This window comes from Thunnus thynnus, chromosome 2 (assembly GCF_963924715.1).
Source record: "Thunnus thynnus chromosome 2, fThuThy2.1, whole genome shotgun sequence".
In the NCBI taxonomy this organism is placed as follows: Eukaryota; Metazoa; Chordata; class Actinopteri; order Scombriformes; family Scombridae; genus Thunnus; species Thunnus thynnus.
The window spans coordinates 18,895,564-19,039,742 of record NC_089518.1 but is presented as its reverse complement, the minus strand read 5'-3'; the positions used below and the strand labels follow the sequence as shown (position 1 = coordinate 19,039,742).

The following is a 144,179-nucleotide window of genomic DNA, read 5'->3' as shown; positions in this document are numbered from 1 at the left end:
TTACTCCGTAATAATGGAGGAAACCTGAAATAAATACAAATAATAATAAAATATTGCCCAGCCTTGGAAGGCAGAAGGACACAAAGACTGCTATTGCCAAGCAACAAGGTTAAAAGAGGGTTGATACGCATGAATGTTTAACATAATATCCTACTAGATATCAGTTGGTAATGAGCTTTAGACATTGTTGTTGGCGACCAGGAAGTGTAGCACAGCTGATGACAGAGTCAGAGCAAATTTCCCTACACACTTAACTATATTGTTGAGAAATACCTGGAAGTCTAGGATGATTTCTGCTTTTTTTTACAATGACATTGAAGTACTAAGCATCTATTATAATATATGTTTTTTTGGCATTAGGATTCAATTTAGATGAACCTTCAAAGGAACTGAACATGTGAATGCACAAATAAGGACAGGCACATGGGCATAGGGACACTGACAAAAGCATCTATTAATAACTGGATCATATTCTTACACAACCAGACACACATGCGCACACACTCACACACACATATGCGTGCACACTTTCAACACACCTCTCTAGCTCTTCAGAGAGAGCCAATTTATAGACACTGTACTGAACCCCCCCACCCCTCACCACCTCTCGTCTCTCTCTTTGCCTTGCCATGCCCCTTTCCCTTTCCCCATTCACCCATACAGACACGCACACACACACACACAAACACACCGGCACGCACAGCACCCTGCCACAATCCACCGCCCTGCCACACATACCGAAGGGGAGGACACATCCCTCATAGCACCCAGGAAATTAACTTGACATTTGATGCAGACAGAAAAAATATATTTCGGTGGGGGGAGGAAAAAAAACAAAGTGTACCAAAGCAGAGATAGCATAAACCCATCCCTTGTTCATCCTTCCCCACCCCACCCCCCTTAAGCCCAGGGACGCATTGGAGGGGGATTTCAGCGATCTGCAATGCAGACGCCACTGGGTGCCCACGGAAAAATGAGCTTCATCTTTTGCCTGTCCTTCTCAGTGTATGCTGTCTGTCCCCCTTTGTTTCCATCTTTTATGATGCCTGCGCTCCATTTTCCATATTCACTTCCCCTCCCTTCGTGTTTTGTGTCTTTCTATTTGGTAGGAAGTTGAAAAAAAAATATGAGGATCACTTGATGGTGCTTGCCTTTGAAATTAAGGCAAACCCTTAAAGCCACTACTTGTAAAAACAATTAGTGAGGGTGAGAATGTCTTAAATTTTTGTTGCAACGCCATTTCTTACCATTTAGCATTTGCCTTGGTTGCTATTTTGTAGCAAGCAATACCAACAGCCGTTCCTGCTCCACATATTACGGTGCATATACAATTTCATGCGAGCAGACTAGAAAATAAAGTGCAGTGTGATCTTGCATATGTTTGATAAGATTAACGATCGCATCAAAGACCCTGTAGTAACCTCGGCAAGGAGCCCAAACACTGCGAGCGAAAGCAGGCCACAATTAATACATCATTATGCACCGCTACAGTTTATACCCGTGAACACACACAACATGCAGCCCGACCGCCAACCAGCTAGTGTCTGTCTCAATATCCCCTGCATTAGACATGCAGGAATGTTAACATCATTATGCACAATTGTGAATGTCTGTCTGTGCCCTCCCCCTCTTTCACCCCCCCCACCATATTGTGTCTGCGGGTAAGCCCACGTGTGTGTGTGTGTGTGTGTGTGTGTGTGTGTGTGGTGTCTCAAAGAGGGCGGCATTATTTAAATATGATTTTGTGTATGCAACTTGAAACAAATTACGGATTGTTGTATGGCTATGAGAGCCTCTGAATGTGATATTGTTAAACCATGTCTACATTAATATCAGCATGTTGTCAAGGGAAGTGATACTGCAGGAATTAATTTCATGACAAAAAATATGTGCTTTGGAAAATGATTCCATTTCCATTCATTACAAAGTTATTACAGGATTGTATGACACAATACTAGGATTTATCTACAAATTAGGATTTAATAAAAGTTTTAAATTCATTTGTGATGAAACACATTTTAAACATTGTGCAACACTGTGTTGTATTATGAATTATATGAATGAAGATATATTATTTAGAATGAAGGCATAGTGATTTTTAACTTTTAAGTATGCAAATAAATTTCTTTTGCTTGTTCTCTGCTGATCCATCTGTGATATTTGCAGGTAACCCCACTAGTGTTTTAAATATTTATGGTGAGAACCAAAACACATATCACGGAAATTAAATACAAACTTGTTTTTGTCTTTTTAGGGCTCGAGGAAAATGGAGACTGACGTGGGTTGTCATCAGCAAATCCCCCCATTACTTAACACACTCATGAAAATGTCATATGTTTGATACAGTGGACGTTTTTACTGGGAGGATGAGGAGGAAAGTTTCATTAGTGTGGGTGTTACTTGTATCTGCTCTGCATTTCTCTGAGCTGGTACCGTCAAACTATTGCATCATCCAAACACACATTCACACGCATTCACCTGCATTTTAGAATAGTACCGTCAAACTATTGCATCATCCAAACACACATTCACATGCATTCACCTGCATTTTAGAATAGCCTCCTCAATGAATACGGTGCATTTTGTTGCACCATGAAAAAAAAAAAGGAACAATTTTCAGTAAAATAAAATAAACAATACCAAGTATCACATTTTTTTAGGCATTGTGAGTAAACAGATCTATCCAGTCTTTATAGGAAGCAAACGATTTAAAGTCTTGCTTTTATGCCAAACACTGTGAGAAGAGATTTGAAATCAGATTCAAAACCAATACATTTTTAGTTAATAAGATTGTCCAGCAAGTGTTGTATACAAAGTCCTTGGCATCTTTCTCTGCTTATACAAACTCCCCCTCTGCCACCTCGCTATTCCTTGCTGCCACCGATTTGCATTCATTTGCATGATTTTACGATGTGCATATCCTTTGTTCTGACTGTATGATGATGCAGAGGAAACCCTCCCTACGCAGCGCCATTACACAGTCCACTGAAAGCTACTTGGATACTACATTTAAAAAAAACTGTAGTTTTACCTGTTTTAATTATAAATTGATAAGAGGAGATTTCCACAAATACCAGACTCATCCCCCGGTGGACCAATGATAATGTAGTGCATCAGAATGAGGAAAAAAAGATGGGTATGTCTAGTTTTGTGGAATTTTTGCACAACCATGGAAAGGACATTGTGCTATCGCTAAGAGGCATGAGCATCGGCAATATATAGCATGGGGAAAGGATTGCATCCAACCATGAAATATGGAATTACTTGACAAATAGCAAATAGGAAAATTATAGATGGAAACTAAATCATTGAAAATAGAAAAAAATCCTTTCACATATTTTCATAAATAATGTACCAATTTTCTCCCTTAGTTTGCTCCCTGGTTTTAGTTATCATTTTATAATTGTTTGTTACTGTATTACCTGATCATAAAGAATTAAGCCTTTGCATTTACAATGCTGTCTATACTGTGCAACATTGCTCATTTTGATGTTTGTGAATGGACCTACTGCAAAGCCTTCCTGTATGCTGGCACCTTTTGTTCTCTGTTGTTGTTTTATCTGTGTAGACAACATGCGCGCACACAACCAATGCTTTAGCACTCCTTAATCATGCAGACACATGCAGACGACTTCATTAATCGCTGTGGGTTAGCATTGATGATACAGACGCCGGGCTACAGGACTGGAGGGTTTATCTTCACAAATGCGGGCGCCACATTATAAATACTTACTCCTGCTGTCACCCTAATAGTAAGCAGCCGTACTGCAAATATCCATGTCTGATAGATGATTATGAGTATAGCATAAACAATGAGGCAATGCAATGTACACAGACTATACTGTATAGCAAACACTCTGTGTTTCTGCCTAATATTCTGCAAATGGTACTTAGTGAAAATTTACAGTGTAAATGTTTTTGTTTTGCCTGAGATGAGAAAAATACTAATCATGACCATAGAAATTGTGCTATTAAGAGAGAGCGAGAGAGTAAAAAAAGAGGAATGTTGTCCTCCAAAAAAAAGCACTTGCCCTCATTTCAAGTGGGAACATTTCCTTATATTGTCAAAGTACATCAGTATCTGTAAGGACAGAAAGCTGTCCTGGTTTCCTGTTTCAGCTTCAGCCCTGTGACCCTGTCATGCTCTGTACACAGGCAATGGCTGATGGGGGATTAGATGTTAGTTGTAAAAAAAAAAAAAAAAAAAACCCCACCTTTCTAACTAAATAATGCAAAGTCAGATATAGGGGTTCAATGACCCTGACATAATTTGAGGGCTGGGCTTTCAGCTTAGAGAGTGAGGTCTACTTAAGGTTTTGTATGTATAGAAAATGCTTACCTAGATGCTGCATAGATATTGTTTTTACTGTTTCTCATTGGATCATCCAGTGAAAATTCTGACCACTGAAACTAATAAAACAAGATTTTTTGAACCCAAAAGTTCATCTTTTTAATACTGTTGGGCAAAGTGTTGACCCGTCTATATTATACAGTGACACAATTTTGAAGTCTTCAGGTAACAACATCCTCTTTCACAAAGGGCTAATAGCTTTCACTTTTTTCACACATGACTTCTTTGTTCAGCCTGATTAACACTATCAATAATGATCCTGGCCACACTCAATATCACCAATAATGCAGCAATAAATGCTTAGTTGAAATTATGCTGAAATAACATAATAAATATAGATTAAATGCAGAAAAACACCAATGTTGAAGTTAAAAGATATTCAATTAAAAGCACTTTTTAAGGCAATAAAGGTGTTAATTTTATACAAAAAAGTAATTCGCTATTCGAGTTCACTATAAGATGCTATCTCTCTGTGGTACAGTCAAGATGTCTACAGACTTGAGCACTGACTTTTCCTACCCAGTGACTTGCCCTAACCTTCTAATTGGCCCTTCTGAGCAGACCACCAAATGTGTGTGAGTATTGGGAGTAATTAGGAGGAGTAACACCACCGCACACTGAGGCCCATGGGTGCTGACATACCACCTCATACCACTGCAATCCCTTATTTTTTTAGAATCACTGAGAAATAAACTTTTGACTTTGAAAACTTTTAACACAGAACATGTAGAGTCACTAGGGTATTTTCATTTGGTTTAATTTTTTTTTCTTCATACTAAAGGTGCCGCTGTGTGGTATTTTTTTTACCATCAAGAGAATAAGCATGGCACAGGTACTATGGTACAATGACACTTTGTCAATCATAGTTGCTAGTCGTGCACAATGTGTGCACCTAATATCCCTACACTTTTACACCACATCAGCCTCTCTAGAGGTCACCTAGTTGTAAGAAAAATGGGGTCAAAGTTGAAATAAAGTATACGCAAATTGAAATCAATTGCTGCTGCCAACTAATATAATAAGCATTTTCTTGTCGTGAGAGCAGAATAAGCTCATTAAAATGTTTGTCTCGCTTCAATAACATAAAATATCACATGTAATAATGCCTGGAGGTCTAATTGATAGAGCGAGATGTCCTCCACGCAACACAAACAATGCCAGGGCCGAGGGCAATTAGTGTTACCGCATGGATTTCAATGGCTTGAGGAAATTTTTGAAATCACTTCCTGGTTGTATCTACTGTTGGTGTGTGTATGTGTGTGTGTGTGTGTGTGTGTGTGTGTATTGTATTTTTGTGATGATGAACAGTGAACAGTAACCTCTGTTTCGCCTGTTCTTCTTGTCTTTGGTATGGACCACAGGGCAAAGAATAGGTCATGGGATTTGATATTGCCCACGATCACATCGCCTGAGCTCCCTTCAAACCGCTGTTATTCTGTTTACTGTGTCCTCTGGACCACTACTAACATCTCTGCCTTTATCCAACACACACATGGGCTAACTTTGCTGCAGGCAAATAGACACACACAGACACAGACTCACACATCAGCAGAGATGGGCGCAGATGGGAAAAACACTCAAAATCCCCTGCCAACAAAGAAATTTGGCTGTTTTTGACAATATTTTCAATACTCAGTTTTTTTTTTTTTTTAAACATTTTTCAGATAATTATGAAAAGCTTCAAGAGACCATGACATTTGTCCAGTAAAAAAAATCTTAGCTAAGTGATTCTGATTTGTGAATTGGAAAAAAAGAATGAAAATGAAAATTCACTGCCAGCAAAACATTCCTAGTGTGAGTTTCATTTAAATGATTTGTCCTTGAATTACCAGAGGTCACAGTAAACCCACAAATACGTAATAATACGGTTTAGGATTATGCTGAATTAGGGTAGTTTCTGCTGGATACAAAAATGGATAACAGGCAAATACTAAATATTGACATGGTGGTGGCACATGTGCACATTTATCCCGTATAGGCTAATACACACGCACACACACACACAGACAGACACACACATTTTGGTTTATTAACCCAAGCTTACCTCATGTGGGTCCAGTGGAGAGCAAAATCCCAGAGATCTCGCGTTGACCTCTACTTCCTGCTGCCTGCCGTCCTCCATAGCTCCTTTTCTCCATCACTGCAGCAATAGAACACACACACACACGCACACACACACACACACGCACACACACACACAGGCAGGGTGTGAATACGTTTACCAAGAGGTAACCTTTACATGTTGAATAACTCTTCTTGAGCAAATCACAATTAACATGTATCCACTAAAAAAAGAAAGAAAAGCAAACGCACATTTATATGGTGGGAGAAGGAAACAGAGGTAGCATTTACCATAGCTAGGTTTACCTGCAGAATTTCAAATTGGCAATAACTTTGTGCAAATGTCTTCACAACCCTCTACACTTTGCCACAAATAGCAAGTCAACCTGAGACCTTCACAGCTGGTTTACAGATCATTTGAAGGTCATGTCTTTTTCATACTTCTAAATATCAATATGAAACTTTGTTAATTTAGAAGTGTAAAGTTGGATTATGGAGGTTATATTCTAAGTATATGTAAATTATTGATATTTAAATATTTCATATCAAACATGAGAAGAATTGAGATAATTTTAGTCTAAGAAATAAAGTCTTCCAGGCTAATTCTGGTGTGCGCTGAAGCTGTCTCAACAGTTGTGTTGTTGAACCCAAACACCCTTGACCTGTGCCTCCTCTCACTGGAGGGTTAGCAGGTCAAATGTCAAGGCTAAAGGACAAGTCCATTTAAGGTCAAAGGCAACCATAATATATTGTTGCAGCCTATGGTTATTTTTGACCTGAGAGAACACAAGAACATGCCGATGAACTTGAATCAACGATTGTATCCTTTTGCAGGGTTTTTTTCTTTTCTCTCTTTTTCTTTTCATTGTGATCCTTTATCTCTGTAAATAGATGTGACTGCTGACATTCTCCTCATGTGAAGATAGGTCTAAGATTACCCAGGCAAAAACTGGTCAGATGTCAAAATACTACAGTTGAACATGAATGATAAAAAGTACACTTTTGACATTACAAAAATTATTATTATTTTTTAATTTAAATGTTTTTTCTTTGCTTTTTATCCAAAGTTATTTTCCTTTCCATGTGGTGGTGATTTAGGATATATACAGGAATATACAGTATATGTAGTTCCTTTACTCTGGATTTCTTTTCTGTTGTGTTCCCAAGTGATCATGAGGCTCCTCTGGCATGTATGAAACTGACAGATGCCACGTTTTATTAGAGCCCCATATCAAAGCACACACGCACATACACAACCACAAACTTGCACTGTCAGGATGCTACATGGCAAGAATTAATAATGCAACCACACAAGATTCTTATGATTTAGTTCTCAATTTTATTCATGTTTTAGATCATCAAATACAAACTGCAAAAATGCATTAAAACATGAATCCTGAAAAAAAGGCATGAAATCCAGACAACTATAACCTTTAAATTCAATTAACACTTCATGAGAAATAAGCAGAACCAATAAAAACAATTAGGATATCTTTATTTAGGGCATATTCTCATACTCCCCATTGCAATGTTCTACACGGTTCTAAGTGTGTCTTGTGGTTATGTGGCAAACCAATATGTGTGCATACATGTGTGTGTTTCTAGCCCTACGGCAGGGTTTAGGGTAACTATACAGCACTCCCCCTCCACCTTCACCCCGTTCCCTTTGCAGCTTGTGTGGTTTGTCTCATCCCATCTCCCTCCTGCTCCTCTATCTCCCTCCTCCATACCACCGCCCCCCCCTCTCCCCCCGCCTCACCCCACCACTACTCTGCTTCTAGCCTACATGTGTGGGGGGTAGGGGGGCGACACCGGCGACGACAGTGCCAGGAATCAACTCCTGATCTCCCCAAAGCAGCAGCGTGGTGATGCAGAGGATGCTAAACCTAATGCAAATTGCGCTCATGTATATAGTCAGACATACACAGCCAATATAAGAGGGAAGAAGAAAAGAGGAATATACACAAACATTAGACACCCACAAGGATTATTATTATAGAACGGAAAAATAAAAATGATTTTTAAATGAGCTGCATTGATATGAAACATACTGTAAGACATTTCATACTAGAAAAACCACATATATCTTGACTAATGCGATAACTGACTCTGCCTTTCTCACATTGTGTGACTCCTCACCAATTGCACCTACCTATATGACAAAAAGAAGTAGTCATAGAACAAAAGCATTCCCTTTACGAGAGGTGTGTCTACTCTCCACCCCGGTGGCTTACAGTGTTTCATTATCCAAAGTCCAGGTCTGCTTTACCACCCAGCTCCCCCATGCTGCCTGTCTCATTTCCTCCCGGTAACAATCCATTAGCCAACGCCAGGCTCAAACACGCAGCCGTTTAATTATTCTCACTTCTTTGGCAGCACGCCGGGGCGTACCACTCATCAGAGGAAATGGTGGGGTAGGGAAGGGGAACAGCTGATATTGTATATGTACTTTATGCATCTAAAAAGGGATAACAGGCTGACTATGCAAGGACGCACAGCTCACACAGATATATTTTACACATACACAGTCACACTTGTATTATATGAATGCGATGACTTCCAGTTAAACATCCATGTATGCATACAATCAAATGTACACATCAACAACCAATATAAACCAATATTCTAATTGTAACAGTAATCAAATACCTCTGATAATATTTTTTTCTAAACCGGTGAACCACATACATATATATATATGTGTGTGTGTGTGTGTGTGGTGTGTGTGTGTGAGTGTGTGTGTCTTGGCCCGAAAAATGGGGATGATGTGTGGTATAATTCATCTTGAATAATTTCCTGCACATTCTTCTTCATGCTATGCCTCAGGAGCACTTCAGGATGAAAGGGAATGCTAATGCTGTGGCTGTATCTCACCGAACAATGTGTGTTTGTGTGCTGTATGTGTGTGTGTGTGTGTGTGTGTGTGTGTGTGTGTGTGTGTGTGTGTGTGTGTGCTGCCTCACTAAGCACATTTATGATAATTAACGGATAGAAGAGGTCAGCTACAGTGTGTGTATGTGACAGACAGAGTGAGTAAGAGGGAAGGAGACAGAAAATGATGGAGAGAACAGTATAGCGCTGATTTACATAAATTGGTAATATTGTCACTGGCTTCCTTTCTCTGCTCTATAGAATTTGTATTGTCGTTTTTTTGTGCTGCAGTTTTAAGAGAGGTATCATTTACACTCTCACAAAGAGAAAATGTTTTATGAGTAACTGTTCACAAAAGGCACAGTGCTGTACCTTAATCATTAAAGTATCAGGTAAATACCTGATACTTTTCTTATATAGTTGTTTCTATAGTTTGAGGAGCTTTGAAGTGACAAACTCTGGTTGAAAATTACAGTAACTAAATAATTTGATGAACAGTTTAACACTATAAATAAACCCACAAATACATGTAACTTGAAATATTTTCAAAAAGAAGTGCATTGTGTGTCCCATTACAGTTTTTGTCTAAATATACTCAATAAAAGCCAACCTACAAATTCTCTCTAATCGGCTGAAAAACAAGAAGAAATGGCTAATTGAAACCCTCAGAATATGAGCAAATATCAGTTTAGTTCTGATGGCCATGGTGCAAGTATTAGCACTGCATACCCAATAACCAGCGTGCATTAGAAAGCTAAACACAGGTCGATCTCGTAGGTGACAGTAATCGAGGGCATTAATACATGCAAATGAAATGCTCAGCATGCATAGCTGCCGATGACAGTAATTGAATAATTGACTTTCAGAGCGCCGTATTCCTGTCCACATCCTGCACAGAAATTTGTATGCATTAATGTGTATGCGTGCGCGTGTCTATGCCAGCGGACATTTTAGGTCTACCCTCCTCACACTCTCACTACTGCCAAACGCCTTAAGATGGTGGCACCTTGAGGCAGAGAGAGACACTCATAGAGAAAGCCAACCTCCTCCTCTCTTTCCCCCTTCTTCCACCTCGGGTCCTCACGACAACACAGGACAGGCCCCCCTCCTAACCCTTAGCCCCCCTAATAAATATTTAATTCACCCCTCTCTAATAAGGATATTAGGCGAGTACACCCCAGCCCTGGCGTATATGCATGAGTCCTTTCTCATCAAATTTACATAAAAGAGCCAGATGCTAATGCGAGCGTAGCAACTACTGCTCACTATTCTATATGCGCTGGTACTGGCCCCCAAGTCTGAAAGCCCATATAATTTAATTGTCGAACAGCATATATTTTTCAAATGGTTCACCGTATTCAAATTACATCTAGGCCTCGATACCATATGCTTTAAAAAGAGCGGGAAGCCTGGCATATCTTAATTGCAGTGGCGAAGCGTCTATAGTATTTATGCTTATTTAATGTTTTCTAAAGCACTTCCCATTTTTTGAAATGATACTTAATACAGACGTATTTATGTATAATGTAAAAAAAAAAATTACATCTGGATACTCGCACAATAAATACAGGGACAATGTGTTTTACAGTCAGAGCTGGTTCACATATTAATTACCTTTTAAACAATAAAATTCAATTCAGGTTTAGAAACTATATTAGGCTGCGAGTGTTAGGAGTACACTAATGGGAGATTGACAATGAATACAATGAGAGACAATTAGCATTATAATTTACAACAAGTACCTTGATATTGATAGATCGTGGACATACATGCAGTATATTGTATATAAAAAACAACATCCAGACCACTTAAATGGAGAGTATCGCATGTTGCACATTGAGACTCTATGCTCCAATGTTTGTAATTAATAGAGGATGAATAATGCAGCGACATGAAATATATTATTTACACCCTTCCATCTTCTAGGAAGATTCAAAGCATATTTCAGATGCAATTATACTAATTTATTTATACTGCATAGTATTTGCATAATCAAAAGTCAGCGGAGCACAGATATCCTAGAAGACAGGCTGACAGCCAGCTTTAGACCTGTAGTGCAAAAATAGCATTTATACACACAGCCTGATTGTGCTCTGCTGCTGCCACAGTATTGATATCTCATCTTGCAGCTAAGTAGCTGAAAGTCTAGTTGTTGGCATTATTATCATTGGCAACACAGGTAAAAAGTATATAATGTGGCATTAACACCGTATTCTACCTAAAATCCTACAATGTCTGCAGTTAAAGACATTTTGCGTATCAAAAAAAATAAATAAAAATGTCGACTGGTACTCATACTTTGCCATCTGAATTATGTCTAAAGATGAAGATATTTCAAAACATAATTTGGCCACATATTCCCCTCTAATCAAAATAGTTGTAGACCTATTGAGTTGTTTTCTTTATCTCAAAATCATTTCCTAATTTATTCATCCTTTTCTGTTCTCTCTTTATTGCCTCTAGACTGAGCCTTTTTACCAATCAGTCATCAGGTTCTATGGTCAGAGCTAAAATGTAAGAGAAATATAGGGTTGCTGTGGCAGTCTGTCGGACAAGCATGCAGATGGAGAATTTAAAGCAGGTCTAGGCAAAATATCGACGAAAGCCTCTGCTGTGTCTAATTTAGATTAGATAATTCAGATTTTGGCTTCGCTCCAGCCTTACTTGTTGTAACTGTCACCTCGATGGACAATTAAGGGAATAAACTCATGCTTACAAATTTAAATAGGCCAATTATGTTTGCAGCCAATCACACAATTAGTCTGAGAGCATCTGTGCCATGAGCATAGTGTTCGTATACTGACACATTTTCTGGGACTCACTCTTAGTTCTAGGTTTCACCTTGTGGTAAATACTGCAAAAGTTTGACTACTTATTGGTTGCATATTATTCTGTGTCATAACTACCAAAGAGACCATTTTAATACCACGAGAGCTGAGCAATCTCATTCTGCAAGACAACAACAAACCTGCACCACACATACGGCACAACGTTATCACTTTCGAACACAATCACGTTGAGTTACGTATGGAAGTAGATCTTCAACAGCACAGAGACGGAGAGCAAGGTGCCTGTCTAACATGTCGGCCATGCATATCCACGCAGTTAGCTGAAGGGGAGGGCCATACAGCGTGGCAGAGCACAGCATGCCCGCTGCTCCCCACAAGACGCTCAAGTGGCCATGCATGATGTCATTAAAAAGGGCCCAACCATGACATTCCTCAGTGGATTATTGGCAAGTTATGGCTGGCTGATCTGTTGTGGAGGGAGGTCGATCAGATCCCTGTTAATCGGTGATGACACCATTAATGAAGCCAGTGACACCTTTCATGTGTTTGTGTGGGTATGTGTGTAAAAGACCAAAACTCAGATTTTGCTATATATAAACCACAGCCTCAGACTCATCAGACTTCATCAAGCAGCTAAGAACATCATGACCTCAATTTAATGAGTGAATGTTACTAAATCCATTAAAAATCAACTGTTGTATGTGAGATTACCTCATAGGAAGCATACTTGAACACTGTAATATGTGTCTACACTGAGCCATGGAGACAAGGAGTGGGTGGCATTCTAGTTTCATGCATACAGCACGCACGCACACACACGCATACACACACACACACACACACACACACAGAAACCAGGAACCAGTCCTGCATTGGCAGGGGCTGATGCTGCCATTCGCATGGTGATCTCACCTACCGTTGCCGTGGCGACACCAACCAGAGGGAAAAGCCTTATTGTGTGTGCGCATGCGTGTGTGTGTGCCTGTGATTGTGACAGAAGCTTGAGCTCGAGGAAGAGAAGGAGGAGGAGGAGGAGGAGGAGGAGGAGGAGGAGGAGAAGAAGGAAGAGAAGGAGGGCCTGCAGGAATTCACATTGTGCCTGGCTTGTTTAAGGTTTATGCCTCATTCATTTACTACCCTTTATCAGGGGAAATACTGAACCGGCCCTTTCAATTATCAAGGCAGTAAATTCAGCATGGATCCGCCATTAAAATAGCAGGCCAGTGCTTTAATAGGGAAAGTACCAGCATATGGGAAAGGAGAAGGTGCATGACAATTAATTTGCATACACCAGATAGTGAGACAAAGATTTTTGATGTCCTTTAATAAAAACAAAAGCACTTAAAAATAACACCACGTACAGCTCCTACCCATTGAGAAAAGCCATAAAATAAAATTTAAAAAAATCATAGACAAAGATAAACAGGGAGGAAAACATGCAGGGCTTCAGATTTCATTTTGTATAACAAGACATGCATGCTCAAACACTGACAAGCAGACACATGCATGCAAGCATACTGAACACACACATGTATGCTCCGCCACTACTGACACACCACTACTCTTATTTCTCGAAAGGCAAACAGCCAAAATAAACTCCCCTACCAGCTGGTATTGTTGAATTCTATTAGTGATGAAGAGCTAACTCAGACTATAGGGGTCATCTGCTCATCAATGGGTGGTGGTGGCCTAGGCTTGCACCACAGCTATGAATGCACTGAATTCATTACCCCTGGTGCACAGATGGTGTCTGGCTGCCTGTCTCAAGTTCAAGTTCATGTCCAGGAGACACACACACACAGAGCAAGAGAGAGAGAGAGAGACACGGCCCAAGCCAGACAGACAGACGTTGTTGACTGAGACACTGCTATTGTTCCCTTTCATCAACATGATGTAGTAGCCTCACGAGCTATCCGAGACGTCTGGGTTAGTTAATCGCAGAGACAAATGCACAGGACTACATACACACAATCTTGCAAACACAGACATACAAACATAGAAACACATGGAGCCAGTCAGCCTCAGCAGCATGAAGGCAGCCCTGCATTTCTGCTCAGTGAACCTGGATAAAATAGTTTGGACTGTAGCTGGCTAATACTGAAGATGATGCTTCTGACAGCCTTTCCCACTGAAAAAGAACCCAGATATCCAACCACTTTGTCACTGCAAAACAATCTGGGGGTAGGCCACAATGAGTAACAAAAAATACAGCCATGCAACACATATTAACAAATCGCACCCGTATGACGAGTATATTCACATCCTTTGTCTGGCACAGAAATTACCCAGGGCCGAAACATATTATAAACCTGCTACTGCACCTGCCATACGCAGCACAGGGGCACAGAGAAAGCACATAAAAACCTCAGGCATGCTCACATAAAATATGCTGATTGCCCGTCCAATGAATATGAAAACACCTTCCATGGTCGCCATGGTTTTGTTACTCAACAAATCACGTGACCTCAATGGCTGTGGCGCACTGTATATTTGAGCGTGGAAGGAGGGCACAGCCAAGCGCATAGCCCCCATTTACAGAGGAGAAGGAAGGGGGACCGTCACCACCCCTTTCTGCACGCATAGTCAAATCACACGCCTATATTTATATATATATATGGAAATGGGGAGCTGGGAAATGAATGGCAGGGCCTCTCTTTTCAGCAACACGCTTGTATGGTAAGAACACTCCATACACAATATAAAAGCATACTTTTGGCCACCTCACACACCAATATGGCACAACTCTCAATTACAGAAACACGAGGAAGAATAGAAATGCACCATTACACTATAATGTAAATTTTAAATATAGATATGGAGGCCACGTCATCACTGATAGAGAACACAGTTCATTATTTTTAAAGACTGGTAGCAGCAGTGATTGCCAGTGTTTATAAAAAGCATTAATGTGAATGAAGTTTGTGAGATTTACTCAATCTTCAAAGACAGGCAGTAAAGGCGGTGCAAACTGCTTCCCACACTGCATCTCTTCTCTATGCAATCCAGGAATACTGAAAGTGGCTGAGAAGGGAGATGCATGCAAGTGTGATTTGCAGCTGTGTGAGACAGGTGATGCTGCTCTCTCCTGGTAACAGTACATCTCAGCATTGCATTGGATTTCCTACTGACAGGGTGGACTAAGATCTTTTTTTTTTTATTTGACGCTTTAGAAGATGGGCCTAAAGGTTAGTAGAGTGTAAGGGTGAATCAAGTGAGTGGATAGTTTATCTTGTGTGTAGCCTCCAAACCTAAAAAAAAAGCCTAATCTGATAATTATAGGTTTAATCAAAATATACAAAGGCAGGTTTGGTCTCAATTTGTTGTTGGAATGAAGAATTCATGAAATGAGCCACTATTCTAAAAAGATAAAGTAGGAAATAAAATACATCATACTGGAGGTGCTGTTGTAGTTTAGTGAAGAGAGGAGATGGTAGCTTAGTTACAGACGCCGAGTTTTTTTTTCTTTTCTTTTTCCTACTCTGGGTTGACGTTTGGTGTGGCCCCCAGATTAAAACACTGTTCCCTTTCATAAAGCTGGACGACGATTTCAATCGACTTAACCAAGGACAATAAGACTTGTTTTATTCACCGCTGCCCAAACTGTGTTCTCAAATTTTCTCTCGGGCAAACGACCTGATATTGTATGCTGTCTTTGACAGAGGTCGGGAACAAGAGACACTAGTTTTGTCTGACGGTGTGAGAAAGTCGGCAAGAGACCTTTTCAGCAAAGGCGGAGTTGACTCTGTTTCTGTTCTGGCTCTGTTTAACTCTGCATTTGAATAATAAATAATCCTCGATTGCAAACATCACAGATTACTGAACCAATCCTGTACTTGAACTATGACTTAATCGGATATGTTAAAAAAAAAAAAGAAGAAACAGAAAGAAAAGAATACACACTTTCAAAAGCACAGTAGCCTAAAAATAGATAAAAATCAATTCTTGAATGATCAAACTCTGTCATTAAAGGCTTGTTTTAAGCACGTGGTCTACACCGGAAACAGCCTCTCAGCTGACAGATCCAGCAATCATCAAGTGCGTAACAGTCACCTCAAGCTGTGTGTATTTGGAAAAGCTCAAAACAATTTATTGTATTTTATGTTAGACTTTGAAATGAACTTAGCTATAAGTGCAAAGCTTCTCACCATTACTTAAACAGACAAAAAATCAATTATAACTGTATTTTTAAAATATTTGAGGAAAGCCGTGTCCACTGACCTGTTAATATAGTTAAGTATAAAATATGCCGTTTTATATGGATTTATAATACTAATATTCCACCCTATACTAATATGCCTCCTAAACAATTGTTCCTCTAACAACCTTAATTTCAAACAATCATCCTCCACTCATGGTCAAGTTCAAATTCAAACAATGCACGAGATGTCACCTATTCAAATGCCCCAGACTTCTTTATGCAACATTATCTGCGCTACAAGCTACTAATTCTCAGGACAAGTATAACGCCTGGATCCGCGCGCTCAAGTGGGGCCATACAGGATTACAGAGTTGTAGCACATCCCTTTCAAATTCATAAACCCGCATAGTTTTAAGATAATGACCCTAAGTTCTCATTATCAGTACAATTGGCGAGACATTACGCATTCAAGACCGTTACTACTCCAAGTTTAGGAGCGCCGCGTCGGCTGGGGCTGGGAAACGTCGCCTCTTTCTTTGGGGATGCAGATGAGTCTGGTGCACTTGACGTCTTTTCATGACCCCTGTCGGCCCCCATCCCCCCCTCCCCCCTCCTCCTCCCAGCCCTTCCTCACGGCGCTGTCTGTCATATTGGGCCTGGGCATGGCATTGCCACTTGCCCCACCGAGCGTGGGAATGGGATCGTCCAGTCGTTCACATCTCCTGCACTGCGGTTAACGGAATCAATTAAGCAGGCCCGACCCCCCCATCTCCCCAATCCCCTCACTCCCTCCCTCCTTCCTCCCCTCCCTCTTCTGCCACCTCCCTCCTTCTCATAACCCCACTCCCCCACCTCTCTCTCTCTCTCTCTCTCTCCTTCTCTCTTTCTCTCTCTCTGTCCCTCCATTTTTGTCAGTTCACTATACGTCCTAATTATTACTGTTTGGGATGCCAGCGCCGTTTCCTGGCCGGACTCGATCATGCTGAAATAAGAAGCATGGAGGGGTACACGTGGGTTTCAACAGAAGCTCTGAATGTCACTCTTTCATTCCCATAAAATGCTCACATGGATCCTATGTTGAAATTTCATTCAGATTAAATACAATTTAAAATCATACCTCATGTTATAGGATCAAATAGGCTATAAATATTAACATGCAATATCTGGCCTGAAGGGAAGTTCAGTGTGTGTGTGTGTGTGTGTGTGTGTGTGTGTGTGTGTGTGTGTTTAAATGTGGATGAGTGAGCGCACGCACGTGTGTACAACAGTAATGTACATTATAGCCCCTGAAAACGTTGCTAAATAAATTGAGGAGTTGCAAAAACTGTTCCCTCCTGGTGAACATATCTTAAATGATAAACTTGTATGTACATTGTGGAAAAATGACAAAATAAAGTCAGATAGATGAATAGCATCTATAATCTCAGGTCCATGGGAAAATGGAGTAAAAAATATCATGAGTCTTCCACAAGTCCTCGATGAGTCTGGAAGTAGTTTTTACTTTCGGTTATCTAGCTTTATGACGAGCAGAACACTCATACAGCTAGATAACCAAAGATAACAACCCACTTCCCATTCTTCAGCAATAATCCACATGTACATTTCCTCTTCTGGTCTCCAAGTTTCCATCTCTCAGAACTCAAATAAATTTAGCAAAAGACATCAGTGTCCTTTTTCAAGTCACATTGTGCATTATATTCCTTATATTCCCTTTTTGCCATTGAGGGCCACTACTGCACAGCCCGAACTGTTATACACCCAGTGCAAAAAGGCGGCAATTCTTCGAAAAAATGATATATAATCCCAATGTTAATGTCATATTCACTTGACATTAACCAATATTACTGAGTTGAAGTAGGCCTTGAAAATCGCGGTAAGGTGCAGTCATCCTTGCACAGGGGCCCTAATTTGCAATGCAAATACCTTCAATCCCACAAAAGGCTCTTTCGCCTCTATTAAGTGGTTGTGGCAGTAGCAATAGATATCCTGTGAGGCCGGCGGAGAAGAAACACGGTGGAGAAGGGGGGAAATCCGGTTTCCTGTGGAAAGTGCAATGACGGCACAGGGAATTACGACGCAAATGTTTCGGATTATGAAGACAGGAGCTTGTTTTTTTTTGGCCAAAGAGTGTCAAGTTGTCCGTTCACATCCAGCGTGTACTTAAGGAGAGATAAAGCCGATGACTCTGAGCCAAAGGGTCCGTTCTGCGGGCTGCATGGTCGGTCGATCTGAAAAGAGTGGGGGAATAAGGGCCATCCCCGAAGGATAGGGGGCTGGGGGTGGCCAAAATATGGACCAACCCCGGTGAGGTCAAAGGCCTCGGACCACGACAATGTAACTGCGGTGATGTCATGAAAAAAATCGCAAATGCACCCTCCTATCCATGCACAATCTCCATCCATTACACAGCGCGCGTTGGAGTAAGTCCGCCTTGCAGCGAGTAGTCTGCACGCCTTCTCTCACACAGGAATGAAAATGGATGGCAGAGAGACCATATGCTTTTTACACAGAATGAGAGCGATTCAATTGATTTTAATGGGAGATGCGATCAGTTAGCGGCCTTTAAACAATAAATAATGAAACAACTCAATGAAGAGAGCATCGCGGAGCTGCGTGAGCGCCAGCGTCTTCTGTCTATCCAATGTAGGCTGTAATTTTCTATTCGCAATAACACGCTACTCGCTTATTGCTCCCATTCACATATGAGGCTCATTAGGAGTTAAATTGCTCTCACGTACTCGGTTTTGCGTCGAAATCCTTACTAGTCTCTTGTGTTTTTTTTTTCTTTTCTTTTTTGTCATCGTCGCATCCGAAGGGTAGACCACAATGGTCTATTCAGGTAGGCTGGCGATGTCGCTTCACACGAAATAAAACCCAAGCGCTTCACCGTGTAGCCTGCGTGTGTTAACCCCGCTCACTTTTCCACAGAAATGAAAGAAGTTAACCGATAGCTCAGCACATATGGGTCAATATATAGGATCTTTGTAACTGAGTCAACAATACCAGGCAGTGAAACATGTGATGGATCATGCGCAGGAGCGTGCAACTGCAGGTTACCGAGTCAGTTTATGGTACCTTTTGCACAACTTTGATTCTCCTCGGACCATAAAACACCCCCCCAGTTCAGAAAAAAAAGTTAGTCTCTGGATGTAATTGACTCAATTCAAGTTGTGTCTGCATGTGAGAGAGAGAGCTTGTGTGCATGTGTGTGTGTGCGTGTGAGTGTGTGTGTGTGTGTGTGTAGGCTACATGACATGTGGACTATCAGGTGGTGACAAATTAAAACCGTATTATTTGTCAATGGCATCATCAACTTTTTTGACTTCCTTCAGGTGTCCCATTCAGTTGCGACAGTTTTAGATCTGCCTCACAAGTTAACCCGGTTTCGTTGGTGGGAGGGGCAAAGCAGCGGTTCTTTAATGAGCAAATATGATTCACGAGGCCCTGTGCATTTCCATAAGGGATTACTATAAACACCATCCTGTCCCTTATGTTCACAGTCACAGCTCTTGCATCGTTATTACTTTGATTCAGTCATCTTTTTTTTCTAAATAACAGTCTCGCTGCAACATATGACACAGAGCAGTTGCCTGAATATGTCCAAATGACTGACCACTGGAAAATACCCAAAACGCACTAATTTACGCACATATTCCTCATTGTTCTTCTAATGAATCGCCAATTTTCTAGTGCCCAAAACCTGATCTACAATCACTCTGCCCCCCTGATGTAGATTCGATGAATGGTAAACTGTAAGGCCACCTTGATATCATGAAGATCAACATTATAAAGCACACCTCATTAGGGTAAAGGAGACTTCAGAATAGGCCTCCCACACAGAGGCCATGCTTTAATCACAGCACACCATTTTTTTAAACTTACAACCTGCTGATCCTCTTGAAATTATAATAAGCTAAATTTCCGTGAAGGTTAATGATACAGTGCTGAGATGCCCAAAAAAAAGTGTCAGACGGGTGCAATTGTGTTCGTATTATCAGCTGCATTATTTCAACAAATGATGCTTTTGTGCGTGATAACGCACGAATAACAACACAATGAACACTTTGTTTTCAAGACATTGTGTGACGATTACGGTGACGTTACTCATTCAATGTAATGAACTTTTTTTACTTTTGTCTCGGCAAAGCATTTCAACTCGTTTTGTACAACAACAACAAAATAAACTTGTGATTTTATGTGATTTGCTGATAACGAGTCTCCATATTTTTTTCCCCCATTTATCCTGAAATAATCTCAAACACATCGCTCTCCATTTCACATATCACACTGTATCGAGTCAAAAAGCTTTAGACTGAGTGTCACAGCGGTATTGAAATGTTTCATGTCTTATATATAGGCCTAATAAAAATAATTCATGTCAAAACCACTTTTAAAAAAGACGCTCGTTTTTTTAACCTTAAGAACAAAAGAATGTAACTCCAGACGCATTGTTTTGAGGATACGGCCGATTAAACTCTGAAGTGAACTTAATTGCAGAAGGCAAGAATATAACCAGAGAAGCCGGCCATGAAGTGCAACATATTAAAGCAAGCATTATTAATATATATCATCACGTCTGTGTCAGACTTTAAATAAGTTACCGGTCAGTTGGAGCATATACAGTAGCTTCTAAAAGGTGCTATAAAGGTCTAATCTATTCGCCCTTATTCCAAAATGTGCGAGGAAACATTCACTGTCACAAAAACTTCACATTTCCCTCTAAATACGTGGAATTTAATCACAAATCATTGGTCCTCATCAGCTCTTAATAAAACAATTGCACAAAAAACATCTATGTCTTGTCGATAGCCTGATATTTTAACTTTTACGCACAGGGAAACCTTTATGCACTCCATTCCCTCTACGCAGCCTGTTAAAGGAGGCACAAAAGTTGCACTTACTTTATAAAAGGCGATTCAAATCACTGCAATCGACCAGAAAGCGTCCCGAGCAGGAGAAGAAGAGCGGTGTTCAGTTGGGTCCGTGCGCACCGTGATGTGGTATATGTTCCCCTCAAATATCCCAGCCGTATTATTTGGTGGGGGGGCATCACTTTAAAATTGCCGCGAACACTCTGTAGCCTGCATTAGGCGTGCTTCAGCTGCTCTGTGCAAAGTATGAGCATATCCCAAGCACATGATAGACGAAGAGAAGGAAGAAGGAGGGAGGGAATGGGGAGAGGGAGAGAGATGCAACTTTCCCATAACGTCTACCGTCTACCAGCACCAAATAGAAAAGTGCATGCACAGTTGAGCTCTCAGAGTGTGCAAGTTTTTTTCCCCTGTTGGTGGTGGGGTGGGATGAGCAGGGAGGGGGGGGGGGGGGGGGGGGGGTGTGATGATGATGATGAGGAGGAGGAGGAGGGGTGGGGGGGGTGGCGGGGTAGTGGGGGGTGAAGGGTGTGTGTGGGGGTGGGGGGGTGGGGGGGTGGGATGTAAAGTCCATCCTTCTGTGTGAGGAGAGGACGTGCTCTGAAATTCAAACAAGTTCCCTCGGTTCTTTTGTTGCACGCACGAACTGAGGCAGCATTGTTCGCGGTTTGGCGTGGACCTCTCCCTCCTTTTCCCTGACCAGGTTACGAAGTGAGCCTCGCAGTTGGGTGGTAATGAATTTGCTGCAGGCGCTTCGCTAACACGCTTTGACAAACGGAACGCATTTACCGGTTTCCAGACAGAGGGGAAATGATTTGCTACATGCAATTCCCAAACTAAGTCTAGAATGAGGTCAATAATAAAAAGAAAAAGAAGGAAAAAACACAGCACTTTAAACTTCACTCAAAATGTTTTGATTGGATCTGTGTGTACAATATAGGCCTACACTAGACTTATGAATTCACCTTGCTCCCAGTAGCCTAATAATCTTATAAGACTCGCACACAAGAGCGCGTGCCCCCCTCCCCTACTGGACACACACACACACACACACACACACACACACACACACACACACACACACACAGCCTAGAGAGAGAGAGAGAGAGAAGGGAATGGGAAGATAAGAAAAATCTTTCACAAAAAGTTAGAATGAGGTGACCTACTTGTCAGTAGCCTACCAGTAGCCTGTGTCCTCAGTTAATTCTCATGGTGATGGCATACTTTTTTTTGTTTTCGTGAATATATAATAATACTCGACTTTGACTTTGACAGCAAAACGACTTGGAGCGCTTTACTCTGCTAGAAAACCACTTCTCTCCCTGTCTTTGGCGCAAAAAAAAAACAACCAGCTCCATTATTTTCACCGGTCACAATTTTCAAATAATTTTTCTTTTTTCAAAACGATATCTATTTATAAGTATTTGAGTGTCTCACAAAACCCCCTCAGAACTCAGGAAAAAAAAAACATCATGTGACTGAAAAGACATCAAACTGGGTACGCAAAGCATCTTCTCTCATATTATGCCCCCCACCCCTACTCCCCTTTTGCCTAATTGCAGGCGTATCCATTAGATTCAACCGGATTCACGTTTTAGTTTAACAGCGAGGGCACGTTCAATGACGTAGACAAGCATATCAGCTACGTGCAGCCATATTTAAATACATCAAGGCAATTAGCGCATCAAAATATGCAAATCCAGCTTACTACATAGTCCGCCCGGCCGCAGTCGGAGTAATTTCCCCCCAGCCAGTTCTTGGGTGTTTGATTGCCGTTTTGAAAGCCAACATAGCCTTGTTTGTTTTTCCAAGAGGCTTCGTTAATGTGAACGGGACAGAAGGGAGACATGAAGAGAAGGGGAACCGTGGCTCCTGCGTGGAAAACCGCCCATGCGTAATGAGACGACCCGCTTCGCCATTCTCAAATCTCCGACGCCGTTGGCTCTGGTGTGCGTATTATTTTTAATATTGATGCATATTCAGTGGGTAGATTTGCATTGTATACTTCTTCAATTATTGTTTATTTCGACCTAGTTTTACATGCTTTTGCGTCTGATGTGCTGTTATAGCGATGACATTTATTACTTCAAATTTCTGTCTTCGTGTTCAAAATGTTGGACAATGTAATATTGACTGCGGTGACAGGATATTGACGACATTTGCGATTCTCAGTAATTAAGATTGTCTTTCATCTGAATGATGTAAATGCCTTGATAGCCTTTGAATACTCAAATACAAGCATGCATGAACAAAGAGCTCTGTGCTGGGCAAACAATAGAGGAGATTCAGAGGTAATACTGAGGAGGTGATTTAAGATCGAGGCGGCTGGCTCGTAACAGTTGAGGACATAGTCTCTGTGAAAACTAATAACCAAAAAGTCTCCTGCCCAGTTTGTAAGAAATCCAGTGACGCAGCGCTGACATTTAGGCTACAATTGCTCTGGCTGTCTCCTCCGTGTCCGTGCACGCGCTCAGTGGTGCCAGGGAACGAGCGCGCGCAAGCAAGTGCCTTGCGCATAGAGAAAAAATATCTACATGATCACATAATATAAAATAGAAGACAGGCATTTACATATAATTATCTCTATCATTCTTTCTCTATTATAAAACTGCACTTACTGCACCTTTTTGGTCCTCACAGAGAAAGCATATATGCCTTAAATCAGACATTTCAACTTACCATTAATTAACAAAATCCAATGATGCTGCTGCTGTTACTCGATTTTTGGCAACGTGCGATGTTTCTATCAAGTTGGCGGGACGTTTTCCAGGCAGGGAAACTTTCTGCTGGAAGACAAAACAGATGCAGCACCTATAAGCTACTCCCCTCGTCATTGAACCTTGCTCTTAAACTGCTCGTGGCTCAACACCAGTGGTCAGGCTGGCTCACCTAAAGATATTCAAAGCCACAGAAGTCCGTTACCCCACCTATGCTGGGCTTCTCACTCTAAAAAGTAATGATTTAGTCATTACTCGCCCTTAAATATTAGGATATATACGTTACTTGAAGCTATATGTAGGGAGCTTAAATAGTCCAATCATCATCTTCTGGTGTATTGCCCTTTTTTTTTTCTTACAACCTCCCAAAATACGAAGGTTACACACACACACACACACACACACACACACACACACACACACACACACACACACACACACACTTGTGATTCACGCGTTTGCTATACAATATTAAACTGGGGATAATTTTTTCCAAAATGTTTTTTTTTTGTTTTGTTTTTGGTTTTCATAAAATGACATTGAAGGGTTTTAATTGGAAGGTTGAGGTGATTGAGATCATTTAACAAAGATGTATTCTTTAGATTGGTGAGTGTAATTTTGTCACTGATACAGGGTCGAGTATTTCGTTAACATCACTTCTTTTTGGGGAAAAAGTAGAATCTTAACATTAGTAGGTTAAATCACATACAGCTTGTCTTTACTTACCCTCCTCACCACAGCCTGTAGGCTATAGATCCTGAGTCTGTAAGAGAGCAGTCGGCTGTTCAGTGATCTTCAATTTGAATCATGTACAGAAGAACACACTCATAGACACCCGGTTTGCTCTTTGCTGATAAAATAACTTGGTTGTGTTAAAGTTAACGGTGTTTCTATGATCACACAACCATTCACATCATCAGGCCGCGTGATCGAGCCAAAGAAAACGACAGTTTTACTGAGAACTGCTGATAACTGCTGTGGTTAAAAACAAGGACGAACAAAACAATACAGGTCGTTTTTTTTTTCATCTTATAATTTCGTTCCTATTTTCAAATGTTCTTATATGATGCTGTGATGTGATATAAGACAATAGTTTGTCTACCAGCCGATTAAAGGATTAATCTAAAACTACGCAAGCAAAATAATCTTATTTTCTGAGGGTTTCGGTGAGGCAAAAAATATATATTAAAATACACCTTTTTTCATTTTTAGGCCAGACAGCAGGCTTCGATACAGTCTAATAGGGAGAGGCGACGCTCCTCTGCCACTGGAAACAGTGTTGTGGAATTGTTAAAATGAAACACCTCCAAGTTAAAGAGGCAAATAGGTATCCTAACTGTTTTTTTGTTTTTGTTTTTTTGTTTTTTTCAATAGCGTACCTGTAGTTGTCAAGGTGTGAAGTGTCTCCTGCACACCGTGCACTAATCAATTCTTTTTTTACTCCTTTGAGATACAGACGACAAACAAAAGTCCATATTCTAGCCTCTATGTATGTGAAAACTTACATCATTATTATTATTAATATAATTAATATCATCATCATCGTCGTCGTCGTCATCATCATTATGATATGTTGCCGTTGTCTTTACTACTAGAGTATTCCTCTTATATATCAGATCTTAAACGGTGACTACATAGAATGAGTGTTTCACTTAAATTAATTGATGAGGGAGAAATCTTTCACAAAGCCATGTTGGTGAAGCACTTACAGGAGTACACAGGCTTATTTAGCTTTGCTCCACCTACATGAATAGCTTTGGAGGCTGAGGATGAGGATGCGGAGGATGAAGGTTGAGGGGTGGGGGTGGGGGGTGGGTGGGTTTAAACTACACGACTAAATGGTGACATCTAGTGGTACTTGTGGAGAACGTCGATGATGAAAACGTGGCCGCAGCCTTCACGGTCAATAAGGTGCATGTAAACCGGCTCGCCCCATCACACCACCCAACTCCAATCACCCAAATTAAAACGTGTAAAAATGTCGTTTATATTCATAGTGTTAAAGATTAAAATACGGTTAAACAGTTGCGTTTTTTTAGGGTGTTGAGAGCTGTTCTTGCCACAGCCCAGTTCGATAAGATGTTAGACTTGACTGACGTTTACAGATGCATCAAAATGCGGCGCTTACAGCAAACACTGGACAGAAAACTCCTGTTCTGTAACTGTTTGGATTTCTGCTGCGTTAAAACGTTTGTTTGATATTAGTTCATTCACTATCTTGATTTCTTTCTTTTTTATTTAGACTTCAGATTTGATGGCTGTTCTCTTATATATGGTCAGATATTTCTTTTGACTTAAGTCTTGTTTTTTATTTTCCCTCTTATTTTTTTTATTTTAACAAGACATCAATCAGATTTAGTCAGTCTGACCTTTTGAGAAACAGAGAGAACTGTTGTCACAATAGATTATTCCTGACAGATAATAAATTATACTGTTCCTATAGTGACTTTATCAGCATTTGCATTCTTCACCGCAGGCTGCTGGAATTAACCCTTCAAATTCACTAGAACGGATATAGGTTTAATGTGATGAAACGGTAGAGGGGACTTCATTGTGGTGCGGCCTAATTAAAACCTACAACGCACTGCAGGAGCATTTATTAGAATTAGATTTTAGACATTTTTCAAATATAACCACGTGCAGGAATCTTGTCGAGATAAAATAAGATCATGAAACTCACTTTTTAGCAGCACAGACGCACCATGCGATCCTGTCTGTAGATTGCAGTGATACAGCAGATAAATTATACCTTTACAGAGAGGCCATGTAAACTGGAGTCCTGAGTGTCACAGATTTACACCGTAAATCATCACAGGAGCATTATAGGATGGTTTTACGAGAGTTATGATAAAATGCTCAGTAGCAGCCATGTGTAGTATAAGACATGAAAGAATTTCCCCTTAATTGTGATTTCGTTATTTTCAATTTTGTGATTTTTTTTTTGCTTTTGCGTAGATGATAATGATAAACGTGCGTTTTTCTTTCTGTGGTTACATTACTTGTGAGATCAAATAAAACAAAGTCCTGGATGAATCTACGTCGTTGAAGCAGCGTTATAACGCAAAGTTATGACACCATGTTTATTTTAATTCTGTTTATTTGTGTTTCATAAAGACAATAATCGACTCTGACTAATGTAGCACGAGGCTGAAACATGTGACAAATTAAGTGTTTTTTTTCTAACTCACACACTGTACAAATAATTTAATAGGAAGAGACTCAAACACACTAAATACATTTAATTAGGGTAAAGTTCAGTATTGCATTGTATTTAAAATAGAGGAATGCAATTAAATTTAAAACACGTTTAGATGGATTTTAACCCACACGTAGGGCCTACGATTACAGCGTGTTTGCAGTCAGTGTATTATTATAACATACTTTCTTCTTTGAAACCATTTAATCTAATTAACGGGGCTGATTAAATGAAAGACGACATAGGCCTACCCGAATTTTTTTTTTAAATATGGGTCCCGAAACTGAAATGATTTACCAGATTAACTCGCCTTCACTTCACTTCAAACTCGGTTTGTTCTCTGAGGAGTCAGCCTGTCAGGAGAAAAGCACCTTTTACTGAGCCTGCTCTTTCAAAATTGTATTATATAGCCTAAAGCCTAACGAAAAAAAAAGAAACAATAATCCAATCAAAATCAAAGAGGGATATTTTATAGTACAGGAGTTGCTATAGGGATTTTCTTAATGGAAACCGAATAAGTCCTGAAAGCTCTCTATCGAATTCAACACAATGGACGTTTTTTGGTTGGGATATACATTTTTGTTTGCTCTCTTTCATATATATAAATATATATACAGCTTTAAATGCTATATATGCTATGTGGTAAGAGATAATTTCAGAAGAAATACTTCATGAATTTTAGGTGGAGAAAAGCGACCCATGCTAAAAGAAGCGCACATTTAGGAAGAGAAACACAAAGGCCTAAAAAGAGACGCTCAAAAATCCAGTTGGGGTAAAATGTGTTTTTGTGATCAGCGTTTACTCGATGTTTGCGTGTTGGCATCGTGCTGCAATTACACATTCATCTACTAATAAATGTGGAGCTATGGGTGCTGATTATTGCTTTTTCAGAAATCAGGAAAACGTCATCATTCACTGCCATTATAGTTTAATATGCAGTTCTTTTGGTCATAACAAAGCTGCTCTACAATTTCTTTCTATAAGAAGTCTACATGCTTATTGCAGGAAAAAAGAAAATAAATTCATGTGTTTTACTGTATGACCTTTCCTTTCTTGCTTGTTTTATATTATCTTATCTTGTCTTATATTGAGGGAAAAAATAGCAAGTCCTGGGGGTGGGCCTGTAGACAGTTTTTTTATGTGTATGTGGTGGGGGGGAATTTTCTTTGATTTGTTGGAGCAAAACACAGTGTTTGCATTGTTTATGATCATATGTTTTCCTTTCAAATTTATGATCCATGTGCACTTTCTATAGCATCACTGGAAGATATGTTGCCACTGTAATGTTAAGTGAGATAAACCTTGGGTTTAAATGTCAGATGAATGTCTTCAGTATTGATATTTATGTTAAAATGCTGCATTTCTTTTAATGTAAATGGAAAGCAGCAAATGTAACAATGATGCCATTGTCATTATTTCAATGTCATGCAATTTATATTGTTTGTTGAGAGAAGTTTCTACTGTATAGCACCATGCATTGACCTCTTTCATGGAAGAATGTCATGTTGATATGATTTTTGAGTCTGGATAATATGAAACATTTTTTTTGGGACGCATGCAGAAACAAGTCAAACACAATGAAATCACACCAAGTCACAATCAGGATAACTAAGAAAGCCAGTAACTTTACTGAAATCTCTGCAAAATACAAATAGCCTTTCCCTCCAGCAGAGGAGACTTTTATTTCAACCCCATACGTTTTCACTACATACAGCTGAATCAAGTCCCTTGAGTTACAGAGATGTGGATTTAATTTAATACCATCTTAGTCTCAAGTGGCGACAAAGGCCAGCTTATGCCGCTGAAAGCCGCTCTTGCGTTCCAGAAAACATTAGTTCCAAACCTCCCCCATTTTAAGGTTTATACAAGCTACATTTGATACTACAGACTGACTTTTTAAGCATTTTAACATATTACTCTTTTTTTTTTTTTTTTTTTTTGAATTCCTTTTCAGATTTTGAATACAACTTAAATAAACCACAAACACGGTGGAGCAACAAAGAATCCCATGTGAATGTAGGGACCTTAAGCAATGGTATGTTATTACACATGGCTGTACAGGTGTATGGTCTCCCCTTTGCTCTGCAAGTGACTTATCAAAACATCAGCTGAGGTACTGTTTGGGTCAATTTTTGAGGTACCAACATTTAATCTATTATTATAATGACAAAGAACAACTGATCAACAGATGATGAAAAAGAATGGCTTCAAATTTAACAAACACAAAAAGGAAAAAAAAAAAAAAAAAGAAAGAAAAGATATAAAGACAAGTTTGCTCCATGTCTTTGGTTAAAAATAATTTTCAAAACTACAACACTCTAATTAAGAATCAGGACATGTTGGCATTATTTCAATCAGTGAGTAAATAGCATGATAATTAGTGTGTAACGTGATTTGATCAAGTGGACAACAAGCATGCGTTTCACATGATCAGGCCTGAATGATTCTATTGATTCGGAGTGAATAGCACATTGTAAATACAAAATATGTTTGTTTGGTTTTTTTTTGCATGTAACTGTTTCAATGCAATGCACAGGGGGACAAAATGAGCAACGGAACAGGTCATCTATCGTGGTTGGTACTGACAATGCAGCTTAGTTTCTAAAGCTACATTTGATTGACTGAAATTGAAATGTGAAACCAATTGTACATTTGAGCAAATTCTTTTATTGTCTTGTTTCAATGCTTGCAAAAACCATAAATGAATGTGAAAATAAAAGTTGAGTTTACAACACAGAAATGCCACTGGCTTTGGTTTCTCCACACTTATGCTGCCTGAAACATCATGTTTATTTATTTTTTCTCAGCCTTTTTGTATTGAATTTTAAAAAAAGAGAAGAACACCGTTATAGAGGCTCTGCCCCTGTTTGACTACACAGACTGTATACAGTAACAACATAGTGAACCTGCATGAAATATGCACATAGAAATATCATAACACTTAAGTGACAGCAGATACGGGAGTTGGAGGCAGAGAGATATGTGGCTAGTTTCATTGTTTAAAAAAGAGAAAATCAAAACAGCTATTTATCTAAAATAAACAATTGTGCTTCTCCCATACCAGCAAGATCAATTTTTCCTTGTGTGTCTGATGCTGAACTGTCAGTGACACATGGTGACTGATGTGGAACCTTGTTTTTAAGAATGGAACATGAGGAGTCACAGAATCAAATTAGGTCTGCAAATGATCAGGGATAATTCATGACAATACACTTGCAAAATTATATTACATAAATGATTCAAGAGAAATTGTACAGACTGGTTGGGGACTTGTGCACCATCTTGTACGCAAGATTGTGAAGATTTGAATTGGTACAACAACAAAAAAAAAGCATAATGTCAAACAAGCCTGTTTTGTAAGATTAACCATACCGAATAAGATAATTAAGGTTAAGAATGAATTATCCGATACATAAAAAAATGTATCTTGACATGGATTGTGGGTTCAGCTATATTTCCACATCAGTATGACAATCATGTACATCATGTGTCAACATTTATTTCTGTGTCATCCCCAGTTCCAGCCTTGTGACATTTTCCACTAACAGGTTGTTTTTTTTTCAGCATTCAGGCCTGTCTTTCCTCCGTCACATAAACCCTGGCATTGCTTTCCAGCTGGTTTTTAAGGTTAGACTAAATACACTCCTGAACAGCACTGTTCAGGGCTCAAATTAAACAAACCAGACAAAATGTGCAACTGCACATAGAAACTCCACTAAGAAACCAACAAAAAAAATCATTATTATATATATTTATATATTAGAAAGCTATACACAAGCATGTTAATTTCACAGATTTTTTTTTAAAGATTCTTAATATTACCATTATTATATATAATTAGAAATACACGTTTAAAAACAAACCTCTACAAAGATAAAACAGTTCAGCAAAGCATTGGATCTCAGTCTGTTTTTCATGGCTTAGGGCTTCAAAGCCCTGTCATTTCCCCTCTGGGTGAACTATCCATCTCTTATTAGCAAAGCTATCAAAAAACACATTCTGGCTTATAGAAACTACAAAAAGCCACAAAAATGCTTTGCATTGTATTCCTTTCATATGAAAATATAAGCAAGTGTATCGTACAATTGTTTTTTATTTTTCCTTTTTCGTTTATTAATACTGAATAGTTAATACTAGATCCAGAGTTTTCTTGATTATACTAATGTAGCTCTTAGATCAAAGGGTGGTCCTCGCTCTGCTCCGTTCTTGGCGAGCGCTAAAATCATCAAAGGTTCCACATGTCTAGGATTGGGTCTGCCTGTTTACCTGTACAATCCTTCAAATGTTGCATAATAGCTTTTCATTTAGTGAGTAAATAAATCTTGTAATGTCTGGCAACTTTTTGACCCCTGCCCTTCCCCCCTTGACCCTCTATTTACATAAATACGTTGAACCTGCAACATGACATCATCTAATGTTAACACACATTTTTGCAAGGGAGAACTGCAGAGAAGGTATATAGCAATGAAACTGACACTGTACACATGTATTGTTTGTCCAACTCAAGTGCTAAGGTGTTTTCCACTGGACACACTCACTCTCATGTTAATGTTTTTTTTTTTTTTTTGTCTTTTTTTTGTCTTTTTTTATCTCTAGTCACTGATATATCGCTGAGGCAAATTGTAAGTACGTTTTATGAAACAGAGTACCTGACTATTTTTTTTGTTTATTTGTTGATATGCATATATGTACACATACACACACGTGTAAAGATATATGCATACGTGATTCTTTTTATCCACACACAATACAATTTATGCATAGTTCCCCAACAAAAATACCCCCTGATCCCATCCCAACCAACATCCACCCTCCCAAACCCCATTACAAGACCCCACTGGTTTATATAATGTCAATATGTATAGAACACACACACTCAGCAAAAAAGAAAATAAAAAATAAAGAAAAAGAAATTACAAATAGATTTTTGAAAAGGGCTGTCCCTTTCCTTCAGCGTTAAAGAGATAAAAGGAGAGAGGCCAATGCGTCGGGCGGTGAGTGACTCGTGATATCGAGCGTGAGGAGAAAGAGGGAGCTGACATGTGGGGCATCGTAACGCTGCGTTGGTGGGGGCTCAGGGCGACTTGGGGCACTGCCGAGGAGAGGACAGAGCTATCATGTCGCCCATCCTTCTGAGAGGCGCACCCGTTTGATGGAGGGGCTCTCGCGCTCGTCCAGGGCGGGCCGGGCCAGTCCCAGAGGTGAGTGGAACTCATTCCTGTGCTCATCACGGTCGCTGCCCTCATGGGAGCTGCTACAACTGCTCAGGCTATCAACAGGGGAGCGTCCCGAGTCCTGGCGGGACGAGGGGTTCTGGGGAGGTGGTACCCCACCACCGTAGCCCCCCGGTGTGCTGCTGGTGCGATCTCTAGGAGGAGAAACAGGTTCGGACTTGATGTGCAGGCTTTGAGCAGAGGGCAGGGAGAGATTTGAACCCTGACATAAGTGAGAGCTAGAGCAATTTCTGTAGGAAGGAAAGGAAACGCAAGGGGTTACAGAGTTACAGAGCAAGAGACAAAGTGATTTTAAAGTCTATCACACGCGAAACATGCATGCAAGCACACATTTTCACAAACACACATACAGTGTAACCACACAAACACATGAGAACAGAGAGGTGTCATATTTGTGCTGGACCTTGCAAGTGAAGGTTGTAAACAGTGAAGGACTCTGAGTGTGGCATCTCAGAAAAATCTCCAGTGATATGATTTATGTGATACATCATGCATTTCACAATGACACAACACCTCAAATGAAGTTTAACGCACTCACCCTAGCTGGCCGAGGGCTGAATGCTGCATGTTCTGAAGGTGTTGCTGTTGCCACCCGCTCATTGAGCCGAGGTGAAGGGAGCTGCTGCTGTTGAAGCCAGACAGGGAGGACAGGTCTGCACTATTCAGAGAATACTCTGTGTACAAACACACAGGAAAAAAAGAAGACAAAGATGTAGATTATAGGCAGTTTAGAGGAGTTCAAAAAAAGTTTCAAGAGAATGCAGCTCTGGTAAATACTGCTGTGATGTTACGTGACTGCATTCTGTCAGTGAGTGTGACAATAGCACCCTCTGCTGTTAAACTGATGTATAACACTTAAGAATGGGAAGGAGGATTCAAAAGCAGCACATATACTTCAAACCAGTCAAATTGTAAAACAGGTTTTTTTCAGGTTATTCTAGTAAAAACTTTATCTGAGGATAGTACAGGGTAACTGAAACAATATTACATTATCTAAAACATATTCAGGGCAATTAAAAAGATACCTCTGTTAATGGATATGAGAATTTGATGTATGGAGAGTACAAACTACACACTGTGATACATACCGGTACCATAAGAAGTAGAGATGGCAGATGGGTAACCACCCATGCCTTGTCCTGGTAGAGTGGGAGTTGCTACTGATACCACTGGGGTGGCCAATGACTGAGCAGACTGGGAGTTGTTTATTCTCTGGTTCTGTGATAGAAAGGTAAAACATAGAGAGCGAGAGAGAGATGAGAGAGGCTCCAAAATGTAAAATCAACTCCAAACAAAACAAACAGAAAATGCAATAAACTAAGAAAGTTTTGTTTTTTTTCTTTTTGATTTTCTTTCATTTCTTTCTTTCATTCAACAAATGCTGAGAAAATGAATGTGATGCCAACTTCTGGGGAAATTAATCACTTGACATGCGGCACGGCTGAACCCTGCCAACCCTATCATTTACCACCCTTTCCGAGAGCCCACTGTCGCTATAGTAACACCATCGGTCTCCACGGCAACACAGGGTAGCGAAGGGAGAGGCACTTTACTGTGGCAGAGGGGAGGGTTTGGCAGAAAATAATGGTTTGATGCAAAATCAAAGTCTACTCTTTTGTTTCCCCTCATTTCTACATTCTGAGTAATAAACGCTGTGAGCTGTTTGTATGCGTCGCAAGACTCTATATGCAGGCGAATGGATAAAAGGAAGGAAGGGAGAAGTAGATACACAAGGGCTGAAGCTGAAAAGAGGCCAGGTTGCTTTTACTCTGACACACCACTGGATGGCACTATGTGCCCTCACAAAATGTCATGTGAGGTGACATTCGAGCCTTCAGCACAGTCAGCAACAATAAAGGTGAAAGTTACTTTAGAGTCTGAACTGTTTTTCTCAAAGACGCTGTATCTGGCTGTAATAAACTCGGTATTGGAGCCAAAAATTGAACGCAAATCAAGAGGTTAGACTCAGGTGACTGCAATGCTCTCAGTTCTACAAGGCACATTATGCTCTCGAGAACCATCCTAACCAGTTTCTGATAAGAAAACCTCTCAAGTTACAGATTTTTAAGGCCCATTTAGGGTTGCTTTCATTTCTAAATTTGAGTGGCAGTCTGACTTACCAATAGCAGATCGACATCCTCAGACTGACGGCATTAAAAGGGGAGGGTAATAAATTGAAATTAGTGAGTGTGAGTGAGAATATAGATGTGGTGGCTAAGCGCGGATCTAGTGATGGAGTTGCTATAGGATTGAGCCAATGGAAACAAAACTAATGCGAAAAGATGCTAAGAATAATTTTTACTCTACTACTTTAGTGCACTTTAGCATAAAGACAGAAGAAAGAAATGTCACAGCCTACATTATAAGCCAACAAACACACACAGACACAGCAGAACAAATATATGTAACACTGTGGTATATCAGGCTTGGGCCAAATATAAAATTTAAACTAGGGTGCGCTTTAAGAAGCTGCAAAGGCACATGAAAAATGTACAAAAATGTCATGTGCCTATATTCAAGCTCATCAAAAACATCATCAACCCAAGTCTGATATGAAGAGATGAAAGCAGCAGAGAGGACATGAAAGGAAATAAACAATAGCAAACAAACTAAAAGGGCCGCCCATAGATAGGGAGATATATAGTAAGTAAAGGGGGTTGGGCAATATAGGAATGATGGCACAGAGAGATTACTCACGATGGAGGGCATATTATTCTTGGCGCCAGGGGGGATGAGCACACGTAGGTCAGGTTTGCGGTTGTTCATGCCTAAGTTCATGGGTGGGGGAGACTTTGCCTGCATGTTTTTGTTCATGCCACCTGGAGAGACCAGCAGACCAGGCGAGTTGCGGTGGTTCCCATATCCATTTCCTGCGAAAGAAAAGAAAGATTGGGGAGAAAGAGATTAAATATATGTGTGTAGCTGGATGGTCTTTGAAGCAAAGACACTGCTCCATGTTATTAAAACCTGTTTCCAAAGTTTAATGATTCTTGGAAATCCTGCTATCCATGATGGTGTAGCCTAATTAAGAACTACAGGAATCAGTTTACACCTTGTGCTCCTTTTCCGGCATTTCTGTCTCATCTCCATTTCCTGTGGTAGAAATTTTACTAGCCCACCAGTCTGAGGAAACTTGTAAATGGTGCTTCATGAAAGTGGCGCACACTGGCGGAGCAGATAGTCAAACAGACTGTTTTTGCCTTGTTGATCACCACTGTTTGTTTGGCAGTCATACAATGAAGGCATCCACTTGAGAGGACCTCACCCTCCACCTCTGTCACTGTCAGTTAAGGCTACATGTGCCCAGCAACAGCCAGTGAATCGTGTAAAAACATCTAATTACGGGTAGCAAGACCACAGAAGGTTGGGACCCATCATTTGGCCATCAGAGCTAAACACATGTGTGGTTCTTCCAGACAAAGACCCTGCCTTGGGGTTGCCACCAGATCTGCGTTCCCCTAAGTATGGAGGACCAAGTGCAACACACATTACTCCCTCAAAAACCGGTGGGGCGAAATCCTAGCAACATCATTAAAAACTGAGAGTGAAGCATTCTTACAAGTAACATAGTCTTTGTTTCTAATCCAATCCCACAGGCTGTTTTTCCCCTTACTTCTCCTTCCTTCTTCCAAGGGGTAGAACACAGGGCACTGTGTGGACGTTCCCACTTGAAAGACAGGCAGGAATTATACGTTAGACATAAATGAATTTCCTAATCATATACTCCAGGGGAAAATGAGTCGCAGATGTCTTCCTGGGCAATTTCCCTTGCTGATCTTTGTTTAATTTGAGAGCGAGGTTTTTGTTGTTTGGAAATGAAAAGTCTCAAAAGCTCAATTTGAACAATCTGAAGAGTAAACGACCGCTAGCGGTGAGAGAAAATGAGGCCGTCTGACAGAAAACGAGAAAAACAGTGTGTGTGACTGCTGCTGTGTGCATGTGTGTTTGTGCCTCTGCTGGCATGTGTGATGTGTGAGCATGTATAAGCTTATGTTAACAACTCAGACTTTGTGTGTTGTATGTTTTGCTGTACGCAGTTTTGCATGTGGATGGGTTTATATAAGCGTCATTCTTCCCAGTGAGTGTACATAAGCACAGTATAAATTGAGACGCTATGAGACATGCTGTATGACTGCTTACGCGTGAGCCATGCATATGGATGCACGTGTGTGTTTTGTATTGGACCCTCTTAGTTCCAGTGTCAATCTCACATTAGCAAAGAGGCAGCTGCCTCTTCAGTTTTCCCGCTCTCTCATTCTCATGGCTGGCCCTTTGTGAGATTGAGTGGGTGCATGTGGAGATAGATGAATGAGACCTCACACACACATACAACACACACACACACCACACATACACACACTTTAGTAAATAACCCAGCAGGAAATACATCAGTGTTTCTGTACAGATGAATAAAAAAGACGCTGAGCTACAGAGAGACATTAATACACACTTTGGTCAAGATGACATGGACTTCATCTTGGTGACAGTTAATCAGACATCTGTGTATTGCCATGCTGTGGAGATGGCTGCAGTCCAGTCAATTATCTGCTAGATGACTATGATCATGAGTGGCATAGGCCAGTCCTTAAGCACTTCAAAAGTAAAATCATGAGCTAATTAAGCTAATGAAACAAGAACTGTGACTCACATCTTTCTATTCTGTAGCTTGATCACCCTGATTTTAGGACAGTTGCATTCAGTAGCGACACATTGACTCGACTACTAGATGAGAGAGACATGATATTCAGAGTTAATTTCCACTCCTCCTCTATGCTACTTTACACGGTCGAGCTGCGGCGCAGGCTGGCGTCAACCGTTGAGAGGAAGTACCAAAATTAAACACAGCCCAGCCAGGAGTCTGTTTTGCTGCTGTATAAAACTCACAGATAGAGAGCAACATCTGATCTGAGATTCAGATAAACAACTTTTTGCTATTTTTGAGGTGTGTGTTTGCGGGGGGGCAGCTGGGGTCAAAGCTAAAGGACTGCAATCTATCTCTATAGGTGCCATGGTTAGGATCTAGCACACTTCGAGATGCATGTGTTTGACAAGACCTCCCAAAGCGTTCGTTCTGTCTCTCTCCCTGTCTCTCTCCCTCACACCTCTCACACACACACACACACACACACACACACACACACACAGGAGAGGTGTGGTTAAACTCATGTACATTTTACTGTTGCTGAATGAATTTCTGATGTCCTGTTGTGGTCTAACAGGCGCGCTCCGTTCTATTCCCCATACACACACACTCTTCCGTTGCGGTTTGGCCAAATGTGTATTCAACCCTGAATTCTCCAACTGAACTAAGGTGTCATACTCACGCTTACAACTTGTACAGTTGGTGTGAGATGCAGCCAAACATGAGACACACACTGTTTGATCTACTGAACTTGACTTCTTGGTATGTATAAGATTTTTAGCTTGTATTGCCATGTGATTTTGACCAGAGATGTCCTAAAGATGTACCCCATAAGTAAGTCATTTTAGGGAGTAATTGGTGTGTGATCAAGGTGAGAGGTGACGGGAGTTTCTCATTAATTCCTGTGCTTTGGTGAGCAGGGTGCTGATCGGAGGAGAGATGACAGCTATGTAATTGCACAAATGGAGGTGGGAAGTTTTCACAAGCTGGGGCCTTGGTCCAGAGGTTCCTTCATCAGCTCTCTTTCTCTCTTTCACTCACGTTCTGTTCCTCACCTCGCTCTCTCTCTCTCTTCACCAGCAGAGGAGTTGACAGATTGAACACATACTGTATATAAATGAGTGAACATACACATGCACGTACACACTTCCCACAATATTTCCATAGAAGAGACATGATGACTCAGCCTTACAGCAACATGGCCTATTTGCACTGGACTAGAATTATCTGGGGACCTTGTGTGATTTAAACTGGGCTTCATGCAGTGTACTCATGCACAGGTTAAACAAATGTGTTTCAATAAGATTTACAAGCCAAATCCAAAGGATTATCTCCAGATATGATGCAATAAAAATGAATTCTTGAGTTTGTATTTTCTACATGGGAGGCAGAGTACAAGATATGTTTTGAGTGGTTTAAGCCACTGAAAACACTGTTACTAGGCAACTAACAACAAAAATGGACTCTTCCTTGTTCCATTTTTTTTAAATGGGAGATAATATTGGGTTTATTCCGATGCAATGATAAAGAATAAGAAAATAGTTCAGAAACAAACTTGAATTTAACTTACATGGGCTCCAATATTTAAAAAAAATGCTAATTTATGATGCGACTTTTAAAGTTGGAACTATTAGAAAATGTCCAGTTACAAAGTCATGAACAGTAGGCTGTTCAAATTCTTGCCAACATGGTAACTATGACCTCAAGGCACCACATGTAGCTACTTGAGCCCAATGAATGTGCACTAAAATGCTATTAAATCTCTTTTTTCCACTGTAACTTTCATAGCCCAGAAGAGGAAAATAAAAAAAAGAAATACAAAATGAAAAATATATAAGAATCCAATTTACTGAGATGACAATTTACACTAAATTCATATTATCATAAAGACCTGTCTTTGGTGAAATATGGTAGGTAATCAACGATGGAATTACAACTTTACAGATTGAGGACATTTTAGATTTGTATGGGATTTAGATGCAAAAAATGTCTGCAATCCATCAACAGGGGGACCCCAGGTAATACTAGTCCCATGAGTAGAGCTTTAAAAGCTGTCATTTTCTCTTTACAGACAGTGCTGTGACATCTGAGAAACAAAAGGAGGTGTTGTGTGTATGTGCATATCTGAAACACACATCCACAGACACACACACACACACACATACACACACACACTCACACATAAGGCTTCTCCTTTGTTACTTAGACTAGGACACTTAAGACACTCATACATGGGCCCAGACAGCTACTTATACAGTCTGCTTATCAAAACTTACAGTGAGGAGAAGAAGAACAGTCTTTGTGGTGCCACAGTGGCTGGGCCACCTCACACTGAGTCACTAGAAGGAACATCATTAAAATGGCTGACCAAGTTCACAGAACACTTCCATCTGTGTTAACCCACTGTTTCTCCTTTGCACACATGCTTCCACCACCAGTGGATATTCATCATTGGGGTTTCCCCCCCACTCGTTCTTTCTCTCTCCCTCTAGATGAGATTTAAGAGAGCTTTGAATGGAATCTTTTAGCTTCCACAAGACTCTCTCTCCACATCGTGTTTTTTGCTGCTGCTGAGCGACGCGCAGCTCTCACAGAGCGCCTCTGTTCCTTCGCCACGGTGACACAAAGACTACATTTGAAGCATGCTCTGCAGCACGCCGTCGACGAAACACACGCCACAACAAATGGTCCTGTTGTGTGTGTGTACGTGTTTGTGTGTGTGATGAGTGACCAGACAGAGAAACCAGGCATTGACCCCTATGATGAAGCCCTAGGGGCCAGACAGGGCTGCCCAGCTGTGCCCCACTGACCCCCCCATTCTCCATTTTTTCACTGTAACTGACGTTCAGGCTGTAAAATTTCAGCCTTTAAAAGGGAGTCTCTTTGCCATAAAATTTGGCCTGACATGTCCTGAGGACAAACCCATTGACACACAGAGGCTAACACATAGATTTCTTACACATGTTCGTTAAACATTGCTTGCTCCACTCTCCACAGGCTCGTTATGGCATGGTGAGGCACTCATAACACTGAATTAATTTGGTTTCAGACATACAGTATGATAGAAGTTACTGTGTAGAGTTTGTGTGGCAAAACAAGTTGTTCCAAATGGGAGCTATGGGTGTTGTCATTTTGAGTTTACATCAAAATCCAAGAAGTGGTAGAAATAAAGGGATGGCTAATAGTGCAGAGTAATAGAGAAAATTTAACTGGGCATTCAAAAGTCCATTATCTCCTCTGACTGCCTGTCAGTCAATCTGCTGCTTCACTATATAGTGAAATTTTATTTCTTTCTCTCCACTTGTTCTACCATTTTATAGCTGAACAGAGGCAGGATGTGCCACAGCCCGAGCACTGAGCAAACATTCCCAGATGAACTCCACGACCACTAACATCAACACATCATGGACAAAATCTCCACTTGGGTTTGGGTTACTATTAGTCATGCATTTTATGGCCCAGAGTGGGTGAGTGGGTGCAATGTGTATGTGGGTGTGTGTGTGTGTGTGTGAGGGAGGAGGGGGGGGAGTGTATGTGTGTGTGCATGCTAACAGACAACTGTGTGCGAGAAGAGGACGCCATTCTTACCAGCACTGGTGCCTGCGCCAGTGGTGAGGTCAGCACCCATGAGGCCACCTGAAAGATGAGAGAGAGGAGTGCAAAAGAGAGAAAACCATTAGAGGATAGACACCCACATAGCATCCACTCAGCCTCCCGTCTCTTACCTTGCTGGCCTTTCAGAAGCAAACTCAATTTAATCACAATCCGCTGTGCGTGTGTGTGTGTGTGTGTGTATAAGTGTGCATTTCAGTATCATACGTGTACTGATACCAGAAGTAATACTGCCTCCCACTCAAACCTTAACACTCTAAGCAACTGGACACTGCGAGTGGATACATGTAGCTGCCGTCCAAGAAAAATGACACATTATTATTTTTAAGCCATGTGAGGTGGAAGAGTGGGAGGGTCCAGAACGTGTGCGGTTTGGTGTGGATGCTGCGAGTGCCAAAACTCATATTTAGTTTGTGCTGGCGCTTCTAGCATCCAGTTGTAATGACAGGGTGAGGGTGTGGGCAGCAGCCTTCAGACCAGTGGGACAGAAAAAGGACTTTGGACAACAATAACAAACCAACAGGCCTGATTTGCTTATGTCATCAGCAACTCAATGCCTATACATAGAGCCAGACATCCAGTGTGTAGAACCTCAACCTAAATCAACGAGAATGTGCGCTCAAATTTAATGTGATATTGAATCATTAACTTACTTTAAACAAAATACTGAGCATGTTGACTTTACGTTCATTCACTGCCTGGGTAGCTGCCATAAAATAAATGGGGCATTTGGTGTGTGTGTGTGTGCATTACCTGTGCATGTTAGCATGACAGACAGGTACACACAGAGTTGAGAAGATAAACAGGATAACAGTGTGTACATGGGTGTATGAGTGCATGTGAGGCCCTACCTGTGTTACCTGCACTGGGGGGTCTGTGTGTCACTCCGGGAGACATGCTGTTTCTCTGTAGACCATGGTGCGCCAGTGGCAACAGGTTGTGGTTTCCTAGGGAACCACCAGGATGGCTGTAAATGAGATTGTTCTGGTTGCTAACGGGAATGGACACGGGCATGTCGTAGTTCGATGGGGGCATGGCCTGCTGAAAAAGAGAGGGAAAAAGAGAGAGACAGACACGAGGTGAGTTTGATTAGGTTAAAGGTACTAACGATTTCAGTGAGTGAACAAACTAAAAAAAGACCATTGTGTAGGGGAATGGACAGAGTAAACAAAAGAGACATAACAATTCATTTAAATTATTCCTACAGTGTTCCTCCGGAACCAGTCAAACACTGAGAAGAAAGACAGAGACACTGAAGTTTGAAAGGATAAATGTACAAATAACAGTAGGGAGCCATGCACAACTGAATGGTACAGAAGACAACTTAGAGCAAAGACTAAAAAACAAGAAAGTATGGGTGGTGAAGGGGAATGGGTGGTGAAAAGTCCTCTCTCAAATTGCTCCCAAGATGATATATGGGTTGGCAACACTTTGTAGTCCAAACTTGATCCAGTACAGGTAGGTTAGTTTGAATATTACTCATACCTTTCTGTAAGTTAGTTAAGTTTTGACCTGACATGTTGTGACATTCATCATTATGAAAGAAAAAGGTTGACCTGAGGGAGAATTGTGCTGTGGTCGCTGCATTTATATCCCCAGAAATACATTCCTGGGTTATTACATTAAAGAAATAAGAAGAATATGGTTTACTGGGAATAAAGCCAATGGCATTCCACTGTTCTAAGAGAGCTAAAGATAATTCACTCTGTCTTCACCTCGATGAAAAAGTCTGCACTATTTCTTGCAAAAGTAGCTTTGTGACTGGAGAACTGAATGCAATCAGGAATAATTTATTTTTCCATCACATGGAGCTAATGCAAAGTATTTTTAAGTGGTAGACTCAGATCAGTCAGCAGTCTCATCAGAAATATGAGTAGGGGTAGCCTGCTGGCCCCAGGCGTCTAGTTTGTCATGTTTATTGTGTCACTTGGCAGAAGGGCTTAACCTTGGGAGTGCCCTGGAAGTGGTTGATCCTGCATGTTAGCTTTAGGAAGTAGAAAATAGGGCCCTAAATTACTGCCATGTGTCTCAGAGCAATGGAGGGAGCTCATCAGGGGGAACATCAGCATGGCTTATGTAGAAGTGGGATATATGCCTTAGCAATGCCTCATCTTCTTCAATTTTCTCCCCTTTGCTTTGTGCTTTTTGCAGGCCAAGTATTATTTCAAAGTACAAAGATGGTTACTTAAACCATATTTTATTGCAGGCCTTTGCACGTTTTGATTTTACATTAACTTTACACAGGAGTGGGCTAGCCAAAATCTATGGATGCTTTCTTTTATAACCAGCGAGTGGCTGTCTATAGTTCAGTTTCATTTTTTGCAGATTTTCAGTAATTTCTTCTATCTTGGATTTCTTATTGAAGTTTTTATACCCCATGACCTCTCTGTTGCAGTATTCTTTAAGAGTGGGGGGAGCTATAGATGTGTGTATCTGTGTGTGCACACATTTGCGTGTACACACACCCCGTTGCTGGGTGTAAGGGCCCCGCCTGTAAGCTGTCCTTTAACCAGTGCCATCCTTCCTGTTTTCACTCATCTTCCTCCTCCGCCTCTCCCCACAGTCCCCTGAACAGTCCCCTGCAATCCAGAGGCCCAGTGCTTGGCAGCCACCCTGACCACACACTGAACTGCCACTTGTTGTGTGCAAAGTCCCCCTCCCCACCACCATCTCCCCTGCTGCTCCCCCCCCCATCCCCGCCTAGCTCCAATCCCAAACCCACCCCACCCCAGCTCACCAACCCCTGCCTTATTTCAAACCACATCTCCCCCTGCTCCACGCGGCTTTGTTAGACACTACTGTTCTTCTCTGAATTATCTACCGTGGAATTATCTCTTTCTCTGTATGGCTAGTTTGCTAACCATTTCAATATGGTGGTTTTTGAATGGAGGGTAGGCTCGGTTTACATAGAAAGCAGCTTTTATTTTGTGGTTTCTGGCAGCTGGCTATAGATTAGATTCTTCTGGAAAATTAAAGCTATATAATATAAATCCAGCAGCTGACATGTCTTTACATATCTAAGTCCATCAACAGAGATGTTGCTATAAAAGATATGACTTTGCCTTCAGTAGCCTAATTGTTTCAGCAAGGAGGAGAGATAGTTGAGTTTTGTGAGGTATGTATGCTTAAGCGTTTGTGAATGTCTGCTGCTGTTTCATTGCCACAGTGTCGGCCCTTGTTGTTGCGGGTGACTGAGTGCTGTGTTTTGGAGCAGGAAAAGGAAAAGCACATGCAGACCACACCTCCCCTGAGAGCTGGACAAGGCATTCTGGGTAACAGGTTCAAGGTGGGAACCCAGTAAGGTTAAAATTTGTCATGAGACAAAGTCTGCAATTACTATAGCAAAAATTCCTGCTAGTTGTGGTTGCAGTTATGTCAAATTAGAGGACCGTTCCTCAACTGTAATCAAGCAAAATCAAAGAACTGTAATTTTTTTCACTGTAAGTACACAATGTAATCTTTAGTCTTACTTTCACTCTCACTTTGTGTATTTAGTCTAGTGGCAAACAATGGTGGTTAGCTGGGTTAGCTCAACAGTTACTGGCCAGTCAGCATTTTGTTAGCCTGCTGAGGATGCTGCGTAGTGTCAACCCAGTACTTACAGGTATTTTATGACTTTTAATCATGTGATCAAACTCCTCGTTAATCTGTTTGTATTTCTCCTCAGTGCGTGGGGTGAGGATGAGAGCAGACTCGAGCTCCGGGCTCTCGCCGCCTTTGTTCTCCTTCTTGCTCAATGCCTGCCAGGTCCCACAACCACAGAGATGGACGGAGGAAGACACAGATGAAGGGGCGGAGAGATGGATGGTAGCAAACAGATGACGAAAATGAGGAGACGAGGACGAAGCGACAGAAAGCATAGGGGAAAAAAGGGGGAGAGAGAGGAAAGATAGGTGAGAGGAAGGTTCGGGGTTTGACAAGAGGTACTTACACACAGTCTCTGTCTGCTGATCATCAGATCAATGTCCTCGTTTATTTTCCTGTACTTGTCCTCAGACTCGGGGCTGTGGCCGACCGAGTCATCTGCGTCGGGGTCTGGGCTGTCACAGCCATTTAGGCCCTTCTTTCTCAATGTCTGCAAACAGAGCAGTTGCACAACACAGTTGAAGGACTTTGGGGTGGGGAACAGTGACCCAGGTGAACAGTTTGGGGGGGGGGCAAATGGTGATGAACTGTGAGGAGATGCCTTTTAGAATTGACCCTGACAAAAGACAAGTCCAATTAGAAAGACTTTGGAAAACCATTTAGAGCTTTCGTTAACAAAGAGCATTAACTTATTTCAAATGAACAGATTTCTAAAGTAATTTTCACTCTATGAGAAAATTGAGTCTGTTTCTGAGAAATTGTTCTAAAAAAGATCTTTAACCATTACAATGAATCATTTTGGCAGGCTCCATTCTAACATCCATCAACACGGGGTGATGTGAGAATACACTGGCTGCTTTGTGAACAAGTAAACATGCAACTAAACACTCAAGATGGCACAGAGGATTTAATAGCATCCAATAACAACACATAACAAATGATCAAACTCTTGACCAAATGACAAATAATGGGACCTTAAAACCCTCATAATTACACAGGAAAAGTGAAAGTCATAAAAATAAAAAACATTTTAACAATAATGACCAGTGGGTAAAGAGATTAAATTAAGATACGGGAGAGGTTCTTGAGTTCATGCCTGAGATATTATGTACTATTAAATGTGGCAGTTTCTGTTTTGGCCACCTGATGGCCACCTGCCCCCATTAGAGTGGCCAGAAAATAGCAGACGGGCAGAAAAGCTCACTCTCAACTCTCTCACCACCCCCTTAGAGTGGCAGAGAGACAGACAAAGAGAGCGTGAGAGAGAGAGAAAGAGAGAGAGAGCCGCTTCTGTCCTTTTTTAGATATTGTTGACAACCATAACAACAGGGATAAGTTTCATAGCACATTACTGTGTGTGATAGCATAAGGGTATGTTTGCTTGAGCAAGTAGGCATGTACCGATAGGTGCTGTGTTCATTTGCCTCGTAAAGTGAGAGACAAAGACAGAGTGGGAGAGAAGAAAAGTACAGTAGCTGACAGTTAGAGATCTCATCAAAGGCAACCCCCCCCCACCCCCCCTCTCCTCCCCTCCACTCTCTTCCACCCCCCCTTCCCTCTCTCCTTCTGGCTTTAATAAAGGGAGATTAGTCTACAGGAGGAATATCACGGGCCTGCTCCTGTCTGTGCAGTCGTCGCTTCACACTGCGCTCTCCTACTTTCATCTGAAGCTCCATATCAGACAGACGTAATTAAATTTACTTTAGCACACCCTGTATTTGATGCTGATCAAGTGTGTGTCTCTCTCATTCTGTATATGTTGTAGTGTGTGTATGTGTCTGCTGGTGTGAGCGTGTGTCTGTGTGTGGGAGGGGAAAGAGGGGAATGAGTCTGTGTTCGTGTGTGCATGTGTGGGTGTGTGAGAGTGGGTGTTAGCGTCAAGAAAAAAGAAAGAGAGAGACTGAGCAGGAGAGAGGAGGAGGATAGATGCTAAGATAAGTTAATCTCAGTGAACTTCTTCCTCTCATTTGTTTGTCTCCATCAGTACTCGCTCACGGAAGAGATACAAGTGCTAGCCGCTCTATCACAACCAGCAGCAGAAGTGACAGGGAGCGATCTGCCTGCTTAGAAAACAAATAACAATCCAGTCATCTCTCATGTCAGCACAACAAAGGCCTGTTTTGAGTGTGGTTTTAGTGAACTTAGAGGGCTTCTTTTGTGTGTGTGATAACTGTTTGATTCCTGAGGCGTCTCGTGGCGAGGCAGCTACTGTAAGCGTGTCAACATTTGCTGGCTCTCCTCTTCTCTCTCTGAATCCTCACTTGGCCCCTAGAGTGGAAATCTGGAATTCTGAATTTGAAAGCGTCTCTCACATCTTTGACAGTCTTCAGGAAATCACACCAAACAAATCAACCAAGGCGATGCAGGAGATCTGACTTCTAACAGCCCTACAGTGAATCAGGCACTCTTGCTCTATCTGAGGTGGATGAGTCAAAAGAACAAAGGGGTTACAGAGGTTTAGCATGCTGTCTTTTTTGGCAAAGGCGTGAGATGTAAAACTTTTGCTATTTCTTTTGTGTAGTTTCATTCTGGTCTTGGCGATGCATCATATCGAACTGACAAGAGCTGAACCACTGGCCTTTTCCTGTTCACATGAGAATCCTTGCGAGAAAAAGCAACTTTTCTTTCTACTTACACAGATTTTCACCACCCACCGCCACCAGCACAGAGTGCATGAGAGATTCACTTCCATTCTAGGAAGAATAGCAGTGGGGCATTGCTGGGAGCGCGGAATGGGGGCTGGGGTAAAGGTGACTCCCATATGGGGTAACTGAGCTGGTGGTCTGGCAGGGGGTTGGGCAATGGTTGCATTGGGTGTTGATGGGTTGCAAGGAGCCAGGGTGTGAGTGTTATATGACTTTGAAGCATGTGGCCCAGGCTTAGCTTTCCAGCAGGGCTCAGCACATCGAGGGTGCGGTACAAGGACACTATGCCACTCATCCCAGTTATGCCCACCTGTTTAAAGACATCACACCTGTTGCCAAAGGCTGACACACATCCCAAGAACCAATCACATCCTCTGGAGTGTTCATACAACCATAGAAGGCCCTCTCGCTCTTGTGCTCTCCACCTCACCACCCCACTGCCCTCTCGTCATCCTGTATATTTTGCCCTTCTCTAATAGCACATTGCTTTATCTGTACTCTGAATTTGTTTTGTGTCTCATGGCTGTGCTCCATAGAGTCATCGTCAAAGAAAAAAGACTAAGAACCAAGCACAGTTTTCTATACAAAACCTTCTATATCTTAACTGTTACAGCTCAACACAACAGAAAATACAACCTAATGTGGACACACTATGAAGTAAGAAACGTATAATCAGTGAAAAACACTGATGGAGAAAAGGGATTATAGAACGAAAATGCTACAAACCTACAGCCCACTACATGTGGACAGAGAGAGAGAGCACATGAGAGTGAAAGAAGGAGAAAAAGTATGACGGAGAGGAAAGACTGCAAAAAAGCTGTGTATGCTTGCTTGGCTCTGTGTCTTTCTCTGTGGCCCATTTGGAGGCTTGCTCCTAATTAAACTCCTTCTTCATGATGCTCCCTCATGACTCGACTTGTCACAGGGCCTGTGTGAAGCAGGCACGGCATAGACACGGCGTCCTACATACTTAGACACCCGTCTCATCAGTACCCTTCAGCTCTTCATACACAGCTAGGCTGGCCTAGACTGGGCTGGGTTAAAATGGACTACAGGACCATGAGCAAGGCTTAGTTAGGTGACCTGAGCTAGATTGAAACCAGGTGCTAAGTGACACAGGGATGAGCTACAAGGGAACTGATTCGCATTGTCTATTGCTTGGTGTTATATCTGTCAAATATCTGTATCTGTCTTTGAGTTCTCTGAGCTTTTAATTGCTAGATGAAATGCAGCTTTTACTCATTTCATAGTTTGGGGTGTGGGTGATAACTTCATGGAGCTGTTGAGAAAAACTGTGCAGGGTATTTGGGTGTGAATTCTGGGTGGCCCCAGGGGGTCTGCTAGGGACAGCTGACGCCTGCCCAGAGCTCCTGCCATACCAGGATCCGTCTGCTCGGCATTCTGCCACCCTGCTCACCCTCTCTATCCCTCTATCCGTCTTTCTGCCCCCATCTTTCTGTCTCAGTCTGCTGCTCAGTCTGTCTCTGTCTCCCAGCCTTTGTCCTCTTCCCCTCATTTTCTGCAATAGTACCACATCTCAACAGAAGCTGAATCAAAACATTGTTGGCTTGATGGGTACGTCCTTATTTCTGATAGTCTCGGGCTAGTTGATGGGTTGTGTTTGGATAGAGCTTCAATGCTGATCATTCCCCTCTACAGTTATCTTGGCAGTGGCTGAAGGGTACGACACATTCAATATTGTGTTTATGGCTATTGGCGACAGCCAGGCCAGTAAATGTTTCTCAATGTCTTCAACCCAATGGCTGACAGCATCAGTGCAACAACCCTCTACAAAAACAGCCAGTTTATAATGGGCCTTTTATATCTTTGCCAACAGTGTATGGTCTTCAGAATACACACTATTGTAAGTAAAACCAAGAGTTATAAAAGAAGATAGTGTAGTACCAAGGCACAAAGAATTTTCCCCAATAAATGCAGCAGTTTATGGTTTTGCTATATATTTCAGTATTGTGTGGAAAACAAGTCACTGACAGACAAGCACAATATAAAGGAATTAATAACTCTGCCAATTATGGTCAATCATATTTGCTGTGCTGTTGAAATATAATAAAATGGCACTGGAATAAACAGCTTTTGTCTAGCAAGGTCTCTGCCTCTGTTTGTCAAAGTGTAAAAAATGGTAGATAACAGATTGATTAACACTGATCAGAGAATAATCTCATACACCATGATAGTATGCCAGTAGTGCACACCTGCTATCACAATGTGTGGGGACGTGTGTAGTTTATGTGTGACCACAGGGTACACCTACCACCTACAGTATGTACTTGTATGTACAGTTAATATAAAAGGGTTCCCAAATAATCTTTTAGCAAATGTCACCTAAAGCTAGGGGCTACAATAATTAAATTGTAGTTCACACAGTATACAAAAGTCTGAATGGCATACTAAAGGCTTAACCTAAAAAAAATATATATATATTTTCTTACATTGGCCTTTACACTAATTTACAAACCTAAGATTTAGATCATCATCAAGGTGACAAAAGGAGGAAAAGTTTGGAAAACCACAAGACAGCAGGGAGCTCCCTTGCTTTTACCAATTGACAAACTCAATTTCGTCAGAGCAAATTGGTAAGGAGCAATGTGGCTCAGTGTCAATAGGGGTGAGGCAGTGGGGAGAACCATTGTCCCTTTCCATCACAAATAACAAGATGGAGGTGGCCATGAAGTGGACCCGCTGTGGATTAAGACCCCCCAGCACCGCTGCACAATAAGCACACTCGGGGTGGCCTTGCTGGCGGCAGGGATGGGCTAACAGTATGTTTGGGATGTGCTCTCATTCTTCTTATTTCTATTTCTTTTTCTGTCTGCCTTGCTCTCATTTTTGTCTCACCCCTCACTCTCGCTGTCTCTCTTTCTCACTCTTTCTTTCTCTCTGCTTTTCAGAGTGGAGGGAACATCAGAGGGATCAGGCTGGCTTAGCTTATTGGAAGCAGATGGCAGACCAAAGGCAAGAAGGCCACAGTTTCATGAAGCGTGGTTTTAACATGCCAGGACCATGTCGAGGGGCATGCCCATGGATGATGGCTACATGGTGTGTGTGTGTGAGTGAGCATTTGAGGGGAGATGGTTGATTTTTGTAGGTTAGTGATCTGAGGAATGGGACCCCCAAATCACAGTCTGCCCCAGCCTGTTTTTTTCAGTCATCATCTGTGCATCCCTATGCACTAGTTGAGGCGACGTTTGAAAAACTATCGCGTCAATGACTTTTCAGTGATTTGGTGGCTTTGAAGCCCCTTACTCCTGGTGCCCTGCTACACTATAATCAGGAATCAAAGGCTGGCGCCTGGAATCCATCATCCCTGGGCAAAGTGGTTGTGTGTTGCTCAATAACTCTGCCTAAATGTGTAATTACTAGCTGTCTAGTGATAACTAGATTGACTAAACATAAAAAGGGAACGAGTGAGACCAAAAATAGACAAAATGTGTTAGAGTAAGTGAGAGAGACAGAAAGTGAGACAAAGAGAAAGGCTACTGTGCACAACAAGGTTCCTCCACATATCTCCAAATTGTGGCATTGTGATGGTGCATGTGCTAAAATCATCATTAAGAAGAGCCCACTGCAGACGAGAGCCCACTCACAGACAGTCTTAGCTAGCCAGTACACAGCATAATACCAGATGGTGCAGTGCTTCCCATATGGAAGAGACACACACTAAGCACATGTCAGAATCCAACACTGTTTGCTGCAGCAGCATCCCAGCCCTGGGAACAAAGTGGTCATTCAGACTAGTCACTACACTGTATAATTACCCAGATAGACATTATGAGACACAATGCCAGCTCAGTGAAACTGGATAAAGAGGGCACTTATGTCTGCACCCTCAATCTACCATCTTTCATCCTGTCTACACACCAGTTGCATAATACATCTCTATTCAATTGATAGAGAGAGAATGTGTCTATATGTATTTCTGATTCAACATAAAAATCAATTCGCCAAGGCTAAATCATGTATAGAAAACACTCTCATAGTTACTTTACTTAGATACACTGTAATGCCATCTGAGCATTTTATGCAATGTCACAGTCATGACACTATTTGACTGCACTGTGATATTATCATTTACATACTTTAAGTTATCATTAAATAATAACATTGTAGCCACAGCAAAATGATCCCAGTTCTCTGAGGATGGCAATGGGTGAAACTTCAAGTCCCGCTTCAGCCACCCTCTATTCCTTCTTTGTCCCCCCCCCCCCACTAATCATCACTTATCGTCTTTTGTCTCTCTGTCTCTTATCGCGTGGTGCCACAGCAGGAAAAGGGAGCCTGAGGGAGGCCTTGAGTAACAATGACCAGCCGGTTGACCTCTAAAGTGTGACCTTGAGTTTCCAAACCCTGCCCAAAGCAGCAATCATGGCAGGGGAGGGGCTGAGGCCAGGGGGGACGCTCCAGGCAGGGCAGGGAATGCCATCTATAAAAATAGATCTTCATTATTCTGAATTTTCCACAAATAGTTTCAAAGAACAAGGCATCATTTCATCTTAATGGCTGGCGTGAATTGTTTTGGGCTGTGTAGTGGAAAAGCCTTGCCTTTTGGCAGCATGGCCTCAGAAGTGGCCTGCCTCTTTCACCGCTCCACACCACAGGGACCACATATTGGCACATTTCAAACAGTCTATTTTTAAAACCTCCTTTTGTTGTTGTGTGAGTACCTCAGACTTCCGCTTCAGTATATTGACCTTAAAAAACACCTCTGACAGAGTTCCAAATGCTACTTAGTTTCTTGTTTGAGGTTCTGCTTTTCTGGGCAGCGGGTGTCTGATGTGGAATAAAATGCTGAGCCTGTAGATTACATACATTATCTGTCATTTTGTTTTTAGCCTCTCTTATAAAGTGAAAGAGGCATATAGTCTATAAAATAGGAACTCAGTAAACTTGCTCTCTTTATGTCTGAAGCTGGCGCCGCAGACAGATGTGTCCTAGTGCGCCAGCCTAAAGTTTAGAACAGACGATGTTCAGCTGTGTGTGGAGGCTGACTTGGTCATATGAGGGTGACACCTTTCAGGGTTTGTCACTAGTACCATACGCTGACCTGCCAGTAAAAATTCCCTTAAATGTACTGACATAGAGGATCTAACCTATAGATGTAAGATAACACAACTTTCTTTCCTGATATGTTTTCTCTGTTTTTAAAAAAAGTTTCCAAAACAGGGAGTGGGGGGGGGGGGGTGAATTTAATAATAGGCATCTTTATCCAAGGGACCAAATGTTTAGAAGCACCGCAGGGTCTCAGACCGATGGTCTCATGCATGTGGTTGCTGAGGGCAACTCTTCATGGTTGATCCTCAGAAAGAGAGAGAGAGAGAGGGAGACGGAGACTGAATGAATACCCTGACACTTCGCTTACTCACTCCTCTGTTTCAAAAACAACCCCCACCCTCTCTGTTCCAAACACAGGGAGGGGAGAGAGAGAGAGAGAGAGAGAGAGAGAGAGAGCAAGAGAGAGAGAGAGAGAGAGAAAGAGAGAGATGCCTATTCTTCTACCCTCTCCCAGCAAGGACCGCCAGCTAGGCAACTATTTTTAGCTTCACCACACACTATTTTTAGACCACTACCAGTTTTTGAGGCATTTATTAGAAAAAGAGTACATCAAATAAAAGAGAGAGGCGGTGGTGGTTGTTTGGGGGGAGGTTGTGCTTTATTTTGACCATCCAACAAACTAGTTTTTATGTGGTGAATTCAGAATACGTTGCCAATCACATGGAAGTGTTAGGGAAACCTAGTGACTAAAAGTGAACACATTTAGAAGAAACCATATTGCTTATATCTTTGCTCTCTACTTTTTGCCTTAATACTCTAACAACGTTATATCTGAAGCTCCTAGTCCAAACCGATGAGGACGTAGCGGGTGTAGGCAGGAAGTGAGGAGGACAAAGGCATGCCTCTGTTGGTGGGATTCATGACACTTTGAACACCGAAAAGTGTTTTACAAGTATGCAATATGTGTTATCTTAGCTTGTTTGTTTTTACCACCATTTATTTGTGAACTCTGTAAAATAACTCCAGAGCCAACTTTGCCATTGTTGTTAACACAGTGAACATAAAGTATGAACGGAAGGTAGAGGTGTGTGAAAAATTATTGACAGTGGCACTATTTCTCTCGCCTGCCCTTCTACGTGTAATTATTATACACTCAACACCATATACTAACTAGCAAGACACTTTTTTTTTTTTGAAGATGTGCTCTACACGGGCTGTCATCAGTCTTTATTTTAACAAACTGCTATACTGTTAGCTTGCCAATGTCATAAGGTTAATTTACTTAGTCAGTCAAAGCAGCTTCAGACCTTAATCCTCAGCTCACAAGGAAAAGCAAGCCATGTTGTCGATCTCTCCGCCGCTAGTAAACACTGAAGCACTGTGATCACCGTGGCAACCCCACCCCTTACTTCCACCCCATGTCACACCACATGTACCCTATCCTAAAACCTCAAAAAACCTCCACACAAAATTACTGTGGACAACTGTAGGACAGGAGATATGATATGACTCCCTTATTTCTCTTGGATGCTGACACATGTTAAAGTTGTAGAGGATAAATTAGTGACGGCATTCAAGCCAGAATAATTATAAAGTCTTTGAGAGCCATGAGAAGAAGTCATTCAGTGAGCTGATCAACACAGAAAACTCCTTAAGGCTAATGTTCTCCATGCTGTTTAGAAACCAAATAAGCACATAGAATAGCACACATGCTGGAAAATATTTTCACAAGAGCGAGGCAGAACATGAGCACACTGGCACTTCAGAGAGGGAGATCACATGTCCTGTTGACTCGCAAGAGTATTATGAGAAAGCAGAGAAAAAGGCATAAAAGTTAATAAAGAAAGAATTTTTTGAGGTAAATTAGTCTCCGTAGTATTTAGAATGTGTGGAAAATCGTATTTTATTGCCAAATGAAACATTGTGCATGGCATGCAGTAAACTTATGTGGATATGCTACTGTATATACATTACTCTTCCTCTTTTTGCCGTTTCTTAGACATACCTGCCTGTGTCACGTTCTCTTTGTGTTTCTTTATTTTCATCTCTTCTCTTCCTCCCCCCCAACCCCTCCCTCCAGTGGACTGTCACTGGGCTGAAATCACACCTGTGCCTCTCACACATCTCAGCACACGGGTGAAACATACGCCGGGTGAAACATGGTGAGGGAGCTTTGCTGAATCTCATTAGCCAAGCGGGTAGTCATTAACAGAATGACCTTTGGAAATAATTACCAGCCTTCCTCCCTCCATCCCTCTTTCCCTCCCTCCTTCTCTTCTCACACTCATCCATCCCTCTGTACCTCCCCTTCCCCCTCTCATTGAGTAGTTCCTTCTAGGTGAGGACAGAGGGAGAGAAAAGAGAAAAGAAGGGAGGGAAATGAATTGAGGATAGATGGGGAGGCAGGCTTCTGCTGCTGCTGTTTAAGATTACAGGGTGAGCTGAACTTTCAGATTAGGTTAATCTGCTGGAAATGGGATTGTTCAATAGCCTTTCCTCTGGCAGGTAGGCAAGCAGGCAGGTCAGCTCAGTACCAAGAGCCATGTGCCATACCATGTGATACTTGAACCAATGGCATAAGAGTGTGCTGTGCTGGCTGAGGTCATCACAATGCCGTAAACTCTGCAGGGTTCAAGCCAATTGTCACCATGTACGTATGCAAGCATACACCCATGCGGTGAAGTCATCACTTACATGCTCAATAGATTATACTGTATAAGCACATACTGTACACACCTATAGCATCCTTTGCCTCCTTCTACTCATGTATATCCGGGTATTAAGGAGATATAGCACCCTATCACAGCTCACTAACTAACCCTTTACTGGTTTCACAAACCTGTGTTCTTTGTTTCAACAGAGAGGAAAACAAACACATTGTGGAACAGGGATTTGGCACAGCCCAAGTGTGTTGTTGGATTTGGGGCCGTTCAATCACACAGCGAGAGCCAGCCAACACCGCTTAGGTTTGAGCTTGATCTCCAATCATCGGGAGGAGAAAGAAAGGACTCTTTCATATGCTTTTGAAATGAACAACCCTCATACTGGCATAATAAGTCACCAATAAGAGCTCAAAGTGATTGTTCTTCAGGACAAATAAAAAGTGAGGAAAAAGGAGAGATGGATCTATTTTCTTGTCATTTCCCAACATGGCTTCCCATTCCTCCTCTAATGTCGTTCACATGTCCAGGAAACCAGCCTGGCAGACAGCGAGTATAGGAAATCTATCTGCGTGTTTGACTGTTTTATCTGGAGCCAGACTCAGAGTGTACTGTAGACCTGCCAGGACGACACACTTGGACCCCGCTCGGACATTCAGGGACAGAGGATCTGCCTCTGTGTTTGCTCTCAACAAGCTACCAGAGACTACATGAGCTTAGATGTCTCTTTGAACAATTAGCATTTAATTGATTGTGTAAAACTTGTTTGTGTAACAGCTGATAATGCTGTACAGTACATGTTTTATTACAATCTCTTGTGATAAAAGGGGAGTCTCTGCATGTGTAGATACTACTGTATCCGACATGACTACACGTGTGGCTTGGGATTAAATGGAAGCATTCAAAACATAAAAACAAAACAAAAAAAAACAAAACATGGCCTTAATTTTAATCTGTGATTTGAATTGCCACTTTATTCACGTGATTATTATGGGTTTCTGATCATGCGCTGTGAACGTGATAATAATAAATAAATAACGTGTAGCCATTTTGATTAGTAATGCCTTTTTTGTTTTACCACTTGTGCTTAGAGGAAGGTTAGCTTTGGTGTCTTGGTCTTTTGCTTTCACAGATATTTGTGGAAGTGTCATTCCCAGCTGAGGCAGTTTTCAAGTGAGTCATCAAGACCTTCTTTACCACTCCTCTCCTCTCTCTGACTATCTATCTTTCTCTCCCTTTCTATCCCCCTATTTCTGTCTCACACACACACATACATCTGTTGACCCATAGTTTCAACATAAAGCAAAAAATATTCTGTACGTTCAATGAAAAACTGGATAAAAAAAGAGAAAGACAGAAATAGAGAAAAAGAGAGGGAGAGGGAGAGAGAGAGAGAGAAAAGCCCTCCAGCCTCTTGTAAACATGCTGTAGCTAGAGAGGCTGTGCAACGCTCTCAGTGCCACTCTCTCAACAACGCTAATTATCAACCAAAGACATGCTAATTACATAGAGCTTTATTGCTAATGTAGCAGGCCTCTATGCCAGCCGCCCACACTCTGAGCTCCGCTCCCCTACCTCTACCTCTCCTCCCACTACACCTTCAGGCACAGCAGCAACAGAGGGAGAGAGACGCATGCATTTCTGTATACTTCTAAAGACAAGAGTGTTCTACAAATTTGAAATTAGATATCACATATCAGATGTCATATTTAAGGTCTTATTGTTCCTCTGTGGGGGAACCCAGATTTCGTTGACACCCCTAAATCCAGCCCTTCATTTTGTTGTTGACCTCCCCCTTATCATCCTGCCATCTCAACAGGAAGTCCACTTCGCTCCTGCCCCCCACCCTCCACCCCCCAGCTCAACAACCCACCCACGTTCCTGCACCTGTGACGTAGCCTAGCAGCGGCACACAAGGCTCGGCAGGAGAGATCCGAGCCCCGTTCCCCTCGCTCTCCCTCCCTCTCCACACACCCTCCTCCAACCCATGCTTAACGTGCTAGTGTCAGCCCTGTGGCCAATCCCGTTAGCACGCTGCAGCTAAGGCTGAAGGCCTCTTCAGATCGATTTCTCCCGCTGTGAGTCGCTCAGAGAGCACAGAGCCTGAGTCCTCCAGGGATCACAGTGTAGGTAATGCTCCACAGCTCTCTCCCCCACTAGGCTCTTTAGCGTCTTCCCCTGACACGGCTGTTTACACGTTAGCCATCCTCTGCTCTCTAATGGAGACACAGTTAAAGAGAGAGCTTCAAAGCAGGGAGCTCTCGTCACAGGCACTTGCTGAAACATGTGACAGCTCTTCATCGGGTTCAGCTGGGGCAGGCTAATACACTCACTATACAGTGGCTGAAGGGCTCGGTGCATAAAGGATACCAGTACTTATAGCACACTGGGGGATATGAGTGGATGCTAAATGGGTTAATGTAAATGATATAATGCATAGAGGATTATTTTTTATCCCTTCTGATATACTTGGATACGATTATTGCCACAAACTGTGGCAATTCATATGGATTTCTAATCAGACTTAAACTAAGCTCTGGGGACACAGAATAGAAATAGCTTTGCTGTTTATTTAATGTTTTACAGTTGCAAAACATATTGTAGCTCTGAGAAAACTGATTTCATGTTTTGAAAAAGATTCTAAGCTTACAAAGTTTCAACCTCAGTCACATTAACAATTTAAAAAAGGCTCAATAATATGAATAATAAGAAGGGAATAAGAGCATATACTGCATTGCAAACAAAAGCTATTATGCTGATTTATTTGTGCTTCTAAATACTGTCCATGATAATGCAGCCAGTCCACTCTCTTTGCTTTCATCATTAAGGTTAGCCATATGTTGAGTGCTGTATCACTTGATGTATGAGCTACATTAACACACTACATATCTGACTGCGCCAAATGGGAATGGCAACGGAACAAAAGCAATGATAACAACAGCAAAGTGCCGTTAAGTTTGTAATATATGTATTTATGCTGTTTTTTTGAACCACTAAACATAATAGTAAACGTAATATGAAGGAAGAGGTAATTATACAAAGGGAATAATGTTAGGCCAAATCTCTTCCAAAGCAGAAGACATTTGATATAAATGTGCAAATTCAAATGGTTTGTAGTCAGGGGCAGAGTGCCATCTGGAATAGCAGGAGTGTTCCCGGTGGGCCTGTCCACCCGTGGGCGGGCAACAAGCCCAGCAACACCATTATGAAAAGATAAAAACATGTCCCATGCTGTTTGATCCGGTGTTAGACTGGCCAGCCAGATCCATAGGTGCGTGTGTGGCAGGAGTATACATTCATTACATCTCATTGGTCCCCACTTTTCTTTGGTACATTCTGTCTTTTTAAATGCTGAGCTGACAATGACAGACTGATGGTCTTGTGCATAATTTGTGACCGAGCAGAACTACCACATTAACATTATGTTGCCATCAGGTGCCTGTTTAATTACCTACTGAGCATGCATGAACAATAAAAACAAGGGAGAACATATGGACACATTTGAGATATTCTATGACCTCTAAGTCGCCGAATAATATACATACAGTACAGTATAATGAAGATATAATAAATATATAATTAAAGCTTTATTTAAATATTCTAAAATCTAGGCTATGTCTCTAATAATTTCCTACTTGTGTTTAAAATGTGAGACAGTGGGTGGAGTTTGTCTATTGTGAGTCATGAAACAGACTATTTTAATGATGAATTACAGAAAACATGTATGAAATGTGCAGAGCTTCAATCATTTTCTCTTCAATGTAATGTTGCAGGTGTTGAAATGTCTAGTTTTTTATATTCAAATCAGTATAAATATCATATTGTTTCAAAGAATTCTTGTAACAAGCAGATAAAGAATACAGAAATACTACACATGACATTTTCATATAGTTGAAAACTATTATTTATTCAACATTACTTTGTGGGACAGGTGCAGTTTGATCAGCAAGCGTGGCGTGAGGGTTAATGTGTGTGTGCACAAGAGAAAGGGATAAACTCTGCATGAATGCATGCATGTCTGTGTGTGTGGCCCACCAGGTTTGTCAGATCTCCAGTGTGAATGTTACATAACAGGTTCACATTGAGAGCTTAAGGATCCTGGAGGGTGCCAGCGTCATTTCCTGCTTTATCTACCTGCCTACTGGTTGGCCTGACAGTGCTGTTTACGATCACCTAGAGCCACACTAGCGACATGTGTCCAAAGCGAGTCAGATCAACATCCTACTCTAAGAGCCACATCAATGGTGACAAGACACCAGGGGCAGGTGATTACACACCACACGGTGTCTGAAAGGTCCACATCAATGAGAGGCTACCTCTTTTATGTTGCAAAGTACACACAACACGAGGCAATTTAAATAAACAGGGGAAATTAATGAAATACTGTAAGTCTTAAAAAAAGTTTTTTAAAAGTCAATGATACTTGAACTGAACCCTTGGGGAAGACCGGCAAACTATGGGAGCAATTATTTCTTGCACTATGTTAGGTGTTAAGACCAAAAGAGAGAAGTAAGGGTTGCTGAATGAGTCACAAATGCTGTAACCATCTGTCTGCTTGTGCGTTTCTGTGTGTTTGCATGAGTGTGCGTGTGTGTTCCCGTGCATCTGTGTGCGCATGCATGTGTGCCGTCTGTGTTTTCTTGTAACTTACCTCCACAATATCGGAGTTGGTCCTGCTCTCATGGGGCTCGTTGTACTCAGTGTATTTAAGCAGGACCTTGTCCATGTCTGTACTGGCATACTGGAACAGCTTGTTGGTGCTATTGAAGATAATCAGGGCAATCTCACAGTCACACAGCACACTCAGCTCATACGCCTTCTTCATCAAGCCAAACTTTCGCTTTGTAAATGTCACCTAGGAGAAAGAATGAGATGAAAAAATGTTAAGGATCATGATTACTTGAGGTAATAACAACAGATTGGAGATTTATTTTCACACATACGGTTTCACTGAATGTATTTTTTGTGGCACCCCCTCTAATCAAATCAAGCTCTTTTTCTGACTTGTAGTAATCTTTTAATTATAACAAAAAAATCCCCCACCCCTAGACCTGCATGCTGCAATGAGGGAATAAGTAGGAATCTGACATGATGCGTTTTTCTCTTTAAAGTGAGTTGTTCTCTGAGAAACAGCATTAAAAGAAAGTGAAGTCTGCTGATGGAACAACACCCCCTGACTGTAACAGTCCATCCACTATACCAGGAAAAAAAAGAAAAAAAAAAGAAGCTGGGCTTACATTTAGGGAACTGAAAATACTCTGTCTCAGACAGATAACGGTTAAGAAGATCAGTTATTGCTTGTACATCAAAGCACACGAGGTTCATCATGGAACATATGTCAAGTTAAAATGGTCCGAATATGCTTGCTCTCCCTCCCTCCTTTACATAAAACAAATACACATACCTATAACTATTTTAATCCCAGAAATAGCTGAGGCATACTATTTTTTCACAGTGACATTAACAAACATTCTTCTGTTGCCATGTTGCCCAATTAACCGCCTCTCATAGTGTATAACAAGCCATTGATATAAATAACTAATAGGTTCCCTGACTGTGCTTGAAAGTGTTTGTGAGTGCTCAAATACTGACGATGTGCTCAACTTAAACTTAAACCACAAAAATCTTCTTCTCTAATGGGGACTTTTTTTTTCTCTCCATGTTTGTGGGTGTGTGCATGTGCATGTGTTTGTGTGTGAGAAAGGCCAAACACCAGTACCTCTGATAAGAGAGGCATACAATTGCCCACATTGTCAAAATAGAACAGCCTCTATTCCTCTATTGTTTGGATCAAAACTAGAGCAGTGAAAGTGAGTTAATTCCAGTGAGCTGCACCTGGTTTCTTTTTCAAGCCATGTGTACGAGCTCTTTGGCAGTATGGGAAAATGAGAAAATGTGGCACTGCGAGTTTCCCTCTTCCCGAGCAACACTGCTTTTTTTTAAATTGAAATTTATTTTATTTTCTTCTGTGACTGTGTATATTATTTACATCGGAGATCTGTATTGACAAAGCTTTTTACAGAGAGGAAACACTGCCAGAACTGTGCCCAGCTGGAATGATCTCAGTTTGTTGATTAACTGCATGTTTGTCTATTCTCCTCTGACACTTAAGTGGGCCAAAAAACACAATGAAAATCTCCCAACACTCAGTTAAAGTGTTCTGCTCTGAATACGATACTAAAGACTATAACTGTAGGCTACAAAGACCCTCACAAAATAAGCCTGTAAAGAAAAGACCTCTGTGTGTGGTAGATCGGGGTAATACATGAATAGATTTGTGGCATAAATCTATCATGCATTGCCCTTCACATTTTCTCTTTACAACTTCAAGACCTGAAAGAGGAGATAGGCTTGAATGGATATTGATAGATAGTTTTGGATTTCCTGAAATCATATCTCCCAGGATGCACCAGGGAAACTGAATATCAAACTATCTCTCGCATCCACCCTGTCTATCTCTCCGTCTCCCTCTCTTCTAAGAGTGGGTAAAACCTGGCATGAACTGCTGTATCACGAACCAGCTTCCCTCCTTAAAGTTTTCCAGTGATGTCACCAAACCATGCCAAGCTATCTGTCAGACAACAGAGGCTGAAACCAGAGACGTGGACGGCCTTCTAACGCCTGACAAACCAGTGTGTGCCATGTCAGGTTCTGTACCTCGGCACAAACACTCATCTGATTCACTGACGACATAAGGAGAAAAAAGCTCCCCTGGGCTCTAAATACCATGCTGACATTTACACAGTCATACTGAAATGTGGGAAAAAAAACAAGCCTCATTCTTAACGCTGGAAGATCAAAAGGCATCTTGTGACAATAAGAGTAATTGTCATATCCAACCCACTTGGAGCTGCACTATCCAAAACTGAAACGTAAGCATGCTAAAGGGGTCTGCCAGCCTTACAACTGCAGGGCTACAATACAAATCGTACATGAGCAAGTAAATAGGATGACAGGCTGTAGGACATAAGGTCAAAGCAGACTATTCAGGAACATGACTTGTAGAGTGTTGTCTTCCCCTGGTGTTTTGATGCAAGGGGCACCAGGGGCAGACACAGGACACAGCTAGCTGCCGGCCCAGCTCCGTTATCACCCACTCACTCACTCTGTTGGAACCATTAATGTTTCAAAAGGTGGCACGTGGCACACACAGTGGGCTGGGTGTGAGTCCCAGAGGTCCAGAGTGTTGCCAGATCTCGCGAGAGAAACAAGCAAACAGGTCTATGGAAACGAACCCAAACGAAGTGATTTTACATCTTTCTCTAAAAAAGTTGAGCAAAACCAAGTGGCCAACAAAAAAAATGAGGAATGAATAAGTGAATGAATCAAAATGAAAGCTAAGAAGTTCAATATAACGAACTGGCTGAGTAATTATATCAGTGAAGGCAAAACAAATATATCTTGTTGGCCTTTTAAACAACCTTAAACAAGTACACAGACAGGGCCTTTGACTGGCCATCACAATTAATGTAGCTTTGGAAAAAAACTTGTCTCTTGTCCTTGTCCTCTTTCTCTTGTCATCAGCTCTGTTCCTCTGTAACACACAAATCACACGCACACACATACAGAACCTTAATAACTTTTAGCCTAGTTCTGTTCCTGTTTGTTTAATCAAAAAAAAAAAAACCCTTCCCTGCTTAGCGTCCTAGTCTGACACTAATAAAAAAGGTGCAGTAACAGCACTTACGTTTTTTTTTACATTTTCACTTTATTAGACAGGCATAGTGGAGAGAGACAGGAAGGGTGGGATATAGAGAGAGGGGATGACATTCAGCAAAGGGTCTGGGTCAGAGCTGAACCCAGGCTGCTGCAGCAAGGACTCTGCCTAACGTTACGTGGTATGCGCACTAACCGGTGAACCACCAGGGCACAGCTAAGGATTTAATGTTGGCTAGTACATGCGTGGTTCCGAGAGCAGCCAACTTAGCTGGAGCTCAGTCAAACTTTATTTAACATTAGATATATACGGAGCAAGCCTAAATAAGCATCTACATTTTAGAAACAAGGCCGAAAAAAATGTAACCTGCGTCTACAAATATTTGTAAGTGACTTTACAGAAAAAAAGCCCAAAGTTGCTTATAATAAGCAGACTTGGCAACTGTGGCTGCAAGTCTCAAAGGGGAGGTCCACATGCTGAACAGATTGCTCACATATTAGTGGACCAATTGAAAACATCAGGACAACCACACACACACATACACACACACACATAAAAAAAACAGCAGTGTAAAGTAACAAGCAACTTGGAAGCAGTGTTAATTCTGTTGACGAATAATTTTTGTCAACGTTTTCATCAACAACATTTTTTCACTGACAAAATCCAGACGATAACTAAATAAAAACTTATTTATGATGACAAAAACTATGACAAAATCTATTGACACTTTCTTCAGTGGATAAAAACGAGATGAAAATGAGCGTAGGTAGTTGGGAAGAGATATGGATAAATCTCACATTTGATATCAAGGAAAAAAAAAACCCTTTGTAAACTGCGTGGAGCAACAATCACCGGTAAAAACAATGAATTTGAAGTAACATTTGCAGATGAGTCATTCCAAAATTCATGCAAATGTAAGCAGACTGTTATTTTTCAAGCTAATGTTATTTTATCAGCTAACCCGAGCTGGTGTGTTTTTGCTCAACTTGTAACACAATACAAGCTAAAAGAAACCACCGCTGTCCTGTACCGATTAGAGAAGTAAGTTGCTAATCTTAGATCGTAAATTAAAAGATTGATTGACAAGCTAATGATAATAAGTGTAAAGTTTCACTTTACACTAAAATTGAAACAAATATGTAACAAACAGAAGAAAGCACGTCTGAAGAAATGTTTACACTAAGCTTTCAGTACCACACTGACGAATGAACTGTCAAATAAATATAATGATGAATTTAATGTTCATGTTAACTCGTTACTGTTACTTAACGTTAAACATATGACATGTAAATAGAAATGTAGTATAGAGACAACTTGGAGCTGTATGTGTGCGTGTGTATGAGTGAGAAAGGGGAATGGGTGAGAGAAAGAAAAGCTTTTTTTATTTCTTTTTTTTCCCCCTTATTCAACCTCACAGATACAGAAGACCTCTGATTACTAGGATGGGCAAATAAAGCTAATACATCCCGGCAGAATATTTCAACAGCTCTTCTAAGTGCTTCTAAGTACAAAAGTGACTCTAAAGAACAACATACCAAGGGGGACGGCATAGCAAAATGGATTGGGCACACAGAATTACCGGTCACAACATCAGAAGATGAGGATTTTGTTCTATTGATGGAGACATTAGAGTATATCTAATTATTCAGGGAGACTAAGCCTAGTACTCATTGGTGTTATTTCAACCCAGTCTCACATCAAAATGTGTAATAGCTACGTTGGTCCACAGCGTTAAACGTATTAATTTCATAATAACGGCTCTTAAATTATAGGAGGCCTACGTTTTGGGGTTTTTTTTTTGTCTATTCTTTTCCATTGACCTGCATCCACGTCACGTGACTTTTTGTCTTTTTTTTTGTCAGTTTCGGAAGTGAAATGCATTTTGATAACATTTCTAGAGAGTAATGTGCATTTTATTTTATAATCTTCATTCAGTGAATGTATATAATATTTAGTTTGTCAGTTATTATTATGACGATTTTTTTAGGCTTTCTATTATTGCTATGGTGGTTGCTATGGACACTGCTATTGTTGAAACCATGTAGTTGCATGTTGTTTGAATCATTCTCCTTGCTCTGTGTAGTTATCTGAGCCCTTATGTTATTTGTGTTATTTTACGTAACTTTTTGATGATGTTCTTTCAATAAAAAACGTAGATTTTAGAGCACTCCATGTTCTGAAAGAGCATTGTGTTGTGGGTGTTCGACTACTGTTTTGGGTTGTCTGCTGTTGGTGGGCTTCATTCCATTTCAAATTGCCACCTGTCGGCCGCAACCTGAATCCAAACGCCACTATCTGTGTTAAGAAAAGGTGTTTTGTAGCCTGTGATTGTAAAACGTGAAGTTGCTTATTTAAATTATATTTCCAGGAATATGTGTCTGAGGATAAATCATCATTAAAATTAATTCTCAAAATTAATTTTCACCAATTTATATATTTAAAATCTGAAACAAATGAAAAACAAATGTGTTTACCATTCCCTTAAACTCCTCAGTGTACTCTCAATTCAGTATTTACAACTTTTTCAATTCTAGGAAAAACATTAATATTTCTTACAAACTACAGTTCCCTAAAGCCCTGCCATGCAGCTTGATACAAATCAGCACCACAGTTGTAGTTCTTCTGGTTTCCAAGTAGGGTTGTAAAATAGGATTGTAAAAAGATAAATCTACTGAATATATCAAACATCTAGTACAGCTGAACTAGTAATTTTACTGAATGATTCATTATGAAAATAAAATGCACATTTCTCTCTAGAAATGTTATCAAAACGCATTTTAATGCTGAGACTATCTTTAAAAAATGCATTTTTCACTGAAAATTAAAAGGAATGTCCACCATTTTTTAAATTGAAAAGAATAGGCCAAAAAAAAGGTATCTCATCATTTTAGAGCCCTTATTGTGAAACTAATATGTTTTGCGCTGTGGACCAATGTAACTATTACACATTTTGATGTGAGAGTGCGTTGGTTATGTTGTTATTGTCTGAGATGGTCTTCTGAGAAAAAGCAAGGCCATATTCTTGTTTCTTTTACGTGAAGATTAGTATTATTTGGTTTTAAGATAAATAAAGACATTTTATGGCCCTCTCTAGAGCTAGTGTTTTGTTTGTCCATTCTGGACCACTGTAGAAACATGGTTGTGCAACATAGCGAGCTCTGTGTAAGAGGACCAGCTCCCAATGTAGACATACAGGGCTCATTCTAAGGTAAGGAAAACATAATGATTCTCATTTTCATGGGATTATACACTAATTAAAACATACTTATGAATATTATATTCCATTTCTGCCATGTCCATTCCGCTAGATGTCACTACATTCTACACACTGGTTCTTTAAAGAACAACAGTAAAATCCAATCAAAGTTGTCTTGAGTCTCACACTTTAAATGAGGAACTGTACATGTATTTATAATTCATACATAGATGAGACAACAGGAAGAAAAGCTTTAACTGACCAAACAATAACACCTACATTTAATATCACACAACACCCCCACATCTCAATATGACACACACAAAATCACATACATTAATAATGTTATGTACATACAGTATGGCCACAAATACACAGCCGGGCAGTGCATGCTTGCTTGAACAAGTACAAATACACACATTTGAAAAGACAGTTGGCTTGTACATAACTGCTATCTTGGTATACTGGTGGAAACATCATGTAGGATGTGCTAATTTGTATCTCAGCTATGCAATTTTTATGTTCAGTATTCAGTTTCACCGCTTGAGGTAAGTCTGTCGGGATTTCATGGCCTCACATGACGGTGTCATGTGACCCTTTTAGCCCATCAACATTCAAGCTGTTGATGTCACCACTGGTCTTTCCTGTGCAAGCTCAAAACAGCTCCACCGGCCTACACAGCAGCTGTAAACTCCTCTGGACCGGTATTCTAGGAGCCACTGCTCTGTTCTCTGAGCGTGTAAAAACAGATGCTATGAATGGCACATTACCGGCATATTTACAGACATATGCCAGTGACAGGCCCTGAAAAAAATGCTAATTATCAAAAACTGAGAAAGTTTCTCATTATTGAAAAGCTTATAATCTATGTTTATAAAATATTATGACATTTAACTTATTTTGTAAGCAACACAGTAAATGGTTGAACATTACAAGTTTTACTGTTCCATTATTTTTTTTAAAATCTTTTTGTATGTAAGGGAACTAAACATCACAGAGCTGACATCACAGTTATTTATATTTTATTTCTAATTTGAATTTGTCCAAGCACCTATAATTCTGATGTCTCTGGATTAAATTGAACAATATTGATTTCTTTCGTTGAATTCTGTCCTTGTTGTTAAACCAAAAAACTTGTTGTAAACCACGTATATATCAGTGGGGGAGTAATTTTGTTTCCTTGGTTAGTGGGTGCTGTTAGACACACCACCATGTTAATAACAGAGAGCATGACGTCACAGCACATTTGCAACTGTGTGTACTGGTAAAAGGGACCAGTATGAGTGTGAGTGTGAACCCAAGTGTCTTTTCACAGTAAGTTGGTAACTGAGGTGTGAAACCTATCACAAACAAAACACACACACGGAAATTTTGTAGACCATTTTTTGGAAATTGTTGAGGTCATCACGTAAGCTAAATCATGACATAAAGGGAACCTTAACTTTCAAACTAATTGTATGGTTCTAGGACAGTCTTCTGTGTGAAGTGCTTATAAGCTACAATTATCACCCTGATACAGAAATTCTTCTCATAAAGATCTCAATATTCACTCAAAAATTTCACTCAGAATTTTGGCCGGAACATCTCAAAGTCTCCTTGAATATTGGTGCTTGAAAACCACTTAACTATCAACACTATCAACACAAATTTCACAGCACTCAACCTTGTAACAGATAACTGGAAATGCTCAGGGGCAGAGACAGTTCAGGGGCATAAGAAACACAACAGAAATTTTGGAGCATCCATATCTACTCATAATATATACATAAATGCATATATGCTGTTTGTATATGTATATATGTGTTATATGCACTATTCCACTCACTCATAGGCGTAAGCACAGTGAACATACACTGTAGACTCATAGTGACAAGTCCTATTCGTTCACCCCTATCCTCCTCCACAACCCCATCCCAAGAGAGATTCAGATGCATTCGTAAACAAATGCGTTCAGACACTCGCCTATACACTGTAAATACCTGAACATGTTACCAATTACATCCTAGAGCCTCTTCCTCTCGTTCTTAATTTTTTTCCATTATCCAATTTTAATAATTTAATTCATCTTTCTTCTGTTTACTTTTTTATCTTGTGCATGCATGTTTGTGTGTTAATATGTAATTGTATGCACACAAGTAGTATATAAAGGATATAAAAACGAAAATAATCATTTTTGCTCAGCACGAATGACGCGTCACATTTCCTCTTGCAAAAAGAGGAGAAAAACGCCCGGGATAAACAGAGGGACAAGAAGAAAGGAGGGATAGTGGCTGATTCTCTGCCACATGGGTGAGAGGGGAGACAGAGAAAGGGGAGGAGGGAGGAGAGAGGGGGTGGACGCACAGGAAGCACATTTGTATGCATTTCCTCTCATAACAGGAAGAGGCCAGTGGCTTCCCCTTCACAATGGCTTCGCTTCTGCTTCCCACCTCCTGCCTGCTTCCCTGGGGGAGGAGGAGGTGGAGGAAGAGGAGGAGTGGAGAGACAGGCACCAAAAACTGCTGGTTAGAAAACCAAACATGGCCGTGTGGGGACACATACACACACACACACACACACACACGCAAGCGCACACACACACACACACACACATACATGTCATTCAGCTATGGAGCAGCACAATTTGTCTTGAGACAAACACTTATCCCATTGTCAGGGGCCAAGCAGGAAGACATGGGCTTACGCAAAAGGAATAAGAGGAGCCCAAGACCTGGGTCTGAACTCTGCCTCACAGCCAAAGAAGCTGTTAAGAGGGGCATTACAACAAAGAAGGCTTTGTCCCACCTCTAATATATGCTATGCTCTTCTCTCTCCTCAAAACCCCACTTATCATCCTTTTCAGTGCGCCTTCATTATACAGTAGGAGCAGGAGGCAGCAGACTCCAAATATTTCTTCATTCAGAATCTGAATCGAGAGTGTCCACTTGGAGTATTTAAAAGCTAACCTGTGAAACTGATTGAGTGGTGTCTTAATTATGCCAATTTTAGTTATAGGTGTCTTAAAATACATGCCAGTTTAGATTGTTCTACTTACCAGAGCTAGTAATTACAATTCAGTACAGCACTGTAATGGCTGGCTATGCTCCTTTTCTGTATGTTCCTGTTTATGCTAAAAACCACAACTGGAAAAGGATATGCCCACTGGCTGAAAAAAAACTGGATGTTACATTGCAAGGCCAAACTTAGTGGCCGGAATGACAAAAATAACTTGTTGTCATTCATTTGCGGTGGATAAACTTTTGTCGTGGCACTGAGGCTAACAATGTATAAGGTGCATCGTTTTCACTTTTCACCAGTTTTCATCAAAAACACCCAGACTTTTTTTCTTAAAAGGAACAGATTAGTTTAAATTGATTTTCACACAGATTGTATGTCCCCACACAACTAATTGTTTTAGTGATTTCTGCAGCAAGAAGACCCTATTATCCCCATTTTTCACTAAATGAAGTCTGCGTAGAACAAGCACAGCTCAGAAAAATGGAGAGAGGATGTATAAATGAGCTGCAGATTATGAGCCAGAGTTCCTCAAAGTGAGATTTAAGAGAATCAATAAGCGGTTAAACAACAGTCTACAGATTGCTTCCTCTAAATTTATATGATAACCTGATTTTCACACATACAGTATTTTGTATTTGTTTGTTTCAATGCATTTTCATTTTTCACTGTGTTTCTTTTTAATATTCAAAATATGCCCAGATATTTATTTTGAAAATTAAAATAATGAGCCATATTGTCGACAAAGGAAGTAAACGAGAGGAAGCTACACAAACCATTAAGAGGTTCTGGTGAGGGGGGAAAAATTAGAGAGTGAGGTGAGAAGAACATGTGAATGAGAAACGACACAAGAAATAAGTTGAAAAGGCAAAAAAGAATAAAAAAATTCGGTAGAGAGAAGGTGAGAGCTTAGTGAGCCCTTTTCAGGTGAGGTCTCGCAGTGCTGAACATATGACAGAGAGGAGTGCCACTTGCTGTGGTAAAAGAAAGAGATGGTAGAAGGTGGGAAACAGGGAATCAGAGGAGGGGTGCAGGGGTGAGGAGCTATCCTGTGGGCCTCATTATTTTCCTGCTGTTAATTTCACTCGCACATTTTCTCACCCAAGTCCTGTTGATTGGAGAGAGGAATGCTTTGTCGTAGAAACAAAAGGACTCCTTATTTCAGCTGCAGTGCTGCAGCTAACATTGTGAAGAATGAGAGGAGGCATATGCAGGAAGACATAAAAACATGTATTTTTTTTTTTTTTTATCTTCTTCCAGCCAAGTATGTGTTAGTGCGACTGTTGTTTGGGGGAGTTGGGAGATCCTGTTGTTTTACTTCCTGTCACTGATGACCTGATCCATGTTTAACCTTTGGCCCTGGGTCCCTTCCCCCTTGGAACCAACATGTCCTACACACAAACACACACACACACACACACACACACACACACACACGCACACATACACACATACACACATATGCACAGATTCACACAAACAAGTCATCCTAAATTAAGCCCACTGAGTGTACTGGCTGGAGAGGTAACACTAATTAGAGCCAATTGCAGTAAATTAGTCGATCCCCAAGACTATCTACTACTACTATCTACCCTAGAGAGATAGATGTGTTTTAGATGTGTACATGTGTTAACAAGCTTGCATTTGTCTACGCAGCATAAACAAGACACTAAATGCACCATCTAAGTAAGTGTCTGAGTGTATAATCTGCTACGTCTCAAATATATGCCAGTGTGTGTATGCATACACACACACACACACACACCTGTGCCCATATCTTGTACTGTAGGTGTGTGTGCCTGTGTGCTGGGGCAAGAGAGTCTGCTCTCTGTGTGCAGCCCATGAGTTATGGCACAGGGGGCTCTTTCATGTGCCCGAGGCTGGGAGAGGGTCTGAGTGGTCGGGGGGCTTGGAGCCAGGGCTCACACACTGCTGCCCACTGTCCAGAGCTCCGGGCAGCCAGTCAACACCAGGGAGGCCTGGCCCTTCTGCCCCTGCTCTGGGGAAGTGTTTCGGTGCCTGGGGTGGCAGCCCAAAGTGGCCGCCCAGAGAGAGCCAGGTCCTGTGCCCACTATGATGGTGCCGCTACAGGGAGGGCAAGGGTGGGGGGGCAGTGTAGCCCTGTAGGTGGCAAGGTAGTGCTGACAGCCCCACAGACTGGTGCCATTCCATCAAAGGTTATAGTGTAGAGTGTAGACAGGTAAGATTCAGGGGAAATTTTAAATTAGGTTCACATTGCCATTTTTGGACAGAAACAGGTATTGTGCCATGTTCAGTTTATTAAACTGTTAGATGTTATTATTGTGTCAAGTCACTATTGCTAAACACAGAAGATCACAGAAGAACTTTAAGAAGACAGCAATACTTTTTAGACATAAAACAGTAAAAGTATGTAAAGAATGTGAGGTTGAAAAACAACACTATACAAACTCCTCTGGTGTTTATTTGGCTTTGGCTCCGGGACATTTTCTCAAAAAGGAAGTGAAAATATGCAAAGCCAAAGCTTCCGTTTTTTTTTTTGTTTTTTTTTTTTGTTTTTTTTTTTTTAAGAAGAAAATTTTCTGTGTCTGTCTCTGTCTTTGTCTTGTGATGTACGCCTCTTCAAATATGGTGATGTCATTTATTTGGGCTGTAGGTTGAATGACACCAAATGCCATATGCTCCGCAGAGCATGTGGTGTTTTCCACATGACTTGATGACATCATATTAGTCATCATTTGCCTAAAATAACTAAACTGAATAAGTAATCTATCATTTTAGAGATCAAAACAACAAAATCCAGTGGTATATTGATTCTCCTTTCCCTGAACCCTCTCTCTCTCCTCCCGCTTCTCCCCTCCCTTCTCTCCCTGTAAGTAAAGCCCGGATATCTCAGGCATCGATTCCCCTCAGGTGTCCTTCCTGTCTCCCTCTTTCCCTCCTTATCCTCAGGAGCCGGAGTGCCTGGTGCAACTGGCGGGCCCAGTCTAAGGTAGGATGAGAGAGAAGGGCTGAGATAACAATAAGGAGGAAGTGTGGGTGCTGCTGCAACACGATAGCTTTAGTCCTCATCTAAAACTCTGTGACCTCCTCCTTGCTCTTGCTCTGTCTTTCTGTCTGTTTGTCTCTCTTTCAATAACAAATACGTAAATTAGAATCTGTTGTTTTGTTGTTATATATATATATATATATATATATATATATATATCTACTTATGTATCTCTCTTATTCTCTCCTGTTTGTGCTGCAGCTGTGTATCATAGACAATAAAATCATGATTACTGGAATTTGCTTCTTTATCTCAGGTACATTCACACTGTCACTCCCCTCCCACTATCCTCTTACTTGCAATGACACTCACTGGGCACAGTCATGAAAAAGGTCAAAATCTGCTTCAATTGTCCAATCGATTCCTTGAGACTCTTTATGTCACGTTACTCTGGCCACAAATGACTGTGTTTGATAAAGAGCACTGTGGAAAACGGTTGAAAGCATTACTGTGGATGTCAGACGATAAAGACGTGGCAAAAGCAATGAAGCGGGCCTGTGTGTAGACAAGGTGTGTGTGTCTGCGTGTGTGTTTGACCTGTGATCCAGGGGCCACGCTAGCAGCATATGGATCCAATTGGGCTGCCAGGAAGCTGACAAAGTGTCAGTGGTCAGTCGTGCCACAGGAAGTGATCGATTGTGGGCCTTGAGGGCAGTGAGAGAGTTCTGTCTTTATCTATTTCCTGCCACAGACCATATTGTCTGCTTGAATCACATTGTCCACCATTTATTATGTCTCTCTCAAGTAATGCCAGCTGTTAAAAAGTGTCTTGCAAGAATTCTGTCGTTTTAATGTGCTGTTTGGCCGGGGGTTTTTCTCAAATGACTATGTATCGCTGGTTTAAAAATGTATCTTTTGTGCTAAGAGGAAAGCTACAGAAGTCCTACTGTTACTGATTTAGCTCAAGAAAAATACTGTTTCAGTGTTTGTCTCCGAGGCTGTCCCTCATCTCCACCCTGTTGGCCCAGTCCAGTTCACTTTAGACCATCCTATCTCTGTTTGGTTATTTGTTTATGTTTTCTCTCACCCTGCCTCTCCGATGCTACCACCCTCTGCCTGGTAATATTCCACTGCCAGTGAGCTATACTGGGTGGCATGGTGTGAGCAGTTGGGTGTGTGAAGGGTGCTAAAGTTGTGTGTAGGCCGCAGCCCTCAGAGCAGGCAGTGATATGCAGAATGGGTTTTGAGAATTACAAATGTTCTCATGCAAATCCCCTTTTGGAAAAATCCTCCAAGTGCCCTCACACTGGTTCGTTAGATTGAGGGGAAACAAACCTGCCATTATAAGCCAATGGAACACTTCCACCCAAAGCAATAACTGTGCTATCCCCGCATACACTCTTCTGTCCCCTAGTTCATATTGCTCAGACTCCCAGAAGACCTTCATTGTTGAGGGCTGCGTGGGGTGTAGGGTGTTTCTCCTTCCTCCCCCCCCTCCACCCCTCCTTTCCCCCCACCCTCATACTCATCCATCCTCCCATCCCCCAGGGACTTACCTGTCTGTTGCGTTCATCCATAATCCGCGTGATCTGAATCTTTTTCCTCCCCATCGTCCCCGTCTCTTTCTTTCTCTCCTCTTACTAAAGAACTTTATGCTTTCTTCTCTCTCCTCTTTCTTCTGCTTTCTCTTCTTCACTCTTCTGCTCTTCCTTTATCTGTCTTTTTTCTGCTTTCTATTTGTTCCAATCAACTCAAAGATTCCAGCATCCGTACCTGCAAGAAAAAAAGAAAGAGGGGAGGGGGAGAAGAGGATGAGCATTAAATGAAATGAAATATGGCAAAATACTGAGAGAAAAAAATAATAAAAGTGGCATCATGGCAGCCACAAGGGAGGGTGAAGAAAGACAAAGAATCTGTCAACAATGTTGTGAGAACTGCTGTGTTTTTCACTGTCGATATCATGCAAATCAGTTTTTGCATTTTTTTCCCAGGCACCGACTATGAGAGGAGACAGCGCTGTCAGGATCTCGCCTCGTTCACAGAGAGTTTGACAGTGTTTTGGAAGTGCCGCTAACTTAAACGCTCTAATCACCAACACTGTAACATTACCTCCAGACTGAGAAATACATTTTGTTTCTTCCCACGAAACTGCACTGTATTGACAGAGGAACTGCCAGACGTTTTCTACTCTATCTGCAGCTCAGCTCCAAAATGGCAGACGGGAGTCGCAGGATAGAATACAGATGTAAAACTGAGCTCAGCCTTGCCACGTTCTGGCGCAACAAAGCCAAAAATAAAGAAGAGAAGATAAAAAGTGCCATGAGTGATCTTTTGAAACATGGTAGACGGACAGTTCGTAGTGACAGAAATCAAACAAAATTCCAACATGAATTTGATCCAGCTGGAGATATTGCATGTCAATGAGGGCATCTGAGGAGCATCTGAATACATGCACTTGTCTTTGTGTGCATGGCTCAGTGTGTGTGTGTGTGTGTGTGTACCTGTGTTTGAGGAGTGGAGGCCAGCAGCTGAGGAGCTGGACTGCATGTGCGAAGAAGAAAGCTGCGCTCCAAAAAGTTTGCGTCAGTGAGTGTCCGTGTGTGTGTGCATGTGTGTGAGGGTGCACGTGTGTGTGTGTATGTGTGTGTGTTCTTGTGTGAGCTTGGCTAAGCCAGAGCTCCAGTGCATCTCTCCAGAGTGCTAAAGTAGGCCAACCCAATCTATCTCAGGGAGGAGCAGAAGAACTGTTGTTGTGTTTTCTTTTGACAGTAGAGGTGATAACGTCCCTCGTTATGCAAATGAGCATCCCATTATTTAAGCTCAGTGCAATGCAGGGGAGCTGTCAGCGCCGTCACATAAAAAAAAAAAAAAAAAAAATCCTCCATCTACCCTGCCTTTTTTTCTCTACTTTCCCCTTCTTCTCTCTTCTCTCCTTTCTGAACCAGATTTCCGGCACCTGGCAGCACAAGCATCAGACATTGATGTGGAAGACGACACTGCTTCACCAAAAGACATGTCACTCTCAGTCTCTCTCTCTATCACTCTCTCTCTCCCTCTCTTTTCTCCCATACACCCTTGCTCTCTTCCTCACTCTCTCATATTCTCTCTTTTGCACGCTGCCGCACACATACATGCACATTGTACTGCACTTCCTTTCGCCTTCCTTTCCTTTTTTTTTTTTTTTATCTTCACCTAACCTGAATCCATGTATTTATTGAGTAACATGCATGAGAAAGCACAAGAAAGCTCTAAACCCCTGAGGTGAGTGCAGCACATTGCTGTGCACTTGACCTCTTTCTTCTAGAGAGTAGGACATTGATAATGAAAGCGCGTAATAGGGACATCCAGATACTGTGGCTCTTAGTGACAGACCAGGGCCTGTAACAATAGTACATAACTCTAGATCCTTTAATTTGCAACAGAAAACACAGGCTGTAGTACAGTAGTACAGTATGGATGTCAAGTTGTGTTAAGTGTTATGTGTAGTTAGGGCTAAAACTAGTATGATAATGTTGGTATTGTGAGCCTTTATGAATATACTGATTTCGTAAATATATTGAAATTTTAAGAACTAAAATTGCATCAACCATTATGAGCCGCTCTGCCAAAAAACCTCCATCATACAAAAATGAAAAACAAAGTGAAACAAAACAATTTCAACAATGATGAAATGCATGACAAAAAACTTCCTGAGTTGATGGTTTGGAATACACCCACTTATGGAAGAAATGAGATACAGACATAAACGCATCTTTTGGCAGTTAGGACAACAGCCGGACTGCACCACCATCATAATAACAAGATCTAAAATAACTCTGTGGCAGCTCTGAAGAGGCTATCCAAAACATTTTAGCATTGCTCTGCGCAAACACACCCATCTGTAGACAGAAAAACAAAGAGCTGCCCTCTGGAAAAAAACAAAGAAGGATGTTGTCAGACAAACTAGGATTACAAGCCAACACTGAGGAGCTTGGCACAAGACAGCCAGACAAGGATATCAATCAAGCCGGCATACCTCAATCACAGGCTGACAGCATCATCCCCTCCCAGTCTTTGTACTCAACACTACCCAGCCCGGGCATCGCTCCAAACAAGGAGGCGTTACCTCTGTGATCCCTGCCTCCTGGCCTCCACCTCCTCCTCGTTCCTCCCACAGCCCACTGAGCAGAGCTGAACCTCTCAATGTCAACACCCGCTGGGGCAACACCTTAGGCCTTACGTAACATTAACGCTAAGACTAAGCCCGTGTCCTGAACATTTAATCCCTGCTTTTGGCTCCCAGCACCTGCCAACACTCCCTGAGGTGAGGCTCTGCTGCCGCTTAGCCCCGTGTCAGTGACTCCCCTACTCAGCCACCTCCCCTTCCCATCCCTTCTCACTCTTGCCTCCTCTACCTCCTCCTACACAACGATGCAAGTTCCCTTCCCTCCGTCCCCACTTCTCCCCCTCCCCCCTTTCCTCACACCCGCCCCCGTCCCATACGAATGCCAGGCAGTTCCTGGATAAGAACTGAGTGCCCACCTCCTCATCAGGCTCTCTTCCCTCTCCTTCTCTTGTGTTGAATAGAGCATCAGTTGACTCAACAGATTACCACTGAATCACTCAATCCAATTTAGCCCCATGACGCCAAGACAGTGAAATGGAGAGAAATGCAGGAAACAGGCACCGCTTATTGAACATGGTCAAGCAGCACAAGGCAGTAATCCTCAGCAAGAATTTTTCACAAGGGACTGACACTGACACCTGACCTTGAGAGGGCAAACGAGGTGAGAAAGTAGCGAGGGGCAAAATGAAGACACACAGAGAGACAGATAGAAAGAACTAACAAGCTTGTACACATTAAGCCAATTTACTAATCCCAAGTAAGGCGTGGGGAGAGAGGGAACGGCATATGGAGAAGGAAAAATACACACAAGAGTTTCTTTATCTTCTCTGCCGAGCCTGACTAATGGCATGCTTGCATTCACACTAGCCTGGTAACTGGAAGGAGGCCGGAGCGGGCGACTGCTAAGGTCAGAGAGCACGCTGGCACCATGCAGACAGAAGGACAACGGTTGCTCCTCTGCTTGTTTTATATCCTGGGTCCCAACTCTCTGTGCTTTGAGTTGGAGAGGTGACAATGAGAAGGAGAGTGGAGAGAGGAAAACAGATAAATGGAGAGAAGAGAGGGAAATGGAGTGAAGCATAAAGAGGGATCTTTTGAACAGGCACCAGGCCTCTCCAGGGGGAGGGGAAGAGCTGTACCCACGACCCTCCCATCTGTTAAGCAGACGGACAGAGAGAGAGAGAGAGAGAGAGAGAGAGAGAGAGAGAGAGAGAGAGAGAGAGAGAGAAGGATGAAGGTTGGGGGAGGATGGGAGAAATGGAGAGGGAGCAGCGATTCAGCACATAGTTCTAATGAGCATTCTCTCTCTCTCTGTGTCTCAGAAGTGGAGCTGAGAGGACGATGAGAACATATACACTCAGTGCACCACAAGGCTTGATTCTAGGTCGCCTCTCTCCCAAGTGTTTAGTCACTAAAAACTAATATACAGCACATGGCGCTTTTTCACATTCTAATAGATGGTCTGTAGGGTGCTTGTTAATGTGGCTTTGTTATTGAGGACAGACACTGAAGACGACTCCTCTGAATCAAGGGGCCGACAAAAAGAGGAACTTTACCTTGACTCATGCCCGGGACTAATTTGTCACTATGAGAGACAGCCACATAGTTTTGTTTGTGAACCAGGAGAAGGGACGTGACATGAACCGTACTCTAGTTCCAAGAACAAAAGTTGCGCGCAATAGTCTATCAGATTATTTCTGCATTCAGAGAATTGTGAGGGAAAATGTTAAGACCGAAACCGGCAGTCCTGTGCATGCAACGTGTGCAGAATTGTGCTGATGCTGATATTCTCAAATCCTAATTCTACATGTTATAGCAAATTGGGGAAGGTGATTTATCATGACAGGATTGGTGATGTTTTTCCAAGAAACCCCACCTCGACAGCACAGCCGCGGCCCATGGTACATCTGCAACACATTTGGTAATAGCATGTGTCCTGAAATATATATATATATAACACCAGTATCCCCTATCCTCCTAGGAAATGTGGTTGTGAGGATTTGAAATAACATATTACACTGCAGTAAGTAAACCTTTTAGGAGGTGTATGGTACATTAAATAAACGCTCTCTCTTTTTAAATAAACTCCCATTTCCTTGAAAAGGAGGACGAAAAAAAGCGTTTTAATATAGTTTTCCAAATACAATCTGAATGTCAGTACACACTCGCAGTGTTCTGTTTTTACTTGAGCATTTCTGTCATGTAAAAGATTTTTTTTTCCTTGAGAACGTTTAAGTTTTTTTTGTTTTTTTTCCCCCGGATGTGTAGATGTTTGGAGGTTTCTTCTTTGTGTTTTTGCTGTAGTTATGTGTGCATGAGCCAGTATAAATGTGGGTGCATTTGAGTGCATTTGCAGTATGTGTATGTGCTTTTTGATTTGGAAATAGTGGTACACAGCCCTTTATCGCCTGTAAGGATGGATGGAGATATACCAGGAGAAATGAGAGGAGGGGAAGGATCAAGCAAAGGAGCAAGTCGATGGCCAGGCAGGATGGGAACAGAAAAATGTGTATCAGGTCTCATTGTGCCTCTAATGTCATTACAGGCAGTGACTCCTCTATGTGGCACACTGCACTCCCCATCTGTCACAGCGAGATAGGCAGGGTGACGAATGGCTATCACTGCTACTTCCCTCACCCCCCACCCGACACACACACACACACACACACACACACTCTAATGTCTGTGTCTTTTTCGAATGCTGGGGGAGAAGAGTGACCTAAACCTGGGCGGTATCCCATGCGTAGGTGGGCCTCTATGGCTCTGAATCTCAGCAGATATTAGGGCTAATTTAACATGTTAGCGGCTAAGGAGATTAACAACATGTACATCTGGGGATTAGAGTGATAGTGGTGGATCATCTTATAATGTGTTCATTCCTTTTTTTTTCCAGTGAGGGTTCGAGCTAAACTTGAATTTGAGAGGCTGCAGTGTGTGTGTGTTCTTATGTGTGTGTTGGAGGATAAATCTTCACCTGTCTCTCTCTATTAGCTCAAGGTTTAGTTGGATCATTAGCAAGACAGAGATGTTTTCACATGTATTCTATTTTCAATCTCTATGCGCCTTAGAACTGAGACACCTGTCTATTGATGAGGAGGAAAGTGAGCCAATACCCTGTGGTTGGCGTGCGTTTTATGCACTCTGTCAAGCACTCATAAGTGTGATTGACATCATGGAACAAAGTATACTGTCATAAGTAGTGGCTCAAGTGCTATAAGATGAGCTCTCAATTCCTCGCCAACCCTAGTTCAACCAATTTCTCAACTTAAAACTTCATACTTCAACTCTAAACTTAATTGATTTTCATACTAATGAGACTCCGCCAGCACTGTTTCCCCTCTTATCCTTCAATCCAACAGCTCTGCCCCGGGGTCTTGGAGGACAGAAAGACAGGAAACACACACACATACACACACACAGACAGCTCAGCGGAAGGATGTGACATCAGCAGGCAAAGACAATCAAAGGTGCTAAAGGTGCTTCCTTCCCTAAATCAGTCTGTTCACAGAGCATACATTGGGAATCAAAACCTTATCGCCACTTTTCCCTTATAGCTGCAACAACAAACGATGAGGACTGAAGCAATACGCTCTCGGAATTTGGATTACTACACAGTAGGCCTGACTTTGACTTCCCTTTAATATGTCTTTTGCTTAAAAGTTTTCCGTGAGCCAACAGACATGTTGTTAAAACACTGACTTGGGAAATTGGTTGAAAATTTCAATCAATTCTGATTTTTTAATATAATAATAGCTTCCACTGAAAGAGCTATTAGTGCATAAGAAATAGAGCCGCTAAAACAGCAAAGATTTAGATTTTCATGTTAAATGTAATATAAAGGTATACATATGAATCAAACTCTTAAACAGCTTACAGTGTTATATTAACTGTTCAACATTTGAGTACCCTGTCTTAAATAAAATGGAAATACTATTTCCTCAGCTGGCCACTGTGGCATTTCATTATGGGTCAAAAGAAAATCCATTTTCTACTAAGGATCCTGTCTGTTTGCAGTTGTGTTTTCACAGTAAACTATCACCTATATAATTTCCTGTCATGGACATAAAAACACTTTCAGATTTTGAGATAATCAAGTTTTCTATAATTTAGTTAGGTATATATTTTTAGATTTAGATATTTTATTGTACATAAAACTCCAGTGTAATATCAGGTAATTTTAATGCAGGTAGAACTGGAGGTAGAAAAGTATGGAGCCCTGCCTTCGTTTGGGCAGCTGCACGTCTCACTCAGCACCAGCAAACAGGGGCCTTGGGCCATCAGAGCCGCAATGGAGACAGGTAGCCATCCGTCAGAGCCAGTATGGAGACAGGTGAGAGCCATCTTTCCATAGCCCATTGCTGACTTCCCCAAGGACAAAATGACTTGACACAATGCGTCAACCCCCTCTTTGAAAGGAGGCCAAGGGCTGTAAAGCCGCAGCTGCTAGGCCAAAAGCAGACGAGCAAGAGGGCACACGTGAACGCGAGGCAAAGCTAGAATGGCAGGGATAGGGAGAAAGACTGGCTGTTGTGGTTAAAGAGGCATTCCCGGTCGATTGTCAGCAGCTTTTTGTTGTGACAGTGGCTTATCGCAATGAGTGATTAATAAACTTAGACCACAATGACAAATTCGCCACACACATACCCTTGTGCCAAGGTGGAAAAAATGGTATCAGAAAAAAGGAGAAGAAAAGAAAAAAGCAGAAGCAAAGGCAAGCCACAATTTGGAGAGGCCCCGGAAAGGCTGGAATGAATCACCATTTAGTGCATTCAGTCTTTCCATGGCATGAGCATAAGGAGGGGCAATAGACGCACTCAAGTATAAAGCGGAGATAAAGAAGACGATAGAGAGAAAAAAAAATCAACTTAATAGAAGTACAAGATGCAAACATAGAGAGAGGAGTTAAGTAGAAGAGAAAAAAAACGAGAGGTTTTAAAATGGTTTTGAATATGGAAGTGGTGCAGATTGTGGTGATACACACATCTGATGTTTAAACACAAATAACTGTGCTTAAGTTTCGCTTTATCACAATTTCTTTCACTTCTTCCTCTCTTTCCCTCTCCCTCACTCTCTGTCTCTCTCTTGCTTTCCAGTCATTGTGAAGTCAGTTACAAAGCTCTGCCGCAGGTCATGTTTTCCAGAGACTGTAAACCACTGTCTCATTTCACATGTTGCCCGATGCACCACAGGACCCAGGTGGGATGGGAACCGAAAATGAACGCACACTGGTACATGAATGATCACACACTCACAAGTGCACCTCTATGTGCACAGATAGGCATCCCCTGCTTATCTATTCTGCAAAAAGAAAAAACAAACAAACAAAAAAAAAACTATATATAATGAAAAATTACCATTGCAGTGGAATTACAGTATAAACCCTTCAATGAGTGTAGCCAGCCCCCACAGGAACAGCCGGGAGTCATGTCACTAAGAACACAAAGCACTGACATACGGTTTTCACCCAATTATGTTCCCTGCCGTGTATGACAATGTCTCAGGATGTTAGCAATGTTCTCCAGTGGGGGAAGAAGGGCAGAGAGTGTGTGTACATGTGCGTATGTGTGTGTCAGAGGCTGGAAACTGAGGCTAAGGGTTCAGTGCTGCATGGGCCACACACTTACTTATGTTCAAACACAGCTAACTTCCCAGTAGTCGCGTGCCCCGACCCTCTCACCCCACCCCACCCTGCACTGTATCAACACCAGACATCACGGTTAAGACGATCCGCTGATGATTTCATCACACCCCCAGCCTTTACTCTTTTTCTTTGCCACAGCATTCTAATCACCCTAATTAAAAGCTTTGTTCATTTAGAAATCTCTGATGACAATTTGTTTCACTCTACCCTACAGCAGTGGTGGCTGTGAAGAGAGGAGAATTAAATTTGATCTTCTGACAGCAATTATTAAATGCTCCCTCCTGGCCTCAATTAAGGCCCGCAGGCTAATGCTAACATGGCTAACCCTCATGCAACCACGAGGTGCCGGCGCACTTCCTTTTTCTTCACAAGCTTCATTTTGTCATCCATTTCAGCCGGTGTGTATCTGTGCGTGTCTGTCAACTCGGTGGGTTTATGGAAATGTGTGCTTGCTTATGTGTCGTTATCTACTTTGCATACTTGCTGATGGGAAGAGGTAAATAAAATGATTTCCTTTTACGGGTGTTTGTTGTAACTAAGTCAGCATGTTGGGACTGGCACATCTATGAGGAAGTTGTGGAATTCACTATTTGTCCTTTTCTCGCTTAATCAGCAAGTTTGGATTCCACAATAATACAATTACGCGAAGTGATGATTTTTAAGGGCATAACCACAACAAGCAAACATCGAAAGTGTCGATACATTAAAGATAATCTTGTTGAGGGTCTCAAGTAGATAAAAATCAATAAACCAGACACTTGTCATAATTTACATCATTCTGTATTTAACTTTGTGTTCAGTTTCAGCGGTGTGTGTGTGTGTGTGTGTGTGTGTGTGTGTGTGTGTGTGTGTGTGAGTTGATGTAACAAATTTAACACTTAAAAATAAAAAAAACTATTCAATTCTAAATAGATGACACTCTAAACGAAACTGCCTCTCCCTGTGGTTGTGACAGTCCAACAGAATTACATGTCATGGTCGCAGCCTTGCTGAGCTGAAGTGAGAGCCACAGCTCTGCTTTGAGTCTATGCACAGCGTGTGGGTAATTTGCAGAGAAGTAGAAGGTTGCACACTTCAACAAGGATGTCCTTCATAGATTCGACCTTCTGTTTTTTTTTTTTTTCTTTCTCCAGTCCCTGTGCTCTGCTAGGAAACCGAGTAACCTAGATCGTAGAGTATGGAGAGAGGGGGATTGTGACAGAGAGAAAGAGAGAGAGACAGAGACAGAGAGAAACTGAGCAAAAAGAAGCATGATTGAGGGGAGAAAGAGTCAGACTTAGACTCTCCACCACCCCACCAAACATTTAAAAAGGAAACAACAACAAAAAAAAACTCCACTGAGATGATGTCAGGTTCACTCCTCTTTTTTCTGCTTACCACAAGCTGATTGTGCTGATTATTGGTGAGCATTGTTTCCCTGTTGACGCTGTGCATCATTAAACAGAGATTGTTCCACTGTTGGTGTTTGTTTAAGCAAGGCTGGTATAATGTTTCCAGGCACTGTCTCCTCACCACAGACACACACACACATGCACAGCCCCCCACACACAATGTAAACTTGAGACAGAAGTTGTATGCACTGCATCTATAATTTATGTTACTCATGTGCTTTGTTTCAAATCAAATTTGGGTACTTTTGAGAAAAAAAAATCAAAAAGCAATATCTATTGAAAACATTTCCACTCTCTATAGTGAAAAGTAGACATAGCGAGTACAAAGTTGGGAAAATTATAAATCTTTTTCAGCACATAGCTTATACTCTTCTACTGTTGAAGTGCTTTACAGTTCCCAGGGGAGCATTGGTGGTGGGGTGTGTGAGGCGAAAGGTTGTATGGAGTGTGGAGGGCGTGTGGCAGCATACGGTACCTACAGATCAGCCTCTGTTTAGGGGAGTGGCCCCACCAAGGCCAGAGCCGGGCCAGACCCAGTCCAAGCCTCTCATTAGTCATCGGCTGGGTGCCGCGCTCCTTTTTGGAGTGGTTAAGGGGGAACTGGTTAGGGTCTGGCAGTTCCACTGTACTCCACTCCCAGCACCATCACAACCCGACCTCATCAAAGCGAGCGCTCGTAATTTGTCACAGAAAGCAGCCAATTAACATATGTTAAGGGAGGAGGGAGGACGAGAAGAAGGGAGGAGAGGAGGGGAGGGCGAGAGAAAAAAGATAGCGTATGATTAAAGAGTCTGCACAGCTGCACAAAATCAAGATGGCAAAGAGAGGTTTGAAAGAGACCTCAGACCCAGTAATCTGATAAAGCTTACTGTTACTTAACCCCCATAAGCAAGAGAGAGAGGGAGAAAGAGAGAGGTGGAGAATGAAATAATAGAGACAAACAAATATTAAATTACTGCTGTGAAGCTACAAGCTTTGGCAGAGTGCCTCTGCTCTCAATATGTGGCTACAGTGAAGGCCACTGTATCACACGGAGATGACCCCTCTCGCCAAAGCACTACTGCTGTTTGACCACACTCTATTTTTAGCTCAGCGCTCACCATTGTGTTTGACGTAGTTCACAGTTAAGCTAAAACTGCCAGGAACTTCTTTTTTTTTTGTCACTTTTACTACTTTTTCATACCAAAATTCGAATGTCTGGTGCACCACAACAATTTAGCTCCCTTTCTCATGAAACTAAAGGTGTTTTTCATTTATTTCTATGTTACAAAGTCTCAGACAAGTTGCTTACATTCTGACTTGTTTGTTTGCTTTCAAATTCGTGTTCCTCATGGTTGATTTTTAACATGCTGTGTGTGGTTATTTATGCATGTGTGCACGCCTGTGTGTGACTATGTGTCTACGTGTGTGTGTATGCGTTTGTATGCCTGTTATTGTTGATGTTGTTGTTGTAGGAACGTCTTGTGAAGTGAGTTGTGTGATATTTTGCCTTGTTGTTGGATATGGTGGCAGGTTGAATGCATTAGCAGTGTACGCCGTTGCCATTCTGTGTACTGTCGTCTCTCAGCCACCTCTGCCTTGTTTCTCTACTGCGACTGATCACACGGGCTGACAAGCAGGTTTGGGTCTTCGTCTGCCGTGCCATCCTTCGCTACGTGGGCTCCGACTCTTTCAGCAAGCAAAATAAGAGAGGCGCGGGGAGGAAGCTTTAAACAAATTTGAGTGATTTTGGAATTGTATGTCAAGTCATGGGGAAATCCCCCCGAACAAAAAGTCTGAAAGAAAAATTGAACAATGGTTCCCTATTTCTAATTCAGTTGTTTGAATATAAAAATTGTTATTATTATTATCATTATTATTAGAAAGTGAGAACTGTTTTGACCGAAATCAGAGACGAAAATGGAAAGTAAAACCACAAATGGTCGACAGAGAAGCGTAGCCTACACTGTATATATAAATCATGACATTCTTTTTTCTTCCTCTTCCTTTCTCTCGCACTCTTATCTTTGCCATCAAGCATCAATCGTTATTTATTTATTTTTCCTATTTGGGAAGTAAAGGGCCGGAGTGGAGGAGCGGAGGAGTGAAGGAGTGGGGGATGGAGGGACGGCGGACAGAGGGGGTGGCGGCGAGTTGTGCTTGGTTCACAAGCCCTGCTGCTTGGTTGAATTTTTCTCTTCTTTTCTCCTCTGCATTGCGAGCTGGTGGTTCAGTGAAGGACCTGGCTGCCTGGAGTTCCCCCCCTCCACTCAAATCCCTCTGCTGCGAGCACAGCTGCACCGTTCACATAACCTCGCCTGCCCCCTCCTACTCCCCCCCCAGCTAATGATAGCAGAGCACGTCCCCTCCACAAGGCAACAGCTTTTTCCACTTCATGTACATACACACACACACACACACACACACACACACACACACACACACAAACTTGGTGCGCACACACACAAGACTATTGGACACACACACAGACTAGTGGGCACAACATATCCCTTTTCCTTGTCTTGGTTCCTTCACTTCATTTTTTCTCATATCACTCAATTTCTTCCCCTTCTCTTCACCCTGAGAAAAATTCCCCGGCCTTATGACCCAGGGAAGGCCTGAGAACGTTAGCCCCCCCTACCCACACACACACACACACACACACACACTCTTAACCCTCCCCTCCAAATCCAAACTCCCCGTTTTTCTTCCTCTGTAAAACCCTGCACAGCAAGTGACCTGCATCACAGCTGTGTGTGGGAATTTGTATGGGTGGGTGTGTTTGTAGGAGGGTTGAGTGTGTGAATGTATGTACTTGCACATACCTGCGTACGTCATTGTTCACACTGCATATGCCGTCTGTACATTGCTGCATAACTGTAAGTGTTATGTTCATATTTCTATTGTGTGTATCTATGTGAAGGGGGAGGGGGGGGGGGGGGGTGAGGGCAGCTCTGGGCTTCTGCTGCGCCTACTGTGCATTATCCCAAATAAACAACTCATTACACGTGTACTTAACCAAGGGGAGCTGGCGAGCATTGGAAGCTAATCCCTGTTATCGTTCCCAGCGTTTCTCTTCCGATTAGGCTACAGGGAAGAGGAGCCCAAGAAGGTAGGCTGCTCAGTGCAGGAGGAGGAAGAGTGAGGAGGAGGCGAGAGGGAGAGAGAGAGAGAGAGAGAAAAAAAAGAAAAGTATTTGAGTTAACTTCCCACAAGTGCCCTTCTTACTTATAGTATCCTTTCTCACTCTATCTTTCTCTCCCTCTCCCACTACTCTCTTGCCTTCTCTCCTTCCTTCTCCCTGTGGATTTTGCACTGCTCTTCCTTGTTTTCGACCATCTCTCAGAACTGGGTCATCGACAGACTGTGCGGCAGCATTTTGAAGAACATGGGAGGGGAAAAAAAAGCGTGTTCTTTCTATGAGAACAATTCAAGGCTTCTTTAACAAGTAGCCCGCTTATCAAATTAAGCTGTCAAAAGCACATTAATAACAGGCAGCACAATTCCCTTCACAGAGAAAGGGGGGGGGGGGGGGGGGAGCACATTCGAAAAAAAGGAATGATTTCTCTTTCACTGTGTAGAGATACCAAGGGCATTAATGATTTTCAAAGATTTCTCCCTCTCTATCTCTCTCTCTACATTTCTCTTTCTCTGTCCCACTCTTAATATGATTATGGGGCCCCTATTATGAGGGGCCAAGATGCAGAGTGCCACTCATTTAAATGGTGGACAATATCTCTGGCTCAGATACAGCAGGGATGATGCTCATGTTTAATAGAATTACAGGCTTTTTACGCGTGCTGACTTTTCACTTTCTACAAGACAGATTCAAACATTTGTGCTGGATGACAGTTAAACAGATAAAAGAGCATCTGAGGGTGATAATGCGGATTCAAGACCAAATAAGAAGATGGTTCGATGGAGGAAAATGAAGCCAAATAACCATCTAACTATTAAAAATTAGTTTGACCCTGGACAATCTGGATCTTTTCATGAATAGATAACTGTTATATTGTAAAGTGTAAACAACAAAATAAATCCATTCCACACCCAAGTCTAACAACATCATTATCAGTAAACCAATAGTTTGTTCACACATTCTTTCTTTTATTGAGTGTGAGAGTCATTCCAAAATTCTCATTACTCTCAGAAATGTGGAGCCAGATCATCCTGTAAGAAAGTGAGAGCAGAATGTGAGGGAAACAGTGTACACCACCGAGGCAAAGAGAGAAAGTTAACACTCTCAGTGCTGTTCGCATGGCATATGCCTGAGATGTAGAAATTAAATTAACAAGACACTTCGGCATACAGATGGCAGACAGGAGAGAAAACTACCCTATGACCTTACACTAATAGATCGTCGCAAAAACACAGTTCTCATTTTGAGGACGTTCTATTGTGTTGCCATCTTGACACTCCTCTGAAAGCCTCATACTGTGCTCTGTGTTTGTGAAAAGAAATTAACTTGTGGTTTTCTTGAATGTTTTACGAAATCTGACAGTGTCAGCAAAGGCTTCTCTTACTGAACTGCGAGCCCTTTTGTATTTTACTACAGAGACTGATTTTCTCACACCCTTAATTTGAGTCCCATCCTGTTTGCTTGGCCCCTGAGGGGGCTGCTCGGAGTGGGCCGGCAGTGGATGGATGTGACGTGGAGGCACTGGGACTCTGCTGTAGGGAGGCTGGAGCCACGACAGGTATCCCCCGCACTTCCTCGGCTATTTATAAAATCATGAGTCCAGCACAGGGCCAAAAATAAGACGGAGGCCATTTTTATCCCAAATAATAAAGGCGGCTCACTGCCTTGCTCACACACATTAATGCTCACACACAAACACATACCAGGAGCAGAAAAATATCCATCCATACCGCACAATGTCCTGCATACAAAAAATTAACGACTACTAAAAAAACCTTACTATACCATGAAACCATCTCTGTCTTTCTATTGAGCATGCTCAGATGTATACACACACACACACACACACACACACACACACACACACACACACACACACACACATACATCCAGCAGACAAAAGTCAATATCAAGGCTGAGCTATTTCTGTAGAGAGCACTATTTAGGAAGTGTGGGCTGGGTGCCAGTATTCTCCTCAGTATCGTCTGGGCGTCATTGCGCTGCTGCTGTTATACAAACTCACCTCTTTCCTCTCTCACCCGCTCCTCACCCTTTCCACCCAACCCTTGTTCCATTGTCAGTACTCTCTCTCTCTCTCCCTCTCTCTGTGTTTCTCCTATACACACACACACACACACACACAAGGTTATTTGTTTTTCCACTGGGTCGAACCACAGTGCCAGGTGAAAGCATCTATTGGCAGGATAAAGAGAGTGGCTGGTTTGAGATCACAAGGCCCCACTCTGCCCAGCAAACCTTGAAGTGAAGCGCCGGGCTGGAGTTTCAAACAAAGTGCCCCCTCATTCATTATACATGCAACTGCACTGAAAATCTCCTTCCGCAACACCATCTCTTCTCCTCTCTCTCTCTCTCTCTCTCTCTCTTTCTCCCTCACTCTGCCTCTCTAGACCTCTCTCTTTCTCTCTATCTTCCTCCCTCTCTCCTCACATCGTTCCTCTCCCTTTTCTCTCGTTTTTTTCCAGACAGAGCATCCATAAAGTATGAATAAAATTAATGACATCACGAGCTGCACTTTGGAAGAGCCACTGTAGGAAAAAGCCATACATCACGGGGCAGAAGGAGTCGGGCCGAAAAAAAAAAAAAAAAGAAAAAAAAAAGAAAAATTGACAGAGAGAGAGAAAAGGGGTGTGTGTGGGGGTGGAGAAGGGGGGGAGTGTTGCTTCACCCATCTACGCCCTCAGGGCACTTCATATTACTGTATGTTATTGTGTGTTATTAAGTTTTATTTCAAATTCACTTTAGCTGAAAAGTTTGAACATGCTCGAAGAAATAAAGCATGTTGATCAAATTCTTTTTTGAATTTCTTCTAGCAGCTCCCTTTTTCTTTTTCTACATGTCTTTCTTTGTCCGGCTGTCTCCTGACTCTTTTTGGTCAGCTGAGTAATGTAAGCGTTTGAGACAGTCCTGTGCTGCGCATTCTTTTACAGGCTGGCCTTTGGTGTGGGAATGGCACAGATGACAGTGGAAAGGAACACTGGTGTGGACTTTGGCAGGACACTGGCTGGTTAAGCTGTGTGCTCTACGGAAGAGGGAGAGCACTGAGCGTGGATTCTTATATAGCTTTTTCTCGACTTAGACGGTGTTAACAGCATTTTCAACAGCGCCGTCCCCTCGGAGTTGAACAGCGAACCGACGTTACAGACTTCGCCAAGATACTGTATCTCTGACTCTATGGTGAAAAATAAGTATCACATTTAAGACGGTAATATTCTTCCTTAAAGCAGTAAAAGAGATAGATGTAGCAATCATGCTGTCTAGTATCGAAAATTTAGTTTGACACTGTTTCACTGTATAAGAGCAACATCACACAAAAGCCTGACTGGGTAAAATTTTAGTCCTCATTCCTCTGAATGCATGTGTGAACACAAGATCTGCTAAAAATACCCGATAGCAGTGTGACGCTCACCAGCAGCGTGGATGGGGAGCAGTGGCGGCAGCGGCGCAGATTGTGGCAGCCGAGTGAGCAGGGGTTTCAGATGGATGTGAGCTTGTGTGAGGCCAAGGCACAGAGCTACCTCTGTGCGTCTCACCGGACTATGTTGCAGAATGACTCGGCTATGTTGCCGTCGTGACAAAGATAAATTACAGCCACTGGAAAATATTTCTACTTTTTTTTTCTCACTCTCTCTCCTTCTCTACACCTCTTTTCTTTTTTTTTGCCATTGGGTGTAGTCCAAATGTGTGCCACACCAAAGGGAGATGGTGAAGAGAGGGGGGGGTTCTCTCTGAAAATATATTAGAGGGTTAAAAAGTTGCCCCTCACCATTCACAGGTCAGTTACTGTGTTTTATCATGAAACATGCTTTCCGTCGCCAGGTTTATGCACATGGACAGCAAACATTTCTCCCTCAAACTAACTCCTAAAACTCACTTAAAAAGGATTCCCAGTTAATCCTGGATGCTGAGCAGGTATTACAGATTTACACTGTATCTGGTATTATAGACTATGTTGCCTGGATTCTGTCTGTTACACAGTTACTGAATAAAAATGAAAAATCTCACAGGAAGGCAGCTAAAGTAAGTGTCTGAGTGACTGTTGGGGAAGTTAATTAACTAATTTATGAACATGTTAACTACCATTTAACTCTCATTTCAACATTTAAGTCTTGATGCTGAGACATTCAGCCTGAACTGAACTATTCAATGTTTAGACAAAGAAATACAACCCTTGTTCTACTTTAAATGTTTTTCTTTGTCTTATCATTCAAAGTCCTCTGCTCCCTGCACTCCTCCAGCCTTCTTGCCTCCCAGGACTCTCTCCCTGTCCAAATATTTCAGGGAGCAGGCCTCAAGTATGGCGAGGTGTTTTGGGTGTCTCTTTAGGTGGGCTGCAGCTGACGATATGATTGTGTGGTCAGAACTGCTGAGCACAGACCACCCAGCAGGCAGCTGCTGCCATAATGACCAACAGGCCGAGCAGGAAACAGGAAGAAGAAGGCAGGATATCCTGTTCATCTAGATCAGTGTGTTAAGCATGACATCACGACAGCATCACCCTATGATAAAGGATACCTGATCGGAGGCTAAATATTTTGTCTTTCTGCTCTTAACTCATCTCAGCTCAAATAAATTTCTATCTACAGTTTCTGTGTGTGTGTGTGAGAGTGTGTGTGTCTCCCTGTTTTTTCTGTGCATCTGTCTTCTCAGTTTGCCTTTTCAGCCCTCACACTGACACTGTTTTCCAGACTGCTCCATCATCCCAGACATCAAATCCTACCCCTCTTCAGTGTGAGAATAAAGGAGAAAAAGAAATACACGCATTTTCATTTGAATATACACCAGCAACAACCTCACAAAACTCGAGACAAAAAAAACCCCCCACAAAAGCACAAACATTCCGATGCGCAAACAGACACACAAACACAAACACACACACACCTCCCAGACACACAGCACATACTGACAAACACACAAAGAAACAGAAAACACAAATCACAGCACAGCCAGAAGTCTACTTTATGCAGAAATATTCTAAAGTGTGTTTTACAATACAATTAAACATCAAAGGCTGATATATTCCGGCTGATATATTCCTCTGTGATCTTTAACACCCCAGTGAACAAACCCCATACCCCCCTATCCACTTACAGCGTACAGAGAAAGTTGCTGAACGTCACTGCTAATTACTAGATAGAGACAGTAGAAGACTTTGCATCATTATGCAAAAACCAGGACATATTCAAATATATGCATTAAATCCACTATAAACCATTCAAGGACTGTGTTATTTACTTTAGATTATTATTTAGTTTTGCAAGTAATTGCAGCTCTTATGAAGATATACAGACAGTGCTCCTAAGGCAAAGAAACATTTGGATAAATATTTCTAACTTGCAGAATAGGAGAATGAAAGTGAGATCTGTTTAAAATGAGTAAATAAATACACGGTGAGGTCGAGGCTGAAGCTTTTCATTAGTACTATAAAAATGTGTAAAAAGCAAAAAAAGAGGACATTTCCTCTCATGTAGCGAAAGAGGGAGCACCTGCCTTGTGCAACAAACAAGAATACAACAAGCCCTTGAGTTATTATAAAACGTAAGTATTTTCATCTGCTTATAAACAGGCAAGAAAAAAAAGTTCAAGTGGCGTAACATGTTCACACTATTTGAGTCAGATAAATTTGCTTAAAAGAGATCTTTATTGTATCACATTTGGATTTTAGGTGCCCTGTGTAACATTTATTTGAGAGTACTAAACCAAAATATATTGCATTTTTTAAAGGATATACAAGGATGTCTCTTGACGGTTTAAGATATTATATTCTCTCTATATATGAGGTAAATATGACTCCCTACAATTGACTCTTATATTACCTTCTCGTTTGAGCCAAAGGGCAAGAAGTCCAATTACAGTCCTTCAATATCTACCTCCAGATCTTGCCAACCTGCAATCTGCAAATGAGTGTTTTACTGATGTTTAACTGAGCAAACTCTGCAAACCCCTTCCAAAATATTTGAAACCATTAGTGAAAAAAAACTTTAAAGCATAGCAAAAGGGGCTATTAAATTATTTGCTTAAACATAAATGCTTCTGATGTTTCCATTAAGAATAATGTTTTCATAGATCTGGTTTTCCATAAGGAGGGAATCTTGAAATGTGCCTTTTGTACAGTATTAAATATCTATGCTCTGAGGCAGCACTGTGGTATACTTTACCCCTTCTTTTTTTAAGATACAAGCTAGATAGCTTACATTTTACAGCACTCTGAGGCTAATTCTCTCTTTCTGGTCATGCCTTGTCACAGCCTGCCAGTAAAACCAAGTATTCACACATTTATAGACATTATATTAGACATTTATTATTAAAGATATTAGCAACAGTCCCTCCTATGCTGATTTTGTCTGACCGCTTTTATAAAACACATGGCAAAACCCTGACCATGGCACACAAAGTGTCCCTTCCCTTAACTTAACTAAAGCTTTACTGAGCCCCTGGTGTACAGTAAAGTGCCCTGACAATCGGCTCAATGCCCTGGCCAATCACAGGGACACGTGACCTTCTAATCCCTCTCTGTGAGAAGGGTAAGAGTGTGTTGTCACTGTTGGTTTTGTGAATCAGCGCCCAAAATCCCAAATGATTTGTCAAGAGGGAGAGGGCTTAAGAGAATAAGAGAAACAAAAGTAGCGCTGGCCAGATAGTGTGGGTGTCGGTGTGTGCATGTGTGTGTGTGTGTGTGTGTGCATAACAGAAAGACATAGAGAAAAAGGATACAGACCATGCTTTTGTCTATGCATGTGTGTGTGTGTTTGTCTGCGACTGCATACGTGCGTGCGTGCATGTTTGTGTGTGTGTTTGTACAGGGTCTCTGAGATTACAGAGCTTGGCTGACAGAGTCCTCTGTGTGTAATCGTGGGTCCACATGCGAGCGCTCACCTTCCTCTGAGCGGATTAACCTAACGCTAAATCCCAAGAGAGCAATAGGCCAGACAGGCCACACAGAACAACTTCATTGACGATGGGCAAAAGAGAGAAGGGATGTGTAAAATCTTTTTATAGACTAAAACATTTTTAAATGTTTTTTTCATGAGTAAACAACTCATACAAAACAGCATAAGGGATTAGAAAAGTAGTGTGACAATGCACCGTACACTACATCATCTGAAATTTTTAAATGTATCTCAATTGTTGTATATACGTATGTTATGGAGACGGTATCTTATTTTTTTTCAAATGGAACAAACTGTGAAATGTAATCAAGCTAAATTACTGAGTGTGTTCAGTACACTTTTCACAGAGTCACAAATAAGGTTAATATGCTGTAGCAGACAGCAACACTTTATCACTTAAAAAAATCTACGTTTGCTGAGTGCCTTCAAAATTTCTCACAAATATACTGTATTTCAAATTTAATAGTGCTTGTAGATCTCAAATTGTGCTGTGACTATATTATCAGTATTGTCAATTTTGAGAAACTTCAACTATCTCTAATTTAACAGCATTTTTAGGTTTAAAATGGACATGGTCATTTCACCTTTTTATTTATCTAAGTGGTAAAATTTCTGTTTAACAAAAACTAATTCACATAAATACGGGTATAAAGCTACATTTTTATGCTCATATCAATGAGCATGAATTAAATGCAAACAGTCTAGTCAGTTGTATCACTGGTCTAAATTAAACGAAGAGTGCTGTGGCAATTTTAAAACGTAGGCTACAAGGCTTCGTAGTTCATATTCACATTTCATCAGTAGGCCTGATATCCAGACTTCTAGTTTAAAACAAATAAATACAATTTTATTTCTAAATCTGCAGCCTGTGAAAGTTGCCACAGGTTAATTACGGTGTCATTATTAATCCTCTCACTGCAACAGGTTCAACTGCCACAGGAGACTAAACTAAACTCACCATATAAATAAATCATGCTCGCTGTAGTGAAATAAGTTTAAACAATTCTCAGAGAAGAAATTATAATTCAGCCTGAACTTGACAAATCATCTCTGAAACACTGATTTACAGAACAGTTATCACTGTGACTCCGGTCTGCATGAATTAACATTCAAATAGGTGCGATAAACTGTGTCCCATCTGTATTGCTGTTTAAAAATGTTTAATTGTACACATCTTTCCCAATATATTTATGAACACAGCCAGGTTATTCTGGTTTAATCTAAAGTGACAAAGAGTTATGGTTCATCAGTGCACCTTAGTTCAGTATGTTTAACTAATGGTTTTAAAGTAGCACACATCCAAAGAAAGACTGTCTGAAGTGTAGTGGGTCTTCCTACATTTTGTTGTTTTAATCTAACAAATTCTGTGATATTTAAAAACTTCTCAGCTGGATGTATTTTTATGATTTTCTATTTTCTTAACTGAGTTCCTAAATTTCTAATCCGATTATTTGACTAACTAGTATATTGGATAAGTTGAACACTGCGTGTTAAACTCCATGTCTAACTTTTCAAACGCCATCCCATAGCGCAGAAAAGTCTAACATTCCGTATTATGTTATATTAAGGAGGGCAGTCTATTCAGTAGCTGTGGCTTTGGGACTGTGCGCCTGCATGTGGACATGATAAAGCTACACAAGGTCGACACAGCAGTAACACTAAAACACGAGACAGACCTTGACTCTCCTAATAGACCATAAACAGCTATTTGATGTCAGCTTGTAATTATATGACAAAGTTGTCACCGGCATAAGTCGATCAGGGTCACAACAAATCAATAGACGTAGTTACTGTACTTTGTTGAGGAGGCAGCGCGCATCAAAATAGACCCTCAAGTTTCCCTCCGGAAGATTAAATATAAAGATCAAATGATGCAACTTGTCGTGCGGATGTTTGCGAGTGAGTGGCGAATAGTGTGAGCGCCGTACTTACTTTATTTCGCATGAAATCTTGTCCGGCTGAAGTGTGAGATAGGAGCAAGCGGTCCGCCGGTTGTTTGGTCCGGCCGACTGATGGGATGTTGAAGCCGCTGCCTGATGAAGACGGACTTCGCCAAGACGCACTTAAAATCCAGGAGCGCAATTTAGCAGAGGACGTCGCCGGGAGGGAAAAAAGTAACCTACAGTGCGCGGTAGGAGTCTCTATAATGTCATCGAGAACTACAATCTCTCTCTCTCTCTCCTCTCTCTCTCTCTCTCTCTCTCGCTCTCTCTCTCTCTCTCTCTCTCTCTGTCTCTCTCTCTCCTTCTCTCTCTTTCTCTCTCCCTGTCTGATCGGACAGTGTCTGCTCAGGAGGCGGTGAGGACGCTTCGCCTGGTCTCTCAGCGTGGTGCCGGTGTGAGCGGAGAGAGAGACCCGGTGGAGCTGTGTGGCGGCGGTGGTGGTGGTGGAGGTGGAGGTGGTGCTGGTATACTGCTGGACGTCTGGAGCTTGATGGTGATGTTGAGAGGCTGTTTCTGTTCCTTCCCACAATCCTGACCGAGTCTTTCCCTAAACCCTCTCCTCTCTCAGTACAAGGAGAAATAATCGATTTTTTTTTCTTTTCTTTTTTTTTTGACTCCTGAAAAGGGGCGGGCTCACATTTCCTAACTCCTAATGAAAGAGGCACGGCTCCTAATGCTTTATTATCGCGCCAGCCCCGATAGAGTGGACGCACAATTAACTGCTCAGAGAGGACTACTAGAGGAAGATGATGGGGAATGTGTGCTTTAACTAATGAACCAACGGAGAGCGCGTTAAGCATCGGCAGCTGAGTTTAGAAAGCTAAATCCGAGCTGCCAAAGTTGATGTTTTTTGTTGTTGTGGCAGATTCAGTTTGTTGTTTCATGCATGTCACATCATGCTAAAACTTAACTGACAGGACATTTCGAAAAATCCACAGCTTTACTTGTTTCAGGGAATTTTTATAGACACTGAATATCTTGGAAAAGACAGAAAAAGGCAAGTTACTAAATTTACTCCAGTGAGGACTAAATTAGATTATCTCACCCCACCATTGTCTAAGGGAATTTTAGACTCATTACTAGATTGGATGTCATAATACACTTATTGCAATGTGATGACAATAAAATGTAAGATTGACTCATAAATCTGGCTCAGTAACCTTTAAATAATATCGTCATTCAGTTCTCAGTACATTTCTCTCAGCATGAACGCTGCCTCCTCTTTCAGTCATTGCAAACTTTCCACCTCCTGCATGCCACCAATCATTCTCCAGGACCCAGCTATCTCCAACAGATAAGCCCTGACACAGACAGTAAGCATGGGGAATTACCAAGCCTTTATCCATCCAACCAAATGATTTCAAAACATCCTCTCTATTAGTGTGAAGATAACAATTAGAACAGCAAGTTTGCCACTTCAGATAAGAGTCAGACAGGCAGTGCAATGGCTTTATGTACAGAGATGTATCCCAGATAGGCCTTGTAATACTGCAGCTCTATTATACTAACATTATACGGGTGCTGTGTCAGTTTAGAGATTTGGTTGTCTTGAATGAAGCCTGTTCTAATACACCATCAGGCCTCACACTTGAGTTCTCATCACTCCATTCTCATAAAAAGAAGATATACTAATTACAGGGTTTGATTAGTGTCATTTTAGAAGGTCAAAGTTTTATACAAATAATCCTTACCATTTCCATTCCAAACAGCTAAACGCACAGTTTTACACTTAGCAATTTCCTTGTCTGGATGAAAACAGTGTTTCACTTCTGTTGAGCTGTCAATCATATCCTCACCTCATTGTATTTGTTGTGTTGAAATATCCACTTCAGCCTGATATTCCAATAAACCAAATAGCCTTTTTTGTCTTAATGCAGTCAAATAAGTATTAGCTCATAGCTTTGCTGTGCACGCTTGTTACTATAGACTGTATAAAGTGTAAGTGGACACCAAGCAGCGCCCTAATCTTTCCTCCCTTTGAAGTTCACCTGTGAAGCATAAACTATGTTCTGTATGCAGCCAGTCAGTCAGAGGAGTAAATGGTGGGACATGAAATCAGTTAATAAATAAATCAAGCTGGCTAATCTGCCTGACGGGTGGACATTACAGTTTGTAACTGAAGCTGCTGGTGTCTGATGACTCGGGATACCACCTTCACATCACCTGACCCTTTAATCTTTAATAGCATTTCCTCTGGCCCCCAGACCTCCATAATAATCAATAAGGTGCAGTCTGTTAGACATAGGGTTCATAAATGCAACATGGCAGATATCAATGGCATCAGATATCAGAGTGTATGAAACATTGAGTGTGCAGACATGACACCCTCAACAGACATAATTTCCTCCGTTCAGACCATTTAGTGTGTGCTACTGGCATCTGCCTTAAATCTGTCAATGACATATGGACGACTATTGGTGCCTGCGCGATTGTACATACATTCAATGTTCCTTCGTCTGCCGTATTGCAGTCTTGTAGCTTTCTATGCTGTCTGTCAGTGATTCGGTCCTTTCAGTGCTCACAAGGCTTGAGGTTGTCTTTGGTTGGCACCTGGAAAGAGAAATAACATAGGGAAACGTAAGGAGGAGAAGGGAAGGTGAACCCGCAAGTGAAATGCTAATTGTTTGCATTTATGTGCATTCACCTTGCACACAGTGTGCAGGATCCATGTTAACATCTATGTTTGTGTGTGTGTAATAGCCATATAAAATAGGGAGAAATAAATGGGGGGAGGTGGATTGAATATATTTGAATGGTGAAAAATCATTAAACGAGGCAAACACTGACTCATGAATATTCATAAATGACTGTCTGACTCGTCTACAGGGATAAACTTATAGTGAAGGCATACTAACAGCCTCATTCTATGCTAATAATGCAAAGTAGGGAAGACCTACTGTATATTTTGCTCTTGAGAGTGCCGAGTGGGGGCCTTGGCTAAATCTAAATGGTAGAAACAGCTCAGAACATTATAGCCAGATTATTATTACATTGTATTGTGTCGTTCAGAGTGTTTCACATTATGCTTTTTACAGCTGATAAATTTAGAGTTAGATACATAACACACAGGAGTGTGCAAACAAGACAGGTGTGTTGTAGGTTGAATACTGTAGGTTGTGGCATTTGTGTTATCTTGAGCCAAAGTATTTTCTCCTTAATTAAAACTAACTGCATTATTAGTTTCTTGCCATCTGAAACTTTTCCTGCCTAACTCATTAACCATTGTCCCTCCCTCCTACTCTTAAAACATGCAATCCTGAACTTGTGTATTTAGGTGTGTGTGTGTGTTCAAGAGTAGGTTGACAGTCTCATCGAAACCTGGTGAGGAAAAATCAACAGTTTGCCAAAACAATTATGTAATTTCAAATATGTCACAGTGTGTATACACACACTTTAGGCTTTTGGGCAAATGCAATTTTTGTGAGGTTTGGCATCAGCCGTGCATAAAAAGAGAACGGGGAAACTGCGACTGGATGTTAAGTCAAACACATAAGTGCGGTTTGCTGATATTGATCTTGCTTGGACTGTTTCTTAAGCCTCTTTCTGGCAGTCACTTCACAGCATGTGTCACACACACACACACACATGCAGAACAGCTCGCCTGAAAATGTGTGTTTTTTTTTTTTTGTAACGGAGGCAGAAAGAAAGGAATGCCTCTCTCAAGCAGAAGATAAACACAAACACATTTCCAGGGCAAACAGGAACAGCCCGGGCTCAGTGCAATCTGTTGTCGATCATGCTCACGTGAAAACACAATCTGCCTGTCACACTAGATGATGTTGTCAAGCACTCTGCCTCACTGCTCCTGAGAATTAGCCAGCTATTACAGAAGCAAAACACATGAAGTATCCGTTGTATGTCAGATATGTCTGAAGATGCTTCCAGCCTTATGTGGTATTTACTGCTTTCCGTCATTCTTTCTGTGTTCATTCCCTAATGAATTTGAGAGACATTTGGTGTTTTGACACTAGGTTGATGCTACATGATGTGACGACCAAACTCTTCACAGGCAGCACAGCAAGACCTGCAGGCCAATTTAACTCATAGGCTCAGCTGGAGATCTATAGATCTTACTTCTGCACAAGTGTACTGTATGCGCATGTAGGTGTTTGTGTCTGTCTTTCTCTTTACCTATATGTCTTACAGTTAGACGGATATGGGTGTTTGAAGGGCAGTTTCAACGTCAATAATTTGAGACTGAAGTCTCGCTAAATCATGCTGATATTTAATTGAGATTCATCATTAGATTGTGTGGCACATATTTAATTAGTTAAGGCCTCATTTTTGCCTTTACTGAAGAAATATGTAGCAAAAAGGAATGAATAGTTTTAATAGTCTTTGATTCATAAATATAATATTACAATAGTGCTAGATAACTGGTCTGTTTAATATTTTTAAAGGCTAGTGTCAGTCTGATAAATTATGTTAGAGTGATATAGATGTAAGTAGCATGCATGTGTGTAATATTGCAGATGTGTGATTTCACTAATATTTACAAAAAATGAGCACAATTTTAAACCTCGCCTTTTTACATCCATTCTTTGTTCATGTTAACAGATTATGTCCATATTTTAAAGGACTTCATCAGCCTGAAGATCTGAACATCTACCTGTATTAGAAGCCATCTCACACTTTGAAACATTTCCCCACCGATCTGCGTTTGGTCTGTGTAAGTCATCCAAAGCATTATATTACACATGATTTGGAGCTCCTTATTAATAAGGTTTATAATGAAACTCAGAGGGCAATATCATCAGTAATTACAGTCACGGGAATTGTACCACTGTATGGTATAATTAGGGGAGCAAAGGTGAGAGAATCACTTTTAATTAACTGAAATCATATGTCCTCTTATTACAAAATATATAAAACTAAGAAATTCATGATCCTGGGAGAGTGTTTATTTGTACACTCAAATGAGCTTTTGTAATATAAAGATGTCATTCCCTTTCCTAAAATTAGCTTGCAGGCAATATTACCTTGATAATTTTACCACTGAAAGAAAGTAGTATGTTCAAACTGTAGTTGTAATTACCTTTACTATAATATGTCGTGTATACACGCTTATAATCTTATAATGTAATAAATACATATAAAACAATATAAAACTAACTAACTAACTAATGTTTTACAGCTTTGGTCAGCTGCATTTTTTTTTTCTGTAAGAAAATGAAAAAATGTTCTGTCTATTTATCATTAGATGCTGTGTTCCATAATGGTATGACTCATTTTTCAATGAAACCACACAGAGCGTTAATTTCAATAACACAGTATTTCTGTGTGGTTTGGCCATTAACTCTGTCTGGCTAGCATGAAATTCACTGTACCATTTCATACACTTCCTTGTCCTTACAGTCCAGTTTCAGAACAGTACCCTGATGGATCGCACCACACAAAACAGACTTCAACGCAATAATAACAAAGTCAGACGGCCTCTGAAACTGTAATGGCCACATAACGACCCCTTACCGAGCAGTGTCAAACATGAGACAGCACTGGTGATTTGCATGTGTCGTGTTTAACCAACAGGATTCTGTCTGTACACCTTTTATGCATTATGGATGAGGCACAAGCTGAACAACAAGCTCTCCCTTTGTTCTGCCTGATGCTCCAGTTACATCATAGGAAAAGCCCCATGGTCCTGTGACTGCGCTGACTGGCTGAGACACAGTGCCGCTGGGCGAGCTGTTGATCAGACCTGTTGCTTCTTCACTTTATGATCCTAACATGTATACAGTGTGTGTATATATAGATATGGACACACACGCAAACACACGCACATTTATAATGCTGCCTGCCTTGAGATTTACACCAATGTTTGTGCTGGATATATGAAACTTTTGACGGTCAAGACACATGAGATGCACTGACCTCAAGTATTCAAATGATGATTGATTTGTTAATTTGTAATCTATATGAAACTGTGGCCCTTATCAAAATATTTTTCAAAGACAAGACAATAGCACCCCTTGGTTTAATTTTATAAATGATAATAAATCATTTCTGTAGAAAAACGTCCAAAAACATTTGGATGTTTAGAGGAAAGAGCAATTGTTGATTAATATATTATTTGATTATTCAGGCTTGATATATATTGATTTTCTGCACTCTGCACAATTAACTTGATGAAACTGTCAAGACTGTGTACTGATCTTACAGTCAAAATACTTTCATGTTATGTATGTCATGAATGCAAAACCCTGTCTGCCACGTACAGAATGAAAAGCACATTGTGCCTATAGAGGTGCGTTTGAACACTGCTGTGTAATTAAATGTGCTGTCTGCAGGGGAGCTCTGCACCCTTCTCAGGACAGAATAAACTGGTTTATCGCATGGGTTAACTGGAGGTATCCCCATACAAAGTTCAACCAATAATTTTTAACCCAACATTATTCCAATTTTCTGGTTAACATAATATTATTTTCATTTAGAGGACTCATCTAAACATTCAAGGAAAGTAATTTTATTTTAACAGAATTAAATATTAGTCCCCATTATCACACATACAAACATTTTAAATTAGTTTTAATTCTAATCCCTGACACTTCTCTCTTCCTCTTCTTGTCTCTACTCCATGCTGTAGTAAGTGTAATTGCCATAAATTCTGTTTGTATATCAGGGGCTCAAAAGTTCTTTTTGTCTGTACTAGATTACTTCATGTGAGAGGGAAAAAAAGAAACTCACTTTCTGCTAATGATTTTTCCTCCTTTTGAATGGGTGGAAAGTAATTCCCTGAACTGCTCCAACACAGGCACAGTAATTCATTGTTCTCGCTGCCCTTTCTCTAATTGTGCCCATAAAGGCGAGATGCCAATGTTACATTTTTTTTTGTCTCTGTTCAAAGGGTGCACACCGGTGTTTCCTGAAGTGGTGTAAAAGCTGTGTGTGAAACATTATTAGTGTTAAATATGCAGCAGTGGAAAAAGATCTCATATCTGAAGTTCCATGATCAACATGTGAAAGTATAGATGACATGAATTAAGAAATGTTACAAACTTGAATTCGGCAAAATTTTGGTTTGCAGTTACATATTGTTGAAAGTCATCAAACAACCTGTGTTTATATTAATGTGACAAGACTGCATATTTTATAATTACATCTCTTTATTAGACATTTGATCAGAAGTTGATCGTATTATTGATTTCAGTGTTTAGATAACATAACAATCTGTGTAGGTCACAAAGTTTATTAATTTACTTTTTTGATCACTACTTTACAGATGATGTGTTTGAGTGATAAAGGCCTAACCTGTATGTTGTAATACGGTCAGCTATAGCGCCAAAGCCTACATCGCTGTTTACAATTCCCATAGTAACCATTACACAGCAGAAGTCCCTCCTGTAGCTGTTGACCTTAGCCAATTCCTTTGACAATTAAAGATCACTCAGCATGGCTATGCAACTTCTCCCACACTCTCAACAAGCAGCTAATAGCATCTCACTGTGAAGAAAAGCAAGTGGAGCGGAATATAATGTGTGTCTAAATGAGGCTTCCCCAGCTCTGATGTGTGATAGCGAAGCCTAGCGACCATCGGCACAGGCCCGTGTTACACAGTGGATCTCGACAGACGAGCGGCAGCGTCTAAAGCTCTTTGTGCCTCCAGGATCACCCCCGACTCATTCTTATTCAGACATGATCAGAGGGGAGGCAGGCAACTGAGATTAGCTGCAGATCAAAAGAGCTGCCTCGCGCCAGCTCTCGTGTTTTGTAGATTTAGGCGGCCCCGGCACACAGGCGTTGTGTAGTGGCAGCGGAGCATCATACTGTTTTCTGGCCTTGACAGTGCTCAGGGGGGTAGATGGAAAGAGAGTTTTCATACAGGAGGTCGGACCGCTGTTGGAAATCTTCCAAAATTAAATAATAAAAAAGATAGAAGAGAATGAAAGGAAAAACAGGAGCAAAATTACTATGCAGTTACTGTAAGCCATTACAGTGAAACAAAGATACTTGTACTTTCCATGCCGTTGCAAATCAAACTGCTTCCATATGTGTAATAGTTCTTGGTTCAGTGATAATTTGTTTAAAAATGAAATGCCCTTTCTACAGTAACATAACTTCAGTACCTCAAGAACATCTGGATCAGTGGTACCTACCAAATAACCATGGAAACTAACTACTACCCTGCTTTCTGTCAGCGGCCCTTACAGAATAAACAAACAACTAATTACTTCTACACTGTATCTCAACCTTCCTGTTTATTTACACAAGAACACCAGTCAAAATCTCAAAAAGCATATCTGCATTAAATAACATTCCACTGAACTAAACAAGCTGGAACAAGCAGGAACCACAAGTCTTTTTGTCTTTTATGACACATTTCAGCAAGTTTCAGTTTTTGTCATCAATATAACTTTTAATAAAATTAAATGTCACCTGTATTTACATTTCAGACATCACCAGTGAGGATAAACAAACACCTCCCTACTATTCATACTACGTAAAGAAGAGCGACAATGCAACTAATAGCAGAGTGTGAAGGTAAAATGACAGGATGAGGTGAGTTTCAAAGGCAGAGAGGCAACTGCGTAAGAGCGCTCGCCACCCTACAGAGAAAGAAAACAACGTGTTTCCTCAACTCCGCTGACCATCAAAGCAGTGGAATTCAGGGGCAGAAAAGCTAATAAGTGTGGACTGAGCAGTTCCTGTAAACTGGGTCAAAGTTTCTCAGGTCCTGCCTCTTTGGGTTAATAGCAAGAGGACAATAACTCCCCCAGGTATGAAACAAGGGACATAAGTGCACAACAAAAAGCCTTGTACTGTAGTGACTAATTACATCTAATTGTATATTTTTTTAATTGGCAATTTCCTCATTTCATTTTGCTTTTATCTGATTACAGTGTCAAAATATTTTGGCTTGCATTATTAGTGTTAACTGCCATTGTGGGTGCAGATATTACAATAAACATATTGGATGGAAAATTAAGTATGACACATATTTTAAACGAGGATATCAAATTCAGGAATAATATTACTGCTTCTCTTATTTCATCCAAAAGCTACAGTCAGATCAAAAGTTGAAGGAAAATATCAGATAAAGTCATTCACCGCTCATTTAAATCAAACAAAGCCTTTGCCTTAGAATGAAATTCCATTAGGTTGTTTTGGGACAAGTGCCCTGCACGAGAGACCCTCTCTTATGTGTCCTGCTAAACCATTTGGTTGAGAACAAAACACTTTCAGTTCCTTTTATATGTCAAAGATTTCTCCTTCGTCTCAAAAGTTTGCCCAGTATGTCTTACTTAAACATCAAACTCTGTGACACATATTGCTACTGAAATGTGTATTTGCCACTTAGGTAGCTATCTTGAGGGAGTGAGTCATTTTTAAAGCAAACAGCACGTTATGGCCATGCTCTTTTCTCTCACTGATAATTCCAGTCTGTGCAATCAGATGTTCTAAGCAATTACCCTTGAAAGTACCAGTAACCTAAACTGACTGTGAAGAATTAGAAACAGAGAAACAACACGATATAAAGTTCCACTTTAGCGACTCAAACCATTTGTCTTGCCTTGGAGAAATAAAAATGTAGACTTTTAAAACTTAAACACACACACAGTTCCAGGTGCCTCAATCAGCTTTTCCCCAAGTGCTCAACAGAGATGATTGGCAACAGCTGGGACATGACTCCTCCTTCAGCGGTAGAGCGTCCCTGGTGTCTTTCTACTTTGTCAGGTGCAAGGAAAACTCAAAGTAAACACCAATTAAATGTATCTTTTGGCCTTGTTCACACTGGTATAGCCATTCCTGTATTAGGCTACATGACAAAGACATCATTCACTAAATCCAGGAAGGCTATAATGAAACAATTAGGCAACAACACTTCAAAATAAATCTCAGAACATTTCAGAATAAGAGGCTCAAATATCAACATTAAGGCTTAATCTGTTAAACATGTCATGACCCACGGAGTCTGGTTTGAAATCCTGACGGAGAGAGAGAGAAGAGAGGGGGAAAAAGGAAGGGAATAGGTGTACTGTGAAAACTCACCCGTGCCGTTTTTCTCTGCTTCCCCAGGAAGTTACACCCTGCAGCACCAGCTGAGGCCCGGCTCAATCAAATAGTTCAAAAATTTAAAAAAAGAAAGTAAAACAAAAGAGATAGTTGGCAAACAGAAAACAAAAAAATACCCACAAACTGCCTAAAATAAATGTCCTGCATGTGATAAAGCCAGACCAGCTGGCTTTGAATAGAAAACCCCCGATTTGGGTTGTGTGTTTGCCCCCAATCTCTATCTGCATCTGAACTGAAACCAGGTCTAGTACTTTCCAACGAAACCCCCCCCACCCCCCCAAACCCCTACCCCTCTGTCCCAGCTGAATCCACCTGTCCCCATCACTCCTGGGTAAATTTAGCCTTCTGAGGGATCAGTGACAACCCAACACACACACACACACATACATTATCACACACACCCCAGACCTTTGTCAGCACTGGCATATATGCCCTGGATGATTGCCACCCCAAGAATGCTGCCATCTTCAGAGTGGCAAAAAAAGACACCCCTCCCCTTTTCCCCCTTCACACATCCCCAACTTATGGATGACATTCTTCTCATTTAGTCATGTGTTCTTTAGAAACAGAACCGTGGGGCTGAATATCCATACTTTGCAAAAACGTGTTTCCTTAACCTCGTTGTAAACATGTGACAGAAGAGATACCATACTATATTAAATGAGGCAGAACTCTTATGGTTTGAAAGCTCATTTAAGCATTATTATTTTTCTATTTTGATGACCTAGGATATCACAGCTGCAAAACACATTAAATAAACTTTGCTGTAACAAAATACTATTACCCCTTTCATAACCAGCATCAGTGAAATCTATGTGATTCATAAATAAATTATCCAAGGGAGGAGATTAGCCGGCATTGATAGCATCTTGTTTAATGTCAAAATACCAGGTGCAATGGTATACACCTATAATTTGGTAATTATAAGCTCATTTAACTAAGTATATCTATGACTAAAATCCGCCTACAGTCTTGTTTTTTCAAAGAACCACAATGCTCAGGAAATGTAGTTTTTCCATTAGTACCTGATAAAAATCACACATCTCCATCCAAGAGAGAAGTTTTCAGTTTCCATAAGCTGCTGGCATCTTTACTTTAAGTCTTTTTTTTCCATCCTTCATTTATCCTTCTAAATGATACATTCAGTAGAATGTAAGTATCAACAAGCTTAAGTCGTAATATCCTCTGTGACTGTTTTCACATTAGCAGAGTTTTGTGGGGGTGGCACAGAGGTAATTGTATTTTTATCAAGTATTTTCCAGTCAGCGTCTTATACCTGCTGCCAAAATCCAATGTAGATAATGACACTGAATGATGCACACAAATTAGTGTCTTATATATCCCTCTTAAATCGGCCAATTTGCTAATGTGGAGATTGATGATATAAAGGAAAGATGAGTAGAATATAGATTGGTATTTTCCCAGAATACATCCAAAAGAGGAAATACACCACAAGGGGAGATAAAACAGTGGTATTCCCTTGATGATAGGTATTCACACTCTTCTGACAGTGAAATATATTTTGTATTGATCCGGTTGTATTGTTTACATGTTTCTGGGCACAGGTAATCAAGTAATCTGTTTATTTTTGGAAATTTCTGTCACCATGACTACCCGTTACCCCTATACATTTAGGGATGAGTGTCTGGCCACTCTGATATTTCCAATGACCTCATGGACAGGAATTCGGTAATCTTTTGGGGTGGGGCTAGGATGGGGGGTGGTTGATGGATAGTGGTGGGAGTTAATTTAATTATGACATCCCTAGATGAGGGAGAGATTCGGTGTCTTGATCAAAGTAACTTTTGCTGGCTGTTGTAACAACTTATTGCTTTTGATACCACAGAGCCTGAACAATACACAAGCGTTCGCATGTACACACACAACCACATTGTTCTGCATTCGTTCGTGCATTGGCTTGTGTTTTTTGGCTGAAGGCTTCCCCCAAATACACTGCCTTGCCAGTAGAGGCCTGGTGAGAGGGCATTTTAGCTGTCTCCCTTTTAATGGGGCAGTGGAGGGACTAAGTGGAGGGACTGTCTTTTTATGACTGTGCCAGGGTCAAGGAGGGGGAAAAACAGAGAGAAGCATGTCAGTCTGTGCCCCACTGTTGACCAAAAGAACAAGCAAGGTTGCAGTACAGTCAGTAAACTTTAAGAGTACATCCTGTCCTAATCAAATGAGGACTAGCAGGGCAACCGTTTGTTTGGGTTGTGAGGATATCAGTGTATTTATTTATGTAAATATCTATAAGTGCGTGTTTTCATGCATGTGCATTGTGAGTATGGAGTTAACTGACCAGTGTAGCCAAAGTATGTGTGTATTTGTGCATGTTAGCGTGTGTCACTGAGGGTGCGGCTGTGCGTCCATACTATGGCTCACAACACTGTGGGCTATGCCAGCGGTGAAACACAAAGTGTTCTGTCAGCTGAGAGGTGACAAGCGCTCAACAGGAAACGTGGCATGGCGTCTCCTCTGAAAACTCCTTTCACTCTGTTTTATTTTCTCTTTTTTTCTGTTGCTTTATCATTAAATCATCAACTCAAAATTAAAGTAATTATTGTAATGAACCCACTGACAGGTTTATGTAACTCTGGGTGGATTTATGAGTGCTTTTATAACAACTCTACAGTAGTCTGGTGCAACCCTACAGTCTGGCTTGGAGCTGGTGATTATGAGAATCGCTTGCGTGAACCCGTGCATGTTTGTTTCCTAAGTTTCTTTTAAAATAATCAGAATGCAATATACCATTGTAGAAGCAATGCTTTAAGTGGGTATTTGTGTGTAACCCAGAGGGATCTTTTATTCTTTTGCCTATACAGTGCACTCTGTGGCGTGAGCTGACTTCAGCGTGTCTGCCCAGCCCTCTGCTCCACACAAGGTCGCTCTGTGTGTGTTCGGCTTCGGAGAATGAGGGGAGGCAGCGGCGCACAATCACCACTAAGCACATACCTTTCTGCCCCACAGCTCCACCAGCCCAGACACAAACTCAGGGACTGTATGTTTATCAAGCGTCTCAGGGTAAGACTGCTGATTTAGGACCACTGCTCAGGTACCTTTAACCATCGTTTTCATCGCGAATCACTCTCAGTGAAAAGGATTTGAAGTGCTGACTTTAAATCAGCACTCCAAATCTGATATGCTTGATAAATACCAGTTGAGGCCTTAACCCAACCCGGATCGCAGTAGATTAACGAGGGTTGACCGAACCGGTTCTCTGGAGCTCTATCCCGATGAGCTCTGTTGGTTTTATAAGAGGCCCCCTGTGACAGGATCTGATAAAACACAGCAGGAGGAGGGTTAGAAAGAGAGCTGGAGAGTACCAGAGAGAAAGATTGAGAGAGACAAGGACATAGAAAGATTGAGAGAGCGCGAGAGTGAGAGAGCGAGCACACACCTCAATCCAAAAACAATATTTTGACTGAAACCTTACCCTCTCCATCTGGCTCTTTTGAAGGGTGGATTATGACTGGTGCCATGGCTAACTCTTTATCCCACACTGTTCCTTCTGTAAGTCCAGTCTGACATTTTTGTCAGACTGGACAACTGTACAACTGTAGGAAATAAATGTGTGACCACTATCAGGCACACACACACTGTGCATGATCTTTAATTGAATGACTCAAATAAATGTGGGTATGGCCCTTTCAGATACAAGATTTAATCTAAACCTTACAAGAGACATGAATTGAAATCTCTTCATACATAATCTGTGTAATCTTTAATGAAATCAAATAACATTCTGATCTGTCAAAGACATATTTTTTTCCCTCTGCTTCCATGTCTGTTCCTCCTCTCTGGCGCTGGAGAAAAACACAAAGCATTTTCAGGTGGCCATGGTAACAAAGCGAAGCGCTTACCCTTGCACTCTCTGCTCTGTGTTCACCTTAACTTTCACATTAATCTCGCTCATGTTTATCTCTCCCTGTTTCCAGGGTCTGGGTGCAAACTGGGCTCTTTTCTCATCACCATAGCCAATATGCGGTATATTTGTTATATATAAATATAATAAAAATAAAGAAACATATATAATAAGGTGTTTCCTGAACTCTTAAGAGGATTGTGTGTGGTAGGAGATGCTCTCCTCTCCTTCTTCCTCCCCTATTTTCTGATTCTGTGATTCAAACTATGGCCTAGGGCACCATCTTTAAAGTGATGGGCGGTTCAATTGAAACGTCAGCCACATATCTGCAATTTAGGAGAAACGTCAAATATTAGCAAAGGGCAAAAATGGGAAGACTTCTTGATTAGTCACATCTCATAAGCTTTAGCATATACTGTAGATTGGACTAAACTCACAATATCATAAATGAGCACTTGATTAATATTCACGCTTTAAGTTTTAATTATTGGCGTTGGATACAGTGCAACCACATCGTTCAATTAAATCTCAATGCTTTAACTCTCATTTTCTTCTCATATTGCTCTTTGAGTGTTTTCACCCCTGAGTAAACCTCCATGGCAGATGTTTTGACTTGAAAGAACTGAGATAGTGATGAACTTGTGATGCCATTCGAACCCAACTTAACAACATACTATATTATATTCAATAATGCCATATTAACTCAATATATGATTGCGACTTACTTTGAAAGCATGCCAAGCAAGAAATTGCCTATTAGTGTATTTTTCAAAGCAAGGCTATATTTAGCATCAACGCATAAGGAGTTGATCCTCAGCTTGTTGAATCAGAGCATTACATACTTTACTATTACCAGATATGTTTGTCACGTCAGTGCATTTACTGTAACCACAAAGAGCATCTTTGTAAGAGAAATGATTCAATTTTGATGTAAATATCCACTGTAGGTTATTGAAATCTAAGTAAGATAAAGCAGCACTGTTTGAGAGATCCTTCAGCAGTATATTTCCTTTATGGACTGTGCATTAGTACTGTATGTGTACCACTGACATTACATTACTCAAATGTATTTTCATGTTATACCCAGTACTTTTGTGTGGCATGATTACTATAGGTCCATATGGTGAACCTCTTTGCTTGCAAAAACTGACCACATGAAGAAGCCTTAAATATACGGAAAATCTCATTCTCTTAAATAAACCTATATGTTTTCACATTTAAGCAAAATGGGAAGTCACTTGCAATGAGAGATTACGGTTCTTTTTACAATAACTTACACACAGTTACCCCAACACCCCATGTCTTTACATGTGCTGACAGAAGTATCCTCTTTTATAAAATCTTTTGCCAATGCTGTCAACACATATCACTCATTTTTCACTAATTGCAGATTTGTTTAATCTTTTTTGCAAAACCTTCTTTAGATTGAGAGAAGTTTGTGTTTTTACAGTTTGGGAGAAATTGAGTATTATTTTTAGGAAATGTATTGAAGCAGTTGCAGAAAAAAAATTGTAACATGACATTTAAAATTAACATTTTTATGTGCTTAGAGTAAGGAGAAACTTAACCATTGGTGATGTCTGCATGTGTATCATTTCATATACTTCATGGATTTTTGACATCTTCCAAGGGGAAATCATTTGCTCTCTTACTCATCATTTCTCCTTATTACACACCTTGCTGGAAATTCACATTCTTTCAAGTTACCCAACCTGATATTTCCATGGTTTTTTTTAAACTGACATATCAGTTTCATGGCTCATTTTCAATTTTTTTTTTTAAGTACAGTGTGATTTAAGCCAGTCAACCACCAACATCAGATGTGTTAATCACCATCAACAGCCAAGCTATTTATTTCAATATATTACTCGCTATAAATCTCACTGCTCAAATTACAGATGTCTTCGATTCATGTAGCCCACTGTGGGTGATATAGATTCAAATGGCAGAGGGTCTTGTGGAGAAAATTCAAATCTGGGATAATGTGTACCTCAGTCTGTGAAAAAATTCAGAAAATCTTAGTTTGTAGAGATATTCATTTACATTTGTTGGGCCAGTTCAAAATTTTAGTATAAATTAAATTCCAAGCAGCCAACATTTGAAGGTAAAATTTGTATCATCTTGCACACTCTTGCAGTATTAAAATATAAATTTCAAGAAGCTACTGTCAGTAGTAGTGAGTGCAGTGATAACTGGCTGAGGTAGAGCCATACTCTGCTACACCCTTCACAATAATGACAAATGAGTGTAACACTCGCTTATATGCATGACATGAGAGTGTATAGCAAAAGAGCCACAGCCTGCAGTTCGCAGACCAAAGCCTGAGGGAGTACAGTGGTGCCCAGGGAAAACAAAGTCTCAGGCCAGAGGTTTAGGGTGTTGCCTGGCTCTTCTGTCAACTGCATTTAACATGACAGAACACAACTCTGACTCAGACCACATAGATAGAAAACTTCTGACTATGTTAGGGGAAAAAGTGATATGTCAGTTTTATTGTGGCATATACTGTATGACTGCCACGCATGCAACACAGTGGAAGTTATAACTTGGTTAAAAAATACAGAGGTAATTTCAAGAAAGTCACTGTTGAAAATTCCTGTACCAATGAAACTATACAAGTGACAAGTGAAAGATGTTGTATGTATTATCTTTATACACCTAGACTCATGTACTAAGAAAACTCCCATTAGTTCACATTGTTTTGGTGAGCTATCTTGATTTTATTTGTGTGTGCCTCTGCTGAAAAGTGAAAACAGAGATTTACACATACAGTCGGTAAAGACCATTATCTGCACACACTCAAACATATACATTATATGAACAAAATCTTGAATTTATTAATTCTTCAATATTACTAAATTATGCTCCTTACTAACAGTATATGTTACAAGAGATAAAAGTCATTGTGACTATATACTGGTTTGGCAATATATCTTTAAGTGTTATGGTCCTGTGTCTCCCTAAACTGCCACTCTCCGAGTGGCTCTCTCCCTCTCTCTCCCTGTGTGTGTGTGTGTGTCTGATTGTGTAAGACAGGTGTGATGGAGTCAGAGCAGAGCCACAACAGCTGCACCTCATCACCATTATCAAGCTCTCCACAAATACCCAGCTCTACACTACCACCCTGCCAGATCGTAGACTCTGCTACCCTTAAATTTACTATACTTCAAGCCACTTCTCATGCATTTATCCTGTTTTCTCATTGTTGCCTGCCTTCCCCGGCCTAACCCTGTCTCCTGTTTACTGCAGTTCCATCTGGTCTGGCTCCAGCCCCTGCTTCCCTGCCCTGGACCCCTGCTCTTTCCAGCTTCCAGCCCAAGCCTCAGCCCCAGATTCCAAACTTCCAACCCAGGACTCAGCCTCAGGTTCCCTGCTTCCAGCCCAATTATCTGCCCCAGGTCCCAGCTTCCAGCCCAAGTCTCAGTTCTTGGTTGCCAGCTTCCAGCCCAATTATCAGCCCCAGGTCCCAGCTTCCAGCCCAAGCCTCAGCCCTAGGTTCCAAACTTCCAACCCAGGACTCAGCCTCAGGTTCCCAGCTTCCAGTCCAATTATCTGCCCCAGGTCCCAGCTTCCAGCCCAAGTCTCAGCTCCTGGCTGCCAACTTCCAGCCCAAGCCCCAGCCCCACTTTCTCAGCTACCTGTCCAAGCTTCTCCAGGCCTGTATTCCCTTTCCCCAGCCTTTACAATAAAGTCCTTATTTCTATCATATCTCTGTATCCTCACCATTAAGTGTCATCACTTGGGTTCACCTGCTCTGTCCTGCACAACAGTATAATCTGGCCAAAGACATGGACCTAGAAGACCTAGCTTTTGGACTACAGGAGGTAAATGAAGTTTTGTATACTGTGGAGCGATTCTCTGCCTACTTCCATGAGAACTCCGGCATTAAGTGGAAGGATGCAGTTCTTTCTCTGGCACTCTGCTCTGTTTCATCCAAGCCGTGTCTGCTGGAACTACTGCCTGATCTAGCAGAGATTGTGACCACTTATGCTGCAGATCTTGTTTCAGCTTCAGATAGTACCCTGCCTGTATGTCCTGCATCTGATCTGCCATACCCCTTGCCTGGATCCCCTATGTCCTGTACCACCTGTCTATCAACCTAGCTTGCTACCCTGTCTGCCAACTCTGTCGACCAGCCTCTTAGTCTTCAGTCTGCTTCCCAGCCAGCTAACCTACAGCATGTTAGCCACCAGCATGCTAGCCACCAGCATGATAGCCACCGGCATCCTAGACTCCAGCCTATATCTCAGCCTGCACTCCAGCCTGCTAGCCTTCAGCCTACACCCTGGACTGCTCACAATCAGCCTGCACTCCAGTCGATTAAGCCTGGGTTCTTGAGATTGCAGCCTACCTGTTCTGAGCCAGCTTCCTATCTATCCTGATCCTGCCTTCCCTGAACCTCAGGAGCCTAATATGGATCAGCTGAGGAGCCACCCTGACGTCCAGCAGTCACCCTTTGCAGGGACTCGCCTTGCCATTTTTATAGGGTACCATGGAGGTCCAAAAGGAGGCATGGTCCCCATGGCTCTCAAAGCCACTGGCTCTCTCAGCAGCTCAGCACTACTACTGAGGCCCAGCCTTTTCCTGAGCTGCAGCTGTCTCCTGATCTTGTGCTGCAGTGATCCGCTGTTCCTGCCAAGCTGCAGCAGTTTCCTGTTCCTGCTGAGCTGCAGCAGTCCCCTTGTTCCTGCTGAGCTGCAGCAGTCCCCTTGTTCCTGCTGAGTAGCAGCAGTCCCCTTGTTCCTGCTGAGCTGCAGTGGTCCCCTGTTCCTGAGCTTCAGCTGCCCCCTGTTCCTGAGCTTCAGCTGTCCCCTGTTCTTGAGCTGTAGCAGCCCCCTGTTCCTGGGCTGCAGCAGTCATTGGTTCCTGTGCTGCAACAGTCCTCAGTTCCTGTGTTTCGGCAGCCTCCTATTTCCCTGAATCCACTGGCACACCTGCCTGTCTCCCAGCTGCCAGGCTATGGTCCTGTGCTCACCTCTTGAGCGGTTCTGCCTAGAGGTTAAAGTGGACCGGAACAATCTGGAATGGCATTCCAGCACCTTCCATTAATAAGTAAATAAATCTGATTGACAATTTCATGCATAATAATGTCAAGCGAGTTCATTTTTGTGGAGAAAGGTCTGGCTGTGGCCTGTAGACCACGGGGCGCAGTGTGAGGAGGTGCAACGTGACCCTCCAGTTAAACCCATGGATGTAATCCCCCCTTCGACCACAATGTGGGTTGCAATGGCAGAGTTGATGTGTCCGTATTTCCGCTCATTGACTCTGCGGGAAGTGAAGAAGCAGAAGCAGCAATTCAAAGACTAACTTTGCTGAAAACTTTAGTCAAAATGTTGTTATGTTATGTTTGTGGTGAATGAAACTCACAAGACTTTTCTTTGTTTGAGCAGATATTCATCTGCTGGCCCTCAGTAAATTTGTTCCTGACATTTATTCAGCTGTTTCTCCACTGTGGAACTGGATGAACGGGAGGAGACAATGTTTTATCTCTCACTTTTTGTCATATTCATAACGTAACGTTATTGATAATCTCTCCACACAATAACATCGGTAATATTAATCAGTAATGACAAACAACAAATAACAACAAATTATCATACTGTGCTGTCTCCTGTATTTGTGTCTGACAGTAAACCATTGTATCATTATTGTTTCTGATGTAGTCAGACAGATAAACTGATTCAGATAAACAAGCCACACCAGGCTTTGTCTGATAAACAGTAGACAGGGGTGTGCATGATGTAACTTACTAATATTTGAAGTGTGAGTTATATAAATGACTTGTGTGGGAATTCTGCACCTTGTTGTCTGAGCTATCAGAAACTGATCTGGAATCGTTCCAGAGAGTGGTCTTCCTTTTTTGGAAGACACATGCACACTGAGATTTCACTGAGTTATTGACCTTTTACACTAAATGTGTTATTTTCATATTATTTCTCTCATGCTTACACCATATACCCCCTAATCCTGTCTGTCTCCTGTTTTCTGATAACAGGCTCCAGGTTCAGTAAATCCAGATTTCTTTAGTTCTGCCTTTTTCTGTCTGAAATCAGAGCAGTTCAGGTCCCTTCAGCTGCAGAAGAACTATGAGGCAGCATGTGGAGCAGCAGGACTGATTTATATGTTTGTGAATGTATTCATGTATTTTATATCTGTGGTTATATATTTTTTTCTTAAAAGCAGAGTCATAGAAAGCAGAATGAAGTAGCTGGAGCTGGAGCTACAGAAACAGCAGATTCCTGTTCAGCCTTCTCATCATCACCTCTGACCCTCAGGTGTGGCCTTCACTCGGGCCTCTAATCCGCTAGGTCTGATGGCTCCAGGATGAGGAGTACATAGTTTCAGTTCAGCATCATGCTTTTACCGGAGCTGATCTGAGTGCCAGTAATCTCACTGGCCCAAGCCTCAGCTCCTGGTTCCCAGCTACCTGCCCAAGCTTCTCCAGGCCTGCATTCCCTTTCCCCAGCCTTTACAATAAATACCTTATTTCTATCATATCTCTGTCTCCTTGCCATTGAGTGTCTGCACTTGGGTTCACCTGCTCCGTCCCATGTAACAATAAGATCTTTCTTTTTTTTTTTCTTTTTTAATGTAATCATTTCTAAGGGAAAAAATAATTTGATACAATCTAGTATTGAATTCAACTAAATAAGAGATGTCTCTGTGTGTCAGGGCATGCCTTCCCTTCACTGTTGCATCTTCATCTGATTTATATTTCTGATTTATATTTCAGAGCACAGTGTGATATTTCTTAAATTAGCATCTTCATTAAAAGGTGTCTTGTTTCTTCCATTAGATGCTGTCATGGCTGCAGTGCTGTAATCTGTCTGATGTAAATCCTCTCTGCTTTTATGGTGGCTCTGAGTAAGGAACTCTGCAGGGCTTATACGTATGCCCACCGGCCATATCACATACACGCTTCCCCACCATGATAGATGCACACACTGTAGGCAAAAACACACACATAGATGTTTATACAGTACACACACATGCTCACGCAGTGCACACAAACCCATACACAGTGTGTACAAGCACACATATACATACATACACTGACAGTATGCATAGGTTCACAGTAAGAGAGCGAGCGAGAGCGAGACTTGTCATCCACCTGTCAGAAGCAGTAATCATTTCAAAGTGTTTCTCTCTGTGGCCTCTGCCACACGCCCTCATGTTGAACAGTGGAGAATAATCATTTAAATGTCTCCCAATCAGCCCTTTTGCCATCTTCAATTACACCTTTCCACCCTTACATTTGTATAATTTTCTAATCTAGCTAAGGCGTGGGGCTGTCAAATGTGCCAGGGAAAGCAGCAAAGCACCGGTGAAGACTGACAGATGGATCCACCAAGATGGAGAGGCATGTCTCTGGATCTTCCATATGCCCTGGCACTGCTGGTGGATTATGGTCACATCCGCTTGGATTTTCGCTATCATTATGGGAAGCACTGGTGGTTGTTTTCTGACTGTTAACACCCATGTATTTCTTCTTACAATAAAAGCAAAGCTAAAATCCATGTATCTTTTGCAACAAGAAGCTCAGGATGAAAAATACCAAGTTATGAATTTATACAAAAAAGTACCCAGTAGTAGAAAATGTTTTGCATTTGATGCATTTTAAATCTTACTACATTTAACAGTGGTTCATCATTACACAGGTTAGCTAGTTACTTTGATCTAAGCACTACGGAGTGATTACTTGTTGCTCACAGTATCTCTGATTTTACTCAGTATTGATTTTCTGTAATTTCATGAGTCCAGGACTTACTACCTTTGTCAAGAGCAACTAAGGAGTGAAAGCATTTTGAAAGGGCAGCTCTTGGTTGAGTTTAGCATCGAGTAGTGCTGTTCTGAGTAGATGGATGTGGAGTGCCACTATAATCCTGAGTCACCCATTACAGTGTTTTAAGTTAAAGTGCGCAACTGCCCACCACTCTCATAACTGAAAAAAAGCACCTTAAAGAACAGCGAATGGTACAGGGTGCCCCCCTGCTTTCTTTCTTTTTATTTTTTATTTCTGGAACTGAAATTAATTGAAAAATATACTGCATGACTAGATATTTTATAGACATATACTCTATTTTTCTCTCAGTTGTAGTATTTATATGCACGTATTCACTTTACTGTATATTAAGTAATTATATTTTCACAGAAAATAAGTAGGACAAACAAGTCTTTAGTTGTTACCTGCAAAAAGATTCTGAAGCATCATTTGGAGGACAAAATGTAATCAGTGTGATTACCTGGCAATGACAATGTAAATAACATTTTAAATGCTTCTTCAGGGACAGAAATAAGAGATCAGTGGCAATCACTGACACAGTAATTTTCAAAGACTGGTCAAACACGCACACATGCACAGAGAGACTGATTAGTTAATGCAGCTTGTTATGAACAAATGTGATGCTTCAATTCTGCTGGCAAACCAGACAGCTTTGGCTTGTGGTTTCAGACTCATTTGAATAGATCTAAGAGATCTGTTAAAATTGAACATGTGTCCTTGGTTCTGACTCAAATACCTGATCCAATTCATCAGCTCTCAAAGTGAGTTGCAGCCAAGGCCAGCACATCAAGACACATTCATCTGGTCTTAGAGTGTGAATGGAGAATTACGTAAGACGTTTCATTCCCAGGGAAAAACACTTTATATGAAACATGTATCTGTAATATAATATGCAAATTTGTATTGTGTGTAATACAATATAAAACTTGTAATAATCCTTCATAAATCATGTAGAAAGCCATGAGGGATTGTGTGTATATAACCATATTTTTTTCTTTACAGCTACATAGCTTTTCTGTTCTGTATTTTTTGTGATACAGTAGAAGAGAAGATATAACACATTAACATATTCTTATAAATCATACATGAAATTTTAGAAAGACCGGAGGAGAAAAGTATGAGACCTTTAGCAGGTTTCCAAGATGGTGATGTCTGTAGGTGATGACAAGCTTTTAACAACAACTGACCGTAGTCAAAAACCTTTTATGTGAACATGTATAACTGTATTTATTCACATGTCATGTCTGTTTGATATAATGTGTCCTTCTAATGTGTTATGTAGGTAATATTTCAATACAGATATGGGCTTAAAGCAAAAACAAAGGGGGGAAATGCATAGGAAAACTATTTAGAGCAATCCACCCACAAAAATAAACTAATTACATTTTTATAACTTAGCAACCACTCATTTTTTATAGTTCATTTGGTTCTGTTAATCAGTTTGTAAGAGAGAGTGTCAGTTTTCAGGATAGTCAACATTTGACAGATCTGCCCTCAATACTAAACATCTAAGAGCCAGTCTCTAAACATTTTAATTTTTCTTTTATTCAGTGGGGTCTGTGTATCTTTCTGAAAGTGGAGGACATCCACTGGTATTTTTACATCTTTTATTTCTCTCCCTCTGAACTCCACTTCCTTGTGATTTTGATTAGATTCTAAGGCGCAGGTTTGGCTGCAGCTTTACAACACAGATGTGACAATTTAATAAGGCAAACATGTGGTCTCCCCATCAGAAAACAGCCCCTCTTTTGTAATCATCTGTTTAAAGTAGTCTGAACCAATGCTTCATGTTATATTTATTGTCATTCCTCATTTCTCACAGACAGTTTGATATTGCTGAGTGACAAGAGTAATTTTGCCAAGGTCTGTGTTTTGGTTGAAAAGTTTAAAAAAAACACACAAAAAAAAACACTCAAGGATATCTCTACCTTTGGCTCAAAATAAAAGAGCAGAATATGAATAGGTGAATGGAAATAGGAATTCACAGTATTAACCACACAAATTTTCAGCAGCTGTGTAAGATGCATATGTATCCTGCAAAAGAGAGACAAAGAAAAAGGCAAACACTGCCTGGGGCCATTTTGCACAAGATGAAGCACTTCAATGATCTCGTTTTTGTCAAAATTTCAATTTATTTTTTTTTTTACATTACTCCTGTCCTCAGATGCTGTACACATGGAGTCCTGGGTTAATAAAGCTTCCTGTCATAAGCTTTCCATGTTGAACAGCTTTCTGTTTGAGGACAAGTGTAGCTGTTCAGATTTTCCCAACTGGACTTCTGACAGACACTTACACAAACAGAAATGCAACACCTCTGCATCAGATTCCTCACCACGGCTGAAGGAGGGAGTGAGAAAGAGAGAGAGAGAGAGAGAGAGAGAGAGACGGAGGAGGGCAGACTGACAGTGCAGCACTATATTCTGTAGATATATATAAACTAATATACGATAATGTTGTTACCTGTCTATTCAGGAAATACAGAGAATCAGCGCACTGATGAACATTTTGTTCTCACCCTGTTGAAAACACCCTCTGACTGGCTAGGAATAAGAGTCATCTGTCAACACTATTTTCAGTCTCTCCTGTGAGTATCAAAACTAAACTGGGCTTTCCTTTCAGAAATCAGGAGGGAAAGTTGACACAAATCACACAATATAATCTTTATGTTTAAAGACAGCTGTACTAAATCCTTAATTGAAAGTAGGAATCAAATGTACCATGAATGATCTCCTTTACAAGTTTAAGGGAGCACACAGACGTGTGAAGTAATCCATTGGAGCTGTTTTATGTGTTAAGGCATAGCGAGGCACTTTTATGCTTTTCCAATAATGTAAAATGACACTAAAACAGCAAAACCAATGTTTAACACTGACATGTGGAGGCTGACTATTGTTCTTTACATGAATTTTACATTGCAGGGTAGTCATAGTGACTCATCGAGCAACTCGGTCTCCTGCTGTTTAGCACAAAACCTGTCAAGTGGTGAGTGTTTTTTTTTTTTTTTTTTAAATCCATATATTCTTTAGCTTAACTTGCAATTCAGCTCAGTGGCATAATAATATTCTGTTCCTCATCCAATCAAAACTTAAAATTTTTAGTAATGTGTCCAGATTTTTAAACATAGCTTTTGGCTTGTAGCAGGCAGTAGTTCTCACATTTTTAGAATCCCTTTCTTCCTTCAGTAATTTTAAAAAAGTTCAGAAATGTTCATATTTTTAAAACATGGCATTGAGTAATTTAGTCATTAAGGCCATCCATAACGAGTACACCAGAAAGTAAAATTCTGTCACTTTTTTCTAAGGGAAATTTAGTTTTGCTTGTGCATGGAGGTACAATAGCAAGTTCACAACCATAAAAAAGAGAGTTAAAAAAGAGAGTGTTTTCTTTATCCCTCCATGCCTCACAAGCTCTTGCATCCATGCAGCTTGCAGAATGGGGTGGAGTTTGAAGTAGGTGGAGTCAGATCCCCTGTCTCTCTTTTTTAATTTCTGTTCTACCATCTTTCTTTGCTCAGAATAACTTCCTCTGTCTTTCTTTTTGAAAAGATAAAACACGATACTGGGTTTTCTGTCCACATTCTAAGAACGATTCTGTACTGCTTAGTAAAAATAGCAATCACCAACTACAAATGCCATAAGGTTTTGACAGCACCTTTGTGACTGGCTCATGGGTTATAATGTTGCTGAATGCTACAAAACGTTGTCTTATCTTTATTAAAATGCATTGTATTAACTATAACATGCATGGATTGTAGCTTATGAGCCTTAAAGTTAAAATGTTTTGAATATTTAATGTTACTGGTACAGCATTTAATTTTATCATAAACACGTGCCCAATATCATTTAACCAAAAACAATAGCTCTGCAACAAATACCTTATTAACGCTCATAATACATGTTTTTTCTTGATAAAAATGTACATACTCTTATCATAATTGCATCATACAACCTTGTGCTATACACAATATTTTTAGAAACAAAATGGTTACTAAAGAAAAGTTAGAATTTTGTGAAACAACCTGACTTAAAATAATTTTTCACACAAGATGCACAATACTATAAAATACAGAGAGGGAGGAAAGGAGCTGCTGCTTGTATCCTGCACCCACTATTGTTGATCTACACGTCCTCGGCTCACACATTAGAAGAGAGAAGAGATCACAAAAATCTAGGGATGACTGTGCACAAATTTCTCTAGATTATAGGTACTGGAACACAGATAAAATTCTTGCATATACCAGTCGCTGACTGATTCGTGAGCATCTGATGTGAAACGATCATGCATACCCTGCACTGAACACCATGGGGCTATGTAGAAACTGAAAGAATAATTCAATTAAACTGTAAAACATCATTGCACAATTGTCTTAATGTGATGTGTTCACTGTAATTAGAATTCACCATCAAATCATACTAATTTCCTCCAATTGACATCAACTTCAATATAAAACTGGACCCTACAGAATCTTAAAGCTCCATCTGTTTGTTTATTATTATTATTATTATTATTATTAATGATAATAATAATTTGAGATATTTAATATCTTTGCTCATTTTTAAATGTTGGATTTTTTAGTGCACAATAGGTACTTTAAAACCATTTTATTCACAGTTTATTGATAATAATGTCTCCTATAAGGAGCATGAAAATGTTTAACATTGATAAAATGCAAAGAGCTCTGGCTTTACAGACTTCTTGTTCTAGCTTGTATGTGGAAACAAAATATGATGCAAAAACAAGCACACAAACAAACTGACGTTCTGCACAAATGTACAAAGCTGGAAGAGCAAAAGACAGGGCAGAAATCATCTGCTAGTAATTGTCTCAGCAAAACTTCCTGCTTAAGCTGAAAAGCAAGGGCTTGGACCTCCGTTGCAGCTGATAAGGCTTTGTGTGGAGTTAGTTATTTTTTGGGGGAGTGGTGCAACCCGACTAAGAGACTTTATTGATTCAAATTAATTAATCCACTTACAGAGGAAGGGGATTCTGTGGCTCTGGAGCGACTTAAATAGTCCACACAAATTAAACTGTAAATTTGTTGCCTTTAATGATATTCCCAATTAATTGAATTGCAGGAATATTTCAAAATATGTGGCATTAGCATGCAAAAACCATGTGTTTTAGCAATGGATAACCCAAATAAATTTGATATTAATTAATTTTTGATACGGTTCAAGCCTATTTAGTGTGATTGTAATTACCATCTCTGCGGTGAAGTAAAAGAATGTGGGTTTTAGTAAGGAAGAGCAGATAAAGCTAATACAAATTCATGTTTCAGATGTTAGCCAATAATATACAGAAAAATGTATGTTAAAAGACTTGTATATTATTTCACTTTCTATAACATCAATTGTCAGTGCAACATTCATAGATGTGCTTTATCTAACAGTTGCACTGGTATGTGCTGAAACTGCAAACCAATATTTTGAGAATGTGTAATGTATTTTTTAACTTTTTTTCATTATATATTGAATTTGGTCTGGCAGAAGTTGTAGAAGTTGTAGGTGTCTCATATTGCTCCTGTTCCTCTTTTTCCCACCTAATACTTTGTGACAGCCGTACCACAGCATCCTTTGCTAATCCCAACAGGAAAAGCAAAGATTAGACATTTTCTACCTGCACAGATGATTTTACATGCACTCCATGACAACTACCACAACCTATGCCAAAAATGAAGGAGTGAAAAAGATAGACAAGGTAGAAAAATAAGTACAACATAATTATCCCTCTCTAATTTACTGAGTGAAGTTGGTGGGATAATTGATGCAGCGTTGTTCCTCGCACATCTGTTTTCCGTGACACATGCCTCAGTGTGTATATGCATCTACTTATGTATGTTTGTGTGTGTATGTGAATCTGTGCATGTTTGACATGCTTCCAGCTTGAGACAGGTGAGAGTGCCTTCACACGTTTGCTGTGGATGTTTTTGTCACACACTCAACAGTGACACACACGCTTTTGTAAAAAAAAAAAAAAATTAAAAAAAATCATCCCCGCCCCATTGTGTTTATGAATTGCATGTGTATTGCATATATTGTGGAATGTACAGGGTACATGCAGTAACTTACGATATGTTACAAGCTTGAACTCTACAATCTGAATACAGCCTATGTTTGTAATCAAATTTATTCTGCCACTTAAATCTTTATGTTTCAAAATTCTAACTCAGACCCTCTAACAAGAGTTTCAGGCAGCACAACCTGCAAGAACAAGCACACAAGGGACTGACGAACATTTCCTGCCATTTTATATAGTTCAGAGTCTGACTGCTGACAACTCTGCCTTCATTAAATTAGGATGAACGTATCATGTCTTTCTTATTCTCCATGCTTAAACTGTGTACAAAAAAAATTCATATGATTTTGACAAAGTGTTTTACACAATCTTGTCACAATTGCAACAAGTCGCAGCCCTATAAATATGGATTCTCTCTCCATACTGACACTACACATCAAGTCACATACTTGCACTAAACATTAACTTTAAAGAGCATCATTAACAATGTGAGTTAACATTCATATTTAAAATGCCATTTTCAATCAAATCCTGGAATATATATATATATATATATATATATATACACATATATATTCCATGGCTCCCATACCATAAAAATCCCATTGAAAAACACTTTCACAAAGTTAAATTTTAACCACTCAGTCATTCATTTGTGGGCAGGCAGGAAAGTTGACATCTTTTCAACCCATCTGTCAACTGCTTTTTAACGTTCACAGCACCCAGGTATGATTGGTGAGGATTGAGTCTGTATGTTTGAAATAAAAAGTGTTTTTTATTCGGCTTTATCTGTCAGAAGCCTATCAAATTTCTGTTATGGGTATTGAACCATTTCCTATTGAGAAGTTGCAGTTTTCCATGGAGTCGTGTGCCTAATGTATTTTTGTCAACAATGCTGAATCACAGTTGATGGCATGCCATTAGAGCTGACGTAACAGGATGACCTCCCCCAGTCAAAGCTTAATCTCCTCTTCTTTAAAAGGACCCTATGGTGAGGCCTAATGAAATGCAACTCCTCTCCAGCTCCCCAGTGAGTGGAAGAGGATTTTTCTGATTGAAAACTTCCTGGAGGTGTCTTGCTTGGTTTGTGAAACGTTGTAATTACTGCTGGGGGTCTCCTCCCGCTCTGTTTGCAGGGGGGCTGAGCAACGTTTGCTCGCACTCCAGGGTTCTCCCTCAGTTCAGCACACTTAGGCCCGTCTAATTAGAGTCTCTGCCACGTCTCCGCACTGCTGTCTCCATGCGCAGCTGGGGACAACCCCCAAATCAAACTGTGGCGCACAAACGCTCACCAACCGATGTTCTGCAAGCAACAACAGGCGACACTCTCAGTGCGATGTGAACATTAGCTCCTTTCCTCTCTCTCTCTCATTCATCCCCTCCCTTCTCCTCCACCACCACCTCAGTCCTCTTTTCTCCATCCTTCTTTTTTCCCTCACTTTGTACTCCCTGTTCTCCTCACCAAGCTGAGGCGCAGCGGCTACAAAGAGCCCCACATAGGAAGATGAGAGGGAGCAGAGAGTGAAGTGGGTTCAGATGCTGCACAGCGCTTGTGTGTTCGTACATGTGTTTGTGTTTCCGTGTGTGTGAAAGTCTGAGAGTGTGAGGCGGCAGGAGATCGCCAGGGTAGTGAGAGTCGGTAGTACACCCAGAGGCACTGAGAGAGAACAGAGAGAACACTTGCCCCCCCATCAAGAGCAGTTGTTCAACCCCCTGAGGCGAGGTGATGCAGGAATGGGGGGAACAATGAAGGGCGGAGAGGTGGCGGGCAAAGCTGCACTCGTCTGCTTTTCTCTTTCACCTGTTCACCTTTACAGTCTCTTCAAACTCTCCCCCACCCGTTCCTTATACCCAGTGGGTTCATGGAGACTGTTGGTGTAGAATTTTTTTCACTTCTCCTTGTCTCAAATAAAGTTGTGAAAACACCAGCTGCCTGTATACTTGCAAATCTATAAGATACAAGCAGATGTGCTAATCTCTTGCACAGGTGAAATTCCCAGGGATATGATGATGTGTCTGTGTGTATGCGTCTGCATTGAGCCTCTATTCAACATACCTGTAAGTACTCTTCAGTGCAATACAAATAAACTGTTGGATTGTCCATTTGCTTTTCTTTGCTTTGAGTGTTTAATTATTGTCTGTGGCCTTTGATACTGGGGAGCTAGGAGGGTTTGTAACTGCTGTTGTCAAACCTCACCTTCTGAACCCAGAGAGGGGGATGTTGCCCTGCTCTGAGGCTATGTCTTCATTATGTATACTGCTTGAATGTTTCTATGCATGTATGCATGTGAGTGCATGTGTGCGTGTGTGTTTGCGTCTAATGAGGCTGTGTTTGTTTCGATCAAGAGGGAGGGGTGCATAAACTAAGACAGCAGTCTTTGAGTCATATACAATGAGGGATGAAACAGTGTGCAACACAGAGTATGATGTACCCTCTGGGACTCATTCGCACACATACATGTGTACACACACATAGACAGTGAATCCTAGCATTCTAATCAATTGGGAAAAACAACATGTATCCACAAACCAAAGAGGGACCATGTATTGAAGAGGGCCTTGCTCTGATCTGTTGCAGCAATGCATATGTATGCATATATATGCATTTTTCTCTCTCTTAAATATACAAGTATACTTTACTTATATAAATAAAATACACTGAGAAGGAGAGAGGCCAGGGGACCTTGTTTTCTTCCAACAATATGATCCTGCACCTGGAGAGTTGAGGGAAGTGACCAAATCTACCAAGTACATTCTCAGTTCTGCTCTGGCTTTCCTTCCATTTCTCTCTCCCTCTGTCTCTCGTGTTTGAGAACACACACCTGCAGTCAGCCTCTAACCACACGCCATGCTTCAGTAATCTGCTGACTCCCTCTGATTTACAGCTTTATGTCTGGTGAGTAGCCAAAGAACCCTGGCTGCCTGGTAACAGGACACTGTAGACTATTTATTAGACCTACTTGCCTACACCACACCAGAAGGACAGCAACAAACAACTTGTGTTTCATAACAGGAACACTGCAAAAATACCATACTTTCATACCTCTGGTTTCGTATAGACAAATTTGGAGGGACAGTGCTTCCGGCTGCTGGAAACGCCAAATTTATCTGAATGGTTTTGTTTTCCAAAAATATTTTAAGCTTTTTGCCATTATTTTGATAGCTGCAAATGTAGAATTGACAGAAGATGGTGGGAGAAAGAAGAGGATATGCAACAAAGGTCCCAAAAGGTCCCAGTCTCAGGAAGTTGTAATTATGAGGTCAGTGCATTACATTAAAATCATGTATTGAATGATTAGTAATTTAATGGGAATTTGAAAGAAATCAAAAAATGGGATTTTGTTGTTTTAGTTTCGAAGTCTTCATGTTTAACCTGTTTTAACATGTACATAATTAATTGTATTTATGAATTTAAAATCATATCTGATGGCAGCAATAAGTACTTTATGTTAATGGTCTTGGTAGTATTTGAGCGAATATAAAGTATTAAAAAAACAGAAGAATAATTTGTAGAGAATTATTTTTTGCCTAAACACAACACCCACTCCCAGCACACAACATGCTGCTTGGACTCTTCCTTCATGATTTCACCAGTAGCCTAACACTGTCATTAACACTGTCAAGAGAGCAGCTCTTAAAACTAAGCGTGTCTTGTTTTTTTCTCTCCACAGTGTAGGCCGTGTAGATGGAGTTGTCATCAGTTTAGTCCTCACCCTTGTTTTAACACATCTCCGGGGATCACTGCTTCTTGAGCAGACATTTACATTTACTCTTTTACACAGATTTTTTTTTTCCTCTTTAAACTTGTTTCTTGGCAGGTTGACCTGTCGAGAGGAAGCCCACGGTGCCTCACAGCCAGTTGAGCTGTGTTCAAAAGCTGTTAGAACCATGTTCAAAAATGCCTTCTCTGGTTTCAGCCTCTGGGGAGCTCAGAATACTCCAGAGAACTGCTTTTCTATCTAAGCCAAACTCAAGAATATAAAATATGATAATAAAAAAAAAATCCTAAATATGCAAATAATGTATTTGAGAATTTTGCATATTAATAAACAGAACATAAGTAAATGATGTGTCAATAAAGTCACGACTTTTGGTCTTGGTCAGAGTGAAACATATGACTTGACAAATGAGCTTTTTTGTTGATCATATGACCATAATTTCCTTCTTGGTTTCAATGAGACTGTGTGTTTGGCTATATAAAACCGAGGCTTTCCAAGAACAATAAATGAGAGAGGTTTCATTTATTGTTTATTTAGGTAACACACATTTAAGGGCTGTCCTTGATGAACAATTTAAGGCAAAGGAAGGCTGGAGAAGTCTATTGCAACAAGTCTGATATGTTAAACTGACCTTAAGCAGATACTCCTGAGGTAATGCCTATTTTCTCAAGGCTAGAGAAATTAAATGTTTGCATGGCTGGCAAAAGAAGGCGTATCTCTATCACGTGGTCCTCAAAAGCAAAGATAATTGCATGCGGGCGATCATGTGAACGTGATTTTAAAAAAAGAAAGAAATGCATGTAGAGTATGTACAGTGCTGTATATGATACACACACAAGCATGAATGTGCATGCAGCAACCGAAGTACACATGCAAAGCACATGTATGTACTTAAAATGCTAAATTGACAACCAGCTTAACTAAGCAATAAAATGTGTGTTATGTGTTTGTGTATGAGAGACAGAAAGTGAGACCGTTAGAGAGAAGCAGACAAAGAAAGAGCCCCATGGCCTCCCATCTCAAGGAGGGAGAGTGATATAACTGAGAAAGCAAGAGGACGTGGGAGGCGAGCGGGTGGGTGAGGGGTGAAGGGGAGCCCATCTAAACTCATTTTGAAAATCAGAACTTCTTTTCTAAAGTCAGCATTTCAAATCAGAGCGTGTCCCCTCTCATTTAATGCATCATTTTGCGAAGTGATAAATTTGTGAATTAGACATACATCCTTTTTGCTTTTAAGATACTGGGCCTCATAAGGGAGGGAGCAGTGTGGAGGATTTAAGAGTGTTTCGCCGTGTCAAACATTAAAACCCACAGGGAGAGCATCAGCACAATTAGACTGGGGTGAAGGGAAGAGAGAGAAAAAAATCCACAGACAAAATCAGGATCTTAAGAGCAGCAGCGTTATTCGTCTGTACAGTAACGTGGTTATCTGTCGCGGGTGATCCTTTTAAACGCTTCGTTTGCAGGGATAAAAGCAGAGCGGAGGAAATAAACTTAGTTCTGCCTCCAATCTGCAAATCCTTGGTGGTCATGGAAGATGATCCCAATTTGCTTCTGAGCAGCACTGTCAGATCTCACAATAATAAATAATTTAAGACTTTAAGCGGCAATTATGCTCGATAAATGTGGAAAGCCTGTAGACCACTGCTTGCCGTAGCCAGACGATGCTGAGGTTCCTGCAGAAATACACCAGTCGCTACTTATGTCATAGCCAATAAATCATACAGAGAGGTTAATGAGAGACATTTGATTTTACATCAGGTATTTCCCAGAACCTACTGCAGGTCTTCAAGATTATAAACAAGGTCTATACATTTATTTATAAATCCTTGAGAGATGATTTGTTTGGCCTGGTAACACCATCACCAACACCTATTTTTAATATGAGTGGGTGTTACCCATAACCCTAAAGTCCTGTTTGAGGTCCTGAAGACCTCACACCATGAAAAAAACATTGTTTTTTCAGCTTGATAATTCATAATTTTATGAGAACTACTTATGAACCTATGACTTGTTTCAGAAGTCGGCTGCAAAAACTGACAGTACTCCTGTTTGGAATCTCAGAGATCCCAGCTGTAATACATGCATAATTAAAAATGATTTTCATGGCTCTGTATTTGATTGGTGTTGACAGTGCTATTTACACCACAATACCCCTATCAGAAATGAGTCCATTTGGATTTCTAGCCCAGTTTGTTGCAAAAGGGAGAATTACCACTTCAATATTTTTCTGTGTATTGATTTTTGAGAGGAAGAAGAAAAGAATTTTTAAAAATTGTTAAATTTGCAGTTATGCTTATTATATTTACATGTATAGAGGTCGGATCTTAAGGACCCAAAATAACAAGGTAGTAAAGCCAATATCAGCACATAAAACACAACAAAATAGTTATGTACCATTGATTAGGGTTGTATTTTTTTCCTGTAATTGACTGAATCATATACACACTAGTGTCACTGATAGTGAAGTTGAGACTGACACTTCGATGCTGATATACGAAACAGTGATGTCATGCAGCTGATAAATGAAGTTGGGTTGTAATGTAAATCAAGGTGTTTGCTGACCTGAGGATTCACAGGCCTACCTACTGTATATGAATAACAATGACTTATAAATACTTGCCGTACCGGAATTAAAACAAACTTTTGAATACAGACAAAATATTCCTTGAAACTGTTAAACATGCAATTTCAGATCATGTCAACCCCAGTCTGGATTGTAACCAATGAAACAGTCAGTCAAACAGCCAAGTAAACAATAAGTAGAAACAATCTGAGCCAAGGCGTGCAGGGAGATAGGGCTGTCTGGTTTCAGAAGGCTGTGCTTGGTTTTGATTTCTCTCTCTGTGGTGTGGTTTGTTCTCTCATGGGCTGTCTGCCTCTTCTGTAGCCCATGTTTGCCTTTTGTTTCTGCCAAGAGTATGCCAAATCATCAAGTCTCCTCCAGCTTCCACAGCTGCTCAGGTGAGACACTAAATGTAGAACAATAATTACACAATTTAACAATAAAGGATGGGAAATTACTCTCTATTGCTTGAAATGTTTGTTCTTTTTCATAATACAATGTCATTCAATTAATCTTTATAGAAACATAGATTTGAAGCAAACCTCCCCCCAAATCATCATTAGTTCTTTTTCTCGAAAGAAAATAGTGCCAACGCAGCATTTACATTTATTACTGACTGGGAGCATTTAATTCCACAATGTGAGTTGTGAGGTCTGTTAAACAGCCTGCTAATTTCATTTTTAGGCAGGCGAAGGCTGCAGAGGGAAACAAAGCCAGAGAGCACCAGAAACTGAGACAGACAGTCTGCGAGAGAGAGAGGCTGTGAAGTTTAGATTTTGGCCTGAATCACTATTTACCTAGAAGAGTCACTGTGTCCATTTGGCCTAGATGTTTTGGTGGCCACTGGAATCCAGTTTGTGAATACCTGCATTGAGCCACTGGGGCAGAGGCAACGCTGTGAGGCCACGGACAGGCAGGAGCCACTGGTCACCACAGTTTGAACATGGTGCCCTCATGCTGTTTGCTCCTCTGCCGCCTCCTCTCCTGTATGGCCACCACTGTGTTTGCTCATGCGTGGATATGAAATAGCAGCAAATATGATGTGATGTGTGGAACTGAGTGCCATCTTGCAGGAACCAAGATGCATGTTTATTTTATTTTGTGATATTTTTTTAAATGTGTGAATGTTTGTCCATACAATCCCGGTATAAAAATGAGCATAAATTATTCATCATGAAAGGTTGAGTGGTAAGAGACCATGTTGTTTAAAGTAATTTGATTTTGATTAATTTTATCATGTTGTCACGCGCTAGGTAGTACTGGTAGAACGATATGTTTTAGGTCCAGGGATTTAATTACCATTTAGCTTTCTAGCTGTACTAGCTACTACCAGGCCACAACATAGCCTTAATGCTTTAGTTGCCAATCAACAAGAAAAGGATGCAGGCTTTACCTGAACCCCAGCTAGCTAAAATAGCTTTCCGCTGTTCGTTTCCTAAAGGGTTACTCACCAGACCGCATGGTGGGCCAGACTGCTCCACTCCTGTCCGCTCTGGTCCTCTTCTCATCTCAACAACCGTGCACTGTGCTCAGCATTGGTTTCTGTTCATTTAGGTAACAAATAGACACAGACAGAAACCAAATAACTTTAGGGATGAAGGTTTTTCATCACAGCCTCAGATTTAAAAGATCATTTAAAATGTCACATTTAATCAAAGATTCCAAAGAATGTACATAAATTAACATCCATATGTCATGCAGTTTCCCTAAAATGTTAACTACATGTTATCTAAACAAATAATCCAGTAGTTCATTTTGAAATAACTAATTTCAGTGCTCCAAAAGCAGCAAATAAAGTAATTGTTGCCAGATAATAATGACTATATCAGCCACAGAAGTTGCACCAGTATCTTGCACTAAAGGCCAACACAAACGAGCGTTGAGCCTGAGTATTCCTAGAATACCATGGATGTGGCCACAGGGGAATGAAGAGAGCAGAGACAAGAAGAGAGGACTAGAGTGTAGGGGTTTGAAAGAGAGACGAGGGAAAAAGTGGGAATTCCCAAAGACTTAATTCTCCTCTGTTCTTTTTTCAAGGCCAACAAGGTCTCTGCTTTCCCTATCGTTAGAAGCTGCATTCTTACAGTGAAAAGTAGAGGAATGAAATGGCATTATTTGAAATGGCATTCTGACACTCTGCACTGTCGACAGAATCTTTTCAAGTTAACAGGCCATATAATTCATCCACTAAAATACTAGTCCCTTTCCCACAGGCTGGGGTTAGTCATGGAGAGCTGGAAGGACTGTTTGCTGTGTGTTGTGGTGGGGGCTGAAATAAGCTCATTATCAAATTTGACTATGAAACTGTCTCATTTCTTGGATGCATGAAATGTCCTGTCTCTTCTGTGAGGGTGGCTGGTAATGCTGAGTGGCAGGTACTCCAGAACAGCGCCAGAGTCCAGTCTGTCGCTAAGGTGATGACGTTATGGCAACCAGCTGTCAAACGGCTGGATAACCGCCGTCGTCGACAAAGACGCTCACCAGAACCAGATGCTGCTAGCATTTCCACCAATTAGGAGTCAGGAACAGGGTGCCTGTCGGAGAAGAAGGAGGCCAACAGTGAGCGGAGAAACAACACCATCACTGTCAGACACAGGGCTATGACCACTGAGGAACAACAGAGCTGTGGTAGAAAAAAAAACAGAGAAAAGAAGGAGAAAAACACCAAGAGAAAAAGAGAAAATGAATTTCAGTGACGGTTGTCCTTGGTTACTAATTAATTAGGGAACTTCATCAACTTGTTCCATGAAAGAAAGTGAGAAAGGAGAAGAAATTAGATTTCTAATAAATTAGAAAAAAAGCAGAATTTGCCACATCTGCTTGCTGACGTTTGCGATTTGAATTTGTTTTCCTGAAACGCTGAAAACTTTCACAACATCCCTTCTGACAAAAGAGAGAGACTAGATAGATAGATAGATAGATAGATAGATAGATAGATAGATAGATAGATAGATAGATAGATAGAAACAAACACAGAAGCCTACCACCTGACTCATCATTGTCATCATCATTGTAGTGTTAGAGGAACATTGAAGTAATGAGAGGGAACAACAGGAAGAGCCTTGCAGTCTGGCTTTTGCACAGCATCGTTACAGAGGCATAAATGTCCTCTGAACATGAAGAGCTCTGTTGTCTAGTCAAGCATGTTCTGAATGGAGAGTAATTTCATGTCCTTGTGTAAAAGTATACCCTATTGTTTGAGAATTAAGCACAGCGTATAGGCCTGTAATTATACCTCCACAATAGTGGGTTTTCAGAAAAGGGCTGGAAATAGCACTGGAGGGTTCCGGTCTGAGCTTCGAACTACAGCGCTACTAACAGGCTGACAGACTGTAAAATGGCAGAGAGCGGAGAATAGAATCAGAGGCTGCTATCGTTTTACTGCCTGTGGATTGGAGGGGGCCGCCACCATTGTCCAGTAACTTCCTGATTTGCACTGTGGAGCATGGTTTATAAATGCGGGTACAGTGCTATGAAAGCTATTGTTGAAGGCGGACTATTATAAAAGGACGTTTAGAGACGAGGACACAAGGAGGAGAAAGAAAGGAAAGTAAATAAGATAAAAGAGGATTGAGGAGGAGACAAGGAATAGAAACAACATGTAGAGAGAGGCCAAATAAGATTTTCTATCAGTCCCACCCCATAGCCATTTTGCATCCTGAAATAACATTATGCTTTTACCTCAATTTCATAAGTGAGCCGCCTGGCATGGTGCCTAACTATCCAGCAAATAGAGGGAATAATATCATTATATCATATACAATACAGGGAAATCCCAGTGGTGAGCAGACTGCATGAGCAGCTGTCTGATAGAGACAGTAGGCGTGCGCACGTCTGTGTGTCTGTATGTCTGTGTGCTGTAAAAAAGTGTGGGGAGAAGTGTACAGTAGTTGTAATGTGTGTGTGTGCATGTGTGTGTGTGTGTGCATGTGAGCGTCGTCATTGACTTTGGCTTTATAGCAGGCTCCCGGGCAGTACTTTACCTGGGACCTAATCAGTCAGTGAGCCTCACTACCTCCCGGGACCTCCCAGCTGGAGGGGTGTGTGTATGTGTGTGTGTGTGTGTGTGTGTGTGTGTGTGTGTGTGTGTGTGTAAGCGAGACTGAGAGAGGGAGAGTCTAAAGAGGGGCTGCAGACGGCTGTGCTGAACAGAACGGCCTTCTGGGAGCCACTTCAACCCCGCCTTCTCAGTTTCAGTGCCCACGGCTCTCTCTGACTGGCCACAGTCAAGGTGATCTTCTGTTCTGAAATACACACCTCCATAGGTACACACACAGGCACGTACATGCACAGACAACACAACGGTGCAGAAATATTACAGAATCATACAGACAGATTGAAATGTCGTTGTTATATTGATGTACAGGACACAAATCAAACTGTCATATATGGCTCATTCACACCCAAACACAGAAAGCACAAAATCGCTGAATGGTGGCAAATAGGTTCATATAATTTCTTTCCATAGGCAAATCTGGTTTGCGCCCAAATTCTGAGGGAAATGAACTGCACAAATTAATCAGCCATCAATGTAGCTCCTAACTGCTTCTGACAGTATTTACAGGACATGGCAGCCTTTGTCTGGAGCCGGGAGCAGAGTGGCGGTCTTACTCGATGAGGAGATGCTGGACGCCGGCCACGCTGAGCTTCAAGAGCCCCCTGGGCCTCAGTCCCTGGGGTGAGAACGGGTTCAGGGAGAAACCGCGTACCATGTCAACTGCCAGTCCGCAACCCTCCAAACGGCCAACCTCCACCTGGAGAATCACTTTACATGGTGAAAAAGAGGCGACGAGGTGGAGAAAAGGAGACCAGGGAGAAGAATGATGGTGAGGAGGAGAGGAAACATAGCAGGTTGCCATGACGAGGAAGCAGGGGAATAAAACACAAACAGAGGCGGGTGGCACCGGGGTTGTCAGCAGTGAGAGCAGTGACAGCTTCCCTGGCATGCCTGAAACACTCCGTCGAAGAAGTCTGGTGGACACAGAAACTTAGTCTGCTCCTCCTCTCCTCCACTCTCCTTTCGCTTACTCCCTCTTTCTTTTGTTTTCATTGAAACTTAAGCTTCTCAGCCTTCTGTCTAACATAAACTGTGTCGTGTGGTACTGTACCTTTCCCAACTAATACTCCATAGTCATGGTCCACTGGTCGTGACAGGAAGACCACCTGTGTCCAGGCAGACTGTGACCTAAATGGAGCTTATGGCAGGTCAGCTATACCATGCATGTGTGTGTTTGTGTGTGTATGCGGGCTCGGGGGAGGAGTACGTTGTGTGTATCTGTGCATTTGTGCGCAGTCTTGTATTGTTTCAAAGCGTGCTGTATATTTGCATGTGTAATGTGTGTATGTAAATTTGATTTTCTTTGTAGATCACATGCTTCCATCAAATCTGTTCTCCCAGCTCACAGATGGGCCTGACGGATAATGTTGGAAAGACAATAACTGCTGGGGACGCGCCGACATACTGTGGAGGACCTGGCAAAGGAGAGCTATTTGTAATGGGGGAAAACAAAGATGATATAAGATTTATTGAACCAACACAGCAGAGCAAATGAACAACAAATGAACAGAGCTCAGCGAAGGATAAAATAACACAGTGGAGAGGAGGCGTCCACAAACAGCAGTAAAAGCAGTCCTGTATCGATCTGGAGCAGTGAGCCTGCCAGCTACCGCTACCTTCCTCTTTCCAGGAAGACTCTTCACATACAGGATAGACCTTAAGGCATCTCATTGTACCCTGTTTGTTTGCGTGTGTGGGTATACACAAGTTAAAGAATCTGTGCATATATTGCCCTCGATCTGTGATCTCAGAACTCAGTAGGTCATTTACTTTACAGATATGTACATAATTCAAAGGACCAATCTATACCATGCATTGTATGAATGTAATAGAAGTCACTTGCAAGTATTTTGTCCATAATGAATAGCTATCACTGGGCAGGCCTGCACAGTATTGGTTGACACACAGTATAATCCTGACTGCATATTAAGTGGAAGTGGGTTGAAATGTCACAGTGCACACAGTGACTCAGTTAACCACCTGGAATATATGACACCACGTCTCCTCTGGTGAAGACAGGACATCCCTAGCATGGGGGAAATGGGTCAAGGCTGAAATATTCATGGTGCAGACTCTAGGCCTATCACCCCCCCCCCCCCTCCCCAACACACACACACACACACACACACACACACACACACACACACACACACACACAAACACACACACACACACACACACACACACACACACACACACACACACACACACATATTCACATTGGGACAGACCTCAGAACTGGGAGCTGCCAGCCTGTTGCTGGGGTGAAGATTGTGTGTGTGTGTGTGTGTGTGTGTGTGCGTAATGTGATCTGTTGACAGGAGATAAGGTGACAGCAACTGGGTACATAGACCCATTTTGAGTCTGTTCGCTAATGTATGGTTGCCAGCTCGGTCCAAATCCGACAGAGCCCAAGGTTATTAACATGTCCGTGCTAGTTCAGTAATTCAGGCCTGTTTTTGCATGCATACTGGGAGTTTGCGTCAGATTTAAATCTTTAACATAAATATTATTATTATTAAACATCAAATGGAAAGGTTATACTCACTACTGTGGTTTGGTTGTTTCGAAATACTAGAGGGGAGGGTGTTTTGGTTTTTTTTGTAATCCAAAGGCAAGGCCAAGTCAAAGTATTAATGATAATGGGGAGGACCTGATTAAAAAAACATTACTGTCACTACTCTTTCACTCAACAATGATTATTGCACAATCCCTCAGTGTGAAAAACCAAAAAAAGCATTACATTTCATGACCCTATCCATGGTGTATTGGGTCTTTTCTTACTGGATCTACTTTTTCTTTCTCCATGCAACAGAACTTTGCTGGACAGTTGCTGTCTGAAGAAAGAGCAATCTCAACATGGCTCTTTAAAAGGTGAACTCTCTGTAACATGTAGACTGCTGCTGTTCCAGTGTCCCCGCCTGTATATGACGACATGTCACACAAATACTTCTCATCATCGTGTGGTATTTTGTCAAAGTCGGACAGGAAATTGTGCAATTTAAATGCAATTCTCAGAATGGAGGGACACAGAAAAATGGTTAAATGTGACGAAGTTAAAAAGTTTTCTTAGTTCAGACTGATAGATTAACGTTGAGTGAAATACAGAAGACTCTAAAACTTTGTATCTTAAGGTGGACTAACTTTCACTAGAAGTACTACATATAAAGACACCTATGTACAGTAACTGTAACACATTTTTAATGTGACTACAATTGTTTCTCCCACACATTAAATGGCCTCTGTATGAATCAACAAGTTCTTCAAGTTAAACGTTAAAAGTTAAAAGTCATTGGTCCCTGCCCTCCAGAACAATACATGCAAGCATGTATTGTTCTTTCCCCCCAGTCAGCAGGACAATGTCGCTATTTGAAAATCAAATCCATTATATGATATAGTTAAGGTTTGAATAGGTTTAGGCACAAAAACAACTTGGTTAGAATTAGGTAAATATCATGGTTAGGGTTAAAATAAATGGTTAAGGTTTGGGAAACGTTGTGGTTTGGGTTAAAAATACTACTTTGTTAAGGCCAGGGGAAGTTCGTCATCATGGTTACAAGAACTCCACTTGGTTACGATTAGAAAACGGTCATGATCATGGTTAAAAGAAACCAACGTCAACTGTAGATCTTGCTCAGTGGACAAGAGTCTGAATTCCTACAGCCGCTCAAGGGCTCTGTCACATGAACGTTAACTAAAATGGAAACTGAAACGACTCATCTGTTTTTTGTTTTTTGTCAATTATAAATCCTCCATGTCAGTTACTAGCAATTGAAACCAATGATGTAAACTCTTCCTACTACAATATACAGAAACTTTAATGTATGCGTAATTTAATGACAGTATCTGAGGTAAAGTAAAATATATCTCATTCTTCACTGATGTTTCCAAACAACATTCAGAATTATGAAAATATATAGTTTTCACCCCACTGGATTATGTGGATGTGTGGGGCATCAACACCAAATAGGTCAGAGGTCAGTGTAAGGTCACAGTTTAAGGCATAGTTTTTTTTGTTTTTTCAGAACTGGAGGTTTTATTTGTAGTTAAATGTTGAACAAAACAATCTTACCTCCATCTAGTAGCTGTTCTGGACCCCAATTGTAATGGAATTGCAAGTGTTCATATTTCCATTTCCACACAAAAACACATATAACACTATCGATAAGACTGTCATACTTTTGTTTTTAATTATAATCAGGTGACCTCTCATTGTCACCTGAAAATGACATATAAGAGTACGTGTTTGTCTATAGTGTCACTATTGCCTGCACCTATAATAAGAAAGTGGGTTTGCAACAAAAGTTTGAATCAACACCATCTACTGTACCATCACATCCTTACATTATGCAGTAAGATTTTTAAACATCTTGTTGTTTCACCTCGCCTGGTGTTCAACACTGTAAACAGATGTTATTGCTATACAGGAATAAAGTTTGTGCTTCCCAAACGCCACAGTGGAACAGAAAGAATCAGACTCAGCACTGTTTCTACCTCTGCTTTACACCCGACACGCACACATGCCACACACGCACAAACACACGGTGAGCCGAGAACACAGCCCCGGCACAGCGGCACAAACAAACACACTAAAAATACAAACTACGCATATCCAAACACTCTCACTCCTTAATGAGCTAGCACTTTTAAGAAAAGACTCTGCCACAACTCTATACCACACACTGATACCTTGAGGAGAACTCGCAATCGGAAGAGACGAACAGAAGAAAAGAAGCACTCTGGGATATGAAAGAGGGAGAGAAAAAGAGGAGGTGAGAGGAGAAATCAAAAAGCGCCTGGAGAGAGGGAGGAGAGCAGGAAGAGGAAAGTGTTGCACCTCGCTCCTCATATCTCTAAGGAAGATGATAGAGGGGATAGGAAGAAGGGGAAAGGAGCTGGAGCGGAGGGTGTATGGGTGGGGGGTGGTGGCGGTGTTGGTGGAGGAGGTGGTGGTATGCTGTCGCTCTCGGCAAACAAGCGGGTGAGTAAATAGACTCATGGGCGTAAGGGGTGGTGAAGGTAGGTGAGGCAAGGGCGGGGGAGGGAGATGCACAGATGCTGCTGTGCTGGGGGAAACTCAGCTGTTAGGGCTCCATCTAGAGACCCAGGCCCTATATGTTGATGAGACTGCCGTATCTGTCTCGTTTACACACACACATCGCCCAGCCCCTGCACTCCTTGCATCGCTCTCCCATCAGCACTTCCCCCCGCTGTCTTCAAATATCCCTAACAACCCTCTTTTTTTTTTTCTTTTTTTTAAAGATCTTCATTGGAATTCTCCTACCCTCCCTCACCCACTCCCGTCCTCCCGTCCTCCCTAGCCCCGCAGGCCCTTAACCTCGCTCTCATCTCCCTATCCCTTAAACCCTCCCCCCTCTTCACCAGCATCACCATTCACCCCCACCTCTCTTTCTCTCTCTCTCTCTCTCTCTTCTCTATCTGTCAGTTTCTCTCTCCCTTACTCCCCCTTTTCACTCCCCTCCTCCCCTCCGCCGATCATATCCCTTGGGTCTGTACACTGCTGCTCGGCTGATGAGGGGGAGGATATCGCTGCCAGTGCTTTGATCCTATGAAAGCTGATATCCAGAACAGAGCTGCAGATCCTGCCACTGGGCACCCTGGCATTTGAACGACGTGGCTCTGTCTAAAGCCTCAGTGAGAGGGCCATTCCCCTATAGCCTGCCAGCTGGGAACATTAAGTCTAGACAGGTGGAGCTGGCTGGTATAGAGCTCATCATACCTGAGAGGTTGTATAGAGAACATAGCTCCGTAACCTGGGCAACATGCAAATGGTTGATATCAGTTGCTATGAAATGCTTTTAAAGTACCTTGCCCATAGAAGATTGTACTTCTGATGCCAATTAATGTAATGCACAAAATCCAAATTTAGAAACTTATCAAAAATATCATTTAAAATTCTAAATTGTTTGCCCTCACTAAATTATCTATTTGATGTTATATTCTAATCACTTTCAGAGAATCTTTATTTAAATGCACTGTTTAAGTCTGAACATGCAATGTGAATTACTGTGAATTTACATTTGGTTACAATGAAATGACAGTCATGCAGTATATTTAGTAAAAAAATCACCAGCATAGGAGAATATGTAAACAGACAACTGGGTGATATGTAATTACTCTCTTTGCAAGTTATCCAGTAGCTGTTTAGAGTGATTCGAAACAACAACAAACTAAAGAAAACCACAGTGGGATCACTACCACTGTTCCCCCTAGCTATCCAATAGCCCTGCTACGAGGCATCATATAGACGCTTCGAAATTTGCAGGGTGTGTGGTGTGCACATACAACCCTGCTTTCTTTTTATGTTTTATGTTTTCCTAATCTAATTATAGGGGGCCATTTTCTTTGTTGTAGTTTAAACTGATTTTATGACCGTTTGATTTCTTCTGTGGCTTGGGCGTTCGCTCCCACCCTAAACTTCTCTAAATACTGCAGAGTGCTGATCAGGCAGCTTGGGACGTAATGTTAACCGAGGAATGTGCAGCCTGCTTAATTACAGAAAGCCCCGTGAAGAACACAGCGCCTTCCGCTCAGCTCACTCAAAAAGCAGTTTCTGTTATTTCACTCAGTGCGAGGCGAATGATTTCTCTATTTTGTTTTACAAGCACTACCAAAGCAAGTAAATGGGTGCCACCACATCATAGATAAAAGATAACACTACTGCCCAGCAGTGCCAGGGAAAGAAAACCAGAAATTTCTGTCAGGGGAAATGAAAATTTTGAATATACTTAAGAAACCATGGTGGCACATTTTAGAGCAGGACATAGACAATGTCTATTTAATTTACTCAAATTCACATGTGGGAAACACTGAACTAAAATAAACTTTAGTGGAATGACACACAATAATTATATATTAAAAGACTGTAATGGAAAATATTCAGCTTTCGACAGACTTCTATAAGTGTCTAGCTGGTTACATCAAAGCAATTGTGAAGAAAATAAACAATTAGCCATGGACTGGGAATATGTTCATAAATAATGGATTTCTTTTTTCTCTTAGAAAATAAGTTCTGCAATGAGTAACCTTATATAGATCTAAAAGTTTCCTGCTGTGAATTGACACACAAGATATTAGCCTTTCCCCCACAGGCCACCACAAGGGGAGAATAAAAGAATGCCAATGACATTTGTGAATAACCAAACAGCCACTGAAAACTTATGAACAAGTTATGTAGCAGCATTAGAAGTTGTGATATAATTGAGAAAGGCAGAAAACTGCTAATACAAAGGAAAAAGGAAATGAAATAAAAGGGAAAGTTAATTCTCATTTCTTATTAAAAGTTCTTTGTTTTATGTATAGTTATTTTTTTCTTTTTCTGCTGCCTTGATTCTCAGCAAGACTGTTTTCTTCACTCCAGGATTCATTGAGGCAAGATTCCAATATATAACATACTTTCAAATAAAGTCCAACCCCCCGTCTAATCCTGCAATCATAAGTGCAAATGCGTGCACGCACTAAGACAACCACACACACCTCTGAGCCACAGTACATTTACAGCAGGTTGTCATAGTGTTCGGTGGGGGGGATGGGAAAAGGAGAGCAAAGGAAAAAAGTTTCCCGGCTGTCCATCACTGAGCTATCAGAGTGTTATCTGTGCCAGACGCCCACCATCCTCAGTAGCGATACTGAGACAGCATCCAGGACCTCAGGACGCCGCGGGAAACACAGCAGGACACCAAGAGAGGTGTGACAACGTCACTGGATACAGCAGGCGCATAACACTGAACACACATGTGCGCGCACACAAACACATACAGTACAGTACACACAATGGATACACACACACACATTCATGTACACATACAGACACACGGCAAAGGCAGACACAAAAACAAGAGCTGACACCATCTGATATTGCAAAACTGTCACGCCTACACAAAACAGACGCTAGGAATACTGTAAGACAGATATCCGTGATGCCGTATAATACATTGGCATTAATTATATTTCCTTGAAAAAACAATACTTCTAAATTATATCAAAGCTGAAATGTATTTTTTGTGTAGCTATGAAAACTCTGATGTTCATTAAGTTTTACACTAATGAAACGAAAGAACGAAAGAAAACCTTTAAAATAGAAAGAGGATTAAAAAAAAGTACATAACAAGATAAAAAATTACTTTTTAGATTTTTTATTCACTATTTTAATGAAGTTAAAAAAGACATAAGGATAAAAGGAGATAAAACAGAAAGAAAGAAAAGTCTGACAGAGACCCATTCAAGTCACCCGTGTTCTCCCAGTATTGCACCACAAGAAGAAGAACACGAAGAAAACAGAGACATCGAGTCCAAAAATCACTTGGGGGGGAAAAAAAAAACAGCTACTGCATGTTGTTCAATATTTGGAAGACTTGGTGACTGTCTGCTCAAATATTGCCCCGTGGCTGTTGGGCTTGAGAGAGGAACAGAGTGGCAGTGAGACTGACAGTGAGATCTCTGTCAGTAGCCAACACTCTGTTTATCCGTCTGTCTGTCTGTCTGTTTATCTGACTGTCAAATTATCCCTCTCAGCAAACAGCTCGCCATGAGCTGAATGTAAATATCACGGTCGACACTGGTCACATGAGCCAGCTGGTTAGGCTCCTCTATGGTCAGCTGAGCCGTCACACTGGCTACTTTCAAAGGAAACATGCATGGTTACAGTTGAAGTGGTAACTGATTTTGAGAGCAAATTTTGGGTTATTTTTGTGATGTGGTTGGTGACATGTTGTTTGAATAGCATATTGGTGGGGGGGGGGGTTACATGCTTTCTGTGTACTATATTTAATGTATCTATACATTAATTACAGAGTGACAAGTACACCATGCACACACCAACTAAGATGGCTATACACTCAACACATTCATGGTGTTAGTATGTGTGTATGTACTTGTTTTCTTTTTCTTGATGCTTGGTCTCACCTGAACATTATGGGCCTTTTCGCCTGCCATTTTCCCTCAAGCCACAACATATACAACGAATTACACAGGTTAGCCTTGTGAGTGACAGAAGCTTTCATTAAAATCAGATCATCCTGGATGAAAATATCCTCTGTTGAAAATCTCAATTCCATGCAGATTATACAGCAAATATACAGCACACAGACATAAACAGACACTTGTCAGTGCATTGGTTCATGAATACCCTCGTCGTTTGTCAAAATGATCTCTCTTTACATCAAAAAACCCACACCGACGTCTCTCGCATCTGCTTTGCCAGAAACAATTATAAACGCTTTACAACTGATTCACATGGATTCACAGTAATGGAAATTAACTTCAGTTAAAGATTTGAAGAAAATGTGTAAATCTTGTGTAAATTATTTTTATACTTATGAAATAAAATTGTAGCCAGCTTTATGTTTATTTGGTTTTTGCTAGAGCATAAAATTCTCTTTGTGGGCGGCACAGAAGTGCATTGATTAGCACTATCGCCTCACTGCAAGACGGTTCTGGGTTTAAAATCTGCTGGTCAGCTGGAGTCTTCTGTGTGGAGTTTGCAGGGTTTCCCCATGCCAGTATGGCTTTTCTTAGGGTGCTCTGATTTCCTCCCACAGTCCAGAGACATACAAGTTAGGTTGATAAGCGACACTGAATTGCCAGTAGGTGCGACTGTGAGTCTGAATGGTTGTCTATGTGTTAGCTCTGTGATTGACTGGCAACCTGTCCAGGATGTACCTCGTCCACTGTCAACAGAGACTGGCTCCAGCTCCCCCTCTAATCCTATACAACCCTCTAGGATAAGTGGGTAAAGCTGATAGATGGATGTGATTCACTTTATTTAGCTTCAGGAGTAGTTACTAAGGAGCTACTGCTTTTTACTGTATATTGACCAAATGTCTCATTCACTCACTGCCATTTGGTCTTGAATTGTCACTGTCTGTCTTACTCACTGCTCTCAATGTGCTCAGTAAGAAACACATAAGCATACCAGTTGACATGCAAACCCTGTACTTCCCCAAGAGAACTTGTCCCAGTCACTTTAAAATGTGAATGAATGAATGAGATTCCATTCATGGCAGTTGTCTACTTTGTGTTTTAATTAGGTTTATCAGTCTACCTTCTTGAAGTCCAGACTTACACAGCACACCATAAGCAAATACTGTGCAAATGTCATGCAGTGTCCCATTAATTTAATTAATTAAGTTTATCTTTAAATACATAATTTTTTTTTTTTTTTTTACAAATGTAGGGAGAATGACTTGAATGTATCAAGACAATGTGGTTGTTCAACATTCAGTTGAGAGCCAATATCCAACCGAGAAGATAAGTGAGACATCACAGTGGAAAATTCTTAGTAATATCATTGAACAATAACTTCAGGAACTGTGATTTGAACAGTACAAAGAACGTCATTGTGTATGCAAAATATGGTGCTATAATACACTTGTCATAATGTCAAAAGACAAAAGTCAGCACTCTATCAGGAGGGAAAACTCAATTTAACAATTCTTTGTAGATTTGCATGCAAACCACTGAAGATGACACATTCGCTTCTCTTTGGCATTATCTGCTCTCACAGGATCCTCTGAATTAGAGAATAAAATTATACAGTCTGCACAACTCTGCTGAGAGGCAGACAGAGAAAGATGGTCAGGGAAGGTGAAAGGAGAGAGCGCAGCATAGCAGGAGTCAAGGAGACAGCCCTTTGACTAAGGCCTGAGATTTGATGCCACCCAGAACGCATGCCAGTGTGCTGAAAAAGGGCAGAGAGAGGGACCAGCATCCGACCACTTCACAGGAATGGGCAGGATGTTTGGACACAGCTCTGTACTTCACAAACACCACTGGAGCCTAAATCCTTCACTGCCACCATGTCAAGGCTGACCTACAGTATTGGCCCAGACAAAATATATGGATGTCTGTGTGCTGGACTCACAACCTATGTACATCAACATTACCGGTGAGACTGACAGTGGGGCTTGTCTGTCAGTGTCTGTGCATGATTATGTTTGATTATGTGTCTTGGTGTGTATATATTACAGTAATGAAATAGAGATTTTGATTTGTATGTGTTGGTATTCCCACGCATATGTGTGGGTATGTGTCTCCATACGTTTATTTGTGTGTATGTGTGTATATGATGAAGGAGGAGAAAGGTGGCGTGTGGAAAAGTAGTCTCGCTCAGAGCTGCTGCAGTCTGAACCTGTGTGGCTGCCAAAGAAAACTGTGGTCGGAAGAGTCTGCTAATAGAGCATGAGGCATGTCACCTGAAACTAGAATCATCTGAAACCCAGAAACCACAGCAGGCAGGCATCTCTGTGGCCCTCTATTAAAGGGCCGCCAGAGGCCCTGGGTGCGTGCCACCCTCCCACCGAGGTCCTCCCATTTGCTAGGCCTCTTCCGTTCGCGTGCCCAGCTGCACCATGGGACATCTAGTCGTGTTAGATGCGCTATTAACGCCTGTTCCAACGTCTGAGCTCACCTTACCGCAGTTTCCCCAGGAAGAGCCATCATGCGAAGTAGGAGACCTGTTGAGATCCTGGTGTGTTACATATCCTCGCATTCATGCTACAGATTTACAGTAATGTGCACACAAGAGCATAGGAGCACATGTGAACCGCTACTTTACTTGCACACTTAACACATGCTAACACAAGTGATCTCACATTTATACGCTCAGGCCTCTACATCTACACCTCTTATAATGCGTGTCTGTTGTGGTGCAGAGCTAGAACTGAAGTCAGATGTTAGTCTGGACAAAATAATGGTGCCTTTGTACGTAGGCCAAGTATCTACAGCGAGTGAAGGATATTGTGCCTATTCATTCATATGGTCTCATGGCTTTCCCACCTGTCTGCTCAAGCTCTCTCGTTCATCACAGTCAGATTTATTTCAGCAATTATCTTACTTTTCAGCT

The 144,179-nt window shown here is 41.2% G+C and overlaps 1 protein-coding gene and 2 long non-coding RNA genes across 14 annotated transcripts in view; all 3 read right to left on the bottom strand.

Moving 5' to 3' along the window:
* LOC137195558 (uncharacterized) overlaps window positions 1-21,474 on the bottom strand; it is a 39,471-nt gene extending 17,997 nt beyond the window's left edge. The window contains exons 1-2 of the long non-coding RNA XR_010931136.1: window positions 21,112-21,474; window positions 6,396-6,491 (exon numbers count right to left, since the gene is read on the bottom strand). This is a non-coding gene — a long non-coding RNA (uncharacterized lncRNA). The remainder of the gene's footprint in view (window positions 1-6,395; window positions 6,492-21,111) is intronic.
* Window positions 21,475-28,593: 7,119 nt separating this feature from the next.
* mef2cb (myocyte enhancer factor 2cb) lies at window positions 28,594-104,548 on the bottom strand. 12 transcript variants are annotated; one of them, XM_067607910.1, is made up of 12 exons: window positions 104,291-104,548; window positions 96,743-96,853; window positions 72,754-72,970; window positions 59,034-59,237; window positions 44,414-44,557; window positions 44,085-44,222; window positions 41,334-41,523; window positions 40,459-40,506; window positions 34,926-35,098; window positions 33,317-33,446; window positions 32,767-32,902; window positions 28,594-32,458 (listed from the first exon to the last, which is right to left on the bottom strand). In XM_067607910.1, the coding sequence occupies exons 3-12, from the start codon at window positions 72,805-72,807 to the stop codon at window positions 32,110-32,112; spliced, it is 1,566 nt and encodes a 521-aa protein (XP_067464011.1). In that variant the 5' UTR covers window positions 72,808-72,970; window positions 96,743-96,853; window positions 104,291-104,548; the 3' UTR covers window positions 28,594-32,109. The 12 variants fall into 12 exon arrangements, with proteins under 12 accessions (XP_067464011.1, XP_067464038.1, XP_067464029.1 ...); XM_067607937.1 differs by having other exon boundaries at window positions 41,343-41,523; XM_067607928.1 differs by having other exon boundaries at window positions 41,334-41,520.
* Window positions 104,549-127,667: 23,119 nt separating this feature from the next.
* On the bottom strand, window positions 127,668-130,795 carry LOC137195495 (uncharacterized). The gene is made up of 3 exons (XR_010931122.1): window positions 130,741-130,795; window positions 129,711-129,801; window positions 127,668-128,665 (listed from the first exon to the last, which is right to left on the bottom strand). It is a non-coding gene; the product is annotated as an uncharacterized lncRNA (long non-coding RNA).
* Between the last annotated feature and the right edge of the window lie 13,384 nt (window positions 130,796-144,179).

Bases quoted from the DNA above. Each gene is read 5' to 3' on its own strand.
- mef2cb (XM_067607910.1), bottom strand. From the start codon at position 72,807: ATGGGGAGGAAAAAGATTCAGATCACGCGGATTATGGATGAACGCAAC. The intron at 40,507-41,333 runs GTAGGGCCTCAC...CTCATCTTTCAG, and splicing joins CCCCAGTGCAGGTAACACAG to GTGGCCTCATGGGTGCTGAC. The intron at 32,459-32,766 runs GTGAGTGCGTTA...TCCTTCCTACAG, and splicing joins TCAGCCCTCGGCCAGCTAGG to AAATTGCTCTAGCTCTCACT.